This window comes from Tenrec ecaudatus, chromosome 17, assembly GCF_050624435.1.
Source record: "Tenrec ecaudatus isolate mTenEca1 chromosome 17, mTenEca1.hap1, whole genome shotgun sequence".
In the NCBI taxonomy this organism is placed as follows: domain Eukaryota; kingdom Metazoa; phylum Chordata; class Mammalia; order Afrosoricida; family Tenrecidae; genus Tenrec; species Tenrec ecaudatus.
The window spans coordinates 65,269,362-65,395,547 of NC_134546.1; the positions used below are offsets into that span (position 1 = coordinate 65,269,362).

The 126,186-nt window shown below is 47.8% G+C and overlaps 2 protein-coding genes, 1 non-coding gene and 1 pseudogene across 4 annotated transcripts; 3 read left to right on the forward strand and 1 right to left on the reverse strand.

Moving 5' to 3' along the window:
• The first annotated feature begins 3,366 nt into the window (after window positions 1–3,366).
• On the forward strand, window positions 3,367–3,554 carry LOC142431277 (U2 spliceosomal RNA). Its single transcript, XR_012780806.1, has one exon. It is a non-coding gene; the product is annotated as a U2 spliceosomal RNA (small nuclear RNA).
• A 1,800-nt stretch (window positions 3,555–5,354) lies between these two features.
• Window positions 5,355–30,595, forward strand: SPG21 (SPG21 abhydrolase domain containing, maspardin). 2 transcript variants are annotated; one of them, XM_075535504.1, is made up of 9 exons: window positions 5,357–5,539; window positions 10,412–10,498; window positions 15,800–15,961; window positions 20,705–20,785; window positions 21,902–22,047; window positions 26,954–27,062; window positions 27,764–27,871; window positions 28,523–28,663; window positions 29,966–30,595. In XM_075535504.1, the coding sequence occupies exons 2-9, from the start codon at window positions 10,436–10,438 to the stop codon at window positions 30,080–30,082; spliced, it is 927 nt and encodes a 308-aa protein (XP_075391619.1). In that variant the 5' UTR covers window positions 5,357–5,539; window positions 10,412–10,435; the 3' UTR covers window positions 30,083–30,595. The 2 variants fall into 2 exon arrangements, with proteins under 2 accessions (XP_075391620.1, XP_075391619.1); XM_075535505.1 differs by lacking the exon at window positions 15,800–15,961 and having other exon boundaries at window positions 5,355–5,539.
• A 17,053-nt stretch (window positions 30,596–47,648) lies between these two features.
• Window positions 47,649–78,332, reverse strand: ANKDD1A (ankyrin repeat and death domain containing 1A). The gene is given in 10 exon segments (XM_075535571.1): window positions 47,649–47,754; window positions 49,374–49,548; window positions 61,457–61,640; window positions 64,829–64,875; window positions 64,878–64,923; window positions 67,525–67,623; window positions 72,062–72,168; window positions 74,470–74,499; window positions 74,502–74,576; window positions 78,320–78,332. Coding segments are annotated over 10 exon segments (882 nt in total).
• Window positions 78,333–78,975: 643 nt separating this feature from the next.
• Window positions 78,976–86,704, forward strand: LOC142430476 (dnaJ homolog subfamily A member 1-like; annotated as a pseudogene).
• The last annotated feature ends 39,482 nt before the right edge of the window (window positions 86,705–126,186 follow it).

The following is a 126,186-nucleotide window of genomic DNA, read 5'->3' on the forward strand; positions in this document are numbered from 1 at the left end:
AAGGTGTTGAATGGACCAGGTAGCAGACACCAACAAAAACAATCATTGTGTGATCACCTTCCTCGCATAAACACTGAAGACGAATGTGTGCATAAGCAAGTGTGGTGAAGAAGGCTGATGGTGCCCGGCTATTGTGAGATATAGCGTCCGGGGACTTAAAGGTTTGAAAGTAAACAAGCGGCCATCTAGCCCAGAAGCAACAAAGCCCACACGGAAGCAGCACACCAGCGTGTGTGATCGGGAAGGGCAGGGGGGACCAGGTCTCAAACAACAAAGGCAGGGGGCGGGGGGAATCACATCACCATGAATGAGGGGGAGTGCGTGATGGGGACCCAATGCCCATCTGTAGACAGCTGGACATCCCTTGCAGACGGGTAGTGGGCAGGAGATGAGTCACTCAGGGTTCAGTGTAGCAACAATGAAACTCAAAACCTTCCTCTAGTTCTTGAACGCTTCCTCCCCACCCCACCCCCAATTATCATGACCCCAATTCTACCTTGCGGACCTGGTTAGGCCAGAGGATGTACAGCGGTGCAGTAGGGATCTGGAAACACAGGGAATCTCAGACGGATGAACCCCTCAGGACCAGCGGTGGGAGTGGTGACACCGGGAGGGAAGGGGGTGTAGAAAGGGAGAACCTATCTTAGAGATCTATGTGTAACCTCCTCTCTGGGAGATGGGCAATGGGAAGGTGGGTGAGGGGAGATGCCGGGCAGTGTAAGATAAGATAAAATAATTATAAACTATTAAGGGGGAAGGGGAGAGCGGGGAGTGAGGGGGAGGGAAAATAAAGGAAACCAAGCTGATTCCAGGAACGCAAGTGGAAGGCGAATTTTGAGAATGACGAGGGGAACAAATGTATAAGGGTGCTTTACTCAACTGATGTATGTGTGGATTGTGATAAGAGTTGTATGAGCCCCAATAAAAAGATTTATGAAAAAAAGCCAAAAACGTCCAGCACCTACAGACAGAAGCTGCTTTGTGTAGTAAAATAGTACAGCTGTTTCCCAAGAGTGTGTGTGGCTGCTTTTCCTCAAGAAGGCACCATCTGTGCGCATGGAAGCGCCATGCGGCAAGATCCTGGGTTGGCAGAGGAGTCAGGCGAAAGATGTGACACCTTCCTTCTCATGTCTTATGTTAATAAGTTAATGACCAATCATTATCATTAGCTTTTCCAAGAACTTAAAATTCTGTTAAGTAGGCACCTTGTGTACAGGCTAATTTTTTAAAGTTTCATTGGAAGTCAGAAAGGGGATTAACAGAAGCTTCGAGGACAAGCTATTATAATGACTTTTAAATAGCTCATAAACTTATAAAATAGGAAACCTTAAAATTGAAAAGAATTCTCGATTTCTTAGACACACCGTGGACTGATTTTACAACTAAGTCAAATCTGGTCATAAGAGAAAGGTCTACCCAAGGTCAGAACGCAGGCTTCATGGGCCCTATCATAGCCAATAAATGATCCATTATAAAGAACTATATGAGTCCTGTGTGAGGGGGTCTTTAGGTAGCTAAAAGCAAATCAGCATCCTCCTTGGGCAGTTCCAGGATCCCTCTAATCCAGCATCTTGTGCATTTTAGCCGGCTTTGCATTCATTTTCAGTCTTGGGTTTCAGCATAACTGATATGTTACAATGCAGTTAATTATACCTTGAGAAGCTTTAAAGAGTTATTTCAAGAATTTGTCTGAAAAACCAAGTATATTTGTTACAAGGATCAAATGTTCTTTGTTTGGGTTAAAAAATGGACCATGTGTTTGCTGTATGTTCTTACAGGACAACTGATGATCCAACATGACCTTTTCACACATCCATGACTCCTGGAAGCAAAATAGAGGTATTCAGTCCAAGGGGTTGAGTGGAGGAAAAGCCAGGTACCACCTGAGACCCTGTGGGGGATTTGGGACCCTTGAAGCAGGTGGTGTGGTGACAGCACCTTGGTTCCAGAGAGCTCAGTTAAGAACCAGACCTCCCATGTGAGGAAGGAGGGAGGTTCCAGCCTGAAGGCAGTGGTTTAAAAGCCAGGGTGTTGTACGAGTCTGCTCACTACCATCGAGTCCGTGCTGACTCAGCAACCCATGAGGTGGAGCGGGGCTGTCCCCTCACATTCCCGAGACTCACCGTTTACGGGAGTAGAAAACCACATCTTTCTCCTGAAGTGGTTTCAAACTGCTGCCCTTGAAGACTGCAGTTGAATGGGCAACCACTACTCCACCAGGCTCCTCTGTCTTAGGAGCATAATTACTTTTCATTAATTTCATCACGTATTCTTACATAAATTGAAATACTGAATCTGAAGCCGTTACTCCCCAAGGATAATCGTTATTTTGCTTGGTGTATACTCCTTGTAAGATTAAAAAAGAATCCATTCACACACACATTCTCACACTCAGAGAGTGAAATCCAGACTTAGTTGGCAGGTGGGCTGTAAACTTAGGCGGAGTTCTGGCAGCACAGGGGTTTAGTAGGCTCATCTGCCCACTGCTGGGCTGGTGGTTTGACCTCAGCAGCAGCTCTAAAGGAGTAGGAGGTTGCACTGTGCGTCTGTGAACTTTGTAAAAATCATTTTATTAGTGGCTCATACAACTCTCATCACAATCCATACATACATCAGTGTGTAAAGCACATTTGTACATCCATTGCCCGCATAGCTCCTGTAAACATTCACAGCCTTGGAAACCCTATGGGGCAGTTTGTCTCTGCCCATCAGCGTCACGTGGAGTTGAGATCACAGGGCAATGGGTTTTTGGTTTGTGCACATGTAGATGCATCAGTGAATACAATTGCTTGGGTTGAGCACTTCTGAGAGTCAGCTGACCAGCTGTTGACTTTGCTCGGTATTCACAGCCTATCTTGTGAACATTCCAGTTTTTCAGTGAGATTCTAACACAGGGATTGGTGTCGTGGGAACCATCTTGTAGACCCCAACTACAACAGCTGCAAACCCCCACAACTACGTCCACAATGTCAGCCTGCACCGAGGTGCACCCTATCTCAAAAGTTTGCTGCCTACAGTTGTGCAACTGCCTGGCAGCCGGAGTTCACAGATATGAAATGTTCCTTGTTCAGATTATAAAGTGGACAACATGCTTGTCATGTGTTATGGAACAACTGAGGATCTAAACATGCCCCTGGGTCCTTTTGCAAAGGGCAACAATCAAACCTTCCATTATTTTTGGTTTTATTTTCTACACTGTACTAAAAGTAGATTTGTAACCAACCATAGCTTAGAGTGACATAACAGTCCATTTCAAAATTATTACCACCAAACTAACAGAACAAGGACTCCTAGCATGTATAGGCAATGCCGTTTGAGCTGTTACTAAAGTGAGAAGTAGGGATAAAGTCTAAAGAATACGGTTTAATCGCTTCTCGGCCTTTTGGCTAAGATCAAGTGTAGTATCTGTTCTTATCAGTTTAATATCTGATATGTCTATCCGAGGACAATATATTAAATGGATTTTTGGAATTAGGAGATGGAATAGGAGCTTGCTCCGTCTACTCCACGCATCGACCTGGTATTGCAGTACTTCCAGGAACGGTGCACTCCCTTTGGGGAGTATAAAAAAAAAAAAAGAAGAATACGGTTTAAAGAATATTCGTGGAGATAGGTTCATTAATACACTCAAGTGCGCATTCATTCACTCAGTATGGCACAGTGGTTAAAGCACTCAGATTCAAACCCATCAGAGGCTCTACAGGCAACAGATGCTGCACCCTCCTGCAAAACTGACTTGGAAACTTATGGGGCATGTGTTAGTCCGGGTTGACAAGCAAGAGAAGCATTCATTCTCACTCATCTCTGTGTAAGAAAGCTTTAAATACAAGAGCAATTGAGTATTGAGAAAACAGCCCAGTCCAGATTAAGTCCCTAAATCCGATATTAGCCCATATGTCCGATACCAATCTATAAATTCTTCTGCAGACTCACAAAACACATGCAATGATGCCGAATGCAGGAAGATCACAGGTCAGTGGGTGGAAAGTCTTGTGGATCCAGTGGTGGTGGAAGCATCTCAGCGCTGGCAGGGGTCTCCATGTAGCTCCTCCAGCTCCAGGGCTCTAGCTAGCTCCATGTGTCTTGTCAGCGGAAATGTCTCACAGGGAGTGAGCGTGTAGGCCTCCAGCAAGCTAGTTATCGCCTTAGCTAGCGCCTCCACATGAGGTCATCAAGCTGCGACCTGATTGACAGGCGAAACTCCACCCAACCTCAAACTGACAACAGATTACTGTATGTAACTACCACAGGGTAGTTTTCCTCTGCTCTATAGGGTCACCGTGAGTCAGAAACAGCTTGAAGACAATGGGTTTGGGAGACATTGGCTGAAACCCTGTCCCTTTGCTCTAGATTAGAACACCAGCCCAGTATAGGATGGAACACAAGTGTAATCTGTGCTTTGTGTGTTATTCCATTCGTTCAACTATCCAGGATTTCTATAAAATGCCTCCAAATGTTGAAAATATGCATGCCCTACACACCAATATGGTGCTTATGATAAAAAATTGCTTCTTGTGACTGACTTTCAGTTCTAAAAAAGGTGATTTGGAGAAAACCAAGTTGACTGTATGACCAGGCTCTTGGGAAATGCATTTGGGATTTGTCCAGGTTCTGGGCTGAGAGCTGGCCAGGGAGGACAGAGGTCATGACTGAGGATACAATTTACTGGCAGTCTCCCTGACTTCCCTCAACGCTGAACAGAGGAAGCGCAAAATCCAAACATGGTTAACCCTGGCCAGGGTTTCCCTACAGCATGTTAGGCACTTTCAACAGGATCTTATTCTAGGATGTCTACAGGAATTCCAACAGGGAGATCTCCATATTTCTCAACCCTAAGCAGTATTTCAATGTGAGCCTGCAAATGTTTCTAACACCTTACTGGAGAGATGATCACAAACCCATTAATATCCTCTATGCCCTCAAGAGGAAAGTCATGGAGCGGGAGGCATCATGGGATTATGTTCTGGAAACCCCCCACAACTTCAGCAGGAGTATGGTATCGACAAGAGGGTGTCCTCAAAGCTCTACACCGCAGGGAGAAATGGTGCAAGCGAAATGAAAGCAGAAGCAGGTTCCGGGGGTAGACACCCTCTTCTTCCTCCCCACAGTTCCCCCTGATGACCCGAGGCCCCTCAGACCTCGCCTGCCCCCAGACCCGGCCGGCGGTGCCCGGGGAGTCCCAGTCGCTTGCCAGATCCAAACAGCTTCCAGGCGTCTCTGACCCGGGGCACCAATCCGCCCCGTCTCCATGGAGACCGCCGGAGCCCCGCCTCTTCCTCGCGACGTGGCCCCGCCCCTCCGCCAAACCCGGAATCGCGAGGCTCGCGCCCGCTGCGCGGACGGGTGGCGAGTCGGGAGCGCGGCGACCCCGGCTGGCTCGGCCGCGCGCCCCCGCCCTCCAGCGCGCCCCCGCCGCGGCCCGCGCTGCGGTCTCGCGAGCGGTCTCGCGAGCGCTCCCGCTTCGGCGCCGGACGCCGGCTTCCAGCCCCGCCGCGCCCTGGCCGGCTGCCGCGGGAAGGGTCGTGTGCGGCCGCGGCAGGTGAGGGCTGGGAGGCTGTGGGAGGCGGGGGACGTGTGGGGGTGTGGGGTGTGCGCCGCGCTTGCGGCGCTCTTTGTGAGTGTGGCCCCAGCGGGCTGCTCCGTGTGACGGTGCACGTGACCGCGCGCGCGCGCGTGTGTCCGTGCGTGTGTGTGTGTGTGTGTGTGTCCGTACGCACGCGCGCCCCCGTGGCCGAGCCCGTGCGGGGCGGTGTGCCTTGTGCCCCGCCTTTGTGTGGCTGTCCCCACGGGGCCGGCTGGAGGGGGTGTTGGGGTCGCCTGGGGGGTAGGGGCGGGGAGCGGGGTGCCCCGGCATATTCCCGTAAACTCATGCTGGCACTGACTGCCTCAGCCAGGAACTTGTTTCTTTCTCTGAGTGAACTTGTAAAAAACGGAGCTGTGGCCGTTTTGTTTTGTTTTTTAGATTTGACCTCAGCCTGCGGGTGACAGTTGTCTTTGTCATTGCCTCTGGGGGTCAGGTGGTGAAGCTTGTGAATGGGGCAGGTGGGAGAGTAGCAAGGCGAGCCCACCCGTTGTTCTGGGGAGCGAGCAGTTCTTCACCCACAAGGGGTAGCCCCGCTCCTGCTGCCTCAAACATTCCAGAGAAGCTGGAGTAACTTAATAACTGTCCAAATCTCCAAAAGCTTTTATACCAAGTCAGAGTGCAAGGCGAGATGTCTCAGCAGAGATAATGCCTTGGCAGCTTTTTCCTCCAGGAGGTTTAGAAAATACTGGAGTAGGTTCCAGAAGAAAAGAAGGAAAAACCTTACCTGAAGAAATTTAAAGGAGCACAGGGTGGAAGCACTGGCCAAACCCTCTGGGGCCGGTTCTACTGTGCCCTGTAACAGTAGATGTGAATTTGAATGGGTTCAATTTTGGAAATGATCTTTCAAAAAGTTAACTTTGTGCTGGAGTTATTAAATATTGCTGTTTCAACAGTGGTATTGGCATATAATTCACATATCATACCATGTCCTTGTTACTTGCCATCAAGTTCATTCCAACTCCTAACACCCCATTTTACAAAACTGAATACTGCCCGGTTCTTTGCATCCTTACAAAGTCGATGTTAAACACAGTAGCTGTTTAGTTGCATGAAAAAGCCAACTGCACCACCTAGAGACTCCTGGGTCCTTTTTTTTGTATTGTTGATATTAATAACCACAGGCTGCCCATATGTAGATCAACTTTGGATTGAGAGAAAAGATTGGAAGCCTCTGACTACATAAGCTAGTTATGTGACTTCTTAAACATGTGTGTAGGCAGTTTTCTTGCTTGGAAACTCGAAAGTTCTGTTGAAACCCTGGGGGACAAGTACATGTAATCCTTTGTGCACCCTCATGTAGGGCAGTTTTATTGTCAGGCCCACAAGAGTCTCCTAGGCAGCCCCTCCTCAGACAACCTCCTCTCTTTGGTCTGTTCTCACCACCAGGACCACATGCTGTTGCTTTCAGTGAAGAATTGAATTGTGAGAGATCAACTCAATGTGAGCTCAGGCTGCAAGTTCTGGTTTGCTCCTGGTCAGTTTACTCACAATCTCAGTTAGCCGTCCCGTCTTTGCCAGACACAGAGGCACTTGTTGTGATTTGGGAAAGGGTTAAGGACCCTACCGCATAATGCCAGAGAAAGATGCGGCTTTTCTACTTCCGTAAAGAGTGACAGTCTCAGACACCTACAGGGACAGTCCTACCTACCCTGCCCTGGAGGGTCACTGTGAGTTAGCATGGACTCCGTGGCAGTGGGTTTGGGCTTCAGTAGCACAGTGGTCCAAGCATTGTGCTGCTAACCGAAAGGTCGGTGCGACCCAATGTGTCGGCATCGCCAGGGGGGATGCAGTTTTTTCACATGCCCACATGGTCAGCCAGTTTGAGAAACTAAGACTTAGTGGATGGAAGAGAGCTGAGAGAACAGACTTCCTTTTTCATACCCTACACAGCTGTTTTCCCTTTTCACCAGTGAGCTTCTTGTCTTTTTAATTTTTCCTTGGAAATGGCAGTTGGTCAGATGTAACATGTGGTATCTATTTCACCTTTCAAGTACTGCCAGACCAGCACAAGTGTTCATATCACTTGTCTCTCCAACAATTCAGTCACAGTTGGCTTGGATCACTCCATCCTGCGGGGCTGGTTATAAAGTGGTCCACTGCCGAGATTGTTTGGAATAGGCCTGAGGAGTGGTGTGGTAAGGAACGGCGCTCTACTGACTGCTCTGGGGAGGTGTGCGCCTGTGTGTGATGTGTGCATGCATGCTTGTATAGTTGTTTGGTGCATAAATTGCAATGGGTTCTAAAATTGTGTGTGATTTTTTTATCCTGAATGTGGAGAAGTTAGAAGCAAACTTTCTGCCTTTAATTAGCCAAGATGTTTTGTAAATTTTTAAAGTAAATTTTCTTTGCAAAAAAATGTTTTTCACATTACCCCCTATAGAATAACTCTATCTAATAATAAATACGTGTAAAATGCCTACTATTTTAAGTCTGTCCAGGTAAAAAGTAGTCCAGAATTAAACAATCTGCTCTAGTTGTTTTTCAATAAGGGCTGTTACCAGCTTAGAGACTAAGGTTCAGGTGGCTTGGAGTTTTGAACATGTTTAATATTTGTTCAGGTGAAATGGGCATGCAGAGAATTTTCTTTCCTTATTTCTGTCTGAATAATCACCATGTTTGAGTACAGTGATTTTCAGGGTGGAGCTGGCTGATGATTTTTGTGGGACTTCAAAGCAACTTATGATTTTAAGAAGCTCTTCCAAAGTATCACCTTAAACTTCAAAGAAGAGACCATCATTACAATGTCCTGCTTGTAAAGCAAATATAGTATTGGAATGTCTAGGCTCACTGTCTCCCTGCGGTTCTGTTTAGTGGTCAGAGGTCATAGAGAGGCTGCTTAGGACCCTGTGTTCCCAGAGGGAGGAGAAGGAAGAATTCCTTTGGGTTTGTAATCGTTTACTCATTGCCAGTCCAGAGAACTGCCTCCAAGACAACACAGAAGTTATCCAGACCTGCCCCGGGGCCAGTGCAAAGCAAGTACAGCCCAACCTCAAACAACACAAGTTTGATTAGTGTGGGCCCAGATTTTCACCCCTGCTGCTGTTGGGGTGAGCTCAGTCTTGTGAGTATCCGCCTAAAAAGCCGTGTGATGCTAATCAGCTCCACATGAACAGCTCTTACTCAGCTACTCCAAACAGGAGCTCACTGCCATAGCAGCAGGGGAACCAAAAAACCAAACTCACCGCCATCCAGTCGATTCCAACTCATAGCAGCTGCCCTGGGGGTTTCCGAGACAGTAACTCTTTACAGGAGCAGCTAGTGGTTTCCAACTGTTGACCTTGCAGGTAGCAGCGAAACGTGTACACGCTATCCCACCAGGGCTCCTAGCAAGGGGAAAGTCCAGTGTAAGTTGTCCCTCTTAGTTCAAGCCAATATTGTTCTAGGGTCGACGATAAATTATACTCAGATTTTTGAGTGCTCCAGCGGTTGGTGTCCCCTAACCCTTGAGTTGTTCAAGAGTCAACTGTATTTGACTCCTTCCATACCCAAAATGTTCAGATTCCTCTTCCAACAGAGCGCAGATGGGCAAAGATGGGCAACCTTTAAACTGAAGATGTCCAACCCAGGCAAAGCTCATACCATTACCTGGCTTAGAAGGGACACTAGGACTGCTTCCTGCAATCTCCCCAGGGCATAGTCGCTTAATCAATAAATCATGCTTGCTGTATCCCAGGTGCTGTTACAGGCTTTGGGGAGCAGTGAGCAGGTTATACTAGCCCCAAGAGAATCAGTGGTTTATCCAAGGTCCCAGAGCTATGTCATTGAAGCTCCAGAGGTCACTAATGGCACCACAAAGACCAAACGTTTCCCTCCGGGCCAAGGGGCCCTTTCGTTATTAGGTGTAGTGCCCGCAGTCTAGTCTGGTATCTTGTCAGAGGTCTCTCCAAGGATCTTGTGTAACTTCCACTTCATCAGTGTGAACTGCCGGTTTTGCTTCTTTGTGCATTGAGAACTACTTGTGAGGTTATTCCGGGAGAGCAAGGATTGCAAAGCACCGGGAGGTTAACAAGGAAGCAAGTTTATGTCAAGACCTTTCCCTAGAGGGACTATTTCCCATAATTACCCCAGAGGGGAGCTAATTTATTAAAATGAGTTTTTAAAATAATCTCAAAAGACAGGTGAGGGTGCTACAGTTCTGAATCACGTTGGGAAGTCTACAGCCATCCCACCCTGATTGTACCCGATCTCTTCTGAATCATGTAGGGCAGGATGGGGTGGTGGTGGGGTGTCAGGGAAAGGCTGTGTGTGCCTGGTCCTAGCTCTGCCAAAGCCACTTGGTCTCCGGTAAGTCACATTTTCTAAGCCATTTTACTCTGCTAGAGGAACTAACCCACGGTCACCAAGTTGATTCTAACTCACAGCGTCTCTGTAGTTTCTGAGGCGGTAAATCTTTATAGGAGCAGACAGCCTCCTCTTTCTCCCAAGGAGCAGCAGGTGGGATTTGAACCATGGACCTTTCAGTTAATCAATGTTCACCCAACAGTGCCAACAGGGCTCCATGGAAGAACTACAGAGAACGGAATAAGGGTTTTCAAGGAGTCTGTGGTTCACACCCACTGACTACTCAGCAGAGAAGTAGGAGGTCGTCTGCTCGGAGTTAGTCTCAGAAACCCCAGGTAGGGCCTCTGAATGGACAGCCCGATGGCAGCCCTGCCAGCCCCGAGGTGCCTGGATCCCACCCAGTGGTTCTCTGCAGTGTTAAGTGTATACTGATAAGGCAAAACCATTTCCTCCATGTTGCTCACTGCCCTTCCGGGTATCGTTGACCGGATGCGGCACTTTGTACTCAGGAGCTACTGACATGAAACCTCTTTTGTTTTATTTCAGGGTTAACTTCCACTTCAGCTAATCATGGGAGAGATTAAAGTCTCTCCTGATTATAACTGGTTCAGAAGTACAGTTCCCCTCAAAAAGGTACGTCCGTTGGGTTTCATGGCAGCTCTTGTTTTTTGTGTGTGGTTGCTGTGTTCGACTTTAGTAGCATTTGAGTGAAGTCGTTGCTCAGGACCAGACCTTTGGGGCAGAGTGGGCAGCGCACCTCTGCCCTCTCCAGTAAAGCTTCGCCACTGGTGTGACGAGTCCCTGCTGGCTTGTATATGTGCTGCCCTGCGTGGGTTAGCGGGAGGTTGGCAGCAACCGCAATTAGGTGGTGAGTACAGCCACCTTCTGTCACAATGCATAGATTCAAGGTTGGCAGTGGTGACGTTTGTAGAGCCTCCATGTGCTCACCCTGCCACAGTCATCTTCCAGAAGCTGTATTTGCCTGGGCTGTCCCCAAACCCTTGGAATTGACTATTGACTCCAAGCCCCCATTTACTCCCAAATGTTATCGGTTGCACTACACAGAGGCTGTTTGGTGAGCTCGCCTATGCCTACAGAAATATTCTGATCTTAATAATCACCCCCAAAAAAGAAAGACTCTCCACCAGACGGATTGAGGCAGTGGTTACAACACTAGCTCAACATTACCGTTGTTAGGACGGCATAGGACCGGCAGTGCTTTGCTCTGTTGTGCACAGGGTGACTACGCCAGCACACCCAACAACAACATGATTTTAAGATCCTCTCTGCCTCTGCTATGATCATTTTGTCAGGATAGACTAGCTGTGGAAATAACACCAAAGTTGGCATTAATAACAAAATTAGTTTCCGTCTTGACAAGTCCAGAGAGCAACCCCAAACACCTGGCATCTCACTGAATTCTCAGAATAGTTTAGCAAGGTTTGTAGTGGTAAGATCCTGTCACAGGAAAAATGGCGGGCATGTGTAATGATGAATTAATGGATTTAATTGATTGTTTTTTCTGCCTGCCTCTCAGTGCTATTTGAAACACTATTAACTACTTGGACTACTTGTCAGTGCAAATGCTCTTGTGGAGCCTAATTTTTTTAAAATTTTATCTTTATTTTTTTTTACACTTAGTATTATTTATTTAATTTTAAAAATAATTTTATTGGGGGCTTGTCCAACGCTTATCACAATCCATACATACATTCATTGTGTCAAGCACCTATATACATTTATTGCCATCATCATTCTCAAAACATTTTCTTTCTGCCTGAGCCCTTGGTATCAGCTCCTCTTTTTTTTCCCTTCCTCCTCCCCTCCCTCCCAAACCCTCGATAAATTATAGATTATTATTTTCTAGACTCTACTTTTCTTTTTTTTTAAAAACAATTTATTGGGGCTCATACAATTCTTATCACAGTTCATAATATACATACATCAATTGTATAAAGCACATCTGTACAGTCTTTGCCCTAATCATTTTTTCTCCTCTTTTCTTTTTTTACATTTTATTAGGGACTCATACAACTCTTATCACCATCCATACATATACATACATCAATTGTATAAAGCACATCCATACATTCCCTGCCCCAATCATTCTCAAGGCATTTGCTCTCCACTTAAGCCCCTTGCATCAGGTCCTCTTTTTTTCCCCCTCCCTCCCCTTTCCCCCCTCCCTCATGTGCCCTTGGTAATTTATACATCGTTATTTTGTCAAATCTTTCCCTATCCGGAGTCTCCCTTCGCCCCTTCTCTGCTGTCCCTCTCCCAGGGAAGAGGTCACATGTGGATCCTTGTAATCAGTTCCCCCTTTCCAACCCACTCACCCTCCACTCTCCCAGCATCATCCCTCACACCCTTGGTCCTGAAGGTATCATCCACCCTGGATTCCCTGTACCAGCCCTCATATGTACCAGTGTACAGCCTCTGTCCTATCCAGGCCTGCAAGGTAGAATTCGGATCATGGTAGTTGGGGGGAGGAAGCATCCAGGATCTGGGGGAAAGCTGTGTTCTTCATCGGTACTACCTCACACCCTAATTAACCCATCTCCTCTCCTAAACCCCTCTATGAGGGGATCTCCATTGGCCGACACTTGGGCCTTGGGTCTCCACTCTGCACTTCCCCCTTCATTTAATATGGTATATATATACATATATACATATATACATATACACATATACACATATATACACATACATACACACACTTATATCTTTTTTTTTTTTTTGCATGATGCCTTATACCTGGTCCCTTGGCACCTCGTGTTCGCACTGGCCGGTGTGCTTCTTCCATGTGGGCTTATTTGCTTCTGAGCTAGATGGCCGCTTGTTCACCTTCAAGCCTTTAAGACCCCAGACACTATCTCTTTTGATAGCCAGGCACCATCAGCTTTCTTCACCACATTTGCTTATGCACCCATTTGTCTTCAGCGATCCTATCATGGAGGTGTGCAGTCAATGATATGATTTTTTGTTCTTTGATGCCTGGTAACTGATCCCTTTGGGACCCCTCGATCACACAAGCTGGTGTGTTCTTCCATGTGGACTTTGTTGCTTCTGAGCTAGATGGCCGGACTCTACTTTTCATATATAAAAAAATCCAAGGCCCCATAGAGCGTGGATTCAACACTTTTAACCTGGTGTCAAAGCAAGCCCCACTGGGCCTGTTTACCAAAGGCCCTTTTTTCTTGACCACTGACTCTGCTATGATTCCACCCCCTGAGGCCACTGGATCAATCTAGTGGGGTTGTAAAAGCACACACTACCCTTCATCCTGGATTATTGCTTATACTACAAACGTTTTTAATTGTTTGGGAGTTGCTGAATAAATTCTTTTTTTTTTCCTGTAAAGGGGGCAGTAGGCCCAATAAATTTGAGAATATATGTTCTGCCCTCTTCCATTTCCGTTAGAAACTCGTGTGAATGCCTCCTCCTGGACTCACTCCCTCAGCAAGTGAATCACAGGACCCCAGATAAAACAAGCTGTCTCAAGATTCTTAGGAAGCAATTGATGAGTGTATTGTCAGTCATAATAAGTTTGTTTGAAAATCTGTGGTGGTGGTTAGTTGCCATGGAATCAGTTCTAACACATGGCGACCCCAGTACAACAGAGCAAACTGCTACCCCATCCTGCAACGTGCTCCCATTGTTGCAGCCACTGTGTCAGTTCATCTCATCGAAGGGGCTCCTCTTTTTCACTCCCCCCTTGATTCAGCAAGCATGAAATCCTTCTCCAAGAACATGATAACATGTCCAAAGTACATGAGATTTGTGGTACTAGATTCTAAAATGTCAAACAGATAAACAACCTGTGTCTTCTAAGGAAGTGTTGACAAAAGAGCCATCTGTGGGGCTGAGAACCTTGAAGAGGAAAAACATTAGTTAAGGCTGTGATGGCAGAGTGGTTAACCCTTGGGCTGCTAACCACAAGGTCAGCAGTTCACAACCACCAGCCACTGGCAGAAAGATGAGGCTTTCCACTCCCGTAAAGAGTGAGTCTCCGAAACCAACTGGGGCAGTGGACTGCCCTGCCTGACAGGTTTGCTAGACGTTGGAATCTATTAGATGACACTGAGTTTGAGGGCTTAGTTGTGGTTTAGTCTATTTAGAGCATACCACTTTTGTTACTTTTCTCCCAAATTGGGATGTCGAAAACATTTCCTAGAACATTTCAAGGATCTATCACATCTCGGATCATATTGTAAAAGTAATTGCAAGAATAAAAGGTATTAAAACCACCCAGAGCCTACCATCAGAGCAGAGAGAAACCTGGGAAAATGAAAGTGTGGGTAGCAACACACACACACATACAAACACACAAGAACCTGAGTGTGAGATGATGTTGTCACCATGGCTGCTCTGGCAGGGGATTGCTAGTCTTCTCTGGACTTGGCCTTGGCCCTGGCCCTGGCCCATTTGCCTATTCCCAACGATGCCATTGACCTGAAGAGTTTATAGAACTGCCAGCTGGGGTCTCTCAGAAGAAAAGAACCTGGAGACCTTGGCTTTTGTAAACATAAAAATCAGATAAATATTGATTTGCATTGGCAAATGTTTAGGTGGTTAATGTACTTTCTCAAATACTACCAAAAGGCAGCCAAAGAAAACAACCATGATATCATCATGTAGTGAATACTGCTAATAGCTAGCACTTATTGAACATTTAGTATCGGGCCCAGACTCTGTTCATCTTTTCCTCCTTTTGGAAAGAACCACTAAATCAGAACAGTTCTGAGGACCTTACCCGCACCTTTCCCCCAACACCAGTTTCTCCCTGTGTCTACCCTCCCCGACCCCCAATCCCCACTTCCTCCCCGGAATGGTCGGAGGCACCCTCCTGGCACAGTTACACCTATACCTACCTCCTTCCTCCTCTGTAGCAGAAGACTCCCTCTGAGAGCCTTGGTCAAGATCAAGTTCCAGAAGCTTCTCTGAGCTTGCACCGTCTGAGCTTGCCTCGAGCCTTGCTGCCCTCACCGTCATGGTTTATCCTTTGCTACACAGTTGGCATAATGGTTATGCATTGGTCTGCTAACTGCAAGGTCAGCAGTTTGAAACCACCAGCCGCTCCTCAGGAGAAAGATGGGACTTTCTACTCCCGTAGTTACAGTCTCAGAAACCCACAGGGGCCGTTCTAGACTGTCCTATAGGGTCACTTTGAGTCGGCATCGACTTGATAGCCACGAGACTGTGCTGATTCTGGCCCTTGCTGTGGGCCCCAGTAGAGAATGATTGTAGGTTACAGTATACACACACACACACACACACACACACACACACACACACACACACACAGAGCCAAAAGTATACAGAAAAAATAAGATGCCATATATGAAGTTTACTGTTTGATGGCAGTCAAAATAGACTTCATTTCATTATTATGGATGGAAAGGAGAGTTAGAAACCCTTAGAAAAGGCAACTCTTTGGAATAGTGATTCTATAAAATAGAGGAGAACTGGCCTATCAGTTTTCCAAGGCAGCAAATCCATAAGGAAGCAGACTGCCATGTCTTTCTCCCCCAGAGCTACCGGTGAATCAAACCACTGACCTTTTTTGTTTTGTTTTTTTAAGTCATGTTATTGGGGGCTCTTACAGCGCGTATAACATTCCATGCATCAGTTGTCTCAAGCATATTTGTACAAACCGCTGGCCTTTTGGTTCGCCGGTGAGCTCTTTAACCATGTTTGGAGCTTCGTAGAGGCCATGAAGCAGTTCATGATAGGTGAGCATTAAGGAAAGAAAGGGAGAACAAAAGCATTTAGAGACATGCTAATTGAGTACCTGTGTTCAAGCCCTCAATACCCAGGGTACCTTGTAACAAAGAAGATAGCAATATGAAAATGTCCATGAGATTATAATGTAAATTAATAGTATAATAACTAAATGTGTGAGGTTTTCATTTTTTCTCTATAATTTCCCTCCAGATTATCGTAGACGATGATGACAGTAAGATATGGTCACTCTATGATGCAGGCCCCAGAAGTATCAGGTGTCCTCTCATCTTCCTGCCCCCCGTGAGTGGAACGGCAGATGTGTTTTTCCGGCAGATCCTGGCTTTGACTGGCTGGGGTTACCGGGTGATCGCTGTAAGTATGCCAGGCCCCACATTAAGATGCAGCTCCATAGTATGTGGTGGGGTTGCTGTGGGTGTGTTATGTGGAGAAGCTCTTCTGTACCTGAGCAACTATGGCCTTTATTGAGGTGAGATATCGTTTCCTATTTTGAAATACGAAACAAAACCTCTTAAATATGCATTTGATTAGGTTTTTGTTTTGTTTCAGTGAAGGTTGACACAGCAGTTGAAATTCCCATTCAGCAGTTTCCGCACCATTGTTCAGTGACACTGGTTCTGTTCGGTCCATTCTGAATGAACCTTGTGAAGGAGGGTGGTTCATAGAAACAGACACACAAAAGGGCAAACCTTGACTGGCCGACTCTGTGTCCAGCTTCTCTGCATTACTGCCTGTATTTCCCTTCATAACTTTGGAGGGGCGGCCCTCCAGAGACTAGGAAGTCAGGATCCAGGTCAGTTTAGTGAGGCCAAGGGCCCCCCCGTGGTGGTGAGAAGAGCTGAACGTTGTCTCAGACTGAGGTGTATTTCCACTCTCCCATGATGGCACCCCTGCTTCTGGGGGAGCTGATCACAGCACAACAGACAGTGGAGGAGCTTCAGACTCACATGAAAGCTACCTTTACTGTAAATCTAGCATCCTTGAGACGAGGTTTGTTAATTAGCATATCCTTAGCATTTGGTAAAGAAGGTTTTTGCTTCTAATGATTTATTTTATAGCTGAGTTTTGTCTAAATCCAGCTTTCCACTGATCATCCTTGAGTCTCCTCTAGGAAAACGACATGGGTGGAAGGGCACGGTTGTTTGTGACTGGCGTGCCTGGCCTGCATAAACAATCAAGGTTGGTCTCCCAACTGCCAAGGGAGGAAAGAGAGCAAACTCTTTAGAGTGCTTTTTTCCCTGGACTGCAGGATGTTAAAATGTGGATGGCATTCCGGATGGGAATTATGCTACTAGGCATTTTACTTCCTATCTAAAGGACAAGGCATGTGGGTCAGATCTCTGGGCTTTCGGAAGGTGACCAGCAATTCTGCTGCCTTTGCTACCACCTAGAGCCACCACCACAAACCCAGGTCCTCTCTCCCCTGATAGCCCTTTCCGTGTATGAGAACCCAGTTCTCCCAACACCTGCTGCCTTCCCCTTGGGTCTTTTCTTCTCGGCAAATGTCTCCAGCATCGTTATCCATTCCTCCTGGGATGTACTTGAGTCAGCAGCATCTTCCTTCCTTGTGCTAGCTTTTCAGACGTCCTCTTCCAGGACAGCAAGGTCCCCCAGGAGAGCAGGCTAGTCCCTGCCCTGTTCTAGCCCTCTGTAGCCCGTGAGCCTTGACAGCGCCCTTTCTGGTGGCCACTGGGATCAGGGAGCCCGAGCAGCCCCCCAGCATCTGCCTTCCACACTTGAAAGCAATGGATCGACTGCTGGCGTGTTTATCCCTCAAGCCAGCAGGTCACGAGGATTTATTAGCTGGCTGTTTTTTCTTTGCCATTAAGCTCCTTGTGGTAGGTGTGTCCAATTTTATTAGCTTGATCGTGAATCAAGGAAAGGCCAACGGTGCCTTGAAAATGGCTTTGTCCTTAACAATTGATGAGAAGAATTAACCTCATAAAAATGCTATGAGTTATTTAGATAATTGTTAATATATAAGTTAAAATGAATGAGTTTTTTTCATGAAAATTTTTATTGAGATCATTATAGATTTACATGCAGCTATAAGGACGAAATACAGAGAACCCCCTGGTATACCCTTTCCATTTTCCCTGTGCTTAGTACTTTGCTGAATTACAGTGGTTTAGGGAGCCCTATGGCATAGTGCTTACAAGTTGGTCTGCAATCTTCAAGGTCTGTAGATCCTCACACTTCCTTAGGAGAAAGGTGGGATTTTCTACTCCTGTCTTGGAAAGAGTTGCAATCTTGGAAAACCACAGGTGGCAGTTCTGTGCTGCCCTGTAGAATTGCTATGAGTTGGCATCGACTCGATGGCAGTGGATCGTTTGTTTATTTTAGTTTGATAGTGGTTTAAGCATTTCAGTGAAGGAGCCCTGGTGGCACAGTGGTTAAAGAATTAGATTGTTAATGGAAAGGTTGGCAGTTTGAACCGACCAGCACTCCACAGGAGAAAGATGTGGCAGTCTGGTCCCATAATATTGACAGCTTTGTTGGCTTGAAGATAAACAAGTGGCCATCTAGCTGAGAAGCAACAAAGCCCACATGGAGTGATCACGAGGTGTCGAAGGGATCAGATAGCAGGCATCAAAGAACAAAACATCATATCATTGAGAGTGAGAGGGAGTACAGAGCGGCGAACCAAAGCCAATCTATAGGCAACTGGACATCTCCTTACAGAAGGGTCGTGAGGAGGAGACGAGCCAGCCAGGGCGTAGTGTAGCAATGATGAAACATACAACTTTCCTCTAGCTCTTTAATGCTCCCCCCCCCCCCACTATCACGATCCCAGTTCTACCTTACAAATCTGACTAGACCAGAGGATGTACACTGGTACAGATAGGAACTGGAAACACAGGGAATTCAAGACAGATGAACCCCTCAGGACCAGTGGTGATACTGGGAGACTGTAGGGAAGGTGGGGTAGAAAGGGGGAACCGATCACAAGAATCTACATGTAACCCCCTCCCTGGGGGATGGACAACAGAAAAGTGGGTGAAGGGAAATGTCGGACTGACAAAATAATAATTATAAACTATCAAGGGTTCATGAGGTCTGGGGGCAGGGAGGGAGGGGAAAATGAGCTGATACCAGGGGCTCAAGTAGAAAGCAAATGTTTTGAGAATGATGATGGCAATGAATGTACAAAGGTGCTTACACACCAGATGTATGTATGGATTGTGATCAGAGTTGTACGAGCCCCCAATAAAGTGATTAAAAAAAAAAAGATTGAGAGCCTTTGTCCTATAGGGTTGCTCTGAGTCTGAATGGACTTGGCAGCAATACTATTACTATTATTATTTTGGCTTTGTAGTACAGTGAAACCTGTGAGAGTCAATACTTAAGCATTGAAGGGCTTGCCTTGTTTATCTGGGTCTTGTCAGTTTTCCGCCATTGACTGAGTACAGACTTACTGCTTCTCGTCTCTCAGTACAAAATATTTGCGTTTTCCCTCTCTGATAGGTTTCTGCCTTACGATACCAACTTTCTCAGGTACAATATAACAACCCAGGAGACTAACTCTGGACTAATCCATCAGTGCAGAGTGCTTCAGCTCTGTGTGCCTGTGTGTGTGTGTGTGTTAAGTTCTATGCAGTCTTATACCTATATCAAGCACAAGTATTTTAAAATTAAAGACTCCATAAAAATATCAGCCCTTTTAGGTTGCCATCTGACTCATATTCTCAAATTTCCTCATCCTTTCCCAGAAAGATTGAAAAAATGCAATCATAATATTGAAGTACTCACAGTACAGGGCCTGGGTGGCACCGTATCTATCTCTTGTGGCTTCCCTGTTAGCATGAGGCAGAGGTCAGAAATGCTTGCCCCTCCATCCTTCTTGATGTATTCTGACACCTTCCATTTTCTTCCCACTCTGCTTTTCCGCTGGGTTTGCTCATTTGTTACAGTAGCCACAGAGAACTCACCAGCTTATTAGGGTAGTTAACAAGTTACCAAAAGCCAGGAGCAGTAAACAGTAAAGATACAGTCATTGTCCACAGCAACACCTCTCCTCAGCCAGAAATCAGTTCTCTCTCTGGTCCTCAGCCTCTCAGCTACATGGTTTCGTGACCTCTGCTTCTGTGAGCCACGAAGCCCACCCACTGCTCTGCCTCACAGGCACAGTACTGCCCTGCATAGCTGGCTCCTTGCCATAGCTCCTTGTGCGTCTGGTCTTGAATTCCACCACTCAAAGATCTTGAATGTCTTGTTCCACCCTTGAATGTGGTCCTGGGATTCACCCTGTTTCCGAGGAGATGGCTCATCCTTATAGCCAGGGGAATGAAAACTGAACCTAACCAACTGGTGCACCCAATGGCTGGATTACACAAACATAGATAGAAGAACCATATTAAGAAATTTCACTAGCACGGCACCATATTGCACCAAATCCCAAAATTAGCTCTGCATTTTCATGGTGATATTTATTCTAGCAATCTGTCAAGACAAAATGGATCGAAATGCGTAGAATAAGCCTGTTTTATATTGAAGGTGGGGTCTTTGTTGATAAGCCTGCATCTCTCAGAGATGGATACTGGTCGGTATTTTTCTTATCATCGCCCAGGTTGGTAGGTTGCTTCGGCCAGGTACCATGTTTTGTTTCTGTCACCAATAAAGGTGTAAAAATCAGACAGAATGACAGCATCAGTTAAAAGATGTGGACCAACCGTACTTCCTAAAGGGACGCTACTACTGAACAGATAAGGAGGTCTCCTTGAAGCACTTCTCCCAGTTCGCCTGAGCATAGTTTAGAAATTGGGCTGAAGGGAGTACTTGAATTTTGCTTTAGCTTGCACCTCTAACTGTCTCAGCTGTTTGGAAAGACAATGGAGCTGAGTTGAAGTTGCCTTTCATATAGTATCACCACAGCATGCTTACTTGGCTTTTTGTTTTGTTTTAATTGGTCTGTTATGTAAAATGAGTGGTGACATTTAGGAGAAGGTGAGGGCTTATTTTCATATATTTTGAAAATGGGCAGAGCTTGAACAAATGAGAAATGCTGCTACACGAGTCCTAAGTTCTTCAGCTATGTGTGAGTTGCATCGCATCTGTACTGTTTTCAAAAGAGCCAACAGATTGTGGTTATTATTCCAGCTACAGTACCCAGTTTATTGGGACCATCTTGAATTCTGTGATGGATTCAGAAAACTTTTGGACCATCTACAATTAGATAAAGTGAGTACCCTGAAACTTTTTATTCATTGTTTACGGCATTTACGAATAGTTTACTAATTAATTTACTAGATGTTTGCTGTTATATTAATGCAGCACTTACATTGTAAAGCCTAATGCTTCCTTTTTCCATCACAGCTTTATTGAAATATAATTCATTTGCAATATACCCTTTTTAAAGCATACACGTCAGTGGATTTTTGGTATGTTCACAGGACATCTTTGTCATCTCAGAAAGAAACCGGTATCCACTAGCTGTCTGTCATTCCCTTTTGTCCCATGTCCACTAGTCAGCCACGGGTCTCCACTTTTGTTTCTATAGATTTTCCTGTTCTTGACATTTCCTCTAAGTCTAATCATACATCCAATTTATCTTAAATCACGTGGGCCTCTGTGACCCACTTGCCCTATTTACTGTAATGTGTTCAAGGTTCAGCTCTGTGGTAGCCTTTATCAGGACTTCACGGAGCCCTGGTGGCTGAGTCGTTACACAGTGGGCAACCGGATGGAAATTGAGCCTTTCCCAGCCACCAGTCATTCTGTGGGGAAGATTGTAAGGAATGGCTCCACTCTCAGAGTAGAACCAACACAAATGGCAGCGAGTTTGGCTGCTTTTTCTTTGGCATGGCAATAGCACATTTTGTTTGTTTACTCTTGAGTAACCTTTGTTTCTACTTTTTGGTTATTAATAATGCTGCCGTGAAAATCCATGTGCAGCTGTTTGTGTGAACATGTTTTCATTTCTCTTGAGTGTGTATGTTGGAGCATAATTAGGGTCATATTTTTCTTAAATAATTTTTTCTTTTAAAATTGCTGGGTGATATTTTTCTTAAGTAAGTTGTTTCTTTTGTTTTGTGCTTTACTTCTGTGATTTGGATAGACTGCTGCATGCTTTCAGATAAAGGACTTACGCATTTCTCACTGCTGTGGAAGGAGCCCTAGTTTCCCAGCGGCTGAGCACTCGGCGGCTAACTGAGAGGCCTCAGTTCCTGTGGATGTTTCAGTCTGTTGACTATTGACGATGTCTGTTTTGTGGTTGATGACAATTTTTAAACATTTTTTAATGCCAACATTCCAGATAGATCAAAGTTTCAGGTCTCGCTGTTTGTTTATGATCAGGTTCATATTTTTGGGGCTTCCTTGGGAGGCTTTTTGGCCCAGAAGTTTGCGGAGCACACTCACAAGTCTCCCAGAGTGCACTCGCTCATCCTCTGCAATGCCTTCAGTGACACCTCCATCTTTAACCAGACGTGGACTGCAAACAGGTAAGGAAGAAAACCACCGGCTAAAATATTGAGTATATTTTTCAGTTAAATTTGGAAAATGTCGACTTTTGAAGTAGTTACTTGTTGGGCTGCAAGGTCATCAGTTAGAAACCACCAGGCACTCGGCAAGGGAAAGACAGGGATTTCTACTCCCATAAAGAATCGCAGTCTTCGAAACTCATAGGGCCAGTTCTGCCCTGCCCTAGTCACTGAGTTGGCATTGAGGGGGGAGAGGAGGGGAGCAGGGCACCTCAGTGGCAGAGTTTTTGACTTCCATGTGGGAGACCCAGGTTTGAGTTCCAGCCAGGATCCCGCACGTGTGGCCAGCATTCATCTGCATGTTGCCGTGGTGCTGCCTAGGTTTCAGCAGAGCTTCCAGACAAAGACCAGCTAGGAAGACAGCCCTGGTGGTCGACTTTCAATAGTCAGCCAGGGCACCCTGTGGTCCATCATGGGAAGGTGCCGGGCCAGGCGCTGCTTCCTTCTGCTGTGCTGGTGTAGTGAAGGAGCTGGTGTCTAATGGACGCAATGAGTGCTCACAGCAGGGAGGAGAGAGGCTGTTTCTGCCCTCTGGAGCAGCGCTGGCTTTCACAGTGGGAGCAGTCTCCTTAGTGTGGGTGTGTGTGATACTTTCAATTACACGATTTCTATTACTCTAAATTATTTTTCAGTCTTGCTCAATACACAAGAGATTTGTGCAGCTCTCTTCAGTGCACAAATCACTGAGATTGTGTTCCGTTTGCTCCACTCACAGTTATTGTTGACTCACAATTACAAGAGCCATTTGGTTTTTCTCATTTTTTTCACCCTGCTCTACCGTAAGCGTCTTCGTACAAATGAGTGTTTTCTTCTGTTCCTGGGTGATTTCTGTGAGAGACTCCCCAAATGGGAAGCCTGGCGTGTTCAGCAGTGTTGCCCTTCCAGCACCTCATCCGCCTGCTCTTCAAATGGAATGCTTTGTGGTGCAGTCAGTGAGCTCCCTGTTTCCTCAGATTCCCACCTTAGAGCTTATTGCTTCCATTAGTTGCATAGGTAGCTAGTGATACCTTAAAGATGGTTTAATGTGCATTTACTTCACTGATAGCCAGGCTGAAAAAAGCCCAGTCGGAACCCCCGGGCCAGTGGGGAGACAACCATAAAGGTCAGCAGACAGCCCTGGAACTATCTGTGATTTTTCACAGTTTTTGCTAGTTGTTATTATTCTTTTAAAAAATTGTTATTCTTTTACATATATACCTTTTCTCTTTATTAATTTTTCTCCTTTTATTTAATTTTTATTTTCTTTGTGTATTGTCTACGTTATTGTTGGTTTTCCCTACCTATATAAGATACACATGGGAAGAAAGCCCGAGGAGAAAGCAATGGGACCGAAGGTTCTGGAGGGACTTAGGGGGAGGAAGAGGTGGGGGAAGGGAGTGGTGAGCAAGCAACACCATAGATGGGAACAACTAGGGAATTAAAATCACCAATGAGGAGGACGTAGAGATCCTGGAGGTGCTGGAGCAACAGCAATCTAGCTGAGAAGAATCACTAAGAGGCAGAAGAAGGGCCAGCGTGATAGTGGGGCAGGAGAAAGATAAAAGGAAACAGAGGAAAGGTCTAGGAAGCAGAGCTATGGGTAGAGGTATAAATATAGGTGTGCACTTATATAAATATATTAATTCATAAAAATAGAGGTATTAGCCTATGCACATATATTTATATGGCAGTACACTGAGGGAGTGGATGGACTTTGGGCCTCTGATCAAGCCCTCCCTCAGTGCAAGAACACTTTGTTCAAACAGCCTGGCATTCCGTGATGCTCATTCTCCCAGCACGATCACGGAAGACAAATGGGAGCATAAGCAAATGTGCTGATGAAAGCTGATGGTGCTCGGCTATCAAAAGCTGTAGTGTCTGGGGTCTTAAAGGTTTGAAGTTAAACAAGCAGCCATCTAGCAGAGAAGCAGCAGGCCCACATGGAAGAAGCACACCAGCCTGTTTGATCACGAGGTGTTGATGAGATCAGGTAACAGGCATCAGAAGACCACAAACAAACAAACAAAAAAACATATTGTTGAGAACGAGGGGCGTTAGAGCAGAGATCCCAAACCCATCTGTAGACAATTGGGACGTCCCTTCACAGAAGGGTCGCAAGGAAGGGAGGAGTCAACCAGGGTGCAGTATAGCACTGATGAAACACAATATTCCTCTGGTTCTGTGAGGCTTTCTTTCCCCCCCATGATCATGACCCCAGTCCTGCCTTTCACCGTAGGCTAGGCTGGAGCATGTACAACACAACACACGGAATCCAGGTCAGATAGCACCCCCCAACCCCCACCAGGAACAGAACAGAAACGGAAGTAGTGATACCAGGAGGGTAGGAGGAAGGTGGGGAGAGGGGAGGGGATGAAACCGAGGAGGAAGGGAGACAGTGGTCAGTGTAAGATAAGAAAACAATAATAATTTATAATTTATCAAGGGGTCACAGAGGGGCAGGGGAGAAGGAGGGTAAAATGAGGAGCTGATAGAAAGTAAATGTTTAGAAAATAATGATGACAACATATGTACAAATATGCTTTATACAATTGATATATAGATTGTTATAAGAGCTGTAAGAGCCCCCAATAAAATGATCTTTAAAAATTAAATAACAGATTTGTTCATAAAATAAATTTAACAAATAAAGTCCACTGAGTAAGTATATTGTGGGGATTGGTTTGATTTTTAAACCGCGTTATAGTGAGCATTGCTTTCCTGGTCTCCACAGGACACTTTAGACAGCGCACTGCTATCTTAGAGTGCTTCCTGATGTTACATCAGCTACAAATGCATTCAGTCCAAATGAGCGAATTGATCTTTCTGGTGATAGTTTTGTTGATGTTTTGATAGTCAGAATATTCAGCCTGCCCCCTCCCCTCTGTGTATCAGCAACTCCCTGTCCAATCTCCTGAGTGCTTTCTGTGTGTCACACACTGAAGACAGAGCTTCAGGCAAAGCCATGGTCTTTCCCTCCCAGAATCTGACTTAGGCAGCATGGCCTTTAGTAGACGAGAGAGAGAGAGAGAGAGAGAGAGAGAGAGAGAGAGAGAGAGAGAGAGAGAGAGAGAGAGAGAGAGAGAGAGAGAGAGAGAGAGAGAGAGGAGAGAGAGGGAGAGAGGGAGAGAGGGAGAGAGGGAGAGAGAGGGAGAGAGAGGGAGAGAGAGGGAGAGAGAGGGAGAGAGAGGGAGAGAGAGGGAGAGAGAGGGAGAGAGAGGGAGAGAGAGGGAGAGAGAGGGAGAGAGAGGGAGAGAGAGGGAGAGAGAGGGAGAGAGAGGGAGAGAGAGGGAGAGAGAGAGAGAGAGAGAGAGACGGAGAGAGAGACGGAGAGAGGGAGAGAGAGGGAGAGAGGGAGAGAGGGAGAGAGAGAGAGAGAGAGAGAGAGAGAGAGAGAGAGAGAGAGAGAGAGAGAGAACACATGCGTATGTACTTAAAAAGTTACCTGAGAGGTCATGAACTAGCCCTTACCAAAGAGGTGTAATTTCCAACAAGACTTTTCTCCACTAAGAATACATGTCAAAAAGCATGCTACAGCTTAAAAAAATGATCTTTGTTATTGTGGAGAATATACACAGTAGGCTGTGTGCCAATTCAGCGGATTCTGCATGTGCAATAGTCAGTGATGTTGATGATGCTCTTCAAGTTGTACAACCATTTTCATCTCCTTTTCCAAATTGTTCTTCCCTGTAAGTTCACTGCCTCTTGAGTTTCTCATTTGTTCTTTCAAGTTGCTGTTGTCAATTGGATCCCAGATAGCGAATTCTTTGAAAGGGCACACTGCTCAGAACCCTCCTCACTAGTTCAGAGCTTGGCTGCACGGGTGTTGATGTACGTCCACAAGCCACCCCGGGAAGAAGGGTGTGGCAGCCACTCTGGAAATAAAATCACAGCCGTGGAACCCTGGCAGGCAGCTCTGCTGGGTCCAATAGGCTCCTCTCCACGAGTAGGAATTGGCTCAGTGGAGATTCAGATAAATTGTTCACAGCATTTGAAAAGAATAGAAAAATATCAGTTATCTATAGAAGGAGATATCCATGTAGATCAAATGGCCTTTGTTTTTGCTCCATTGAATCTGATACTAGCAAACTTCAGGAGATAAACTCTCATTTTATTATTGTGAAGTCTCTTGAAATATTACATTAAACAAATGGTGATGTAATTTCAGATTTGTCTTGGGGGGGGGGGAGGCAACAACAATTCAAAACGGCAACTGAGGAGGCTGGGAGTGGGTGCCCAGGTCGACGCATGCAGTGGAGTCCCTGGGGAGCTGGTGTGTGTTCTCTGCGCTCCTTCCCAGCAGCAGCAGCACATCAAAGAGGGGGGCCAGGGAAAGGAGAGTTACACCGGCATCCACTGCATGCGTGTCTCAAGACCTCACGTAGAAAAGGGGCCTGGCAGAGGAAGGGCTGTCTCCTAAGTGCTCAGTTTTCCTGAGGAAACCGATTCCCCACTGGGAATAAGGCAAATTTCAAATGGAAAATCTTGGAATCATCAGACAGTCTGTCTTGGTAAAGGTGTTTTGAAATACTGGTAAGAATTATTACAAATTCTCAAGTAACAGTGTGATCATATGACATCAAAGTTCTCCTTTAGGAATTCAAAAAAATGGCCTAAAAACTCGATGTTGGTGGTCAGCCTCCAGCGTGCCTCGGTCCCAAGTGGCCCTGCCTGCAGCGACAGTCAGACACAACCCTGCTCCATCTCCAGAGCGAGATTTCTGGCAGTTAAGGCAATTGAATTACATTTTAAAATAAATCAGTCATGAGGCTCTTTCAAAGAAGAGACGTGGTCTTCTCATTCCGAGACCCCAAGAACCTAGCTAAAGCGAGGCTTCAGCGTTACACCTGTACTGGCCTCCAGAGGTGAACGACCTATCTTTGTTTTACAGCTTTTGGCTGATGCCAGCATTCATGCTGAAAAAAATAGTCCTCGGAAACTTTTCATCGGGCCCAGTAGACCCTATGATGGCTGATGCCATTGACTTCATGGTGGACAGGGTAAGGATCATGGCCCGGGGTGGACCCCTCATGTGGACAGTATGCCCTTGAGCTTGGTTCCTGAGTGACTATTCACTTGGTGTACATTAGAAGTGTTTGGAAGGCCGTAATACATCAGACACCAGGACCTGGCTACCGCAGTGCTTCCCCAACCAGCTGTCCATCAGAATTGTGTGAGGGAGCTTGTACAAGTGCAGCTTCGATGGCTTCAACGTCCAGACTGTCGGAACTAGCACTCCTGGGCAGGGGCTCTGCAAGTCTATTTCCCTCCACCCCTCACCCCTAGGCCCAGGCGGGTCTGTGATCCAGACCTGTAGGCCAGTGTTAAAGAACAACTGGGCTAGGTGGTTTGTGAGGTACCTCCCAGCACTCAGATCTTTTGGATGCTTGTCTTTTACCTTTGAGCTGCAGGAATTGGCTTGCTCTCCACAGGCTCCTGGTGGAAACCGGCAATCCAGGTTGAGGGCTATGAAGTTAAGGATCCGTTTGTGGAACCTTACCCAGGAGCCCTGAATGGGGAAAATGCTACCTCCTGAGGAAGTCAGGTCATGGTCGCTCACTGTGTCCCCATATCTGGCCTCTGAGACCCCACCACACAGGTCGCATCCCCTTCTAGAAGTACAGCTAGTGTCTGTGGACTTAAGATAAAACATGAAAAAACAAAGTGAGTTTTAAAACTTCACCTGTGTTTCTTTCTGTAGCTGGAAAGTTTGGGTCAGAGTGAACTGGCTTCAAGATTGACCCTGAATTGTCAGAATTCTTACGTGGAACCTCATAAAATTCGGGATATCCCTGTAACCATTATGGATGTAAGTCTCTCTTTTCATTAAAATAGATCCTGTGCCTTTTAAAACGTGTGTGTCAATGTTGTCCTTGTGATGATTTTATCATTTTCAATATGCCTCTTCCAATGGCTTATCTTAGTTTTCCCCCATTCCCTCCTGCTGTCTCATTTATGGGGGAGCCTAGATTTTCTGGGCAGGAAATAAAATAAATGTAAACAAAGTGGTGATCCTTCCCCACCCTGGAGTACTTAAGGCAGAATACTTCCCTCTAGCTAGTGCACATCTGGGCAGCCAGCTGTAGGTGCCACCTGGAGGCAGAGACTGGAGAATCCCAGTCTACTCATTAGCCCCCAAAGAATGCTTTTTAAGTGTAGCATTTTCCTTTTCTTTTAAAATCTTATTTTGTTGTTGAGAATTTCTGATAGCTTTGTGAAAACACTTGTCTCTGTGTGACCCCTAACTGCATGGACACTGGCAATGTCCCGAAGCTCATGATGCTGCTAGCAATGCTGCCCATGAGCAGCATGCGGGAGAAGAAGACTCACGCGAGCAGACCTGGCTGTTTCAGCCTGTGTCCCCCATCCAAGTACTAACCAGACCCGACACTGCTTAGCCTCTGATATCAGATGAGATCAGGGTGTATGGCCATAGACTCACCCTGTGTTCCTTTCAAAGGTGTTTGACCAGAGTGCACTTTCAACCGAAGCTAAAGAAGAAATGTACAAACTCTATCCCAATGCACGGAGAGCTCACCTTAAAACGGGAGGAAATTTCCCCTACCTGTGCCGAAGTGCAGAGGTGAACCTTTATGTACAGGTAAGTCCAAGCTCCACAGCAGAAAGGACAACTTGAAACAGAACACACTTGAAAAAATAAAATGATGGTAGAATACCACCACACCCACTTGGAGACAATACCGAATCTCTGGAGCTGTAAATCTTGAATGAGAGCAGGCAGCCTCATCTTTCTGCTGAAGAGCACCTGGTGGGTTTGAACTGCTGACCTTACTAATGGGTAACCCACTATGTCCCAAGGCTCTTTAGGGTAGATTAAGGAAACACTAATTCTCTGGGACGGAGGTATTAACATGAGAAAGTAGTTTACATGTGTGATTCACACATGGTGGCTCTGTGGTTACCATCCTGTCTCTAGGAACAGTGGGCCCACAGCCACACATTGAGGTGGCCATTTGGTAAAAAAATGGCCTTGCCCCTGGACACAATGACGTTAATCAAAGGTGGAGACCTAACTCAGGTGGGGCTGGTTTGAGTGCCATGAAGCTGCTCCTTGACCTAATATTAATGTATTAAAAAAAAACCACAAACACCTCAAACCATGCCTCCCCGTCATCTACCCAAGTCAGTATTGGAAATAGCAGTGAGACGTGTTTGCTTTGGCATGCTTCAAGAATTGTCACGAACCCTTAGAAATAGTCATGCCCTTTGGTGCACTGGAAATGTATCTTACAGAAAGGATCTTAACAGAAAAACGTGGTGCCCAGAGGGTCTAGTCAGGGTGGCAGGAGCTAGAAGGGAGCCCGACTTAGCACAGTGGTAAAGGGGGCATGTGTCCATTTTGGGGTTTGGGGAAAGTAGGTGTCCTGGGTGATAGAGATGCTGAACTGCTGACAGCTACCCCAGGGGTGTGTTGGAAGAAAGATGGCCACCTGGAAAGCCCTACGGCACGCAGTTCACTCTGTCCACTGGGCTTGCCCCCAGGCAGAGCCACCCCACCGCAGCCAGCAGTGAAGGGGGTTGTAGGAACCTGGAGAGGGGTGAGGAGCAACAATCTCAAATTGTGATTTTTTTAAGAATTCTTTGACTTTCGTGTTTTCTCCCTGTTCTGTAATTAATATATATTACTCTATAGCGGTGGTTCTGAACCTTCCCAATGCTCCTTCCTAGTTGTAATTTTCTCCTGTTATGAATTGGGTGACCCCTGTGAAAGGATCGTTTGAGCACCAAAGGGGTTGCGACCCACAGGTTGAGAACCGCTTGCTCTGTAGTTTTAGAAGTCAAAGCATTCATGTACCAAGGTGGGCTTTCTTGTCTGCCATTCAGTCGACCTTGTGCTCAGCGCGTATACAGCCACTTAAAAGCATGGCTCTGCTTTTTGTAGATACATTTGCTCCAGTTCCATGGAACCAAATACGCGGCCATTGACCCGTCCATGGTCAGTGCCGAAGAACTTGAGGTGCAGAAGGGCAACCTGAGCGCCAGTCAGGAGGAGCAATAGGTGCAGCTGCCCTGCTGGAATGGCGCCAGTGCAGCGTGTCCTCAAGTGGAGCAGCAGTGATGGCCACACCCCAGCCCACCTCTGTCTGTCAGGTTCGCCAGCCATCACCGCAGTGTGGACGCCGGGGCGGTTGTCATTTTTGTGAAGGGAGGTAGTTCTTCTAAGCCAGCGCAGTGGCTCCCTCTTCAGTGTTTTTTAGCCTTTGAATGTACCTTTGAACTACTCCCACTGGACGGATTGTGACATTTTTGCTACCAAGACTCGTTACCACTGTGTTCTCCAGTGAATGTCAGCTTCTGCCTTCTGAGCTTTCCTGGGGGGCTTTCTTTTTCTGTATGTTTTCTGCTGTGGAGGCTGCACGTCTAGACTATGTGTTCTCATGCTGTCTACCCCACTGTCTGCTCTCCTGAAAATCAACTATTTTTCCTCTCCAGTTAAGTAAATGGCTTTGGGTTTCAGCTGTTGTTTGTCCAGGCCATCACAGTCATTTTTTAAAATAAAAATTCAATTTCATGGCATGTCTTTTGTGGTTATTGTAGCCTCCTGGCTAGGCTGCACTGACACCCCACCCAGGCTGTCAAATTAAAAATAATATATAACATCAGAAATGGCTTTATTTTAAAGCAATTTCTGATGCTATATAACTTCAACTGTTGACTATTTCTAACACCATTTAAAAAATCATTTTATTGGGGCTCTTACAGCTCTTATAACATTCCATACATCAATTTTATCAAGCATATTTGTACATGGGTTGCCATCGTCATTTCCAAAACATTTTCTCCTTGAGCCCTTGGTATCAGATCCTCTTTTTCCCCTCCCTCCTCCAACCTTCTACCTTCATGAATCCTTGATCAATCGTATATTGTTATTAGTTTGTGTCTTACACTGTCCATGGTCTCCCTTCACCCACATTTCTGCTATTTATCCCCTTTGGTGGGGAGGGGCTATGTAGCCAACCTTGTGATGAGTTCCCCCTTCCCCTCCCCAACCATCCCCCGACCATCATGATGTCGCTTCTCCTCAGGGGTTTATCTGTCCTGATTCCATGTGTTGAGAGCTCTTATGTGTACCAATGTGTCTTCTCTGGTCTGGCCAGGTTCGTAAGGTAGAACTGGGTCATGGTAGTGGAGGAGGAAGCAATCAGGAACTGGAGGAATGATGTGTTTCGTCAGTGCTATACTGCACCTTGGTTGAATCATCTCTTCCTTGTAACCCTTCTGTGGGAGGCTATCCAGTTGTCTACAGATGGGCTTTAGGTCTTCATTCCAACCCCCTATGTTCACATCAATATAGTTGTTTGTTTTGGATCTTTTGATACCTGATACCTGATCTCGGCAACACCTCATGATCACACAGGCTGGTGTGCTTCTTCCATGTGGGCTTATTTGCTTCCCTGTTGGATGGTGCTTGTTTAACTTCAAGCCTTTAAGACCCCAGACGCTATATCTCTTGATAGCAGGGAACCATCCACTCTCTTCACCACATTTGCTTATGCACCCATTTTGTCTTCAGTGATCATGTCTGGAAGATGACTATCAAAGAGTGCCAGGTTATCAGAACAAAGTGTTCTTGTGTTAAGGGAGGCCTTGAGTAGAGGCCCAAAGTTCATCTGCTATCTTAATACTTAACATATAAATGTTTATACATTGTCCTCTGTCCCTTTCATTATAAATGAGCATACTTACATATATACATGCCTACATGCCTATAGCTATACCTCTATAAATAGCTTTTGCCTCCTATTTTTTTCCTGTATTTCCTTTCACCTTCCTCCTATCCCACTGTCATGTTCACCCTCCATTCGGCTCTCAGTAATTCCTCTCGGATACATTGCGCTTGATTAAACCCTACCAGGCATTGTACACCCTCCTCGCCATTAATTTTAGATCTCTTGTTGTTCCCTTATCCCTGAGCTTGTTGGCTCCCCATGCCCCCTCATCTCTCATGTCCTCCAGAACTGCCAATCTCATTGTTTTCTCCTTGGGATAATTTGTCCTGCCTATCTTATATAGATAGACATAACCAACACCATTATTACACTTAGAATTTTACCAATAAATTATTCGTGTCAGTCAATATACAGTCAGCATCCTTTTCACCACACCAATGTTCTTAAAACAGTTGACTTGTTTTAATCAGGTTTCATACAATTTAATGTGTTTCTTATAAACTGTGTGGTACATCTAGAGGCTGGGGCAGGTTCAAGCTCAATGTTCTTGGCAGATGCATGTCACAGTTGTAGTCATGGGCTTATCAAGGCATCACCTCAAGAGGCATATCATGTCATCTAATATCTGATAGTGTGTAGATGGGTCAGTGGGTTCAGATTTGTCAGACACGGGAATACACACACACACACACACACACACACACACAGACAATTCAGACATACTTTCAAAGGAAGTCCCCCTGATGGCATGGCCGCAGAAGAGGGGTGAGATTCCAACTTTGATCATTCCTTTACACATATCAGCTGAAAATTGTCAGTTAAAAACAAAAGCCTTTCAGCTGTGTGATGTCTTGGAGGGACAGCGTAGACAGCACTGATGTCACTTGTCCAAACACTCAACTGAGCATGCCATCTCATACTGCATCCCCTGCACAACCCAGTGACGCTGAGCTTACAGACATGGTCACCGGGACTGGGAGGGGCAACAGTCTCGTTGGGAGGGCCCCATGTGGCGCTGGGATCTAGCTTGGCTTCCTCACACCAGTGGCCACAGTGCCCTCCACAGGATTCTTTCCGACTGATACCCTGGGGAAGCCATGAAGGTGGAGCTTCACTGGAGTTTTTAACTATTAGCCTCTGAGGCTTCCTGGGGCTGCAAGGCATCCTGTGTGCCCTCACTTCCCACCTACAGAGGGAGCTCTGTGGACCAGGCCCCACTCTGTCTCCCTCCCCTGCACCCAGGCCACGTAGGCAGTGGTGAATGGTTGGTGTTGCTCTCAGCTCCTTTGGAAGCCTCCTGCGTCAGCCCCAGAGTTGGAGCTTCAGAAAGCGGCACCTTGGGCAAGCAGGAACGTGGCACCCTGCCTTAATCTGCCCAGACATCTGGCACCCATCATAGGTACTCAGGCCTGCCAAAGGGCCTTCAAAAACTCGGGGAAAAGAAAATTCCGTTATCTTTTCATTCCATTTCTCCGTGAACTTATTGAAGTCCCTGCCTCCCCACCCCCCCACAAGCCTTTGATTTAACACGTGGTGGTACCACATAAAAATGCCAACTGCACCTTCCCTGCTTTCACTGATGAGAATTGGTCCAGGGCAGTGGTTCTCAACCTTCCTAATGCTGCGACCCTTTCATATAGTTCCTCATCTTGTGGTGACCCCCTAATCATAAAATTATTTTCATTGCTACTAAATAACTGTAATTTTACTACTGTTATGAATCATAAATAACTGATGTGCAGGATGTATTTTTTAATCATTTTATTGGGTCTCATATAACTCTTAACAATCCATACATCCATTGTGTCAAGCACATTTGTACATTTGTTGCCATCATCATTCTCAAAATGTTTTCTTTCTACTTGAGCCCTTGGTATCAGCTCCTTATTTTTTCCCCTCCCTCCATGCCCCCTCTCTCCCAAACCCTTGATAATTTATAAATTATTGTTTTGTCATGTCTTACACTATATATTGTAAAATATTTCTGTTTACAAATAAATGAAATTTCGTCTTGAATCATGGTGTAGCATGGGTAACAGTCTTCATGCCAGGTACTCGTATGTGGGCATATCTGCACGTGGGCGGACCCACCTGGAGACGGACAGAGGATCAGTGTCTTGGTTCCTAAGACCATCAGAAATATGTGTTTTCCCATGGTCTTAGGCGACCCCAGTGAAACGGGCGTTCGACCCCCAAAGGGGTCTCTATCCACGGGTTGAGACCCTCTGGTCAAGGATGTGCTCAAAGCCACCTCGACCCCAGTTCTTTCTCTTCTTACCCTCAACAGATGTTGCCTGGCCCTCAGAGACTCAAATGCGCAACTAGTAGTTTTAACCTGACTTCGAGATCACTCATAGCTGGCAACAAGAACTGCAATGGTGAATAGAAACGGCTCAGTGACCCCACCCCACCCCACCCCACTCCCGCCTCCCTCTCCCCAGCACACACATACTTCCAAGTGACACCCAGGGCACCTGCCATACCTTGGATACCCTTCTGTAAGCCCACACACCTTGAATCACCGCTGTAAGCACTTCCTGCCTCATACTCTGGTGACCAAGCTGCCATGTCCAGCCCTGCTTGTTTCTCAGCACCAGCCTGGATTGCCCAATGCCCCCTGGGCCAGCCTTCTGCAGGTGCCCCAGACGTCACCTGGCAAAATACCACACCCGGGTTCCCACTGTGCAAGCCTGCCCCTTCTCTACTGTATCCCATTATCTCAGTTCCTGGCCTCCCCGCTCCTCAGACTTCCGACCTGGGAAGAGCCCTCCTGAAGCCCATCCTTCAGCCTCCATGTCTCAGGCTGTAGTGGAAGTAGAAGTGGGATTTTGGAGCAAAGGCGGTAAGGCTCAACCTTTGTGAGAAGTAAATAGATTGGCCAGGGGTGACGTATCCACCACTCCACTTTGCCCGCTCCAGCCTCCATGGTACCCATACACAGGTCTGTCACTGACCAGTGTGTGCACCTTTGGGACTTCTTGTGGGAATCAGATCACAATCTCAAAACCCTGAGCTAGGCTTGTACCATCGTTGACAATCTGCAAACCAGAAGAAATAAGGGTACAACCACCACCAAGAATCAGTGACTTCTTCACCTCAGTTCCTGTTAAACGGTTTTATTGGCATCTGATTCACATGTCACAGTAGTTTAATCACATCAAGAAGAGTTGTCTTCATTCTTGAATTCATTGTTATTAATTCACTATTTCCCCCTATTCTCCCATGCCATTATCCTAAGAAACCATTAATGCAGTGTGTTAGTCTGGGTAGACTTGAGAAACAAACTTACGAGACACTCATATATATTTTTTTAATGTCCTATTTAGACTTGAGTGAGACTCACCCCTTTCCAGTCTCATAAACAATATAATTCCTGGAGAGGGGTTTCTGAAAGAGGAGCGCCAAGGAGGAGGAGGAGAAAATGAAGAAGAGTGGGAAATGGAGAGAGTGGGTCTGAGAATAAAAGTGAGGGAACACATATAAAATATAAAGACAAGTGGAAGAAGGGTGAGCGTGATGGTGGGGCAGGAGTAAGGTAAAAGAAAACAAAGGAAAGATGTAGGATAAAGGTATAATCATGTGTGCATATTTAAATACATTAATTCATAAAAATAGATGTATTGGCATATGTACATATATTTATATAGGCATACACTGAGGTAGCAGATGGACTTTGGGCATCTGCGCAAATCCTCCCTCAATGGAAGAACACTTTGTTCTAATAATCTGGCAATCTTCCAGCAAGATTGTTGAAGATAAAATGGGTATATAAGCAAATGTAGTGAAGAAAGGTGATGGTGCCCAGCTATCAAAAAGGATTGAAGTTAAACAAGCAACCATCTGGCAGAGAATGGTCTATTATTGTGTGCTTTGCCGTTGACAGATGTAAGGCCATGCAGATACAGTTGTGTCATGATGTTCATCAGGACCTGGCGTCAAGGTTACGGTGTTTACCAAGCCTGTTCTTACAGGGTCCCTCGTTTTATAGCTTGTTCTCACAAGAGGGGCGCTGTTACAATTTGGGTTGTTAACGAACTAAATCTTAAAAATGTTATATATCTAGTATTAAATCTTTCACCCCTTCTTATCAGTTTCACCGAGAAGTCTGAGTAAGACATTAACCCGAGCCTCTGTTTCCTTGGAAATGAAATTATCTTGGGGGTCCTTGATAGTGTGGTAGGTATGGCCCATCTATTTTCTCTGAAGGGCCTCCAGTCATCGTGTAACCTCAATTATTCTGCTTGTAGAAGGCACTTTGACTGAAGGACGTTTTGAGTCCAAAGGGTTAGTAATACTCTGTGGAACGCAGGCCCTGCAGAGCCCCTCCGGCGTCCTCCGGATCCCAAGGGCTACAAGAGGAGGCCTGTGCATGGCACCAATCCTTTGCTCTGGACCAAACGTGGAAGGTTGAAACTCACCCAGCAGAGCGCCACGGGGTAAGTCCCGGCGACCTGCTTCCATAAGCATTACAGCCAAGAAAACACAATGGGGCCAGTTTTACTCTAGGCCACAAGGTTGCCATCAGTGTGAACCAACTGTTCAGGTTACATGTAGGTGGCTTAGGAGCCGACAGCGTCCTAGCAACGGAGGCCGCTCGCGCCCCGCCCCCGAGGCCCGCCCCGCGGCCCCGCCCCCGCTTCCGAGGCCCGCCCACGAGGCCCCGCCCACGAGGCCCCGCAGCCCGCCCATGAGGCCCCGCCCATGAGGCCCCGCCCATGAGGCCCCGCCCTACCACCCCGCCCATGAGGTCCCGCCCAGCGGTCCGCCCATGAGGCCCCGCCCCCGAGGCCCCGCCTCCGAGGCCCTGCCCCGCCGAGCGGAGAAAGTCGTGCTGAGTAGAAGCGAGGCGGAGAGGCCTGGTGGAGAAAGCCTGGCGGTGCGGCGCAGAATGCCGAGACACTCATATTTTATGAGAGAATTTTATTTAAAGGCTAAGTGTACATAAAGAAAGCATCCCAACCCAGTCCAGTCCAATTCCACAAGTCCGACGTTTGCCCATATGCCCGACACTGATCTACAAAGTCCTCCTCAAACTCACAAAACACAATGACGCCAAATGCAGGAGGATCACAGGCCAGTGGGTAGACAGTTTTTGAATCCAGTGGTGCTGTAAGCATCTCAACGCTGGCAGGGGTCTCCACGTGGCTTCTCCAGCCCCCAGGTCTGCATAAGGGTAGGTACATGTGGCTTCTCCCCAGGCATGTCCCATGTCATTAGTACTCATAATTCCTAGATTGGGGCTGCAAGCCCCAAATCCATTCATATCTATGGTTTTTGTATGTCTCCGGTTTACTGTAGATACATGATCATCATGTTACAGAGAACATGATTAATCATCCCCTCGGGACATCAGTTTCACTGCCATAGAGTCAATGCTGACTCACAGCGAACCTACAGAGCAGGGTAGAACTGCCCTTATGAGTCTCCACACCTTCAAATCATAGGAGTAGAAAGCTCCATCCGGCCCATGTGGAGCTGGCTGGTGGTTTTGAACTGCCGATCATTTGGTTAGCAGCCCAATGCATACCCCCTACACATTCATTGATAGTGTCCTCAGTTTAGCCAGTGGTGTAGAAGCTAAAGCCCTGTTGAGAAAAGGACATTATATGAGTACAGGCCGACTATGGACCACAATGCAGGTATGGTTGACTTATACAGAGTCAACTGCTGACGGGATACGATTTACACAAACAATGGGGGTTGGTTCAATGATAATCATTCACAACAGCAGAGCCACACCTACCAGATTAATACCTGTCACAATGCAGCAAGGAGGCATTCATGTGGTGAGTATGTGGTAGTTGCACGCTATCATTCAGTGAGGACCCTCAAGGCAAGAGATTCGAACCAAGGTCCAACTTCTCTCAGTTCTGTGCCCTCAGGCTAGCAGTCATCTGCTGCTTCTCAGACTAGGGAGTTTCAGCCCTAAGTCCAAAGGCTACAGGTGAGTTTGAGGTGGAGCCGAGTTCCCTTGGTGGCGTTTCCACATGGAGTCTTTCTGGTGTGGCCTAGGAAGGATGTTGTGTACCTCGAAAAAACAGTCTAAAGTTCCAGTAGTCTATGGCACACAGCCAAGGGCTCACCAAGGGCTGGAGAGAAACTATGCCAAAGGTGTCTAATTAGGAACTTAGTACCAGGCATGTTCTCCCCCTTGGGTTCTATATAAGTATTGTTGACTTGGTTTGTTTGTTTTTTCTTCCATTTGGAGGTTGCTCCTACCAAAAGAAAGGTAGTTAGTTGCCTTCTCTGAGACACACGCGCCCTCGCATCTTAACTTGAAGTTCCAGGAAGGTTCCGGAGTGTCTGTTGTGGCAACAACTGAGGGATCACCTCCCTCTCCCCACATCCTGAGAAACGGATCCCAGCTGACCCCAGGCCTCCTTTGTCCAGTGGCTGTTAAGACATACACACAAAGGGGATGGGATGTGGTCCATGGACGCTAGGCAGGCTCTCTATCTCATTGCTTAGGAGACCGGATTAGAAGATTATGTAACCTGGGAGCAGGGGGCCTACTCATCTTGGTGTTTATCTTACAATAGTGGTCTCATACAATGTTTGCCCTTTTGTGATTGGCTAACTTAACTCACATAATGGTTTCCAGGCCCCTCCATGTCATGAGGTGTTTCATGATTTCATCACTTTTTTAGGGGTGCATAGTATTCCATTGGGTATATATAACAGAGCTGCTTTATCCATTCTATTGAAGGGCATTGGGCTGTTTCAAGCTTACTGCTATTGTGAGCAGTGCTGCAGTAAGCATGGAGAACATATGTCTGCGTTCTGCCTTTTCTTTGGGGTATATACCCAGGAAAGGCATTGCTAAGATTTTATTCCAGTTATTTTAGGTATCATGAGATTGATTTCTACAATGGTTATACATATTTACAAGAATCTCTCTGCACCTTCTCCTGTGTTTTTGTTCTATTCTGATTTGTGTTTGGAATCGGGCTATCACTGTGAGTGTGAGAAGATACCTCAGTGTTGTTCGGATTTGCATCTCCCCAGTGGCCAGAGATGGTGAACACTCCCTTGTGTGTTGGTTACCCATACTCGTGGCATCCTTTATGGCTTGCCTATTCATGTCCTTTGTCTATCTGTTAATTGTATTCTTTTTTTTCCTTGAGGGGTTGAAGAATCCTGTATATTTTAGTAATTAGTCCCTTGTCTGTTTTATCATTACTAAAAGGGCTTTTCCCTACCAGTGGGTTCTCATTTTACTCTTTTGATGAAATCTTTTAATATGCATACATATTTTATTTTTAGAAATCTGTGGGGTACCAGCCCCCACAACCAAATGGGTACAGGGGCAGTTGTGTAATTGAGCGGTAAAATTAAAGAGACATCAAACAAGATAAAATATGCAATTGCTCACCTCCCGGATGGCCATGATTCAGCAGCCATATCCGTGCAGAGAGAGAGAGAGAGAGAGAGAGTGAGAGAGAGAGAGAGAATATATTTCCAACCAAGGCTTATATACATTCAGGGAGCGTGCAAACCCCCTAATTAGTGGTAACCACATGCATAAAAGGAATGGGTTGTACAATAGGCATACACACAACAGGAGGGGGACGAGCTAGGGGTGTACACACAATAGAAAGGGGAGCAGTAGGGGTACACATGTGACAAGATGGGCGGATCCTAGAGTCAAGATAGCAACCTAGCCTTGGTCCTCCCTGATTTGGCTTGACCTTAGTCTTTAGGCTCTCCTTCAGGGGAACAATCCATTTTTCTTAACAGAAGGGAGTGGGCTCAACTCAGGATGGGTCTGATTGCTCTAGATGGCTGATACCCTTCAGGTAGATAACCTTTAAGCAGTTGACCTCCAAGTGCATAGTCAGTGACCATGTGTTAACAAGCAGTACCTTAGGTTTGGCATATAATATGGGGGTCAACCTGGGGAATAACCTTTCTGTTTCCCACAGAAGTCTAATGTGCTATCCATGGTACCACAGAGCCAAGTATTTTATTTTTAAAAGGTCCTAGTTCTAACTGCCCACCCTGCAGAACGTCCAGCTCCCATAGCATTGTTACATTGTTACTGAGTTCTAACTGCCCACCCTGCAGAACCTCCAGCTCCCATAGCACTGTTACATTGTTACTGAGTTCTAACTGCCCACCTTGCAGAACATCCAGCTCCCATAGCACTGTTACATTGTTACACTGAGTTCTAACTGCCCACCCTGCAGAACCTCCAGCTCCCATAGCACTGTTACATTGTTACTGAGTTCTAACTGCCCACCTTGCAGAACATCCAGCTCCCATAGCACTGTTACATTGTTACACTGAGTTCTAACTGCCCACCCTGCAGAACCTCCAGCTCCCATAGCACTGTTACATTGTTACTGAGTTCTAACTGCCCACCCTGCAGAACCTCCAGCTCCCATAGCACTGTTACATTGTTACTGAGTTCTAACTGCCCACCCTGCAGAACGTCCAGCTCCCATAGCACTGTTACATTGTTACACTGAGTTCTAACTGCCCACCCTGCAGAACCTCCAGCTCCCATAGCACTGTTACATTGTTACTGAGTTCTAACTGCCCACCTTGCAGAACATCCAGCTCCCATAGCACTGTTACATTGTTACTGAGTTCTAACTGCCCACCCTGCAGAACCTCCAGCTCCCATAGCACTGTTACATTGTTACTGAGTTCTAACTGCCCACCCTGCAGAACCTCCAGCTCCCATAGCACTGTTACATTGTTACACTGAGTTCTAACTGCCCACCCTGCAGAACCTCCAGCTCCCATAGCACTGTTACATTGTTACTGAGTTCTAACTGCCCACCCTGCAGAACCTCCAGCTCCCATAGCACTGTTACATTGTTACTGAGTTCTAACTGCCCACTTGGCAAATCAGCCAAACCTAAATAAAAATTCTCCAGCTGCTCCCTCCCCCCAGACCTGGGCTATCAAACTCTCCGCCTCTCTCCTGGACAGTATGACTTCGTGGATCCCCAACTGGACACCTCCCCACCGCCGCTCCCCGTGAACCTCACCCAGGAGCTCAGGGTGCTCCTGTCCCTTCTCTGCTCTCCCTTCCCTCCCCGGAGCTCTGAAACAAACCTCTGTAACGGTTTTCTACCTTTGCTTTCTTTTCTTCTTTCCATCGCCAAAGCAACCTCACACTTTCCCCAAATCAGCCTCACACTAGTCATCTATTTTGACCTTAGTTCTTAACACACATGTTTCATAGATTCATTTTGATACATGACATTATCTCAGGACCAGCACCCACCTTTCCAGCACTCATTTTGGGATCGATGGGAGTAAAGAGGGACCTTGTACAAAGCTCAAACTGCCATCGATGGTTTTGAACTGCTGACCTTGCAGTTATCCAATTAGCAGCCCACTGCATAATCACTACACCATCAAGGCTCCTGGTAAGCTGTAGATTGCTTCTAATTCCACCAGCCTCTCTGCATGTTTGGCAGTTAGAAACCACCAGCAGGTCTGCGGGAGAAAGAGTAGGCTTTCTACTCCTATAAACAATCTCGGAAACCCAGGGGAGTCACTGTGAGTCCGCACGGACTCCATGGCAATGAGTTTGGGTTCTCCACAGGAAAAAGACAAGGCTCTCCACTCTTGTAAAGAGGCAGTCTCCAAACTCACAGGGGAAGTTCTACCCTGTCTGTAAAGTGACCATGAGTTGGCTCGGGCTGGTGCAGTAGTACTTAGCTGCCAACCAAAGGTTTGGTGGTTCAAAGCTGCTGGCTGCTCCACAGGAGAAAGATGTAGCAGTCTGCCTCCATACGATCACTGCCTCAGCAATCTCACGGGGCAGTGTTAGTCTGTCCTAGGGGCCCTGTGGATTAGGGGCTGGGCGACTACCTGCAAGCAAGACCCGTGGTTCACACCCAAGGTCTGCCCTAGAAGGATGAGGCTGTCTGCGCCTGTGGAGACATACTGTCTCGGACGGAGACCCCACCAAAGTTGTTGTGGGTTGGGATTGACCCCATGGCCACGTGATGTACTTTGAAATGAGGAGTGGCAGCCAACCAAGTAAATAGACACTGGCAAAAGAGGCTTAAATATACATTTTGGCAATATTTTGAAGGTCACAATTAGCAAGTCAAGTACACTCTGACAGGAAAGGTCCATAAGCACTTCTAAAAATGGGGATCCACTTTGTTCAGTTTTTACCCGACACTAGGAAGCACTAAGATTTTTATGTTCCAATAGGGGACTGATTGCCAGCACCTCCCTCTGCACACCTGGTCCTTCATACCCTTATGCTCCCCTTAGTTAATTTCCCTCTACTTCCACATTCCTGGGTCTCAGCACACTGTACCCCCAAATAGATACAACTCCAAAGAATATCCTTTCCTCACTACTGTCCTCTGTGAGCTTCTCAGGCCTCTCCAACCCTGACCCACCTTCCCTGAAGAAGAGCAAGTCCCATCATTCTTTGAGAACTAAATCATAGTATGTCATGGCTCTCTATTCCATCAGATCAAAACTTCTGGAGCGCAGGCACTATGCACTACTCATTTTCATACTCTTGACTCTCAGCAGACTGCCAGCACAGAAGCACCAAAACCAAACTCACTGCCATTGAACCTATGATAACCCATAGCTACTCTGCAGGACTTGTGTGTTTCTGAAACTAACTGTTAACAGGAGTAGAAAGCCTCATATTTCTCCCAAAGAGCTGCTGGTGGTTTTGAACTGCTACTTTGCACATCACAGCCCAACTCATAACCACTATGCTACTAGGGCTCAGGAAGTGGACTCATATTGTACAGTCGTGCTTACACAGAACCCGTCCCTACCAGCTTGTCTGACCGGAATCCAAATTCCCTAGACAAAAGACATGAGCATTGACTAAGAGAGTTTTCCATATGTGTATTTTATTTAATGTTCTTTTCTGTCTTGGGGAAAAAAGAAGCCAAGTTTGTGGTGCACAATTCATCTAGATAAATTATCTAAGTCCTCTAGGTATATACCACAGAACAGGTCCAAGAGAAGGGTTTTTCCCCTGAGTCCTGCATACACAGAGGCAGAGGTTAGCCAGAGGTGTCTCCCAGGCCTGGCCAGCAGAAGGGGCCCCACTGAGCAGTTTCTATTCACCATTGCAGATTTTGGCACCAGCTGTGAGACACTGCTCAGCAAGTTAAAATGAACTCTGTTTAAGAGCCTCTGTATCAGGTGCCTAGGAGCCCTTGTGGTGTAGTGGTTACGAGTAGGGCTGTGATCCATAAGGTCAACAGTTTGAAATTACTAGCCACTCCCTAGGAGAAAGGGCTTTCTACTCCCTTAAAGAGTTACATCTCAGAAATCCACAGGGGCAGTTCTCCCCTGTCCTATAGAGTCATTAAGAGTTGGCATTAACTTGATGGCAGTGTTGCAATTGACTCAATGGCAGTGAGTTTGGCTTTTTGTGGGTCAAATTGTAGGAGCCAAGAAGGTGTTGTCAGGTGAGCATTGAACTGCTAACCTCAGGTTGCTGGTTTGAAACCACCAGTTGCTCTGTGGGGCAGATGAGGTTATCTGCTCTCGTGAAGATCTACAGCTTCAGCAACCCTTTGAGTCAGAGTTGGCTCGATGGCAGTGGTTGACGGGTCAAAGCAAACTGTGTGATCTTGCTGGACTGACTAGAGAAAGAAAAAAATGGAAGGTGTGAAATTCTAAATCAATTTTCAACAGTGAAAGTGAGGAAGATACAGTTGCTATTTTCAGGTATGCCCCCCACAAAATCCAGACCCACTACCATTGAGTTGATTTTAACCCATAGTGACCTGGAGGGCAGATAGGCCTGCTCCACGGGGTTTCCGAGGCTGTAAATCTTTATGGAAGACAGCCACATCTCTCTCTTTTGGAGAACTTGGGGCATTTGATCCCCCATCTTTTTGGTTCACCTACTACGTGCTTTAACCACTATGACACCAGGACTCCTTGTGTAGGGACATAATATGAGTAAAAAGTTAACAAGCTTAACTAGTAAAACAATACAAAAGAAAAGAAAAAGAAAGAAAGAAGAGCTTGTAGTTAGTTCAAGGACTGTTTGTTGGCCTTTAGGAGTGTTTTCCAGGCCAATCTGATGGGGCGCCAAGCCTTGGCCCCAAAGTCCACCTTTGGCATTCCCTAGGAACCTCGCTGCTCTGTTCCCTTGCTGTTCTGTTGCACCCCCGTAGTGGTTTGCCTCGGTGTGGCGGGATCAGATCAGGTGCAACTCCCACATGTATCCCAGGTGTTGTCCTGGACAGGGAAAGTTTCAATGCTCGACATAGGTGCCGTTTCCATGGCTATTCCTCTACCCATCGGAATCCCTCAGGCAAGCCATACAAGCTCTGGGTTCATCAAGTCAATGCCTGTAAAATGGAGTAGTTTCAAAACATGTTTCGTTGTCTTCTCTTTGTAAGTTTACTGTCAGTGGGTTGGTTTTTGTTTTTAACTAATATACTAATATTTAGGATAGCTATAGGCTTATGGAAAAATTGTGCAGAAAGTAGAGAATCTCGTGTCCTCACCCCTGCACACAATTTCGCCTTTTACTTCACCTCTTACAAACACCTCTGTACACTAAAGTTCCATTTGTTGTAACTGGTGAACTAATATCTCTGTATTATGATTAATTAAGGGGTTCTTGGTGGTGCAAACACTAACTCTGGGCTGCTGACCCTGCTAACAGGCTAACCTTGTCAATGGGAAGGTTCCAGGTTTGGGCCCACCCAGAGGCACCTCAGAAGAAAGGTCTGGCAACTTATTTTTGAAAATCCCACCAGTGAAAACCCCCTGAAGCACGGTTCTACTCTGACACACCCGGATCATCATGAGTCAGACAGAATCAACTCCATGGCAGTGAGTCGGTGGTTGGCATCATTAATCCAAGTCCATAGTTTACACTGGGGTCATCCCTTGTGTTGTTTTAGCCCATGGTATGTGGCAAAGGTATCATGTCATGTGCCCACCAGACAGTGTCTCCTATAAAGGGGCTCAAAGGATCTGGGTCGAAGGATCCCACTCAATGCCTTCGAGTCGATTCCAACTCATGTGACAGGCTGGAGTACAACAGTAGGAAGCCTCCTCTTTCTCCCACAGAGCGGCTGCTGGTCCCACGGAGTCCCTGCGGCACCCTGGGCAGCTGTTGTGCGCAGGTGTCCTCATTCTGCGACACCCTGAGGCTCCTGGAGTATGCCTAGCACTTTCTTACAACTGCAGCGAGACCCCAAATATGGGGCTTGAAGCAACGCAGCGCGAACCATGCCCTCCACCCCAGTCGCCACCGACCGCAGGTGGCTGCTTGAATTTCAGATCATGACCATTCCGTGTAACTTAAAATTCCACCCTCAGTCCCTATGGGTACCTTCCTTTCTTCTGATTTTTAGATGATTGTAAATGCGATCAGACAGTGGCTGTACTGGTAGCCGCTCTTCCACATGTGGCTTCCTTGCTTGAGCAAGTTGGGCGTCTCTTGGTACCTGGTATGCAGCTATTGATACGTCTTTTTATCCATTCAGGTTTTTTTTTGTTTGCTTAAATCATTTTATTGGGGGTTCATATAACTCTTATCACAATCCATACATCCATCTATTGTGTCAAGCACATTTGTACTTTTGTTGCCATCATAATTTTCAAAACATTTTCTTTCTACTTGAGCCCTTGGTATCAGCTCCTCATTCCCCCCTCCTTCCCTTGATAATTGTAATTTAGAAATTATTTTTTCATGTCTTACACTGACAGATGTCTCCCTTCACCCCCTTTCTGTTGTCTGTCCCCCAGGGAGGAAGTTTATTGTAGATCATTGTGTTTATCTGTCCTGGATTCCCTGTGTTTCCAGCTCTTATCTGTACCAGTGTACATCCTCTGGTCTAGCTGGATTTATAAGGTAGAATTGGGATCGTGATAGGGTGTGGGTAGGGGAGGAAGCATTAAATAATTAGAGGAAAGTTGTATGTTTCAACGGTGCTATACTGCACCCTGGCTGACTCGTCTCCTCCCCGAGACCCTTCTGTAAGGGGATGTCCAGTTGCCTACAGATAGGCTTTGGGTCCCCACTCTGCACTCTCCCTCATTCATGACAATATGATTTTTTGTTCTTTGATGCCTCATACCTGATCCCTTCAACACTTCGTGATCACACAGGCTGGTGTGCTTCTGCCATGTGGGCTTTGTTGCTTCTCGTTTATCTTCAAGCCTTTAAGACCCCAGATGCTATCTCTTTTGATAGCCGGGCACTATCAGCTTTCCTCACCACATTTGCTTATGCACCCTCTTTGTCTTCAGCAGCGATGGTGTCGGGAAGGTGAGCATCATGGAATGCCTGTGGCCACATGGCCCAAAGTTCCGTTACACCACACTGCTCTAGGGAGGAGAGTCTTTTTGTGATGTGATTTTTAAAATAAGAAAAAGAGACAGCTACATGCAAAGTGATGGACATCCAGGACTCAACTGGAAGCGGGGAGTTGAGTTTGCGGTTGATTTATCAGTCCTGTACTGTCCCTGTTAATGTCCTGTGGCTGAACATGTCACTGTGGTGAGATGCTAGCAAGTAGGAAGCTGTGTGGAGCTTCTTTGGAAATCCATTGTGCTGTTTCTTAGCTTTGTTGTAAGCCTGAAATGATTTCAAAATGAAAAGTTTAAAAACCTTGAAGAAGTGTAAGACAGGAAGGTAAGAATGAAGCTGCATACCTCCTGGACAGTCAAGGTGTACAAATCGGTCTGTGAAGATGAGCCGCTGTGCTTGGCAAAGTCGGGTGGTGGTAAGGTGGATTTTCACTCACTGGCGACCGCTGTGACAGAGGAGAACGCTGCAGCACACGGTTTTCTAGGCGGCTTCCCGGGGCCATCAGGTTGGCTCAGACCCTAGGCACATCAGAAGGAGACCCTACCCGGTCCAAAGTCTATCAGACAAGTCTCGCCGTCCATGCCTCTAGGGAGCTATCTGGTCGTACTTCTTCCAATGCAGATCCGTCGATCCACGGTACTTTCAATGTTTTAGGCTGTGGTGCAGCGGTTATCCCTTGGGCTGTGCACCACCAGGCCCGCAGTTGGAAACCACCAGCTGCTCCATGAGAACAAGACAAAGCTTTCTACTCCTGTAAAGAGGTAGTGTCAGGAACCCATGGGGCAGTTCTACCCTGTCTCCTAGGGTCACCATGAGTCGGAATCAACTTCATCGACTTGTGAGGAGAATCTTTATAGAGGCAGATTACGGTGGCTGCCTTGTCATTGCCAATCTCCTTAGCAACAGCGCTCTTAGCGGTCGCACCATCAGGGAGTCTGGTTTGTAGTTTGGTCAGCATGGGGTGGGAATGATGGTGACTTTGGACGTTGGCCCTGCCACCAGTTAGAGCTGTGACCTGGGCAAGTGGCCTCTCCTCTCTGCTCTCACAGTGGCTCTTTCCCCTCAAGGGGCGCTGCGAGGCTCTGAGGAGAGGATGGAGGCGACTGTGTGCAGAGAGCTGCAGAAGACCACCCCTGACCAGGCCGTGGCCCGCTGCCTGCCAGAAAGCCGACACACATTTGCCTGCTCATCGTTGTCCGAGGTGGCTTTCAGGAGAAGCAGCTGGAGGTCTGTTAACAGAGTTTTGGTTTTTTTTAAATCATTTTATTAGGGGCTCATACAACTCTTCACAATCCATACATATATCAATTGTGTCAAGCACATTTGTACATTCGTTGCCCTCATCATTCTCAAAACATTTGCTCTCCACTTAAGCCCTTGGCATCAGCTCATTACCCCCCCCTTCCTCCCTCCTCCTCCCCCTCCCCCTCCCTCATGAACCCTTGATAATTTATAAATTATTATTTTGTTATATCTTACACTGTCCGACATCTCTTTTTACCCAGGGAGGAGGTTATATGTGGATCCTTGTAATTGGTTCCCCCCTTCCACCCCCCTCCTTCCTCCCTCCCGGGTTAACAGGGTTCTTACTGAAGCCCTTCAAACGGTGGTCAGCAACTGGCTGGGTCCTTGGTCCCAGGTCGGCCTCCTCGGGTCACATGATCGAGCACCTCCAGGGCTCCCTCAGCTCCGCACTTGCCTTCTTCCTGAGGCTTTCTGCAGGCGACAAGGGTCCCGTTGCCCCAGGTGCCCTGAACCCTGACTCGCAGGCCTGTTGTTTCATTTCACCTGCCTGCCAGAAATTGTGCTCAAAGACGCAACAACAATGTGGAAGCAGGAAGCAAAGCATCCCTGACACGACCCCCTCTGACTTCCTGCTCCTGTCCCCATGCGGCCCGCCTTGGCTCGCCAGGCCTGTGGCAGCTGTGGAGGGGCACTCGCCCAGGGCTTTCCTTTCCCTCCTCGGTCAGATGCTCAGCTGACCCTCTGAGCAGCCAGGGCTGCCTGGGCGCACGGTGGTCCACGTTGGGGGCCCTTACAATGTTGAGAGCTTGTCCATTGTAAGCTAGTTTTATTTTTAACACGAGATCAGTAAGCCAAACCCAAACCAAACTCACTGCCTTTGCGTCCTGCCGACTCATGGCGACCTGTAGGACAGGGTAGAGCTTCCCCTGTGGGTTTCTGAGACAGTAACTCTTTACAGGAGTAGAGAGCCCTGTCTTTCTCCTTCAGAGGGCTGGTGGTTTTGAACTGCTGGCCTTGCAGTTAGCAGCCCAGTGTATAACCACTGTGCTGCCAGGGCACCTTGGGAATTAGTAAGGGAGCCTTTTATCCCACCTCCTGGTTGGCTCCACACGCTGCCTGGGTCCCAATCAGGTTGTCCTGACTGGAAACCTCGGTGGGTTTGGCGTCCTCAGGCAGGTCATGGCGATCTAGTTCCCTCCCATGTATCTTAATAAGTGTGGACATATTTACAATATAGAAACAGTCTTGCTTCTTTTAAAGTCAAAATTCAAAACAAAACAAACCCCCCAAAACCACCTCCAAATTCCATTTCCTTCAAACCTAAATAGTGGTCTGAGTGGCTTAAAAAAAAGAGGAAAAGTAAAACTGAAATGGACTCGGAATCCTTAGTGACAAACAAGTGCATTTCAAACAAACAAAAATAAATATAATTAATGTACTAGAATATAGTATAGTATAATATAGAAATATTTTAAATATTGAGATGTATAAAGGGTGCTTCAGTCTTATTCCAAACTGGAAATTATTTTTTTTCTTTTTTTTACATTTTATTAGGGACTCATACAACTCTTATCACAATCCATACATATACATAAATCAATTGTATAAAGCACATCCATACATTCCCTGCCCCAATCATTCTTAAGGCATTTGCTCTCCACTTAAGCCCCTTGCATCAGGTCCTCTTTTTTTTTTCCCCCTCCCTCCCCTTTCCCCCCTCCCTCATGTGCCCTTGGTAATTTATACATCGTTATTTTGTCATATCTTGCCCTATCCGGAGTCTCCCTTCCCCCCTTCCAAACTGGAAATTATTAAAAAATATTTTAATCCCAGAAAGAAAGTGACTTTGGCTATGAAGGTCATAGGGTTCATTTGCCCACTGGCCACCAACCTCCCTGCCACCCTCCACCCCCCAAGGCACAGATAGGAAACCCGAGGCCACGCCTCACCTTCAGTTCCTGAAGGAGGCAGGACTAGGACCAATAAGGAAGAAGGTAGACAGGGCCAGCCTTTACCTTAGCTGTCTAAGAAGCCTTTGGTGGGTGGGCCTGCTATTCTTGTGGGGCCCTATAGCTCCCCAACCCACGGGCTTGGATTTGCCCTGAGCAGGAGCTGGGCGGAGCACACTCTTACAGGCCAGGTCCCTCCTGCCAATGGTCACAAGGCCCTCAAATAGTGCTTTGCTGGGGTTCTCGCCAGCAGTGCCCCCACCGTGCAGCCAGATGAGCAGCATCCGGTGGCCATGCTCCTGGTAGCTCTTGGTGCCTGAGGATGATGTGGAGAGAACAGTGCACACACCAGATCACCTCCCACAGCCAGGCTGAGCCTATGACGGTGCCACCCACGGCCTCCTGAGCGCCCAGGCTGGACAGAGGCCAGGGCTTTCTTCCCAAGCCCTCCTTGATCCCGTGAAATGGAGGGGAAGAGAAGGCACCTCTCAGATGGGGTGGGGGTGGGACTTGGTGCCAGGGCCTCTAGAACCTCCCCAGCCCTGGGCTTTCTCCAGAACATCTGCCGTCTGTCCTGCTGCTGTCCCTCTGAAGAAAGAGTGGGCATTCCTTGTGGTTCACAGTGCCCATGATTGTACACCTTCTCTCTTCGACTGCTCACACTTATCGGTGCCTGGCTTGCGATGGGAAAACTGCTCAGCCAGGCAGAGCTGGCCATTGTCTTCCCGCTACGCCCACGGGCCTCAACCATGCCTGCTCATTGGAAATGCCTGGGAAGTTTCAAACTATACTGACAAGTGGGACCCACCCGGAGCAATTCTGATGCAACTCAATGGATCACTGGGGAGCGTGAGGGGTGCAGACAGCACCCGGTGACACTGTCAGAGGGGGTGGCACCAAAATGACCATCTATAAAATGTCTGTGCAGTGTGTCAGAAGAAATGAATTAATTTCATGAAAATGTCTGTTGTTAGTTCTAATAACAAATTTTTTTTCTTGTAAGCCCAGTTTAATGTATATTAAAATCCTACAAAATGTGAGCTCTATGCTAATCTACTGTTTGAACCTTTGAATACACAGCTCTGAGCTGTCATTTCTGCCCGAACACAAAGCTGCTTGGAATTGCCTGTGGTCTATGTCAGGCAGAGGCGGGAGTTAGCAGGGCAGGCGGGTGAGGAGATGCCCGGAGCTGATGAAACTCTTCAAGGATGCTGAGAGAGGCCAGCGCCCCCTCCCCTTCGGTGGCCTTCAAGCCCAGATGCAAGAAGCTGGCCTTTGCAGATAACATTGAACATGGTTGCTTAGCTCTGAATCTGCAGACAACAAAGTTGCAGTGGAAAATTCCCTAGCCACTCCCTTCCTCCAGACCTGAGCTATGAAACTCTCCACCTCTCGCCCACACAGTGCGACTTCTCAGGGCCCCAACTGGGAGCCTGTGGACCTCGGCCAGGAGCCCAGGATGCTCCCGTTCCTTTCTCTGCTCTCCCCTCCTTCGCGGGCCCTGAATCAGGGGCCCATGAGCCTCGCCTGGGAGCTCTGAAATAAACCTCTGAAGCGGTTTTCTACCTTTGCCTTCTTTTCCATCGCCAAATTCAACCTCACAGTTTCATCTGCACACACAACAAGCACACACATTGCCAATGTTTTTTTTTAAACGTTTTATTAGGGGCTCATACAACTCTTATCACAGTCCATACATATACATACATCAATTGTATAAAACACATCTGTACATTCCCTGCCCAAATCATTTTCTTTTCTTTCTTTTTTCCCTTTTCTTCTTTTACATTTTATTAGGGACTCATACAACTCTTATCACAATCCATACATATACATACATCAATTGTATAAAGCACATCCATACATTCCCCGCCCCAATCATTCTCAAAGCATTTGCTCTCCACTCAAGCCCCTTGCATCAGGTCCTCCTTTTTTCCCCTCCCTCCCCACTCCCCCCTCCCTCCTCACTCCCCGCTCCCTCATGTGCCCTTTGTAATTTATACATCGTTATTTTGTCATATCTTGCTCTATCCGGAGTCTCCCCTCCCCCCCTTTCTCTGCCGTCCCTCTCCCAGGGAAGAGGTCACATGTGGATCTTTGTAATCAGTTCCCCCTTTCCAACCCACTCACCCTACACTCTCCCAGCACCGCCCCTCACACCCTTGGTCCTGAAGGTATCATCCACCCTGGATTCCCCGTGCCTTCAGCCCTCATATGCACCAGTGTACAACCTCTACCCTATCCAGCCCTGCAAGGTAGAATTCGGATCACGGTAGTTGGGGGGAGGAAGCATCCAGGATCTGGGGGAAAGCTGTGCTCTTCGTCAGTACTACCTTGCACCCTGACTGACCCCTCTCCTCTCCTAAACCCCTCTATGAGGGGATCTCCAGTAGCCGACACTTGGGCCTTGGGTCTCCACTCTGCACTTCCCCCTTCATTCAATGTGGTATATATATATATATATATATATATATATATATATATATATATATATATATATATATATATACATACACACACACACACATATTCTTTTTTTTTTTTGCATGATGCCTTATACCTGGTCCCTTTGGCACCTCATGATCGCACTGGCTGGTGTGCTTCTTCCATGTGGGCTTTTTTGCTTCTGAGCTAGATGGCCGCTTGTTTATCTTCAAGCCTTTAAGACCCCAGACACTATCTCTTTTGATAGCCTGGCACCATCAGCTTTCTTTGCCACATTTGCTTATGCACCCATTTGTCCTCAGCGATCCTATCATGGAGGTGTGCAGCCAATGATATGATGATTTTTTGTTCTTTGATGCCTGATAACTGATCCCTTTGGGATCACTCGCTCACTCAGGCTGGTGTGTTCTTCCATGTGGGCTTTGTTGCTTCTGAGCTAGATGGCCGCTTGTTTATCTTCAAGCCTTTAAGACCCCAGTCACTATCTCTTTTGATAGCCGGGCACCATCACCTTTCTTCACCACATTTACTTGTTCACCCACTTTGGCTTCAGCAGTTGTGTCGGGAGAGTGAGCATCATAGAGTACCAATTTAATAAACGAAAGTATTCATGCATTGAGGGAGTGCTTGAGTAGAGGCCCAAGGTCCTTCCGCCACCTTAATATTAAACCTATAAATGTAGACAATTAGATCTATTTCCCCATCCTCATATATATGTTTGCATGTACACGTCTTTGTCTAGACCTCCATAAATGCCCCTTGACTCCCAGCTCCTTCCTCCCTCTCCCTTGACCTTCCTCCTGCCCCACCACCATGCTCCGACCCCACCTGGGCTACAGCTATACCTCTTCTCTACGCAACCTTACCCTTGATCGTTCCCCATCAGGCCTGTCTCTCCCCCGTCACTACCATTTTGGGTCCCATGTTGTTCCCTTGTCCCTGTGTTTATTAACACCACTTCCTTACCCTCCTCCCCCTCCCCCACCCGGATCTGTCTGTCCCCCCCGGAACTGTCTGTCCTATTGTTTTTCCTCCAGATAGTTCATCCAGCCTGTCCTATTCAGACAGACCTGTGGAGACACTAACATGCATGAAAACAAGACAGAGGAAAACAAAGCAACAGTATACAACCAGACAATAAAACAACAAAAACAAACCACTGACAAAGAACAAAACAAAACACTTCACAAAACAAAACACGTCACAAAACAAAGGCTTGTAGTTCGTTCAAGGATTGTTTGCTGGCCCTTAGGAGCATTTTCCAGTCCAGTCTGTTGGGGCACCACGCCCTGGCCCCAAAGTCCACTTTCAGCATTCCCTGGGGACCTTGCCACTCCATTCCCTTGCTGTTCCACTGCACTCCCCCAGTGCTTTGCCTCGGTGTGGTGGGATCAGGTCAGGTGCAATTCCCACACTGTGTCTCCGGTGCTGTCCCCTGTATCGCCCTTAGTCACTGAGGGGCATCATGTCTCATAGTAGGGCCAGCCATGTTGTTCTCTCTGTGGACTGGCTGCTCTACTCAGGAACATCATCCTCACGGCCTCATGGGCCAGGCTGTGTTCTACTGTCTCCTCCTGCCCCTTCATCTGTTCCCATGTGCTCTGATCAGATATGTCCATCTCCCGGAGCTGCAGAATCAATGTCATCCTTTGAAACAAATTCTTTTCGGGGGAGGGGCAGGAATCCACTTAATTTTTGGTGCTGGGCCCTACTCCACGCCGGGATATTGCATTCACACCTTGCGGCACTGGGCTGAAGTCTGGTCCCACTTTCCCTGTGGAGATATAAACAATACCCTCCCCTTGGGTGGGTTAGTGCCCCATGCCCCCACTTCCCTTTTCTTCCTTATATTCATCCTTTTGTTTTCCTTTCCCCACCTCCTCCACTGTTGTCTACCATGTGCATCCCTGGTTTTGATCTGGTCTCTGCCATACTACACAGTCTTCACCCCAGAAGTGTTTGCATACAGTAGCTTTTGCCCCTGTGCCACTTTTGCATTAAAAAATAATTTAAAAAAATTTTTTTTAATACTTACCTCAGCGGGCTCATGTTGTACTTGTCCTTTTGTGCCTGACTTACTTCGCTTAGCATGATTTCCTCTAGTTCTTCCCATGCCGCTATGTGCCTCATACGTTCATCACTGCTTTTTAGTGATGCGTAGTACTCCATTGTATGTATATACCACAGTTTTTTAATCCAATCGTCAGTTGATGGAAATTTGGGTTGCTTCCAACTCCTTGCAATTGTGAACTGTGCCGCAATGAACATTGGAGCACAGATGTCTGGTCTTGGTTTGTTCCTTGCCTCTTCTGGGTATATGCCCAGTAGGGGAATTGCTGGGTCATTTGGTAACTCTATTTCCATCTGTTTTAGGTATCGCCAGATTGATTTCCATAGTGGCTGTACATATTTACAGGCCCACCAGCAGTGGATGAGAGTTCCTGTCTCCCCACAGCCCCTCCAACACTTGTTGCTTTCTGATTTTTTGAATTGGGCTACCTTTGAGGGTGTCAGGTGGTACCTCATTGTTGTTTTAATTTGCATTTCTCTTATGGCTAAAGATCGGGAACATTTTCTCATATGTTTGTTGGCCATTCGGATTTCTGTCCCTGTAAAATTTCTGTTCAAGTCCTTTGCCCACCTTTCAAGTGGGCTATTGGTTTTTTTCTTTTTGGAAGCTATCAGAGTATTGTACATTTTAGTAATAAGACCTTTGTCTGATGTGTAATTGCTAAAGATGTTTTCCCAGTCTGTGGAATCCCTTATTACTCTCTTGGTGAATTCTTTAGATGTACACATGTGTTTTATCTTCAGTATATCCCATTTGTCGATTTGTGCCTCCTCTGTGTTTGTGTCCTTCCCTATTTCTGATAGCCTGTGTATTCCCTGTGCCAAAGTTCTCAAGTTGGTCCCAATTCCCTCATTGATGGCCCTAATAGTTTGGGGTTTAACTTCAAGGTCTGTGATCCACCTTGAGTTTATTCTTGTGCATGGAGTGAGATAAGGGTCTTGCTTCATTTTTCTGCATGTGGATATCCATTTTTTCCAGCACCACTTGTTAAAGAGGGCATTGGCTTCCCATTTGATATATTTGGGGCCCTTATCAAAGATCAGCTGTGTGTATGCTGATGCTTTTATTTCTGGGTTTTCAGTTCTCTTCCATTGGTCTGAGTATCTGTCATTGTACCAATACCATGCAGTTTTGAGAACTGTGGCTGCATAGTATGTGCCAAAGTCAGGTAAAGCAAGCCCTCCCATGGTGTCCTTCTTCTTGAGGAGTTCTCTGCTAATTCTGGGCTTCTTCCCTCTCCATATGAAGTTGGTAATCAGTTTTTCCATTTCTTTGAAGAAAGATGATGGTAATTGTATCGGGATGGCATTAAACTTATATAGTTTGACATCTTAACTATATTAAGTCTCCCAATCCAAGAGCATGGAATATTCTTCCATTTGTTGAGGTCGCTCTTGGTTTCTTGTAATAGTGTTCTATAGTTTTCCCTATATAGTTCTTTTGTTTTTTTAGTCAGGTGTATCCATAGATATTTCAATTTGTGTTTGGCTGTTGTGAAGGGTACCACCTTTTTGATCTCTTCTTCTGTGGTCTTATCTGATGTGTATAACAGTCCGATAGACTTCTGTTTGTTGATCTTGTATCCTGCCACTCTGCCAAACTCCTCTATTGCTTCCAGTACTCCCCTTGTGGAACTTTTGGGATTTTCCATATATAAAATCATATCATCTGCAAATAATGATAGTTTCACCTCTTCCTTCCCCAGACGTATACCTTTGATGTCACTTCTTTGCCTTATGCTGTTAGCTAAAACCTCCAGCACGATATTAAATAGGAGTGGAGACAAGGGGCATCCTTGTCTGGTCCCCTTTTTCAGTGGGATTGTGTTAGTCTTTTCTCCATTGACTATGACTTTGGCTGTTGGTTTTTCATATATAGCTTGTATTGTCTTGAGGAACTTTCCTTCCATTCCTATCTTCGCTAGTGTCTTAAACAGGAATTGGTGTTGGATGTTGTCGAATGCTTTTTCTGCATCTATTGATATAATCATGGGATTCTTATACTTTTTCATGTCAATGTGATGAATAATACTAATGGTCTTTCGTATGTTGAACCATCCCTGCATCCCTGGTATGAATCCCACTTGGTCATGGTGAATTATTTGTTTTATATACTTTTGTATTCTGTTGGCTAGTATTTTGTTAAGGATTTTTGCATCAATGTTCATTAGGGATATTGGTCTGTAGTTCTCGATTCTTGTGGGATCGTTGCCCGGTTTGGGTATCAGAGTTATACTAGCTTCATAGAAGGAGTTTGGGAGTTTGCCATCTTTTTCTATGTTCTGGAAAAGTTTGTGTAGGATTGGTATTAGTTCTTCCCCGAATGCTTGGTAGAATTCTCCAGTGTAGCCATCTGGTCCAGGGGATTTTTTTGTTGGTAATCCCTTGATAACCTTTTCGATTTCTTCTATTGCTATGGGTCTGTTGAGATTCTTGATGTCCACCGAGGATAGTCTAGGGAGGGATTGTTTTTCCAGGAATTTGTCCATGTCTTCCAAATTGTTGAATTCATTGGAGTACAAGCCTTCATAGTATTGTGTAACTATCCTTTTGATTTCATTGGGGTCTGTTGTAATGACCCCTCTTTCATCCCTTATTCTTGCTATTGAGATTTGTTCCCTCCTTTCTTTGGTTAGGTTTGCCAATGGTCTATCGATCCTGTTTATCCTTTCAAAGAACCAACTTTTAGTGATATTAATTTTTTCCACAGTTTTTTTATTTTCCCTCTCCTGAATCTCAGCCCTGATTTTTATAATTTCTTTTCTTTTGCTATTAGTAGGGTTGTCCTGCTGACTCTGCTCTAGTTTTTGTAAATTTTGTGTCAGCGTATCCATCATGATTCTCTCTTCCTTTCTTAGGTGTGCTTGTATTGCTATGAACCTTCCTCTGATGACTGCCTTTGCTGTGTCCTATAAGTTTTGGTACGTCGTGTGCTCATTTTCATTGGTTTCTAGAAATTTCCTGATTTCATCTCTGATCTGCACCAGTATGCACTCCTTTTGCAGTAGAGAGTTATTCATTCTCCAATTATTTGCTCTTATTTTCTTTGTCTTCCTTTTGTTGATTTCCAGTCTTTTTTTTTTTTTTTCTAGCGATTTCCAGTCTTATGGCACAGTGGTCAGAGAGAGAAGTCTGTATTATTTCAATGTGCTTAAATTATGTAGATTTGCCTTATGCCCCAGCATGTGGTCTATCTTCGAATATGTGCCATGGGGACTTGAAAAGAATGTGAAATTTTTTATATTTGGATGAAAAGCTCTGTAAATATCTATTAGGTCAAATTGCCTAATTGTGGAGTTTAGCTCTCTAGTCTCCTTGTTGAGTTTCTTTCCCTGTGATCTATCTTTCTCAGTGAGTGGTGTGTTGAAGTCACCCACTATAATTGTCAAGTCTGTGATTTCTTTCTTAATCTTTTGGAGTGTTTGGTTGACGTATTGAGCTGGTCTCTCATTCGGGGAATATATGTTTACAGTGCTTAGTGGCTCATTGTCTATGATTCCCTTGAGCATTATATAGTGTCCCTCCTTATCTCTTTTTATGGTTTGCTCTTTGAGGTCAATTTTATCCGAGATAAGGATTGCAACCCCTGCTTTTTTTGTATTGCTGTTTGCTTGGTAGGTCCTTCTCCAGCCTTTGATTCTCGGCCTATTTTTGTCTGTAGCCTTGAGATGTGTCTCCTGTAGGCAGCAAATTGATGGGTTGTGTTTTCTAAGCCATTCTGCTAGTCTCAGTCTTTTAATGCCTGAGTTCAGGCCATTGATATTCAGGGTTATTATCTCAATGTGCGGACTCTGTGATGCCATTTTATACCTTTTGTGTTGGGAGTTTTCCTACTTTCTTTTATCATTAGTATGTGTTTTGTGTGTGTTTCATTCTTGACTTCTTTCCATCCTTAAGCCATTGCTATCTTGGGGCCTGTTTTCTCTTTGTTGTGGTCTGGGTGAAGTTGTTCTATGTGTTGGTCTCTTATTTGTGCTTGGTGAGTGTTGTTCTTCTGCCCATACTGAGTCGGCGAGGATCTTTTGTAACGCTGGGTTTGTTGTAACGTATTTTTTGAGTTTTTCCTTGTCTGGGAAGACTTTTACTTCTCCATCGATCTTGATCGATATTTTGGCTGGGTAGAGTATTCTTGGATTTGCGTTGTTTTCCTTCAACTTTTGGAATATGTTACTCCACTCTCTCCTTTTTTTCATAGTTTCTGTTGATAGGTCTGAACATATCCTTATGTGGTGACCTTTATATGTGATTTCTTTTTTTTCCCTAGCTGCTCTCATGATTTTTTCCTTTTCCTCAAAGTTGGATAGTTTAACTATTATGTGCCTTGGTGATTTCTTCTTGGGGTCCCGTCGTGCTGGTGTTCTTTCAGCCTCCTGGATGGTTGCTTGGTTTTCATTCATTAGACTGGGGAAGTTTTCCTCCAAGAATTCTCTTGCTACTGTTGCAGATGACTTCTTTGTTGTGTCTTCCTCCGGTAGGCCAATAATTCTAATGTTGTTTCTCTTCATAGCATCAGACATAGCTCTTAGGTTTTCTTCGGCTTCTCTGATGCTCTTATTAGATTTTTGTTCACGTTTATTAAAGTCTGCTTGGTTGTCCTCCAAGACAGTGATGCGGTTCTCTGATTCCTCCAGTCGATTCTCAAGGAACATGATTTTGCTATTGTTTTTCGTTATTTCCTCCCTAAGCTCCTGTATTTCCCTTTGGTGTATGGCTTTTATCTCCTCTATCGTTTCATCCTTTTTCTGTATTGTTTCCCTCATATCCTGCATGGCTCCAAGCAGCATTCTGAGAGTTTCTTTGTATGGCCTCTCAATGTCTGCTTCTTCTATGTATGTTGCTATGTTCAGCACATCTTTTGCCTTTGTCTTTTGTTTCTCCTGTTTTTTCGTTGAGGTCGTTGGGGCTGATGGCTGTTTGCGTTGAGTTGTTTTTGAGGGGCCAGGTGCCATTTTCTAGTCTCTCTCTGGAAGACTTATAGGAATGCTTCTTCGAATTGCCTACAGCTGATTTTGCTAGGTTATTAACCTACCACTTTATCTTCCTGTGGCTTCCCTATCAGGGGATTGCCCCAGATGGCAGGTCAGCTGCCTGCCCCAGTGTTGCAGGGGCTGAGCTGAAGTTCCTGCTATTGGTTTGAATATTGATAAGTGTTGGCTGAGCTGCCTTATGTCCCCAGGTACACAGGCAGGAACTCCCTGGTGAGAAGTCTGAGGAGTATCCCCTGGAGAGCGAGCAGGCCTTACCCTAGCCTTGGGCTATCTATGCAGGGTGGAGCTCGCCTAGCTGGGTGTGGCCCAGGCACAAATGCCCTAGGGCAATGGGAGTGTCCAGTAAGTCTGCAATGGAGTGTGAGAGAGCAGTTCAGGAACAAGAGGGGGAGCAAAATTAAACAGTGAGACCGGACTGTGCCGGGGTACAGGGAAGCGAGGGAAGGAAAAGCAACTATGCAGCTGAGTCCCACTCCCTGCCTGTGGACCTGCAAGGGCCCACTCCCTGCCCCAAGCCCCAGCGGCAATCTGCAGCTGAGCCCCAAGAAGAGTCACAAGAAAGCTGCTGAGCAGCCCCCAGAGAAGTGGGGGTACAGAGAGCAGAGATGTTAACCGGCACCGCAGTGTAGCTGAAGCTTGATCCCTGCCTATGGAGCTGTGGGGGGGTTGGGTTCAGTCCCTGCTCAGACCACGCGGCACGGCAAGCTGTAGCTGTGCCCCGAAAAAGCCCCTGCGCAGCCCTCCACAGCTACGTGGGAATGTAGAGCAGAGATGCAAACAGAAGCAACAATGCTGCTGAACACCAATCCCTGCCGGTGGAGCCTCAAGGGCCCTGTCCCTGCCCAGAGGCAGGCAGGGGAAAACTGTGGCTGCACCGAGGCCAAGCCCTGCTACAGGCTCCAAATGGTCCCGGCTTGGGCAGACACAGCGGCTAGGCTAGGGTCGAGCCCCAGCCGGCTTCCACTGAGGTAAGCCAAAAGCCCCCAGCCCCTCAAAACCCTGTGGATCTGAGCCTACTTATCTTTATGATGCGCCTCCTGCGATCCAGTGGCGTTGAATTTCCCTCTGAGCAACTCTCCTGGGCTGGATTCTGCGGAGTCCCTCTGGTATGTGTTACTCCGTCGCCATCTTCCCGGAAGTCCCCCCGCCAATGTTTTTATAGCTGATGATTTTGTCAAAATTTCCAGTGTTTGAACTACGCTATTGTGGTAGGGGACATATTTAGGGTCGATATTGTGTTTGGCATTTGTGAACTTTTGGAATAGCAATTTCGAGAATGAAGCAATAATTAAATGAAAGTGGGAGACGATTCAGAAATGCTTCTTCTCAGTTCTTAGCGATCCAACGTAGATTTTACAAAGCGATTTCGTTGTTAGTATTGCTATCATCTAAGCAGTGCTCGAATGAATCAGTCTCTATATTCATCGTGTATTATCCTGCGATTAGATTGATAACAAACATCACTAAAGATTCTGTAGTGGGGCAGCGAAGGCTCCCAGGGAGATGGACTGACATTGTGGCTGCGGCAGTGGTCTCGGGCACAGGAACGATGGGAGGATGGCACAGCGCCAGGCAGTGTTTCCTTCTGCTGGGCACAGGGTCGCTATGGGTTGGAAGCAACTCAATGGCACCTGACAACAACAACCCAAATTCTGCCTGGTCTGGTATCAGAGGAGTCGGAGGGGAGGGCACTCACAGTGCATGACCACACTGGGTGGCATCAACGCTGGTGACGACCTAGTCACTGAGTTTTGTTCCATTTCCCAGATGGTTTTGACGGGAGTCCTGCTTAGGAACTATTGCTCACAGTATTGAGTGGTCCAGGACAGGGGTTCACTTGTTATTAAACTCTGTGACTGGTCCTGCTCCCCAGGATGGGCTTTCCACGTGGAAGGGACACGAATGTCCGGGACAGCCACCAAGTCCTCTGACCTTCTGTGTCTCCCGCCGGGCCCTTAGCAGGTGCTCATTTCTAGTGCTGCCCTGGTGGAGGCAGCCGTGAGCCTCCTGCCTTATTCTCAGGCATGGCATTCGGTGCCGAGCTAAACACCCAACACACTGAAATGAGAAGGTGAGGAATTTGCTGAAAGCTATTTGGCCAATCAGGGAGAGGCCGGCCTGTAACCCAGCTCTGACAGTCCTGAGCCGTTTAAACACCAAGCCGTTTAAACACCAAACTCTCTTTAGAAGCTAGCCCCTAACCCAAATGAAACTCACGGCCCTCAGGTCAATGATGACTCACTGCAACCCCTGGTGAGTTTCTACAACTGTAACTGTTTATGGGAATAGAAAGCCCAATCTTTCTCCCGAGGAGCTGCTGGTGGTTTCAAACTGCCAACCTTGCATATCACATTCCAATGCCTAACCACTATGTCACCAAGGCTCCTGTGGATTATTTATTAGGCCACAACACTACTCAATAAATTTAAAAGTATTAAAATCATACAGGGAACCCTGGTGGCAAAGTGGGTTTCCAGGATTGTAACTGTTTACGGGAGTGGAAAGCCCAGTCTTTCTCCAATGGAGCTGCTGGTGATTTCAAAGAGTGGGCCATGTGGATCACAGCCCAACGCATAACCACTAACCGCCAATCGATTCAGCCCAGGCTTCCAAATCAATCTGTGGTGGGTTGCACTGGAAGCCGAGAAAATGCGCAGTACCTCAAGTACTCCACCATTCCGGTCAGCTGGTCAGTCGGGGTGGGGAGAGAAAAGGGGGTACCTGCTCACTGTTGCTCGATGGCATGGACGTGGGCCTCAGTGAACTCCCAGGAACACGCGAGCTTCTTCCACTCATGGGGTTGCAGGTACACTGAGGCCAGTTGCCAGAGCAGAGAGCGGAGCTGCTGCGCCTCCTGCTGATGGTCCTGCTTGAAGGTCCCTGGGGTCTCTACTGAGAGGTGGTCCTGTGGACAGTGCCCCAAAGTGCAAAAGCTGTGGGGAAAATCCCTGCTCATCTCAACCTCATGAGGCTGGACAGGGCAGTGGAAGATCAAGGCCCCTATTACCTATTCTGGCCTCACTGTTCAGAAGCCTGGGAATGGGCATCTCACGGGTGTGACACTTAATGTCCATATGCATTTTTGTCGCCACATATTGCGGTGATCGCTGGAATCCCAGCAACTCTGGTTCCGCCACCCAGACTTGTTCTTCACCTCCCTGCCTTTTCGCCCCATTGCCACAGTCCATAGGCCACCCACATGTGGTCTCTTTCAAAGAAGCATTCTCTTGCCGGATGATTCTCTCTTCTCATCCTCCAATCACAGATTGTCCACAGAGTTACCTTAGGGCAAGAATCAGGAACTGAATTGGCTGAATGCCGACAAACAGTAAAGCAACCTAAGTGGGGTTACAATACTCTTTTACCCACAGTTGGAGTTTAGTCTGTCAATTAGTTTGCACTTGATGACCTCATTTGGAGGCGCTAAGGAGATAAAAGGCTCGCTGGAGGCGGACACATGAATTCCCTGGGAGATATTCCTGTTGAGAAGACACATGGAGCTACGCTAGAACCCTGGAGCTGGAGGAGCCATATGGAGACCTCTGTCAGTGCTGAGATGCTTCTCCTGCCACTGGATACGCAAGACTTTCCACCCACAGGCCCATGATCTTCCTGCATTCAGCAGTATTGCATGTGTTGCATGAGTCTAAAGAGGAATTTATAGATTGGTATCAGACATATAGACTAACATTGGACTTATGGACTTGATCTGGATTGGGCTGGGATGTTTTCTTAATGTAAAATTACTCTTTGATACAAAGTTCTCTTTTATACACATATGAATATCTCTGGACTTGTTTCTCTAGTCAACCCAGACTAACACAAGAGGTTACAACAGAATTATGTAAGAATTATGTAATGGCCTAGATTCAGCCCAGGAGAGTCTAAACTATGGATTCTGGTTGTTAAAAGTGCAGAGTGGCACATCTGGTGTCTGCAACAACAATTCTTCCCTCCTGGTCAACCATCTGTGGTGTGAGCTGGCCTCTTACTAATATTTGTACAATGGAATAACGAAGTACTGGCCCTTGGAGCCCACCCCAAGTTTCTGATTAAGTCATCCAGATTTGTCATTCTAACATACAGCCATGGTCTCAGTGTGTGAGGGCCTTTAAACCCTGATGTTGTTTAGAATCAATACAAAGATGAGTCAGTTCATCAAGCCCATAGTATTAACTATTTGGGGGTTAAATGAAGGAGTATCTTTCTTTTGCAAAAGGGGTGAAATGTGTAAGATAATATAGCCTAACAAAGAGTCAGAGTATCCTGATTTCTATTGACAGTTGTCAGTGGAGCAACTGACTTTGAAATGGAGATTGTTATGTGAGAGGGGCCAAGATGTTTCCTCCATTTGTAAATAAACATGGGAATTTTTCAGATATCTTAGATTCGCTTTATGTTTAGTTTTGATTTTTTGTATTTGCTACAATTGTTTAAGAATTTAGAAAGCATTTGAGGTGCTTTAAAAAGATCATCTGTTACTCATTTAGTTTAAAACGGTTAAGATAGCTTAGCTATGTTTAAACAGGGGTCTAAGGTGTAATCACAATGTTACCAGGCTCCTTAAAATAATCAAAGGACACCTGCTTTGTCTTCAACAATTGTGTCAGGAGGGTGAGCATCTCAGACTGTTGATTGGTTAGAACACAGTGTTCTTTTATTGAGGGAGACTATGAGCAGAGGCCCGAAGTCCATCCCCTACTTCAGTGTATTGCCATAGAAATATATGTACATGGGCCAAGACCGATGTTTTTGTGAATTAATGTATTTACATATGTACACCACTATGTTTATACTTCTATTTAAAGATATAGCCTCGGGGGTCTTAAAGGCTTGGCGTTACACAAGCCACCGGTCAGCAGTGAAGCAACAAGTCCACTTGGAAGAAGCACACCGCTGGTGCATCATGAGGAGTCATAGGAACCGGGTAATGGGCATCAGCAGACCCATAGCAAACAAAAACATATTGTTGAGAATGAGAAGGGCTGGAGCAGAGATCCAAAGTCCATCTGTAGATAGTGGAGCAATCTCCCCACAGAGGGGTTACAGGGAGGGGATGAGTCACCAGGGTGCAGGAAAGCATCGATGAAACACACTATATTCCTCTGGCTCCTTGAGGCTTCCTCACCCGCCCCCCCCCCCCCACTACCATGACCCCAGTGCTGCTTCCCAGTTCAGACTGACTGGAACATGTGCACAGGTATAGAAAGGGATGGGAGCTCATGACACATAGAATCCAGGAGTGGGAATGGTGATCCCGGAAGGGTAGGGGAAAGAGGGGCCAAGGAAGGGAGAAAAGGGGAACCGATCCCAATGATCGACATATAACCATACACCCCTCTACAGGGGAAAAAACAACAGAAACCATGGGGGAAGGGAGACAGTGGTCTATGTGAGAGATGGAAATAATAATGTACAATCTATTAGGGGGCTATGAGGGGGCAGGGGGGCGGGTGGGGGAGAAAGAAAAACATAGCTGGTACCGAGAGCTCAATAGAAAGTAAATGTCTAGAAGAGAATGAGGGCAACATATATACAAACATGCCTGACTCAGTTGATGTATGGATTGTGATAAGAGTTGTATAAGCCCCTAATAAAATGATTTTTAAAAATCAAAGGACACTAAAAAATTCTCCATCCCACATCCAGCTACCTACAACAAATTAGCAACTTGGTAACCTTACATGTGACTGTCTTCTTTCTTAGTTCCATAGCAGACATCACTAATCAAGCCCAGCACACTTTTCTTCTGGAGTTGGAGAGTCCAGCAGCAATTCTGCTCACCCCCAGTGAACTCACTTGTTGTCTCCTCTTTATTCCTGCAGGCCTGCCTGCACTCCTTCATGCAGGCCTACAGTGAGCAGGAGCTGCAGACATGCGCAGGCCTATCTCCGTGTCAGCACGGGCTCGTCGGCCTCCTCGTTTCAGAGTGCTTTGAATGCTAACCCAGCTCCAGAGCCTCACAGCCTTGGACAGTAGGTAAGGTAGGGATTTTCACCGAGGGGAAATGCAAGAGCCCCAGAATTGGTCAGAGCGGGGGCCTTATCTCCAGGCCCCACGTGGCCTTTCGGAGAGTGTGCTCAGGGTCCATGCCTTCTGCCACTTGTACAACCGATCCGCTTTGATGATCATGTCCACAGGCTGACATGGTTGCTGCGGGCAGCCACTGCCAGGGCGGTCTTTCCTTGCTGCAGGCCGGAAGTGAAAAGAGGAAGCTGCATCACAGGGCCCCAGGGAGCTCCAGTGGAAAAGTCACATGAGCAAGCTGGCAGGAACCATAATTCTGCAAACCACACTTGTGTTTCTTTTAGAATTTCCAAAGCAAGAGCTGCAGTCAGACTTGTGCTCTGAAGTCAGTGTTGCTACCCTATCAGTCAGACGGAGAAGTCAGTGTCTGGAGAAGGGGGCTTAGGCCTCATCATGCCACCTTTGTCCAACCCCTCCCAGACCCGGGGGTCCCTGGGTGGTGCAATGGTTCTCACATTTGGCCACTGACTGAAAGGTTGGAGGTTTCAGTCCACGCAGAATCCCTAGGAAGAAAGATCTGGTGATGTGTGTTTGGGGAACTGGCCATTGAAAACCCTACAGAGCCCAGTTCTACTCTGACACACCTGACGTCACCATGAGCCCAAATCTACTCAAGGGCAACTTGTTTGGTTTTCCTCCAGCTTCCAGACGGGGGCTCGGAGCCGGCTTTGACCAACTCCAGAGAGCTTCAGTGAGAAGGGCAACTTCCTGCATAAGTCAGCTGTCCCAGGGTCAACTTCAAGGCCTGGAGGGAGCCCACGAATGTTCTCTTGTCCTCTTCTTTCCTTAAGACCCTCCCTTAAAGACCCTTCTCAGGGGAAGAAGGGAGAAACAATCACAGTGATCAATGTACGACAACGAACAACAGATATGGGTGAAGGAGACAGCGGACAGTGTAAGATTTGAAAATAATAATAATTCATCATTTATCAAGGGTTCATGAGGGTGGGAGCGTGGTGGAAAAGGGGAGCTGATACCAAGGGCTCAAGTAGCAAGAAAATGTTTTGAAAGTGATGATGGCAACAAATGTACAAAAGTGCTTAATACAATTGATGTATGGATTGTTATAAGAGCTCTAAGAGCCCTCAATAAAATTATATATATATGTATATATATGTATATATGTATAAAGCTGATCAAGAGTCAGAACCACACAGACACACACAAAAAAGACCCTCTGGTTACATTGCCCACCACCTAGGTAATCTAGAATCATCTCCTTCTCAAGGTCCCCAGTTTATTCACCTCTGGGAGTGAGGCTCTAGGGATGAGAACACAGACCTCTTTGAACCACTAGTCTGCCTGCCATAAAAGGAAACCACTGATATTGGAATGTAATGATCAACATATTAAAAATAAAAATTATCATCTACTAATGTATGTGCTTTTTCATTACAAACAAAGTCAAGTGACAGTTCTCATTGCAAAGCAGTAGAGTGTAAATTGGATTGTGAGAAAACTGTCGTGTGCTTTGAAAACGGGAGCGGCCGTGTTTCCTACTGGTGACAAAGCTACAGGTAACGCTCACCTGCTCTGTGTGGTCGCCTCCAGGCCTCCTTGAAAGAAATGCTAACATTCCATGTAGAAGTTCATGGAGATGAGGATGTAATTTTTGTCCCATCCACGTTCACTGATTCCGTACATTCTCTAGGAACTGGGGTTGAGAAGCCCTGGCTGAAGATACTTTGTTCCAGACATGTTTGCATTTTCCTGAGACGCCCCTCCCTGAGAGCCCAGGGGGGAAATTCCAGGAGGCTGCTTTCCAGGGCAGAGGATCCTGCTGCAGGGGCCTCTCCTCCAACACCAGCCCGCACCAGGGAGAGCTGGCCAGGTTCCCAGGTGCCAGGCATGGCACTGAGCTACATTTGTTTTGCCCACAGTTCAGGGGTAAGCCCCAGCAGTGGGCCCACCAGACATCCCTCTCCTCTCCTCTTCCTAACCAGACTACCAGAAGAACCAGTCTGTTGGAGGCGGTACAGCCAGGATGGTCCTCAGAAGCAAGGATGCTGAGACTTTGTCTCATACTTTGTACATCTTATCAGGAGAGACCAGTGCCTGGAAATAGACGTCACGCTAAGTAAAGAGGAAGACTCACAACAAGACAGGCTGACACAGCAGGTTCGAACATAACAAGACTGAGCAGTGCTTCCTTCTGGTGTCCATCAGGTCGCCTAACAACACCACCTCACAACAACAAGCGACCCTCTGAAGGAGCCCTGGGAACACAGAAAGGTGTACAAGGTTGTAACCCACCCAGCAGTCCCAGGGAGAAGGCTCTGCTACCTCCTTCCCAGAGGGTTTCAGCCATCACGGGCAGCTCTCCGCATCATGTGGGGTCACTGTGAGCCCACGATCATTGGACAACAACCACCACTTTCTGAGGGAGGTACTTTGATTCCTCTTTTATAAAGGAGGTGGGGGATGGGTAATCAGAGACAGAGGATTCCCGGCTGATGGAGGAGGCTCCCGGTCCTCTCCCAGCTTCTGTGGAAGCAGTGCGAGGACTCAGCTTCACAGAGATGAGTTATCTGGGGCTCGGGGGTGGGGGCTCTCAAAGTGCTGGAGAAAGATGGGCAGAGGTGGAGGTGCAAGCAGGGCAGAGCAGGCAGCCAGGAATAGAAGGGGCAGGTAGGGTGGGGTAGCAAATGGGGGTAAGTGGGTGTAACTGGGGGCAGGTGAAGGCAGGGTGGGCACAAATCAAGAGGGAAATTCAAAGAGGGGGAGGCAGAGGAGGGTGGACACAATGCTGGCTGGGTCCTTACCTTGTTCTCACAGTGGATCTTGGCCCCTGAGTTGACCAGGATCTGGAGGATCTGTAAGTGGTTGAACCAGGCAGACAGGAGAAGTGCATTCATTCCAAACTGGGGGAGAGGACACAGGGGTGGGCAAGGAGAGAAGAATGAGAGGGGGCGTGGCTATGGCACCTGGGTCCTACTGTCTACATTGCCAATCATCGAGAGCTAGCAGAGGGCCTTCTAGTCCAGAGCGCTCCAGGCTCTAGAACCGGGGTGGAGACAGCCTACCTGTGGTCACATGAGGCCTACGCAATCATCAGTCCCAGATAACATTACCTGCCTTCCAAAGAGAAGCAGGCCCAGCCTTCACATAAAGTGTTGGACCAGCATGGCCCCCAAGTAAGGTCATCAATATCCAAATACGGTTCTCTACGCCTGCTTTCCCGTGGAAAGACGGGGGCTTTTTTCTTGGTTTCATAAAGACCAATGCATTATTACCAACTTGCTTTTCCCTAGTAGAGCTCTAAAACAGCTGCCACCTAGTCTTGCCATGTAAAGGCCATTTTAATACCAGGAACTTGGAAGGAACCAATCTTAGAACATACTCTTTGCAAACAAGGCTGGAGGTGGGCGGGCGTTTAAGGGCCCACTGGTTTAACCTCCTGTAGAACAGTCTCGAGGCATGGAGCCTGCATCTGAACACAGCCAGTCCCCTTACCAACCTCAGTAGACGTACCCTGTGCTGTTCAACATTGCTCACTGTTAGGAAGTGCTTCCCAACGTGGCACTGAAGTGTGCGTCCCGGGAACTCCCACATCACCAGCTCTTGGGACCAATGGGGAGCATGCCCAGGCCCTTCAGCCCAGCACCTGACTGTGGGCACCCTTTCTTGCCACATGTGGAGAATTGAGAACATGGAGCCCCATCATGACCTCTGAGTCTTCCCAACACTATGATGAGCATCCTCAGGCCTCCAAGCTCACCAGACAGGATGCAGCAGCCAGAGCCGGCCATCCTCCCTGGCATGGTTTCTGCTGTCTCTTCTGGGGAGTGGTGGTATCAGGCAGGGTCTGGGGACCATCGCTATCTTTGGCCGAGTGTTGAATGAACATGCACAGTGTTGAATGAACACCCCTAGTGTGTCCAAAGGTCAGGTGTGCACAAAGCAGAGTATTTTACACAGAAACAGGGTCACATGCCCTGGTGAGGCCATGTGTCTTTCCTACAGCCTTGTTCTGCTCCCCACAGATGGGAAGAGCAGCCGGCAGTGAACAAGTGCTCAAGGCCAGGCTGAGAGCAGGAACACAGAGTCCACCTCAAAGGGGGGCTCTAGGGTCAGGGTTCCCCTCAGGCCTTCCCACCCTCACTCGCTCCAAGCTGCCTGGGACATGGGACAGGGGCCAGAGGACAAATGTGACCAGCTCTTGGTCCTTCTTGTGAATCACCCGTCTTGCCACCTGGGCCGCTGATTAGGAAGGCGAATGACCACGCGAGCTGCACGAAGCATCCTGCTCACAGCTGGTTGGACGAGGAAGCCATGTGGGGGCACCAGGGATGCTGTCTAAGTGGCTAGCACCCAAGCTCTCTCTGTGGACAATTGCCCGGGGTCACAGATGACGCAGACCCCCGAGCATCAAAGGGCGTTTTCCTGCTCTGTCTCAGGAAGAAATTGCCAGACTTTGGAGCTGGACATGAGCGGATTAAGCATTGAAAAAGGAGGGCAAGTCTCAACTGGGACCCAAGACAAGGAAAAGGTCAAGGGGCTTTCAAGGACAAGATTATCCAAGATAGAATGTATGACAGGGTGAATAAATCTCTGTCTCTTCAAAGGTTGCCCCCCACAAAAGAATGGGTCTCTGTGGAAACTGGGGAGGAGTCCTGCTATCTGTTTTGGGGTGACACCAGGGTAAAGGCAAAGGATTACTTGCAAACTACCGCATTGAGCAGAAGTAAGTCAGCAGTGACCACAATAGGGCTTCCTCTTCAACTTTTGTGGCGGCGCTTCTGCAACTAGAGCAGTAGTTCTCAAGCTTCCTCATGCCACGACCCTTAATATAATTCTTCCTGCTGTGGAGACCACCAACCATCACATTATTTTGGTTGCTACTTCATAACTGTCATTTTGCTACTGTTATGAATCATCATGTAAATACCTGATATGCAGGATGTATTTTCATTGTTACAAATTGAACATCATAGTGATGAATCACTAAAACAATATGTAATTCTATATTGTGAAATATTTATTTCTAATGACATGTGAAACTTTGTCTTGAAGCATGGTGTAGCATGGGTACAGTCTTCACTCAGGGCACTCTCCTATGTGGGCGTATCTGCATGTGGGCAGACCCGGCTGGAGACGGAGAGAGGAGTGGAGTTTTCCTGTGGTCTTAGGCCACCCATGTGAAAGGGTCGTTTGACCCCCAAAGGGGTCGCGACCCACAGTTGAGAACCACTGAACTAGAGCCTGAGATTCCAGGAAGGCCAGAGCCAGGCTGCTCAGGGACAGTATCAGTGACCGTGGGCCACTGCTGGTTAAGGAAGGGACTGAAGAAGTAAGTGCAGGGCAGTGCCAAAGGAGGAAGCCCACAGGAGCTTGGGAATGAAAGGTGTCAAGGTTCAGGGCAGGACAATGAGAATCATGGAAACCTCCTGCCAGGGGAAGCCTGAGATATTTCACAGGCCCAGACCAGATTCCTCCCCTTCCTCACCCAGGACAGAGCCCTGGGCCTATCACCAGGGGCCTGCTCCCAACAGGTCTCTCCCTCAATGTGCTCGTACTAAAATATGCATGCCCCTAGCTCTCTTATGTTTTAAAGGGCATTAATTGTCCTTAATAAAGGGAATACAGAAGATTCTAAAAGAGACTTCCGAATTGTCTTGTTCCCTCACTCGGTTCCTGAAGGAAGACACAAACAGCAGTGTGGTGATGATAGGGGGGCTTTCTGGGCAAAGGTGGATACAAGATCTGCAGTGTTTCACTGGGAAACTCAGATGAAGAGTCCTGGACATTTTCCTTTCCAAGCCACCATGAAACAAGGCATTATCAAGTTTGGGGAGGACCAGAGGAAAGTGGTCAAAGTGGCTGCTACTGCCCCATCCCTGGCTTCTAATCAAGCCCACCTCATGGTGGGGGTCTAAGAGCAGAGAGAAGCCAGGACAGAACACAAACAAAGGAAACTAGGTTTCTGTGGACAACTAGCTTTATGCAGGAAGTCGATTTTTTCCAAGGTAAATTTAGATCCTTAAATAAATAACTGCCAAATGTCATTGTCAAGAGTCAACCTTTGTCTCATCCAGGCCGCTCCCCATTGTGGAGACCCTGCTGTTTCATGCCAGGAGCCCTGGTGGCATACTGGGTTATGAATTGGGCTGCTAACCATAAGATCGGCAGTTCGAAACCATCAGCACTCCTTGGGAGAAAGATGAGGCATTCTGCTCGGTAAGGAGTTACTGTCTCGGAAACTCACAGGGGCATTTCGGCTCCGTCCGGTAGGGTTGCTATGAGCTGAGAGTGTGGTTCTTGCGCACTTGCTCTCAGCAGCGCGCTGCAGGACAGTGAGTGCCCCTCGCCCGCCCGTCAGGAGAGGCTTCCTCCTGCTGACCTTACTAACAGGCGGTCCTCTCGATGCACCAAATTATCCTTCCTGCAGCCTGTGTCCCTTCCTGTTGTCACATGACATCAGGAGAGACCAAAAACTGGGGATGAAAGCCCTTGAAAGCAGGGCAATTTTTATTCAGTAATAAATTCAGCGGGGGACAGGATGAGAGCAGTCATTGGCCCTGAGGACGCTGCCTTCCTGCCCCCGGCATCTGTCCATCAGCATTGCAACAGCAAGCTCACAAAAGCAGTTGGCTCATAGACCCAGAGACAGGTCAAACGTGTCTTCCCACCCCAAGACAGACACAGGCCCAAACAATGGGCCCACATTTTATTTTTTATTGTTTCTGTTGGGTTTCCCAGTTTGTGAAGCTCAGGAGCAGACACACAGAGATATTAACTGTTGCAATGGTGTGTCGGGGATGGAGGGGGATGAGGTGGACATAGAGAGAGTTCGGGGATTCGGGGAGCAGGCAGTGAATGCAGGCGTGGGGAGGACGTACTGGAACGGATTGTGATTACACAGCTCATTTTAAAAGTGATTTAACCATAACCATATACGAAATGTGAATACTATATCAAGAAAACCACGGGAAAAATAAAAAAGAAATCAAACGTATCCACTGGTTACCGTATGTGAGAAGGGGAAAGACTTCTTGCGGAGGGGCATTGCGTTTATGTCAATGGTGGGAGAATAATTTGAAAACGGGCATCAATAATGGTTGTATAAGACGAAGAGTACAATCAATGACACGGAATTCCACAAGTACAAGTTGTGGAACTAGTGAATGTTCTGTTGTGCATATGTTTGCCCCATTAGAAAAAAATTACATGAATAACAATGACTACAAGGAAGAAAATGTTCTAGAATTGAATATGGCGACAATTGTACAACTCTCCTGATAGGATTGAATGATGTGGATGCTAATAAAACTGTTAAAAAACAAAACAAGGGGCCCATACTGCGTCATCGTCGTCGTCCACAGGCGCTCCTTGCCCCAGGAGCAGCCTTGCAGCGTGCTCGTGGCCTGCACCCATGGCCCAGTGCAGGGTCACCAGTCCATTCCCATCTCCTCCCCGCTGCCCATGCTGGGACCACAGGTCTGCGTGATGGAAGAGCCTTTTCTGGGTTCCCTTTGTTACGAATCTGCCAAAGTCTCACTCAATCCTCCAGTTCTTAGCTAGGTGAGGCCTTGTAGGCCCCACTGCCGACCACAAAGGATTGACCCTTCTCCCTTTCACACTCCTCTGCCCCAGGGTAACTCCTCCCCATTCTTCTGTGAGGGCCTGTGGAACCAGCTGTGCCTCCACCCCCAGTTCCCAGGTGCCTAGCACCTGCCTGGCGCAGAGTGGTCATGAGGTGAGGAAGAAACCCAGAAAGGAATGGGCCCCTGCCCAACCTCCTAATCCAGGGCTGCCCCTCGCTCCACTCTCAAAAGACCCTCCACCGCCACGAGTGATGATTTCCTGGGCAGGCGGTGCTGCGATGAGGGGCGGTGGTGAAGGATAGTGCTAGTGGGCGACGGTGAGGCCTGGTGGGAGATATATAATCGTTTGTCAATTATAGGATTAAGAGTGTAGGGGTGGAGTCTAGCTTGTCAATCAGATCATAGCCAATGAAGCTTCTATGTGGGCATGGCCTTCTGAGAGTTCTGGGAAATCTGGTATTTCCTCCTTGGAGGTGGGAGACTCTCTGCTCACACCCTGGGAGACATAGGATCTGACAAGACACATGAACCCACAATGATGCAGAGACCCTGCCAGTGCTGAGATGTTTCCAATGACACTGGATCCAAAGACCCACTGGCCTGTGGTTTTCTACATTCGGCGTCATTCCATGTGTTTTGTGAGGCTGAAGAGGACTTTATAGATTGGTATCGAACATATGGGCTAATGTCAGACTTATGGACTTGATCTGTACTGGGCTGGGTTGTTTCTCAATGTTCAATTGCTCTTGTATATAAATATCTCTCTCATACACATATGTGTGTCAATGGATTTGTTTCTCTGGTCCACCCGACCTAACACAGGCTGTACTGAAGAGCAGTGTTAGTGGGCAGTGGTGAGTCGACACCCAAGCTTCCTGTCAGCAGAGAATCTCGTCATACTTCCTCCCCACTCAGGTCCCTGAGCCTCGGCTGCCTGCAGCCTCATTCACTGCCTCCACCTAGCTTTACAACCCCAAATCTCCACAGACTAGCTTTATTCTTTAGGTCCCCATGACCACCTGAGTGCTTGGGTCCTGTCACCTCGTAGAGATGAAGGGGCCTAACTTCTGTCCACATCATTTCCAGACCTTCATCATGGCCCCTGGCCCTGGGGCATCTGACAAGGCCTCAGGAGGAGTCAGCCATGAGCTGTGGTTTTCAGCTTGCTAGAGGATAGTAAAAGGAAACACTAATTTGCTCTGTGGTCACAGGCAAGGCATATTCCCTCTCAGTCAACCTGCTCAGGTCTGCTTAGCTGCCTGCCTCAGACTTCTGACCTTTGACTTCCTGCCATCTGGTTCTGGCCTTTGCTCCCTGGGTGTGCGTTGCAGGTACGAAGAGCTTGGCCTGGAATCTCTGGCTCCTGGCTCTCACAATGGCTCATGTAGGTGGCAGAGAGAGTTACATACTGGCCTGCTTAATCACACGCTCAGCAATTTGAAAGCACCAGCCACACCATAGGAGAAAGATGAGGTTTACTATTCCCGTAAAGAGTTACAGGCTGGAAAATCCACAGGGACGCTTCTACCCTGTCCTGTAGGGTTGCCAGGGTTGACACAGACTCAATGGCAGTGAGCTAATCTCAAGGCTTGTGATTTGAATCCCCAGAGGCCTTGTGGAAGCTAGTAACTTGCTTCTGGAACGAGTCCAGCCAAGAAAACTTGATGGAGTTCAGTGCACCCTGTACACATGGCATCTCTATGAGATGACATGGATTCAACAGAGCGGGGTTTGTTAGTTGGTTGGTTTTTGACTTGGAACCCTGGTCCTGATCTTGGATGAGCCCTGACTTCTTAACGCCAGGTTGGCAATTACCAATCTACCACCCAAAGGCACTTCAAGACAATAGAAATGGGTCAGTCCCTGGCTCAGTGAACTGTCCCACCTGCCTGGTATTGCCATGGCATCATCTGATGGCAGAGTAGTACCCTAGATTTAGAGGAGTTCATTGTACACATCGGAGCACAGGGACACAGTGAGCCAAGCATCTGGCTGCTAACCACAGGGTCATTGGTTCAAACCCACCAGCCACTCTGCAGAGAAAACTGAGACTTTCTGCACCTGTAAAAAGTGGAGTTCTACTCTGTCTTCAGGGTTGCTATGAGTCATAGGTGACTCATGGGCAGTGGGCTTGGAGTCTTGAGGGTGGGGGGAGGGCATTACACACATGGTTCCTGGCCCTGATGTTAACCCACCTCCGATCAGCTCCTTCATCCTCCCAACATTGTTGCGGCAGGCAGCCTCCTGGAGCTGCCTCTCCAGCGGAAGGACTGAGGGGGTGAAAGACAGGTAAGCAGAGGGGTGGGGGAAAGGGACCCCCACACTGCATAATGAGAGTGGCTGTAGAGACACAGAGCCCCTCCCTGCCCTTGTACATTGCCCAGGAAGGGTCTTCCAGCGAGGCCTGGGGGAGTGGGAGCGGAGGGGGTGGTTCTCCTGCTCAGATCCGAGGCCCTTTCCTGCAGCCTGCTTGTTCTCACTGACTCCCAGCCTGTCTACATGACCAGGCCTTGGCCAAGCTCTGAAAACAGGGTGCAGCAGGATGTGGCCTTGACTTGTAAAAGTGCCTACCACCCAGGGCTCTCATGGTCCCTTCCCAAGAGCTCTTCTCTGTGAAGGAAATGGGATCTATCCCACTGGGCGTCACTCAGGAGTCCCGCTTGCTTACTGTCTGAAACGGGTTGGTTTCCAAGCCCCATCTTGGGAGAACCTGGAAGCCCTGTGTGTGCAGTCTTCTCTGCGTACCAGGCATGCCGTGTGTCCGAACCAGTTCAATAGCAACTGGCTTGATATTTATTTTTTTAGTTGGGAGTCAGTGCCTTTTTCAGAATTCTGCCTGGTGTAAAAAAACCCTCAGAACTCACTAACCATCAGGTTGCCACGGACTCATAGTGACCTTGTAGGGCAGAATGGAACTTCCCCTTTGAGTTTCTGAGACTGTAACTCTTTGTGGAAGTAGAGAGCCCCATCTTTCTCCCTTGGAGCTGCAGGTGGTTTCAAACTGCTTACCTTAAGGATCGCAGCCCAACACATAACCCCGCCACACCACCAGGGCTTCCTGTCCAGTGTAAAAGAGGGTCATAATTTCCTGAGTCCCCTTTTGAGCCTCACCCCTAGGCAAGGACAGAGAAGGGATGCTCACTCCATTTCTATGCTGTCGCACGAACCACCTCACTGTCCACACCCCAAAATCCTTGCCAGCTCTGGCCTCTCCCCAGAAGGCCTACACTGATTTGCTTTCTCCACATCTCTCTGCAACCCTCACCCCTGCACCTTCACCTAAAAGTCTCGGGGAGAAGAAATCTCAAAGCACCCCACCCCCTCCAATCCCCTGCTACATACATGTCATTAGAGTTCGGGGCTCCACAGTCATTGTAGTTGGCAGAATTCTGTCCCCTGTTCAGAACCCATGACTGTATCTTGTTTGGAAATGGGGTCTGTGCAGATGTAACTAAAATGAACTCATGCTGGATTAGGATGGCCCCTAAATCCCGTGGCATCATGATGTCCTTATCCAAGAGGACATCATGATGCCACGGGATTTAGGGGCCATCCTAATCCAGCATGAGTTCATCTTCTACATAGAGAAGACCATGCGAGCACAGAGGCAGTGGCAGGGGTCATGGAATGCTTGGAGCCACCAGGAGCTGGACAGGGGAAGGGAGACCATCCCCCCTAATAGCTATAGGAGGAGTGGGCCCCTGTTGGGCCCTTCATTCAGGACTTCTCATCTCCAGAACCTTGAGAAAACACATTTCTCTGGTTTAAAGTCACCCAGTTTGTGATGCAAAGGAGCCTTGGTGACGTAGTAGTTATGCCTTGGGCTGTGACACGAAAGGTTAGTAGTTCAAAACCACCAACCGCTCCACAGGAGGAAATGGGCTTTCTACTTCCATAAAGAATTAGTCTCAGAAGCTAAAAGAGAAGAAACTGTCCTGTATGGTCGCTATGAGTCAGCAGAGACTCGATGGGAGTGGGTTTGGTGTTTTAGGTGGTTGGTACTACAGTCACATAGTGGTTCAGTGGCCTAGTCAGGAGAACCAGGCTGGTCGGCTCATCCCACAGACTCCCATGAAGCCATCACCAGGATCTTAGCAATGAGGATGCTGGTCTCCTTGACCAGGCCACAAGCTCGTTGGTGACCATGGCTATGATTGACTCCTCCTGGCCCACACATAGCTCAGAGGTCCAAAAGCTAGACATGGGAAGGAATCCACAAAACTCCATTTCCATGAGTGACACTAATAATCCCCAGAGTTATTGACCGTCTGTCCCTCTTCCAGAAGGGTGCAGACAGTCACCACTAAGGACAGATGTTTGCTGGCACTCGACCACTGCAAGGCAGGTAATCTTGCTGGTACATTGCTGCCAGGCCCATATCCGGAGTGTTTGGTCAGGCGTGAATGCCTGCCTGCACTCAGCCCTCTGTATTCCAGGACAGCTGGCCAGTGTCTTGTCAGGGGAGATTAAGGGGCCTGCCAGACCTGCCACACAGTTTGTTTTTGCCGATAAATTCCATGTGGAAAGAGTCTAGGAGCGTTATGAGGCCTCACAGACCGACACAGCCTGTGAGCCACACAACCCTGAGCTCAACCCTGGCTGAGCATTTAGGTTGCTCACTTGTCCCAAGCATCTGCAGAAGGGTATGAGTTGCCCAACAGGGCGCTGTAAGGATTCACTCGCTCACTGCCATCGGCTTGAATCCGAGTCATGGCAAGCCTATAGGACGGAGTGAAACTGGCCGCACAACTTGCTGAGTGGCGCTCTTCATGGGATGGAAAATGAGGTATGAACAGCCCACATCATCATTGTCATCTCGCTGTTATTCCCCCAGGGCAAAAGGTCAAAGAATAAATTCCAGTAGCCAAAGGCCTTCAATGGTGGGATCTCCTTTATCCAGGGTTTCTGAGCCACTGATGCCCCAAACAAGCAAAGTACCTCCCTCCCTCTTCCTGCATTAGATTTTCTCCACATTAAAATATAAGCCCAGGAAAGGGAGGGATTTTTGTCTGATTTGTTCACTTTGATTTATATGGCCCATCACTCAATTTGTAACATGTGAATCATTAAATCTCTTGCAGGACCTGTGAATTATAAGATGCTGCCTCACTTAAGACTCAGTAACCCCTCCAGAGTGGAGCCTTGGTGGCGTAGTGGGCTACTCCTCATTGGGTTGCAAACCACAAGTTCGGTAGGTTGAAACCACCAGCTGCCCCACAGAAGGAAGAGGAGATTTCTATTCCCATAAACGCGTACTGTCTCAAACCCAGGAGCAGCTCTCCTCTGTCCGAGAGGCTCGCCACGTGTGTGGAATCACCTTGATGGCAGGGAAACTCGGGGCGGGGGGGCGGGGAGATGTGGCTCAAACACCACTTTGAAAATCGAAAGTTCAGCAGTTCAGATCCAAGAGCTGCTCCGTGAGAGAAAGACGTGGCTACAGTAGGCTTCCATAACGATTCATAATCTTGGGAAGCCACAGGGGCAAGCTTCTGCCATCTGATAGGGTCACTACGAACTGGAACCGCCTGGATGGCAGTGGGTTCAGTGAAGCCCCTTGAGAAACCAAGCCACAGCTCAGGTGAGTGCAGGAAGTGCGTGCTATGGGGGAGGCAGCTTCAGACCAGTACACTGGAGGTGGGAGTGTTTCAGAGAAAGACCTCCTTCTAAGTGTGGTCCTCACAGAGTTCCAGACTTCCTCACCAGACCCCAACAGGGTCTGCCTGCCCTATAGGCAGAAGGGAACCCTTCATCTGGTTTAAAGCACCCCTATAAGATCCACAGCACCTCTCTCAAGCACTGCGTCCCGAGCCCTCCAGAATCTCTTGTCTGAAAATCACCACTACCCAGGGTCTGGAAACAAGCTGGCACTTCAGCTGCAAGCTGAGGAAGGCCTGGGTCTAGCGCTCTCTTGCCAGCAGCTGGCTCCTGGCTTAGTCAGGTGAGGGAGCTGCTGTTTCTTCAGCTGTGCAATTGGGGAGGGTGAGCAAAGGGACCTGTTCAGTCTCCAGCTCACCTGCTTTGGACATGCCAGCAGCAATGGCCCAGCGCTAGAAGAGGCCATTGTGTTTAGATACCCTCAATGAGATGGATTGACACAGTAGCCCAAATGGCGACTTCAAACCTACCGGCTGGCCTGAGGAGAAGGCATGCTCGCACACAGGGCCGAGCAGCGTTGCCTTCTGGTGCACACAAGGTGTCCACGAGGCCAAGCCAGCTGACAGGGACATGGATCAGGCCCAGCTAGCCACCCTCTGGGCAGGCCAAAGGACGTCCACAAAGTGGCCAGGAAAGAGCCGCTATGCCCATGCTTAAGGAGGCCCGATTGTGCACTTGGCTATTAACCAAAAGCTTGTTGGTTGGAACCCACCCAAGAAGATGCGGCCGAAAAACCTGGCAATCAGCCAGGAAGAGCTGCCGAAGAAAACCCGAGGCCATTCTGCATGGGGCGCGTTAAGTCCGAATGGGCATCGGGCTGTTAGTTTGTTACTGTCATTACTGTCACCGTTTTCAAGGCGCCGGGAGGGGCGTGCTTAATGCCGAAGGGTGCTGAGGCTCCCGTAGTCCTGGAAACCCGATGCCTGCCGCAGTCCCACTCTGTCCTCTTGGGTCGTGGAGTCAGAACCGCCCTGACTGATGCCCAGCAACTGCCATTTCTGTGTCTAGCCAGGGATGCCGCCGCCGCCGCCGCCGCCCGTTTCTCCCTCGCTAGCCAAGCGGCGGCTTCCCGGAGGCCCGGCCGGCCTGGCTCCGATCCAGTGATTCCCAGGCCTCGGCCCCGAGCTCCGGGTCGGTTCCGGAGCTGCGCCCGCCCGCAGCCCGGGCCGCGAGGCGGTGGAGGCGGCCGCCGCGGGCCCCCTGCTCCTGCGCTGGGCTCCCGCTCCTCTCCGCTACCAGGCGGCCGGTGCCCCGGCCCTTGCAGAGCGCTCTCTGCTCGGCGCCTCACGACCCCAAGAGAAAGGAGACCGCCCTCCCGCCAGACAGCGCCGATTTGCAGCACAAGGATGCACGACCGTGAAGCACAGCACGACGGGTTGCACCTCAGACCCGAGAAGCTGTCACGTGGTCTCTCCTTGCCCTGCGCCTCTAGCATCCACAGTTCCCTTGAGATGCTGAAAGGCAAGGACTAAACAGCACCTGACCCAAGCCAAGGGATTTCTTCTTTTTCTTTTTGATGCATAAATCTGTTTTTATTTTATTTTAAGTCATTTTATTGGGGTTCTTACAGCTCTTATCACAATCCATACATCTATCCATTGTGTCAAGCAAATTTGTACATATAGTAACATCATCTTCAAAACATTTTTTTCTACTTGAGCCCTGGGTATCAGTTCATTTCCCCTCACACCCGCCCTTATGAATCCTTAATTTTATTTTTTAAAATCCTTAAAATTATTATTTTTCTCATGTCTTACACCGACTGCTGTCTCCCTTCACCCACTTTTCTGTTGTCCATCCCCTTGGGAGGGTGCTATATGTCAATCATTGTGATTGGTTCCCCCCTTTCTCCCCACCCCCCTCTTCTCCTTCCCCTCCTGGAATTGCTACTCTCATGATTGGTCCTGAGGGGTTTAATCTGTCCTGGACTTCCTGTGTTGGTAGCTTTTATCTGTACCAATGTACATGCTCTGGTCTAGCCAGATTTGTAAGGTAGAATTGGGGTCATGATAGTAGGGGGAGGAAGCATTAAAGAACTAGAGGAAAGTTGTATGTTTCATTGATGCTATACTGCACCCTGACTGGCTCATCTCTACCTTGTGACCCTTCTGTGAGGGGATGTCTGATTGTCTACAGATGGGCTTTGAGTCTCCACTCTACTCTCCCCCTCATTCACAATAACATGACTTTTTTTTGTTCTGGGTCTTTGATGCCTGATACCTGATCCCATCAACACCTTATGATCACACAGGCTAGTGTATTTCCATGGGGACTTTGCTGCTTCTGAGCTAGATGTCTGTTTGTTTATCTTCAATTCTTGAAGACCCCAGATGCTATATCTTTTGATAGCCGGGCACCATCAGCTTTCTTCACCACATTTGCTTCTACACCCATTTCGTCTTCAGCAATTGTGTTGGGAAGGTGAACATCACAGAATGCTGGGTTATTAGAACAAAGTGCTCTTGCACTGAGGGAGGACCTGAGCACAGGCCCAATATCTGTCTGCTCCCTTAATACTTAACATATAAATATATATACATAGATCTATTTCCCTATTGATATATATAAATATATTTACATATGTACATGCCTGTATTTAGACCTCTATAAATGTCCTTTGCCTCCTAGTTCTTTCCTCTATTTACTTTTACTTTCCTCTTGTCCCACCATCGTGTTTGGCCTTCATTCGGGTTTCAGTAATTCCTCTCACTTACATTGCCCTTCATCAAGCCCCACTAGGCATCCTATGCCCTCCTCACCATCAATTTTAGATCATTTGTTGTTTACCTTGTCCCTGGGCTTGTTGGCTGACCTCTTCATTTCCCCGACTCCCTCTTCTCCCATGTCCCCCCAGAACCATCGGTCCCATTGTTTTCTCCTCATGATTGTTTATTCTGCCTATTTTATCTAGATAGACATGCACAGACAACAATAAGCACAAAATCAGACAAAAAAAGCAAACAACAAAAAGGGAAAGCCTATAAATAGTTACAGGTCTATTTGTTGACCTTTATGAGTGTTTTCCGGTTGAGTCTGATGGGGTACAACACCCTGACCCCAAAATCTATTTTTTATATTCCTCAGGGACTTTATTACTTTGCTCCCCTTGCTGCTCAACTGCACACCCTTAGTGTTTCACCCGTGTGGTGGGGTCAGATCGGGCATAGTTTCCTTATTGTGTCTGCAGTGTTGTCCCCAGTGGCACTAGGGGTCAGTGAAGGACGTCTTGTCTCATGGTGATGCTCTCTGTGCATTGGCTGCTCCAGCAGGAATATCATCCTCGGGGTTTGATGGGCCAGGATGTGTTCCACTCTCTCTCCTTCCCTCTTCGTTTGTTCCTGTGCGCTCTGATCAGACTTGCCCTTTCCCCTGAGCTGTAGTTTCAGTGCTGTCTTCTGAAGTGCATTCTTCTGGGTGGGGGGGATGGGTGTCCACATAGTTTGGATTGAGGCTGGCCCCACAGACCTCTCTATTGGTTCGCTGCTTCATGCCGGTATGTTGCATTCTCTTGATGCACCAGGTTGAAGTCTGGTCTCTCTCTCTCTCTCTCCCGTGGAGATATAAACAATACCCTCCCCTTGGGTGGGTTAGTGCCCTTTCCCCTGCTACCTATGTCTTTTTTCCTTTCCCCCTCCTTTTTAGTTGGCTGCTATATGTATCCCTGGATTTGATCTGGCCCCTGCCATAGTCCCTGGACCTCACCTCAGGAATGTATGTATACAATAGCTTTTTCCTTATGCCCCTTTTGCATTTTTAAGCTTACCTCAGCCGACTTATGTTGTACTTGTTGTTTTGTGCTTGGTTTACTTCACTTCACATAATTTCCTCTAGTTCTTCCCATGCAGTGATGTGCTTCATGTGTTCATCACTGCTTTTTAGGGATGCATAGTACTCCATTGTATGTACGTACCACAGTTTTTTAATCCATTTGTCTGTTGATGGACATTTGGGTTGTTTCCAACTCCTTGCAACTGTGAACTGCACCAAGATGAATATTGGAGCACAGATATCTGGCCATGGTTTGTTTCTTGCCTCTTCTGGGTATATGCCCAGGAGGGGGATTGCTGGGTCGTATGGCAGCTCAATTTCCACCTGTTTTAGATATCGCCAAATTGATTACCATAGTGGCTATCATACCTACAGGTCCACCAGCAGTGGACGAGAGCTCCTGTCTCCCCACAGCCCCTCCAACACTTGTTACTAGCTGAGTTTTTGAATTGGGCTACCTTTGAAGGTGTTCAGAGGTGTCTCATAGTTGTTTTACTTTGCATTTCTCTTCTGGCTAATGATTGGGAACCTTTTCTCATATGTTTATTGGCCATTTGGATTTCAGACTCTGAAACTTCTGTTCAGGTCTTTTGCCCTCCTCCTCAGTGGGCAGTTAGTTTTGTTTTTCTTTCTTATTGTAAGCTAGCAGAGTATTGTAGATTTTAGTTATAACGCCTTTGTCTGATGTGTCATTGCTAAAGCCAAGGGATTTTCTTTTTTCCCCCCTGCCCCTCCACCACCCCAGCCAAGGGAGTTCCAGACGCTTCATATGCATGTGAAACTTGGACTCTGAATAAGGATGACCAAAGAAGAATCAATGCAATTATGGGGCTGGCAAAGAATATTGAAAATATTGAAAGTACCACGGACTGACAAAAGAACCAACAAATCTGTCTTGGAAGAAGTACCCCCAGAATGCTCCTTAGAGGCGTCATCTCACATGCTGTGGGTCTGTTTTCAGGAAAGATTGGCCCCTGAACAAGAACGTCCTGGCGATGTAGAGAAGCAGTGGAGAAGAGGAAGGCCTGCAGCAAGATGGACTGCTGCCGGGGCTGCAGCAAGAACAATGGTGAGGAAGCGGCAGGACTGGGGCTGCTGCATTCTGTTGTAGATCAAATTATTACGACTTGTAAGCGAGCAGCTGAGGTGGTTAGTTTCTTGCGCCAACCTGGCCAATAAACACATGTGGGATTAATTGAAGGGCGGAGAGATAAATTGCTCAGCGAGCCTTGCTTTTCTTGTCTCTTGCTCTTTGATCATGGGACCAGTGTGTGGTTGCTTGTTCTGTGCCTCAATTTGCAAGCTACACAACCTGTGGGACACCTAATCCGTGGACTATGTCACTGTAATTTGAGGTTCCTTCAAGACCTGCTTCACCACACCATTGGAATTTACATCTCTTGAGCTGGGGACTGTCAGACCCTGTCATCTGGCTGACTGTTGGTGACCTGCCTTGCTGTTTGCTGCCTGTGCCCAGATAGTCTGAATTGCTCTACAGAGGACTACCTGGACTGAAGGACTGCCAGTGTCTCACAACTGTCTCACAGGAGTGTGTTGCATTGAGCCATTTGCACTGCTTTATAATTTAATTAACTGCTTATTTCTTGTTATCTATCTGTATAAGTACATATAAAATTATTAGCATTCTGGTTTGGTTTCTCTAGAGAATCCTGTCTAACACAGCTGACAACAATGCAGTTTCTTGACACTTAGGGATGATAGAGTCCCAGGCCTCTCTGCTCAAAGGCAAGAAGCTGACCGAGCTCTGAGAGGTGTGGGCACTAGTTCCGCATGCATCAGAAGCACTTCTTTCAGTCCATAGGGTGCAGTTCACGAAGGTTTCCTGGAACCTGGGGCTATTTGGAATGAACGTGGAAAACTAGTGATGATAATAGCGGGGCCCAGCTCTTTGTGTGGGTCATCTCATTTTGTCCTCTGGAAGGGCTGGGGAATGGGCTGTCATCCCCATTGCGGAGCAGAGGGAGTGAAGCACAGGAAGAGTAAACCTCCACCCTTTGACTGGTAAACAGGCGACCAGATTTACCAACAGCAGTTTCCCATCCCAGCCTCCCTGAAACTTTATGGTAAAAGTCAAATATGGGGAGGGAGCACTAGGACTGATTGTGATGATGATGATGTTAACAGCGGTGGAATAATTTGTAAAATGATATCAATAATGGTTCTACAACACAAAAAGTATAATCAATGGCACTGAGGGGAAAAAAGAGGAGCTGATACCAAGGGCTCAAACAAAAAGAAAATGTTTTGAAAATGATGATGGCAAAATATGTACAAATATGCTTGATATAATTGATGTACGGATTATTATAGAGCTGTAAGAGCCTCCAATAAAATTATTTATTAATTTTTTTTAAAAAGAAAGAAAACGAGCCAGGCGTAAGCATCACCAGCTTCAGCAATTAATTCCTGGGGATCCCACTCCCTCCTGAATGATTTTAAAGCAAATTCCAGACTTCAGAGGATGTGAGACATGCATATCAGTATGATTCTCTATAGGTAAACATTCTTTAATAGCCACAACAATTATATCTTCATATTAAAAAATGAGTAACCATTTCTCATGTCACCAAATATGGAGTCAGTGTTCAACTTTCCATTATTGCTGTGTGTTTATGCGTGTGTGTGTGTGTGTGTGTGTGCTCAAGTGCTTGGATGTGGCTTAACAAGTCAAACCCAAACACACTGATATTGAGTGAATTCCAATCCATAGAACTCACAGGACAGAAAAATGCCTCATGGCTTTTCCTAGGTTGTAAATCTTTACGGAAGCAGACTGCCACGTATTTCTCTCATGGAACAACTACCAGGTTTAAACCACCAACCCTGAGGTTAGTAGTCAAGCACTCTGATTATTGTGCCACTAGAACCCCATGTGTATATAGTCTATTTAAATCAGGATCCTACTATGCACCCTTTACTGAAGTGGGCTGATTTGTCTTTGAAGTCTGCAGGTGCCCTATCTCCATCTCTCTCTCTCTCTCTCTAATTTTTTTTTTTTTGGTTGAAGATACGAGTCCATTTGGCCTGTAGTTTCCCACAGTCCAGATGATTCGGGTCACTTAGCCCTGGCATCATTCAATACGTTCCTCTGTCCCTTACATCTATAAATCAATAAAATGGATCAAAAGGCTTGGTCCAAGTATTTTGGCAAGGTGCATTCTGTTTGACTGAATCCTAATTAACACAAAAATAATTTTCTTGTTGTTTACCTTATATTCTTCAGGGTGTGTGTGTGTGTACCTCCCACAGTGAATCAAAAAGTACTGCTAAAATTCTTCATTAAACAAAAATACCCAAGTGGAAAACTACTACTTGGTATAGTCTCCATCTGGGTTTACACGTCTCTGAGGGTGCCGCGTCCTCCTCCTCAGAAGGACTCCGTGCTCTTCAATTCACACCATGTGAGTGGCAGCGCCGGCATCCGGCAGGGATTCAAATAGTGTTCCTTGTAAATAACTGTTCTCTGCACGTGGGAAACAAAAAGAAGTCTTCAGGGGCAAAGTCAGGGCTGCAGAGTGGATGGGATAAGGTTTCTTGACAGAATGATCAAAGGCCAGTGTTGTTACCCTGGAAGAATGCGTGGTGGGCGCTTTGTCATCATCGAAGTCATCTCTCAACACAGCTTTCTTGGCTTTTTGTTTCCTGCCAATGTGGTTTTCGATTTTCCTAAAACTTTCTCACACTAGTCTCCTGGGATCATCCTGTGTCCATCGGAGAAAATCTATCAAAATGATCCTTTTACAACAACAACCACAACAACAAAAGCCAGCAATCGGGGAACTTTCCAGAACGCTCCGGGAGAGGCGGCGGCGCGCCAGACTGCGCACAGGGACCCGCTCCTTCCCGCGCCCCGGATTGGCTTGGCCGGCTCAGGTTGTACAAAAAAGCTTACCGGAAACTGGCCTTGAAGTACCATCCTGACAAGAACCCACACGAAGGCGAGAAGTTTAAACAGACTTCTCAAGCATCCGAGGTGCTTTCTGAAGCCAAGAAAAGAATGGTATGACAAAGGAGGCGAGCAGGCCGTCAGGAGGGCGGAGCAGGCGGTGGTTTTGGTTCACCGACGGACGTTTTTGATATGCTCTTTGGAGGTGGCGGATGGATGCAGAGAGAAAGGAGAGGAAAAAACGTGGTACACCAACTCTCAGTTACATTAGAAGATTTGTATAATGCACAACAAGAAAACTAGCGCGGCCAAAGAATGTGATTTGTGACAAATGTGAAGGCCGAGGCGGGAAGAGGGGAGCAATAGAGCGCTCTCCTAACTGCCGTGGTCGCGGCATGCAAATACGAATCCATCAGCTAGGGCCGGGTGTCAGGGCCATGGGGAACGATCAGCCCTAGAGATAGATGCAAAAGTTGCAATGGAAGGAGGATCGTTCGTGAGAAGAAGATTCTAGAAGTTCATATTGACAAAGGCATGAAAGATGGCCAGAAGATCACATTCCATGGTGAAGGAGACCAAGAGCCAGGAGATAGTATCATTGTTTGAGATCAGAAGGACCATGCTGCTTTTGCCAGGCGAGGAGAAGACCTTTTGGTGTGTGGACATACAGCTGGTTGAAGCGCTGTGTGGCTTCCCAAAGCCAATATCTACTCTGGACAACCGAGCCATAGTCACCACTTCTCATCCAGGTCAGATGGTGAAGCATGAAGACATTAAATGTGTGCTACATGAAGGCATGCCAATTTGTCGCAGACCTCATGAAAAGGGGCACCTAATCATTGAATTTAGGTGAACTTCCCCGAGAATGGCTTTCTCTCTCCCGATAAACTCTCTCTGCTGGAAAAACTCCTGCCTGAGAAGAAGGAAGTGGAAGAGACTGATGAAATGGATCAAGTAGAACTGGTGGACTTTGATCCCAACCAGGAAAGACGGCCCCATTACAATGGAGAAGCTTATGAGGATGAATACCGCCCCCCTGAGGGCGGGTCCTCTTACTGGGGCCCGTAAATGTGGCGCACTGCTGGCCTTTTCTACGCAGTCGTGAAGGAGTGAAGGCCTGTAATCATAATATGCTTGCTACTTGCTATGGTTTTTGTTTTAATATTCAACTATGGTGGTGTTCTAAAGTTAAATGAAGAATAAACTCAAATCTAAAAGCTCTGACTTTCCCTGTATGTATGATGACTTCAGTATGCAAGATGAAGCTTAACACTTCTAAAAGATTCTTTTGGTTTAAAAGAGTGGGGGAAGTGTGTCTCTACCCTGAGCCCTCCGCCCCACAACCCTCCAGTGTTTGTTGGACCATATCTTGTAACTGTTTTCAGCTGTGCATGTGGACTAGCTTAGCCCAATATAGTAGGTGTATATGTATTGACTTCGGTGTGTGACCCTTAATTGTTACGCTCTGAAATTAAAACTGTATTTGACTGGCAACCAGAAGAAAATTTTAATTTGTAGAGAAGTGTTGGTTTGTATAGTAGTTTGTGTTACGTGGGATTTGCTGTGCTGTCTGCATTTATTCTCTTGCCTCAACTGTTACCTTGAAGATGGCACAGCAGATATATAGTAGCCTGTAGAAACCGTGATGGGGAAATGTCTTCATAAAGAAGAGATTTGTCACCAAGTAATGCTTCTCGCGTCTTACACTTTGAGAATCATGTTCTCTTCCACTGTAGCATCTGTTTGAATATATATATATATATATATATATATATACACATATGTATATATATACACATATGTATATACATATATATATATTCAGCCCTTTTTAAAAACCAAACCAAACCCGCCCTTCTCTTTGGACCTTGGTAAGCCCCAGAGTGGGGACTTCAAGAGTCATAATAACTTAGATGTTGAAGCAAGAAGCCTTTTCCTGGGGGGTTTGCATGCATGAGAGCAAGGCGTTGCTTGGCTATATTACAGGCTTACTTGAAACCATTCAACTTATGCTCAGAAATAACTATAATGGTAGTTTGGCAAAGTATGATGAATAGCTCTAATTGTATGTTTAAAAGTCATGTGTTCACATGCTTAAATGTGGATATCAGAATTTAAGCAGTTCTTGAAATGTATGAATTTCTCAATATATTGATCTCAAAGTGAACAAACAAAAGCCAGCAATCATAACCTCCTGAGCTGCGCCTACCTGACGCGGCAGATCCCCCAGAAGCCACCGTCCTCGTCTTGCTATGAACAGTACCTTTCTACTGGGGAGCCTTGGTGGCAGAGTGGGCTAGGAGTTGGCAGGCAGTTCCAACTCACCAGCCAATTGAACAACAGAATTGTTTGTGAATGGATATATTGGATTGGGTAAGATATGTCAATAAAACTACTATTTTAAAAAGACTACAGCCTAGAAAATCCTATGCAATGCTACCCCATCAAATGTGGTTGCCATAAATTGAAATATACTTCATAACAACAGCACTATAGCATGCTATGTAGGACAGGGAGACTATATATATCCTTTCCGAGTGGCCCTTCTGAGAGGGACTGCCCTATTATCTTGCAGGTGAGTTTGGGTCTCAATTGCATCCATGCCCCTTCACATCGAGTTCATTGTGTGTTTTTGAACTTCTGATGCCTCTCCCTGTAGACACCTGTGACCACACAACTGGTGTGCTTCTTCCATGTGGGCTTTGTTGCTTCCCTGCTAGATGACCGTTTGTTTAATTGCAAGCCGCTAAGACCCAGATGCTCTGTCTTTTGATAACTAGGCTCTAGTCATTGTGGAAGCTGATGTCCAGGTCTGTCTCCTGTGGAGGTGCTGGGTGGATTCACTGTCAACTTTTCAGTCAGTAGCTCGTAACTTGGCCATTGTTGTGACTCTATACACACACACACACACACCAAACAAACCCATTGCCATTCAGTCAATTTCAACTCCCAGGCACCTTACATAGGTCATAGTGGAACTGCGTCTTAGGGTTTCCGATGTAAATCATTATAGGAGCAGACAGCCTCATATGTCTCCCTCTGAGCAGCTGGTAGATTTGAACAGCCAGCCTTGTGGTTAGCAGCCCAATACTTAGTGCCACGAGGAATCCACAGTGTAGAGTCATTTTCTAACCGTACATGGCACAAGAAGCATAGGGGATTCTATGGTGCAATCCTGCTGTCACGTGGGGTCCCTGGGAGTCAAAATCTACATGTGGCCCCAACAACAGATGGCACCCAGGGTTTACATTGGACTGCTAGCTTAAAGATGATCCGCTGAAACCCGCCCAGGGACACCATGGGAGAAAAGACTCGTGCTTCCACAATGCTAACAGTCTAGAACCCCCCCCCCCAGGGAAGCAATTATACTGTGTAACACAGGGTCATCATGAGCCAAAATTCACTTAACACATGGATGTGGTTTTATTTTGAAGTTATGGTGGGTTTTTTTGGCAAGAGTTTTATAGAGATATAATACATACCCAATACAATTCACCCATTCAATAGTTCTTTAGTATCTTTACAGTTCTGCATCATCATTAAATTTTAGAACATTTCATCACCAGAAAACAACAACGCATACCTTTTAGCTACCATCCTCCCCTCCCCCTGCCCGCATTCTCATCAGGCAGGGGGTGAGTCCACAATGGAACCTCCACCCGCTGTACCGCTCTTTCAAGAGATCACACTTACAAGCGGCGCCCGTGGGCCCTGAGGCAGTCAACACCCAGGGGCGCCAGAGAGGGCTAGGCCACATTGGTACTCACAGTAATTCCCTCGGCGTGGCTGGGCTGCAGTTCCGGTTTTTAACACGAGGGGGAGCCAGAGCCGGCAAAGAGGAGCTGTTCTCTCACCTGTAAACCTTTCCAGCGAGAGCAAAGGTGAGTCTCCCCAGGATGGGCACAACAGTGAGGCAGAGCAGGCGGAGCGAGGCGACAGAGGCCAGAGGAAGGATACGTGTTGTGTTCTAAGCTGTAAGGGGGTGTCTGAGAAGGCGATGCACTGAGATTGGCTACACCATGGAAGAAGGAGGAGTGTAGGCAGAAAGTTAGCAGAGGGGAGGAGCGGCCTGGCCCTGCCCGCCGGCCTCTGAAGTTCTCCCACCTGGGTACTTACTCCTCCTCCTGGTCATTCTGTTGCACTGGTTTCCGGGGCTTTTCCTCAAATCACTTTAGAAGGTTCTAGAACGCTAGGCAAAGAAGTTGGACATTGGGGTGAGGAGGAAGAGGCATGTGGGGACTGTTAACTATGGGATCTACTTTCCGCACCCCTTAAGAAACCCTGGTGGCGTGGCGAATTAAGCGTTGCACTGCTAACTACAAGCAAATGGTTGGAGCCCATCCGTCACCCAGAGAGCGAGAGGTAGCAGCCTCAGAAACCGGATGCAGCGTTCCCACAGGGTCTCTGTTCCACAGGGTGCCCATGAGCCTGGATCCACCCGACAATGGTGAGCCCTAGCCCTTTCCTTAACGATCTACGGAGGGCCTCTGGCTTGTCTAAAGCTGCAGCACAGAATGGCTGCCTGTACACTGAAAGTCCGCGTAACTCCGGGCGGCTGCTGGAGGGTGTGCATTTAATGCCTGCAATGTTCCAAATGATCTCTGGACAAGGACAGGCGAGTGGGAAGGGTGGCTAGGCTTTCCTGGGTTAAGAGAGGAAGAAGCAGCATTGTGTGGTCTGGTCCCAGAGCAGCCTAGGGGCCCCAGCTTGTCTGAAAGGCCAGCATCGAGGAAGGGGGTCCAGCAGCCACATGGGGGTCCTGTTCTGAGCTTCTGTAAGAATGCATCACTGGTGCAGGGTCAGTAGCCCAGGACTCTGCCAGCCCACACAGTATGCCTCATGGGGAACTGGGTGGGAGGGGAGGGGCAGCCCTGCCTCAGGAACAGCAGTGTGGGTGTGGGTGCTGCGGGGGAAGCTTTGGGGAAGCGTGGCAAAGAAAGAGGCAAGCGGGGAGGCTGAATTGCTTGGAGGCAGGAGCTGGAACAAACCCTCATTCTCAGTTCTCATCTCTGGTGAATGGATGAGAACGGAACTCAATGCACACCGCTGTGGTGAGAGGCAGTGAGCTGGTGGTACAGAAAATGCTCCCTGAATAGTGCAGAGACGATATAGGAAACTTCCCCCACAGAAGCCTCCCTGATTGCCCCCCACTCAAACTGCCACCCCTTCCTGGAAACTCCGAGGCAGAGTTGCCGGCCTTGGTCTCCCTGTTAGGCAGTTGTTACCACCACTACAACTATCCCCGTTCCAATCTCACCAGAGTGCAGTCAGCATGGTGGCTAGTTCATCCCTGTATCCATTTCTCAAACAAGGCCCGAGAAGACTTGGCAACTTGATACTGAAGTTTATCTTTAAAATAATTTTTAAGATAGCAATGTTGTGAAAATAAAGAATAGCAGAGAGGGAAATAGAATCAGCAATTTGACAATAACTGTAAAGGCTTTTTTCTTCTTCTCTTTTTATGTGCAGATCCTTCCTGCTCAAGGTGCCCATTTCAGAGAATCTATGCCAGAGATTTAATAGCAGTCACTGGGCAAAGATCAATGTGCAAGCATTGCTTGTAGCTATAGCAAAGCACTGGAAATAACCCAAAGTGTCCATCAGTAGGGGATGGTGAAATAAATTATGGTGAAATCATACAGTGCAATGCTGAGCAATTGTTCAAAACAAATAAGTCAATTTGCATATGCTGAATTAGAAAAACATCTCTTGAGAAAGCAAGATGCAGAACAGGAAGTACAGTATAAATCCATTTCTTTAAAAAATAATCTCCTGCCAAGAAGAAGAAGACCCAAACGTGTGGCTAATTGCCTCCATGAATAGCTGCAGCCTTTGCCAGGAGACCAGAAGAACTGGATGGTGCCCCGCCACCACTACTGAACATTTTGATCAGAGATTTTATAGGAGAATCCTGATTAAAATGAAGAAAATGGAGAACTTAATTTCAAATTATTTTGGAATCTAGATTTTCTGTAGCCATAGAGGCTGGATGAGTCCCATATATTGTGTCTGGATCATCCTTAAACTTTAAACCCCCCAAAAGTCCCCTGAACTCTTTTTTTTAACTGCTAAAAAATCAGGATACCTTTATTAATAAACAAAAATATCAAAATGGGAAGCTCTATTTCTCAACCACCTACATCCAGGCTTATACACATTTGAAGGCAGTGTTTCCGTCTTTCCCACCCTTCCCCCAGACGCCTGCCCTTTTTGATTGACACCACACCACAGCAGTTTGGCCATCCCCAAGGCACTCGATGGGGTTCTACTTCCATGTTCTGTCAGACTGGGAAACAGTGATCTGAGGAAGAGCAGGGCCGCGGGGGTAGACGGGTGAAGTTTCACAACACGGTTCTAATAGGACGGACCGGCTACCCTCGCAAAGGAGCAGGTGCATCAATGATGCAAAATGCTCCTTGGCACAACTTTCCTGCCCTTTCTGCACCGATGCGGTTTCCATTGTGCTGTCACATCTTCCTCATAAGCCCCACCATCACTTTGTGTCAGGAAAATCTATCAAGGCTACTCTGTGGAATCTCAAAAAGCAGTCACCTTTCCCTTCTGAGCCAACCTGGATTCAATTCAACTGGCTCAGCGGATCCGCTCAGAAGCCACTGTTTTGTTGTGACTTTGCTCTCAGGATCACTTTGGTAAATCCAAGAGTCATCCCCGGTGACAATTTGTTCCATAAACTTGTCTTCACTGGCTTCCATCTAGTTTGAAAGACTGATGGAAAGACCAGCTCTGTGACCTAGCCGCTCCTCGCTGAAGGTTCTCAGCACCCATGCAGATGGACGCACACAATGGAAAAGCCCCCAAGCTCGGGAGCTGTCGCCTCCTCGGTAATGCTAGGGTCTTCTTCCCACGGCCTTTGCACTTCAGCCACGGTTGCCTCATTGGTTGAGGTTAACGGTCTTCCTTCTCTTGGCTCATCTTTGATTTCTTCTTGACCTTCTTTAAAACGCTTGGTCCATCTAAAAATTGTTGTGTTTTGTGGGGTGGCATTCCCCTAAACTTGATGTAAAGCTTCAATGATTGGGGAAGATGACCACTCGGGGTTTGTTGAAAATTTGATATTAGCCCAGATCCCAAGATTGCTTTTTTCGATGGTCAATAAGCATGCTTTCTTCCCTATTCTTTTTGAGGGTACTTAAAGAGACCAAGGGTACTAGAGAGCGGACTTGTCTGCCATCACCTACTGACTGTGCAGACAAGTTTAGGCATGTCCGTAGGACCGAACTGCAGCTCAAGGAGACATGCTTCTTGACTCACCCTCTGAGGTTCAAGCTCTGAGGTTTTAAACTTAGGACAAGGGACAAAAGGGGAATTTTCTACTCATTGCAAGGAAATCCTCGCTCTGCGTCAGTGAGGCACAAGCACTTAAAACCCATGAACCTTTAGCTGGTCGTCCTTAGCTGAACCAATCTCTGCAAGGCACTGGCCTAAGCGCTTGCGCTGGTCACCCTGGAGCCGAATCACTGCTCCTTATTCTGGATGCTCCATTGCAGTTCCACTGCAGGTACGTTTCTTCTTAAACACCTTCACTCGTTTCGTTTTGTCGTCGTCCTCAGCGAGCCCTTGGACAGTGGTCAGGGTCTTCCTGCCGTTGTGCTGTTGAACTCTTATCTGGATCTAATCCTCGGTCCCCAGGTCATCTCCCTTACAGACATTACCAAAGGCGTCAAAACACTGGAGGTTCTGGATAGCGGGGATACGATTCATTCCCCTTCCTCCTGGACATGGCCTGAAGGAGAAGGCGGGCCCAGAGGACTGAATGTCGGGTAGCAAGGAGGTTCGAAGAGACTCAAGGAGGAGGATGCGGAAGCATCGGGCAGTTCAGTGACGAGGGCCTGACATCTTAAAATCAAACAGTTCAGCTTAATTAGCAATGAATGTCTGCTCTGAGCATTATGCCCATTTAAGAATGATGCATATGGTGCAAAGAACAAGGTCCCAGAGAAGTATCAGCCTGACACTCCCATGGCCCCAGGGGATGTCCTACCCCCCGAGAACACCTGTTTACTCTTACCAAGCATGCGGCGCTCAGCGAGTCTTAAGGTCTCAGATCTCATGCAGACCTCACTCTGTGGCCTGGCAGACTACATCATGCTTCAGTCAGCACCGCTCGTTCATCGATGTCAGGCTTTGGTCTGCTTCAAGAGAACAGCGACCAAGAAAAAAAGAATAGAGACAAAGCCAAAAGATGGTCTGCAAAGTGATTCCAACAACAAATCGAATAAAAGTTTAAAACAAACAAACTTATAATCCAACCCTGTTACCTGTCATCAATTTAATTTCAGCTCCTAGTGACTGCAACAGGACAGAGTAGAACTGCTCCCTGTGGGTTTTCTAGGCTGTGGTTCTGGCAGGAGCAGACTGCCTCATTGTTCTCCCACAGGACTACCAGTGGTTTCGAACTCCCGACCTTTCCAGTCAGCACTTCAGACTTAACTGCCATGCCACCACGCTCCGCTCCTTCCTTCAAAACACATATCATATGAACATATCCCAGGTTTTTAATATTAACTTGTTGATTTCTCACCACAAGTTTCTAAAATAGGTACTATAATTCAAACTCATTGCCATTTGAGTCAATTCTGACTCATAGTGACCCTATGCGACAGAGTCGAACTGTGCCTGCGGGTCTGTGAGGCTAAATCTTAATGAGAATAGAAAGGCGCATCTTTTTCCTGAGGAGCAGCCAGTGGTTTCAAACAACTGACTTTGTGGTTAGCAGTCCAGTGCATAAGCCACTATCCCACCAGGGCTCCTCGAACACTATAATTAGCAGCCCTGTTTTACCAATGAGGAAACTGTGGTGTTCCTTCACACAGTCACATGCCCAAAGTCATACAACTGGAAAATGGCCAAGCCAGGAAATCTGGGTCCAGAGTCAGGGCTCTTAACAAGTCCGTTATAACTAGCCCCTAGGCTCACTGAACCTCAAATGGGACTTTTCCTTGTCTCAGGCTTTCAGCAGCAGAATGCATCACTGAGCAGGTGTACTAGCTAACCTTCTCCTAAGAACAGACATGTTGCCCTGTGCTATATTATGAACAATGCAAGGAGCCCTGGTGGCACAGTGGCAACATGTTGGGCTGAGATCTGCAGAGTCGGCAGTTTGAAACCACCAGCAGCAGCTTTTCTGGAGAAAGACTGGGCTTTTCAAGCATCAAGGAACAAAAAAAAAATCATATCATTGAAAATGTGGGTGCGTGCAGAGTGGAGACTCAGAGCCCAATGCTAGCCAACTGGACACCCTTGCTGAGGGGTTGTAGGGAGGAGATGAACCAGGCAGGGTGCAGGGTAGCAACGATGAAACATAACTTTCCTCTAGTTCTTAAATACTCCCTCCTGCCCCCCCCCCGCCCCCGACTGTCATGATCCCAATTCTACCTCACAAATCTGGCTAGACCAGAGGATGTACATTGGCACAGATAACAACTGGAAACACAGGGAATCCAGGACAGATGACTGCTCCAGGACCAGTGATGACAGTGGTGATGCCTGGAGGGTGGAGAGAATGTGGGGTAGAAAGGGGGAACTGATTACAGGAATCTATGTATAGCCTCCTCCCTGGGGGAGGGACAGCAGAGAAGAAGGCAGGGGGAGACGTCGGACAGTGTAACATATGACAAAATAATAATAATAACAACATATGAACGATGAAAGGTTCATGAGGTAGGGGGGAATGGGGAGAGAGGGGGAAAATAAGCAGCAGATATTAAGGGCTCAAGTAGAAGGTAAATGTTTTTAGAATGATGATGGCAACAATTGTACATATGTTCTCGACACAATGGATGGATGTATGGATTGAGATAAGAATTGTATGAGCCCCCAATAAAATGATTTAAAAAAAAAGACTGGGCTTTCTACTCCCATAAACAGTTACTGTCTTGAGAACCCCCAGGGGGTTGCTATAAGTCATCATTAACTCAACGGTAGTGTGTATTGAGAATTAGAAGCAATGCTGCAACTAATTTTTTTAATTAATAAATCTTTTTTATTGGGGCTCATACAACTCTTATCACAATCCATACATACATCAGTTGAGCAAAGCACCCTTATACATTCGTTGCCCTCGTCATTCTCAAAATTCGCCTTCCACTTGGGTTCCTGGAATCAGCTCAGTTTCCTTTTTTTCCCTCCCTCCCCGCTCCCCACTTCCCCCTGGTCTCCTAATAGTTTATAAATTATTTTATCTTACACTGCCCGGCGTCTCCCCTCACCCACCTTCCCGTTGCCCATCCCCCAGAGAGGAGGTTACACGTAGATCCCCTAGATCGGTTCTCCCTTTCTACACCCCCTTCCCTCCCGGTGTCGCCACTCTCACCGCTGGTCCTGAGGGGTTCATCCGTCCTAGATTCCCTGTTTCCAGATCCCTACTGCACCGCTGTACATCCTCTGGTCTAACCAGGTCCGCAAGGTAGAATTGGGGTCATGATGACTGGGAGGGGAGGAAGCGTTCAGGAACTAGAGGAAGGTTTTGAGTTTCATTGTTGCTACACTGAACCCTGAGTGACTCATCTCCTCCCCACTACCCCTCTGCAAGGGATGTCCAGCTGTCTACAGATGGGCATTGGGTCTCCATCACGCACTCCCTCTCATTCACGGTGATGTGATTCCCCCGCCCCCTGCCTTTGTTGTTTGAGACCTGGTCTCCTCTGCCCTTCACGATCACCCGTGTTGGTGTGCTGCTTCCGTGCGGGCTTTGTTGCTTCTGGCCTATATGGACGCTTGTTTGCTTATTTGGTTATTTTATGCGCTTGTGCAAACATTGCAGTATGTTAAATTCGCAGAAGTAGAACTGCTGGACCAAAGTGTCAGGATCGATTTGGCTAGCTGTGCTGCCCGCACAACTTTGTAAAGGACCCATTGCACTGGGTTCGTGATTTTGCAGGTCAGGAACTCAGGTGACTGAGCTCTGTTTTCAGATGGCTTTGTCACTCGCGTGACTGGGCCGTTGGTGTCCCGCTCTTCATTTGTTTGATCCTTCAGGAACTCCCTTAAATCACAGCGGTGGTGTAGGCTAGGTCAAAGATTGCTTCCAAGAGGCAGCAAGGAGAACCTTAAGGATCCACTTGGAAGTGAGATGGTGTCACTTCTACCATATTTGATTGGTCAGGAAATTGCTGGACCCGCCCAAATTCAAGGGAAAGACGAGAACATGGACTGCTCCTCTTAATGGGAGGAGTCAAAACACGTGTGGCCTTTTTTACTCCACCACAACAGCTATTTCTAATTTGTGCTCCAAAACAGTGGCCAATTTACATTCTCTACACCCTTAGTAACACTGTATATTGTCAAACACTTTAATCTGTGCTCATTTGGCAGTGGAAATGGCTTTTCATTGTTATTTTGTCAGACATTTCTTTCATGAATAAATGTGAACATCTTTTCACATATTCTTTATTTAATTTTTTCTCTTTTGTGATGAATTATCCGATTATAGTCTTTATTTATTTAAATTTTTTGATTGCCCCAATTTTTTTATATTGCTATGTATACTAGGCCATTATTATGCTACAAATATTTCCCATAGTGTGTGGGATTTGGTTGTAATTATTTCTCCTATTCAGATTTTTAAATTTTACTTGTTCACAGTATCCATCTCCTTCTTAAAGACCTGTGGGTTTTGTGGCAGTAGGTTTCTTTCTTATTTAAGAATTTCCCTGTTGAATGAAGGGGGAAGTGCAGATTGGAGACCCAAAGCCCATTTGTCGGCCACTGGAGATCCCCTCACAGAGGGGTCTAGAGGAGATGAGTCAGTCAGGGTGCGACCTAGCACCGATGAAGAATACAGCTTTCCTCCAGTTCCTAAATGCTTCCTTTCCCCCATCCCCCACCCCACTACCATGATCCGAATTCTACCTTGCAAGTCTGGATAGAGCAGAGGTTGTACACTGGTGCAGATAGGAGCTGGAGGCACAGGGAATTCAGGGTGGATGATCCCTTCAGGACCAGGGGTGTGAGGGGTGATACTGGGAGGGTAGAGGGAAAGTGGGTAGGAAAGAGGGAACCGATTACAAGAATCTACATGTGACCTCCTCCCTGGGGGACGGACAACAGAAAAGGGGGTGAAGGGAGATGCCGGATAGGGAAAGATATGACAAAATAATAATTTATAAATTATCAAGGGCTCATGAGGGAGGGGAGAGCGGGGAGGGAGGGGAAAAAAAGAGGACTTGATGCAAAGGGCTTAAGTGGAGAGCAAATGCTTTGAAAATGATTAGGGCAAAGAATGTACAGATGTGCTTTATACAATTGATGTATGTGTATGTATGGATTGTGATAAGAGTTGTATGAGCCCCTAATAAAATGTTTAAAAAAAAAGAAATTCCCTGTTAGTTTCAAATATTTATATATCTAGCTTAAGATTAATATTATTTGTCTGGGCTCACTCCCTAAGCTCTGTTGATATTTTGACTGAAATAGCTTTCAGTTTACAGATTTTATAAAGAAAACGCACAATTATGAGACTTCCTATAAGAGCACTAGGTTAGACTTTATATTTTTTGTAAATGTTCTTCTCCCTTGTGACACAAGGAGTCTTATTGGGGGTGTGCAATGCAGCAACGCTAACTCAGGGAAGTCCCCCAGTATCTCTCTGGGGCACCTGTAGAGGGAAGGAGACCAAGCACCCATTAAGGGTAGCCCCATACCATACCATACCACACCACACCACACCACACCACACCACACCATACCATACCATACCATACCATACCATACCATACCATACCATACCATACCATACCATACCATACCATACCACCTCGTCCTGAGAACCTGAAGCCTGGATTCCTGAGAGGCCCAGGAGAGGGACCAGAGATGCCATCAAAGAACTGATTCATGAGGTCGAAAATTCACAAAGCAGAACCCTGTTGGAGAGCTTGGACTCCCGAAGGCCTATGCCAAAGAAAACCCCTACGATTTCCAGCCACAACCTTGCGGGGAAGGAGGGATATGCTGCCTCTAGCGTAGGACCCATGGTTAGGGAAGAGGAGGCAGAGGAAGAGGAGGAGGCCACTTGAGGCCAGCTCTGCAGGACTGTCTCCTCCCAGCATGTCAGGGCGGTCAGCAGTGCCAACCCACTTCTTTCCTCCCAGGGGCCCCCGAAGAAGGTGATGTTCACCCAGCAATTGTTTATCGAGTGACTACTATGTGCTGGTTAGTGGTCTAGGTACTTGGAATACAGCAGAGGAAGAAAGTGACCAACATCCGTCCTTCTTAGAACATGCAGATCCAAGAGGGGGGTGTGTGTCAGGGAAGAGCCGTAAGAAATGGATAAGCTTTTTAAGGGGCAGGGGGGAAATGGGGCAATGTAAGAGTTCTCAGGTGCTGGAGAGGGGACACAGTCCCAGTGGTATGGTGGAAGTGGTTGTCCCTAAGGTAACCACCAAGCTGGGTACTCCTGCACTGGGACTCAGACACCCCCTGAAGGGTTGCCTTGGGCCGCTGGCTGGGATTGGTCAATGAGAAGTCAGCACAAGAGAGCTCAAAAACAGGGGTGGAGTTTGTTCCCCTGGCTCCCTTCCTGTGGGGTCCCAGCTCCTGTCAGGTGGCCCTCTCCTATAATTCTTCTCGGTTTCCTGCTTCTTTGGTCCTGGGCATAGCAAAGGCTCCACCCATGCTGCCAGGTCAGACCCATGACTCTCTCTGGGGTTGCCTTTCGTTCCGTCCACACCTTTGTGAACGCCCTTCTGCCAAGGCATGATTTCCAGCTCAGAGCAAACCTGGAGGACGCAGGACAACTGCCCCGTGGGTTTCCAGGACTGTCATTCTGCTCCATGGAGCAGCTGCTGGATTCGAACCACCCAATTTTTTCTTAGCCTAATGCTTACCCCACTATACCACCTTTGTAACCAAACCAAACTCCATGCCATAGAGTCGAAGCTGACTCATACCAACCTAATAGGCCAGGGTAGAACTGTGAGTTTCCAAGACTGAAGTTGTTTACGGGAGTAGCGAGCTCTGTCTTTCTCTTGATGAACACCTGGTGGTTTCAAACTTCGGACCTTGAGGGTTGCAGCCCAGTGAGTAACCATTATGCCACCAGGGCTCCTACGCCTTTATAAAGAGTCCCTGTATGAAGCCCTCCTGGCATGATTCTAATTGGAATGCTGTCTTCTGCGGGGACATGTCCGAGCCTGTGATCTTCAGCCCCAGCCTGTGGGTCAGTCGGACCTGAGTGTGACCTGCTTCTCTCACCTCATTGCTCAGCTGGCTTCCTCTCAGCAGAGGTTACTGCCTGGTCCGTGTCCTGGATGCCACTGGAAAGGGGGCACCATTGAGTGGCTTCTATTACCCATCGCAGCTTTCACTGCCAGCGCTGCGAATCATTCCAAAGGAGTACAAACCCACTGTCATTGAGTCAGTGATGACTCACGGTGACCTCCCGTGGGTTTCTGAGACTGTAACTGCTTATTGGAGTGGAAAGCCTAATCTTCTTCTGTGGAGCTTCTGGTGGCTTCCAACATCTGACCGTGGGGAATGCAGAAATCATTCAGCAAGTTAAAATGAAAACTTTCATATGGAAGGGTCTCCATGGGCCAAGCAGCAGCCCTGGTATTGGGCTGTTGACCATGACGTCACCAGTGGCTTCAAGGCTACTGTAAAAAGTTACACTCTCAGAAACCCACAGGGGTGGTTCTCGGTCCTACAGGGTGGCTAGGAGGCAGATTTGACTCTGTGGTCATTGGGGGGGGGGGTGTTCATATGGATTAAGGCTGCCCGTGTGACCTTGCTCTACTAGGTGGAGAGAGAGAGAGGTGGGGAATTGAAAGTTTGAGCACATCAAAGACCAGTTTTTAGCAGTCAAAGTAAAGGAAGTTCCATTGTCATTTTCGTGCCATACCATGTGTTAAGTAAACGATTAATAAGCTTGGCTTGTGGTGTTTCAGTTGATGTGATACAAAGTTCTCTAAAAGCTGTGTGTCAGAGGTTTTGGAGAATGGTGGAATGTCTGTGCTTGCCATAGGTGCTTTTGTTCCTAGATGTACCTGTGCTTCTCAAGCCTCAGAATCCCTAGTGGTGCTGTGGATTAGGAATCATATGAACCCTAAGGTCTATGGTTCAAACCCACCAGGCACTCCTCAGTAGAAATATGAGGCTGTCTGCATCTGTCAAACTTCATCATCTCAGAAACCCTACATAGGGTGGCTATGGATCATAATCAAGTCCATGGTTGGATTATCTCAGACTCTAGCCCTCTGTGAGGGCATCTGAGGCCTCTGTTGAAGAGTCTGCTCAGGGGTGACCCAATCCCCTTGGCTTTTGCCCCTTTCTGTGGAAGTGGGCCTTCAGAACCCCCATGAGGGCCCCTCTCCTTTAGCAATCTGTGGGGCCATTGTCTGACTTTCCATTGACCTGAACTTGGGCAGGGAGCTCCTTCTATCCAACTGGGTTTGGTCTCTGCTGAGAGCACTCACCACACTAGCTCTGCCTGTTTTCACGGGTCTGCTCTGGTCCGTACATTGCAGAGGTCTATTTATAAGAGTAGGTTCTAGGGTACAAACCTCCATTTCCTCATGTGACCCCATAATGTCCCTCGGTATGGTAGGTACTTTAAGTACTTTCTGAATAAGTGACTCCATGTTGACTTTCATGGTGAAAGGCATGTCACACAGCACCTGACTCATAGTACATGCTCTCACTCAAGCTAGATGGAGACACTATGACACAGAGAATAATGTACCTTGCCGAAGGCCACAGCTGGGGAAAAATGAGGCCAGCTTCCCCTGGGGCCTGAATTGTTGTCTCCTGTATCCACATACTTTACGGATTGAATGATGTTCCACCTACCACCCACCCAGTCACATGCATTGTAAACTCTGACTCCTAGCTGTCTGCTGAGCAAATAATCCAAGAGGCTGGACTACAAGAAGGAGAACGTGACATCAGGTTGCAGACAGACTCACTAGAGGAAGACTTGCTGAAAGTGAAAAGGATTTAAAGTAGTAACTGAAGGTCAAAGATGGCAGCCTTCAGCGGGAATTTACACGTCAGCATAAAGAAAACACCCCCCCCCCCCCCGGACCAATAAACAACATCATGATAAATGGAGAAAAAGGGCGGAAATTGCCAAGATTTTCATTTTACTTGGATCCACAATCAATGTCGGAAGTAACAGTCAAGAAACCAAATGGAGGGAGGGAGGGGGAACTGAGGAGCTGATACCAAGAGCTCAAGTAGAAAGAAAATGTTTTGAGAATGATGATGACAACAGATGCACACATGTGCTTGACACAATGGAAGCATGTATGGGTGTGATAAGAGTTGTACAAGACCCAAATAAAATGGTAAAAAAGAGAGAAATAAATCAAATGGAGTAACGCAGGGAGCAATTCTGCATCAAAAGGCATCTTCAGAGTGTTAAAGAGAGAAGATGTCACTTTGAAGTCTAGGATACATACACCTGACCCAAGTCATAGTATTTTCCACCATGTGAAAGCTGGACCTTGAGTAAGACAGCAGAATAGATATGAAATTAAACAAAAGGTCTAGTCCCAACTATTGTAGCCAATCACAGAGGCAGTGTGAGCATCAGCATGTGTTTCATTCATAGATCTGGAAGGATAGTGGGATTATTCTCCAACACTGCCTTGTCTTTTCTCATATTGTCGGGTGGGGGAGTTATATTTTTCTGGGAGTCAATATATTACTTTGTTACAATTTTTAAAATATAAATGTTGCGACCTTCCCATATGGGAATATAATCTATATTCTTGTGTGCACCAATGTCTGAAGGCTGGTTCATTATCTTAAATTTTACACTAACCCCATTAGAGTACTAACTCAGAAGTCAGGGCCCATCTCGGAGAGTAAGGGGTGGGGGGGAGTGGCAGTAGCTACAGGGAACCCAACAGAAAATGCTCTCAGATGCACTGGAATGATGGTGCTCGTGAAGAACACCGAGTACTGGAAGGGAGCATAGTGTGACCTAGTCTCACAGAGTTGGACACATTACCAAGAGGGCCCAGTCCCTGGCGAAAGACATCCTGTTTGGTAAAATGGGGAGTCAGCTCTCCCTGAGATGGGCTTGCACAGCGTCTGCAACGGGGACTCAGATTGGGAGGATGGTGCAGGACTGGGCAGTGTCTCTTTCCCTTGTGCAAAGGACAGACTCCAGCACAGCGAGCAAACCACAACAGCACACCTGCTTTTAAGATGCCATTCGGGATGAGGTTTGGTTTTGTTACGTCAGTGAGGCATATTCTCACAGGGTGTGTCTTAAGTTGATGACTTTTCAGATATAACAGAGCCGACGTGGCCAGCCAAGCAGGAAGATGAGAGAAGAGAGAGGCCAGGCACATGAGATCTTGAAGGAATTGAGGAGTGGAAAATGAGAAGCGAGGACAAGCCAACAGAAGGAGCTCCCTTCCTCTGAGCCTCCGAAGAAGTGAGGAGATAAGTTTCTGTTTGTTAAACCCACGTGTGGTGTTCTGAGTCCAGCAGAGATGAAGGCATGAATGGAGAAGCCAGGAGTGGACACTCTGGGAACACATCCCAGGAGACACTTCTGTCATCGTGGAGAAGAATGAGCCTGCGAGGGGTGCCAGTCCGGGGTCGGGGGAGCTCTGCGCAAGCAGCAGCACCCATCCCTGAGCACACGCCCCAGGAAATTTCCAGGGAGGGTGGGTTGAGTTCCTGTACACGATTCCCTGGTTGAATCCAAAAACCCATAGGAAATAAATCCAAGTATCAATCATTCCGAAGAATCCAATATTGCAGTGCCTGATGGAGGGGCCTTTTGACTCCTCAGAGTAAGGCCAGCATGTCTCACCAGCTTAAGGCCCCTGGTCTGAGTGATGCCCAGGTTGTAGGCAGCGCTTCTGGGGCAGGGCTGCTACCCTCTCCCCTTAGAGCAGGTTTACTCCCTCAGCCTCTGACTGCTGGGCCTTCATTGTAACACCTCCCAGGACTTTGGGTTTCAGCCCAGAGCCCTTCCTTTTCCCTCTGCTGCCCTGCATACTTCCCTCCTCCTCCCTACCCTCTTCCTCCATTCCTTCTCTGGTGGATTGTTGGGGTGTGGTCCCCCTGGTTCCTTGCTCTGTGGGAAGGCACAGGGTGGGGTGGGTGAGAAGTGAGTGAGTGGATCGAGAGGTAGGGAGACCCTGCTCCATTTTCAGGACAGGGCCACCACTCACAGTTGTATAATTGCCCAACCCTGGGGATCCCCCATTCACTCAGGGTCACCTCAGATTTGCATGATTATTAGATCCTTGTTTAGGCAGATGGTAGTAAAGTCTCCCAGGATGGGCTTTCCCCCGATTTATCTGTGGCGCTCTGGGTGGGATGAAGGGGGTGAATGTTTTCTACCTCCAATCTCCCAGAAGCCCCAAGCTAGCCCCTTTTCCACAAGCCCCTATTCCCATAAGTCCTTGCCCTCTAGCCCATCGTCCCTCTTTGTTCCATCTTCCTTTTGGGCGAGAGTCCCAGTGAGAGACTCGGGGTGGCTCCAAAGACATTGAACAAGCACTTCTAAGGCCCTTTGTGGGACTTCAGTCAGCTCTCTCTGGGCCTTAGTTTGTTCATCTGTGAAATGTAGGATGCCAACAAAATGTTCTCTATGGGAACCTCCCTGGAATCCTGGTCCTGCTGTGGCTTAGGCACTGGGCAAGGCCAGTGGTTCAAACCCACTGGCTGCTGGCTGCTGAGGGAGAGATAGAGATAGAGAGAGAGAGAGAGAGAGAGAGAGAGAGAGAGAGAGAGAGAGAGAGAGGATACGAGGGGTTGGCTATACAGTTTCCCAATCCCTATTGAGCCCTTCTGTAGAGTCAGTCTGAGCAGGAAACAAGTCCATGGCAATGGGTTTGCGGTTTAAGGGGGTCTCTGGTTCACACATCCGAGTCTACCCTGAAGGCTCCAGAAAGTACATGACTCAGAGTTGAGGGGAACCTCTAAAGAAAGTCAGAGGACAGAGCTCAGACTGCATGATGGTGGAGTTCCCACAAAATGGGGTGCCAGCACTCGCCTTGCAGGTGACTGTGGGGCAGCGCTGCTCGCAATGGCACGGGCAGGGTTGGGGGTGGAGAAGACGCAGGGGAACAGAATGGGTTCCAGAAGAGCAGCAGGCCCAGGCCCACAGGGCAGGCCCAGGCTTCCTCCTCTGTGGGCCCCACCTCCCTCTTTGAATGATGCACACTTCTGGGAGGCTGCCCTGGGCCCGCACAGCCCTGAGGTAAGCCCAGAGGCTGGCATACGAGGTAGCCCACCTCGCCCCTGCCATCTGCCTACTCTGCCCCATTCCCATGCCCTATCCCTTCCTGGCCACCTTTGGTTATTTGACACCCCCAGACAAGCCATGCGCCGGCACACCCTCAAGCCTGTACTGTAATGGCTATTCCCCTCGCACTCCCTGCCAACCCAGAGGGCGGAATCCTGCTCATTGTGTCAAGCCCAGCTCAAATGTCACCTTCCCTGGGAAGACTGTCACTGATCTTCTGGTTTAAAAATCAAAACAATTCTTTAACAATTCTTTTGGCTCCCTCAGCTCCCGACTCACAGCCCAGTTCCGGTGTCTCGTTCCTAACCCTCCCTGTCCTTACAGCTCCCACACAGAGAGCAGCCATCTCTACCTGAGTGGCGTGCAGAAAGAAGGGAAGAAACAGGGCACCCAGACCCACACTCCCTGCCATCACGTCTATTTTGACCCACAGCGACCCTGCAGTACAGAGTAGGACCGCCTCATGGGCTCCTGCAAATTTTGATGAGAGCCGAAAGCCTCATCTTTCTCCTGTGGAGTGGCCAGTGGGTCTGAAACACTAGCTTGTGGGTAGCAGCCCAACACATAACCCACCACCCTACCAGGGCTGCTCAAATGGGTCACATTTTCCCCAAACACAGTGTCGAGCATACAGTATGTGGCCAGGCAGTGGTCTGGAAACTTACATTCTAACGGGCCCATCCAGCATCTAGAGCAGTGGTCCTCAACCTTCCTTAGGCTGCCACCCTTTCATACAGTTCATGTGGTGACCCCCCAACCATAACACTATTTTCATCGCTACTTCATCACTGTCATTTTGCCACTGTTATGAATCAGGTGACCCCTGTGAAAGGGTCATTCAGCCCCCAAAGGGGTTGCGACCCACAGGTTGAGAACCGCTGCGCTAGAGGGATGGACCCTTGATGTCTCTTTTCCAAATTTCAGGTTCCCACCCACAGACATAGCTAGTTCACAGCTCACTGGGAGATCAATAATGATCGACAGTCTCCGACCCAGTGACGGCCCTAGTCCTTACCCAGTGAGGCTTCCACCTGAGAAAGACAGAGCTCTGGAGTTAATTCTTCAGGACTCTTAACAGACAGGCTATGTGGCCGGACTGCCTTGGTGATGACTCAAGTCTGTTCCCCGCCCTTCCCTTTCAGGAAGAGGCCCTGTCAGAATCACAGTTAGACTACACAAAAATAGCTTCAGTCCACAGATCCGTGAGCACCAGGCCTTTCCATGAAAGAAAGAGGAAGTCTGTTTCCACACATACATTCCCTTGGCGTCAATTAAGTCTTGTTGAAAGGCTGGGCTCTTTCACCCAGACTCCCTTGCAGCTAAAATTGGCATGTGCCCAAGTTCGGCTGATCAGCACAAGTACTCCAGAGTCTGTGTTGAAAGGAAAAATGACTATTCAGATCCCTGTGGCAGTTGATAAGGGCAGTGACAGGGCTCACCACATCTGGCCTCTAGAAGCACCCGCAGTCAACCATAGGGACAGGGCCCACCGTTCACGCTGATGGAGCCAGAGTCTGTGCCTGGGCTCGCACAACCCCTCCGCTCTACAGAGAGATTCTGAGCAATGCTCCTTAGTGGGAAAAGCAGAAAGTCTTGCCCTGTTAGCAGATGGAAGTTCCTGCTGCTTCTCCTCAGGGGATGGTGGGGCAGGGGTCGCTGGACAGAACCTGGAAATGGCAAGAAGCCTCTGAGGCCGTCCTACTTAAAGCCTGTGGCCTCGACTGGGGTGGAGACACTGGGGGATCCCCGAAGCTGTGGTGGACTGGCTGCATAACCATCTCTCTCAGATTCTTAGCGAGCCCTAATGGATCATCAAGTAGTCTCCACCCCCTGCTCCAGGCCTGAGGCTAGCCCAGGCCTTCTTCCTGGACCCCTGGATGTCTGTCATAGCTCCTGCTCAGTTCCCGGCCTCCACCTAACCTCCTGAAGTCAACTCACCAGCCTCCTCCATCCTGGAGTCAGAGTGAACTCCTGGAATCCAGAACTCACACCCTTCCTGAAGAGCCTTCCAAATGCCTTTGCCATGGGCAAGGGTCCTTTTAATCTTCTCTTACCAACACCCCAGCCTCCAGCCCAAGTCCCAAGCACTGACCACACTGCCCCTCTGGCCAGTACCTCCTACTGCCCTTGCTCATGCTGTTCCCTCTGCCAAGAATGTCCTTTTCTGCCCTCTCAGCTCTTTCCTCTATAGCAAAATCACATTCATGTAAAAAAATCATTTTATTGGGGTCTCTTACAGTTCTCATCACAATCCATCCATCCATCCACTGTGTCAAGCACATTGGTACATTTGTTGCCATCATCATTCTCAAAACATTTTCTTTCTACTTGAGCCCTTGGTATCAGCTCATTTCTTCTCCTCCCTCTCCACTACCCCCACCCTCATGAATCCTTGATAATTTATAAATTATTATTAGTTTGTCATATCTTTCACTGTCCGATGTCTCCCTTCACCCACTTTTCTGCTGTCCATCTCCCAAGGAGGGGGTCATATGTAGATCCTTGTAATCTTTTCCCCCTTTCTACCCCACCTTCCCTCCACCCTGGTATCGCCACTCTCACCACTGGTCCTGAGGGGATCATCCGTACTGGATTCCCTGTGTTTTCAGTTCCTGTCTGCACCAGTGTACATCCTCTGATCTAGCCAGATTTGTAAGGTAGAATTGGGATCATGATAGTGGGAGGGGAGGAGAAAGCATTTAAAAACTAGAGGGAAGTTGTATGTTTTGTCGTTACTACACTGCACCCTGACTGGCTCATCTCCTCCCCGAGACCCTTCTGTAAGGGGATGTTCGGTTGCCTACAGATGGGCTTGGGTTCCCACTCTTCACGCCCCCTCATTCACAATGATAGGATTTTTGTTGTTGTTGTTCTTTGATGCCTGATACCTGATCCCTTCGACATCTTGTGATCACACAGGCTGGTGTGCTTCTTCCATGTGGGCTTTGTCGCTTGTTTACCTTCCAGCCTTTAAGATCCCAGACTCTATATCTTTTGATAGCCGGGTACCATCAGCTTTCTTCACCATATTTGCCTAGGCACCCTTTTATGTGCAGCGATTGTATTGGGAAGATGAACACACATGATATGCAGTTCCCAAAGCCAAGTCATCCTGAAGCCTCATACAGGCTCCCTGTAATATTACCATTTATTTCAGTTCCTTGGCTCTGGAAAGATTTTGTAGCATTTTATGAATGTGTAAGGCTACTTTTATGTGAAGAAAGGTATGGCAATAGGACCAAAAACCTGGAGGCTAGAGTCAGACAGATACAGGCTCACATCTATTTTCCATTGACATACAAGTCAGTAAAGATCTGCCAGGGGCCCTCCTTGCTGCTGCAAAATGAGACTGTGAGTTTCCCTTGAGTCAGGGGTCAAGAGGGTCTAATAGGAAGAAGAGGCCTGGCCAGGGCACCTGCACAGAGCAGGTGCACAGTGCTGATTTTCCTTCAGTTCCCACTCCCTCAGTCACACACACCAGGCTTTGTGATGAACTGGTGTCCCTGTCAGCCTGCTCTGCTGGCCTGAGAGTAGCCTCTCCAGGCTAAGGCTAATAGGCTGCAGCCCTCCAGTCTGAAGTATGGAGGTCTTTCCTGCTCATGGAGTCCCTGGGGTGCTGACACCAAGAAGACGCATGACTGCTTGCCTGCCTTTAGCGCCTCTCACCACACCCACCATCAAATAGGGCTATCAGAACATCTTGTCAAATCCTCCCTCAAATGCCACACCGGCCAGGGTGCCCAGTGGGGCCAGGGGAAAGTGCACAGCTGTGTTCCCTCCTGTGTGCTGGCTCCTGTATATCCAAGCACGTGGGTCCACATGTGAACTGGTCACCCTGCAGACGTGTAGGAACTTGGGCGTGTGTGTGAGCGTATGTACACATGTGCACATTGGCTCATCTGGGTCTGCAGCTACTGTGGTTGTCAACTCAGAGCAAAGAAGCCCACACTTCCTGTTCAGAAGCAAGTTGAGCATTTTTTTGAATGCCCCAACTCTCCCTGCGGCCTCCTGCGCTGGGGGAGGAGAGCCTGCAGGGCAGGGCAGCAAAGAGTCTCCTTGAGCAGCATCTCCACAGGCTTAGTTATTGAGGAAGAGGTCAGAATGTTAAGCTCTTGCCGCTGTATGACCCTGGGTAAGTCACTGCATCTCACTGGGCCTACATTCCCCTTTCTGTAACAATAGGAGGACTGCTTAGACAAGGTGTGCCTGAGCCCTGACCCCCATTCGGAGACCTAAATGAACATCCAGAGTCTGTTCCCTGCAAGGAGAATGCCTGAGCCCTGACCTCCATTCGGAGACCTAAATGAACACCCAGAGTCTGTTCCCTGCAAGGAGAATGCCTGAGCCCTGACCCCCATTCGGAGACCTAAATGAACATCCAGAGTCTGTTCCCTGCAAGGAGACATCAGAACCAGACACAGACCTGGTATCCCACCAATTTCTCCAGCAACTCCCACACCCTGTGGGTCAAACCCTTCCCAAGCCCATCCTTGGAAACACTGCTTGCACTATGAGCTAGGCCAGCGCTTCTCAACCTGTGGGTCATGACCCCTTTCCCATTCACAGGGGTCGCCCAATTCATAACAGTAGCAAAATTACAGTTAAGAAGTAGCAACCAAAATAATTTTATGGTTGGGGGAACTGTATTAAAGGGTCACGAGTGGCCTTAGGAAGGTTGAGAACCACTGGGTATGCTAGCCAGCAAGACTGGAGATCCAAACCCACCACCCACTACACCGGAGACAGGTGAGGCTGCCTGTTGGGTAAAGATTTACAGTCTCCAAAACCCTATAGCGCAGGGTTCTCAACCTTCCTAAGGTCGTGCCCAGCCCCTTATACAGTTCCTCATGTTGCGATGACCCCCCAACCATAAAATTCTTTTCTTTTTTTTTTTGTCAGTGAGCTTTGCTTTATTTTTTAATTCTAGCTTTAACACCTACCATACGTTTAGCGCCAAATAAACCTTTAAGACCCATCAACCTTGATAAAATTATTTTCATTGCAATTTCATAACTGTCATTTTGCTACTGTTATGAATTGGACAACCCTGTGAAAGGGTCGTTTGACCCCCAAAGGGGTCACGACCCACAAGTTGAGAACCGCTGCGCTGAAGGGTCAATGTAAGTTGGAACCAAGTTGATGGCAATGCGTTTGGCTTGGTTTCAGGGAAGGGGGTTTCCAGAGGGGAAGGACTTAGTTGTTCTTGGTCTTCCACCCTATCAGTGACTTCCTCTCCACCCCCTGCTCCATCGCAGTTTCCACACCATGAACAGAAGGTGATGGAGAAACAGAAATGAAAAGGCAGAGAAGCCTTCCCTCTCCATGCCCACTCCATCTGCAGCCTGGGAAAAGGAGTGGGATGGAGGGCTGGGTACAGGCCCAAACGGCCCAACTCCTTGTACAGATGAGGAAGCTCAAACCCAGAGAAGGGCAGTGATTGTCCATGGGCACACCGTGAAGCTGCAGCAGTGTTAGGATTCGAGCTCAGCCGCCCACGGACCTTTCTACATCCCCAGGCTGCCCTACATCCCCAGGCTGCCCTTCCATGGAAGTGTCCGTTTTCACTACATAGAACACACAAGCAGGAGCTGACATTGTGGTAAGAAGATTTGGGTTAGATGCCAGGAAGTACTTCCCACTGGATTGGTAGATTGAGGGTACCTTTCAGTAGGATACCTTGGAATGCAGTAATTCTCGGTGGCTAGGGAGAGGGCCGGCTTCCCGACCAAGTGACACTTCTGGCAGGGAAAAAAGGATGTGAGGAGGGGTAGGAAGCCAGGGCCTGTGCTCAGTGTTGCAGGAAAGAGAAACACCCACCCCACCCCCATTCTACCAATGTGATTTTATCCATGTGGTGTGACAACCCCCTCCCCGCAATCTTTGCTTTTTCCATTAAATAATTTACCACAGCATGAACTGCAAGTTGAATTTAAAAGCAAGCATGGTCCACAAGATGGATTTAGATTAAATGTAAGTGAACTTTTATTTTTTTAACAATATACTGATTAAAAAAAAACAACCCAAAAAACAATATACTGATCCAATGTTTGTTAGTTTGGGTTGACTAGAGAAACAAGTCCAGAGACATTCTTATGTGTATAAGAAAGAGCTTTATATAAAAGAGCAATTGTATGTTGATAAAACATCCCAGTGCAGTCCAGATCAAGTCCTTAAGTCCGATGTTAGCCCATATGTTGATACTAGTCATAAATTCCACTTTAGACTCACACAGCCATGCAATGATGCTGAATGCAAGAAGATCACGGGCCATTGGGTAGACAGTCTTGTGGATCCAGTGGCAGTGGAAGCATCTCAGCGCTGCCACAGGTTTCCATGTGTCTCCTCCAGCTCTCTGAGTGTCTCAATAGCAGGAATGGGAAGGCAAAGCTAGTGTGTGTCCGCCTCCAGGGAGTAAGACCAGACTTCCTAGAATCCTCAGGAGAAAGCCATGCCCACACAGAGGCACCATTGGCTATGATCTGATTGACAGGCTCCACCCCATTCACTCAAGTTGACCGGAAATTATGGAACTGCCACACAATGTAAATCTGAAAAACATTCATTAGCTTACCCACTTCATGATTTCACTGGTATCATTGCTTGAGATTAGGCTGCGTTAAAAGAAGGGAACGGATTTAAAGGAAAACATGAAATACCTCATAGTTCGGGTAGCAAACACCTAAAGGTAGTGCTTGAAAACCCCTGGCTGGAGGCAGTAAGTGTAGGTCTCTGTGTCTGGGCAGCCACAGGGTGGCCCCTGAGCACAGGCCCCACTTGTCCAAGCCTTCTGACTGCAGCTTCGGGCTCTGGTGGGTTCAGGTCAGCATGGGTAACTCCAGCTATGGGAAGGTGTGGATGTGGAGAGAAAAGCCTTCGGGGGGCAGGGGTGAGGAAGACAGCAGACCTCGGACAGGGGGTATTGGTGCGGCTCAGAAGTATAAGAGGAACCCCAGGATGAATCAGCTCTAAGGCCAGACCAGAGGCCCGGAGCCACCCTGCCAGGTTTTCTGCACGGGAGCCCCTTCCTCTCTGTTTCAACAAGTTATTTAGTATGCCAGTTCCTGGTCTCGTCTGGCTGCTAGGTCTCAGCCTTGTTCCTGGTCTGAGGAGCCCCCCTGATAGGAGAGCAACTCTGAGCCCCCTCCCTGAGGCAGCTTCTGTTGTGGGCCCTCCCTCCCCAGGCCCTGTCCGAGCTGAAGGCAGCATCTTCATGCAGCTGGCAGCCAGCTGACCTTCTGGGCCCAGGGGACCAAGGGTGGATGCAGAGTCTCACTGGAGAGCTCTAGCACCCTCATTCCCAAATCTGACATAAGAAGAACCTCTAGCAGCCACCCTACTGTGGCACAAAGTCCTACGAAGGCAGGGAGCCCCACATTTTCATTCAGTCCCCCACACACTGATCCTCACCGATACCCAGCTGCCTTGATTAGTCACGGCCTACTCATTCAATCAGGTTTGAATCCTAACTGTCATAGTCCTCAACAAACATTTTGAAAGTGTTTCCCCAAAAAGCTCTTGGCCGAGTGCTCTTCACACAGGATTTCATTTCATCTCCACCACAGTGCTGAAGATCGGGCTCGTTTGTATCCTCACCCCACAGAGGAGCAGCTGAATCTCAGCGACTCGAGTCATCTTGTCCAAGGTCAGGCTCAGAGTTCCACCCAGGTTTGTGATTCTGAATCTAGCTATTTCTCTCCCCCCGAGGAATGGAGAGAGAGTCATGGGGAAAGAAGCTTGGTTCTTCGAACGAGACTGGTTTACATCCAGAGGCCCTGGGCAAAGCCATCCTTCCTCTTCATCAGTCACTTAGCGCCTCATGAGAATAGGCTTGTGACCACTGTACATTTTTTGCTGTTGTTTTGCAGTTTGTTTGAGATTAACTTGTTGGTCCCTAAAGATGCCAAGTCCATTTTAATTCTCCCTTTCCTTTCAGACTGAGGGAGAAGGAATCTAGAGAATTTTGTTCTGTTTTAAAGAAACATACTGTACATGTGGACACAGTCCAGCTCAGGAAATTAAATCAACCACATACTTTCTTCCACCCTCCATATCTGTGGTTCTTGGTGACCATTGTACATTGTACCTTTTAGGACTTCTCATTTCCCAGCCCATTTCATCCATTTCAACAAGAACAGACAGGATGACTCCCATTTCACAGTGGCGGACGCCGAGCCTAAGGGACATGAGTTAAACCACACAGGTGGGCGACCCTGAAACCAGCTCTTCCGTGCGCCCAGCCCACTGTCCATGCTACCCACTCCTCTTGTTCACAAACTTTTTCTTTTTTTCGCTTTTTAAAAAGTAAAGTAATTTAATGATAAATTGTGGAAACTTCTGAATGTACAAAAAGTAATATACAGGCAATCCCCTGGTTATGAACATCTAGATTATAATTCTTACTTGCTCTTTGTTTGTTAATTTAAAATTTTTTTCCAACAGTTTTATTGGCAATTAATTTATATATCCTATAGTTCAATTGTTCAATGACCTTTTTCTTGATGGGAGGAGGGGAGCAGCATGGGAAGTCGGGACCTGGGACGGGGAGAGGGCGAAGGAGGAGGAGCCGGCTTCAGGAGACAGACAATAAAGACCGTGCAGACATTTGCTGGCCTCTCCATGTCTCGAACCCTGGCCCTCCCCCAGCTGCACTCAGGAGCGTAAGGGGCGCCCAGCGCAGAAACAAGAGCAGCGACCCTGCGTTCTCGCCTGTCAGCTACTTTTCTAGCCAGAACACCTCCGGTGCCTCCAGCCACTCCTCCCAGGACATTGTCTAATTATGGTCATTATCCATGTGTACGAAGGCAGACATTCCGAGGACTCTAGGCTGTTTTTAAGTTCGGCTAAGCAGTGTAAATGCCTGCTCGAGGGAAAGATTTTTTCTGCTAATAGACCATCAGAGCCTTCACCGGAGAGCCACGAACGGTTCACTGTCTGCCGGTTACGTCAGGGGTCTGGATTTCACTCGTTTAAGTAAAATCACCAGCGAAGCGTTCAGCTTTCTAGTGTAAATGGAGAGAGGTCTTTTAAAATATCAAGACCCATTTTAAAAATGTGGTTGTCTCCCCAAATCACCTAGGCTAGGGATGCTTCACCTCTTGTGTAGGTGTGCCCTGGCCCCAAGTGGGCATCTGTGGAATCCTGTATACACCCCTTCTCAGAATCATGTGCTTGTTAGCTGCTGTCGAGTTGACCCCAATTCATGGTGACCCCAGGCACAATGAAAGCAAATGCTCCCCGATCCTGTGCCAGCCTCATGATCGGTTGTAGAATGGGTCAGGTTTTCACTGTTTAACTTCTGAGAGCCCATGATCAGGCCTCTCTTCCCTATCTGTCTTGGCCAGGAAGCCCCTGAAACCTGTTCAGCACCATAGCAACACACGTCTCCACTCATTGGCTATACTCAGCAGGTGGTACCTGAGCCTGAAATGCACCGTTCTAGAATCCAACCCAGGAAATTCCGTGGAACCACCAGCATCCTCAGAAATGTTCTTATACACAAGATAAAATAGCACAAACATACTTAAAAAATAGATAATACCAAGATATAGCAATTTGAAAGCAACTTTTGGAAGTAGTATTAGATATGCTTCTTATTGATAATAAAATGCCAAATTGCTCATTCCTTTTTTTTTTAAATTCCAAGATTTCCAATAAATCCAATTGCCTTTATTTTGAAGTGATGATGTGTAAAGTGAGTTTTAAAATATCTCTGAAGGCTCTACTGTGTGATTTGAGAGACTCTGTAAGGTGTCAGCAACACCATCACAGGTCTTGCAAGTCCTGCTGGAGATAGTTGGCTCAATCGGCCATTGGAGAACATGATAAAACTCCGGGAAAGGTTAGTGAAAATAAAGATGTATTTTTGCCTCTTCCAAATTTTCAGACTCCTTGAATTTTACCCTTGAATCTGGAAAGCACCAGGGACGGCCAAAAGAACAAACTGACCTGTCTTGGTAGAAGTGCAGCCTGAACGCTCCTTCGAGGCAAGCATGGTGAGACTTGTCTGACATGCTTGGGACATGTTGTCAGGAGAGACCATTCCCTAGAGAAAGATACCATATTTGGGAAAGTGGAAGGGCAGCGGACAAGAGGAAGGCCCTGCACGAGGAGAGGGACACAGTGGCTGCAAGGATGGGCTCCGGCACGGGAGCACCTGGGAGGATGGCGCAGGGCAGGGCCGGGCGGTGTTTCCTTCTGTTGTGCCCAGGGTCACTGTGGGTTAGAACGGACTCAGTGGCACCGAACAACAACAACAGTCTAGTTGTGGGAGAAAGAAGAGGAGACTTTCTACTCCCATAAAAAGTTAGTCTCAGAAACCCACAGGGGCATTCGACTGTGTGCTACAGGGTTGCTATGCCACGAGGAGAGAAGAGTGGAGTTCTGGATTTTATAGCACGCATACGCATTTCAAGGTGCGCTGGCGGTGGAGTCATGAAGGGCTGGCCTGCTAACCGGAAGATCAGGGGGTGGAACTCACCAGCTGCTCCCACAGAGAACAACATGGCAGTCTGCTCCTGTAAAGATCTGGAGCATTTGAAGGCTGCTGGGGCAGTTCTACTCGGTCCTACGGGGTCACTATGAGATAGCACACAACATCAGACACAATTGCACCAAATGTACTTTCAAAGCTCAGATTACATTTACAGATAAATGACGAGTCAGGCAGGTAGTGGGTCTCAGCCACCAATGCAGCTCCTTAGGGCTGAGACTTCCTGCTGAGCTTACTCAGCTGGCTCTTCCTGGAGAATCCAAACCTCTGCTCATCTGGGAAGTGCAGCTCCCAGGACTGCGGCGAGGCCCCGCCCCACTTCCAGGCCACAGACTGCCAGCTGGCCTCCTCCCAGCAATGGCCTGGGTGCCCTCCTTGTCCCCCAGCCCCTGAGAGGATGACTTCACAGCCCAGCCCTGGGTGGCGGTGGATGGGGACAGGCTCTGAGGCCCATCCTGCTCCAAAGCCCTAGTTGGCTGCAGCCCAGGTACTGTCCCTGCCCCCAAGTCCTTAGGCGCCTGTTGCCCCTCTTGACTCATCCACTGAGGTCCAGCTAGGAGTAGGTCAGGGTCTTGAGCCAGTGGTGACTAGGTCAGTGCTGACAGACTCACAAGATGCCCTGCAGTGACCCGGGAGAAAAGGGGGCAGAGCTTGGAAGCCTTCAGACCAGGATAGCACCCAGGCCCAGAGGAGGCGTCCCACCCCATCTCCCACAGTGCTGCTGGACAGGCCTTCCCACCTACCCTTGCCCCTGTCCAAACTCTCAGTGCGGGGACTCATCCCCACCCTTCTAGGTGGGGCCCGTCACCCCCTTCTGCTTTCCTAGGAAATCCACATGTTGAGCATCTACTCCTCCCCAAAGCAACTTCCAGTTGTCCGAGGTACATAGAATTAGGGAAATCGAGTCCTGGGTTCTGCCGTTGGCTCTGATTAGCTTTGAAAGCCCTCGGCCTGCCTCAACGTCCTCACCCAGAAAACTGCCTGAGCTTTCACGGCTGTCACACGGGACCTGTGGGATCACCTATGAGCCGGAAAGCACTGTTAGTAACCAAGACCCAGGACTTGGCGTCGCCAGGCTGTTGGATGTGCTTCTGCTACCAGCTTCCTCCAGAGAAATGGTTGACACAAGGGAATGTCTTTAGTAACCGTGCCCCCAGTCCGGTCCCTCTCCCAAGTCATGCCCAAGCCAGGCCCTTCTAGGCAGGCTGGCTGGAATCTGGGTAGGAGTTTGAAAACTCTCTCTTGAGCCCAACACGGGAAATTGACTGGGGCAGTATTGGGGTTAATGTGGACTTGCTTCTACTTTAGAAAGTAATTCATCCAGTGGGTCTTAGCCAGTCAACAGGCTGACCTCAGAGCAAGCCAAACCCATTGCCAAGGGGTCAAATGTAACTCAGCCTCACCCTGTAGGTCAGACTCGAATGCCCACAGGGTGACGCCAGCCGCGAACCTTTACAGGACTAGACTGCCTCATCTTTCTCCGATAGGGAAAGCCATGGGTGCTGACTGTAGCCCTTTGGGTTAGCATTGGGGCGCTTTAATGGTTGGGCCACCAGGGCTCCTTAAGGGGATGAAATATCTCCAACTGGTGTGGGAAAGGAAGTCCAGGAGATGTGGGCACTTTGCACCAGGGGCACAGCCTGTGACTCAGAAAGTATTTTCAAACCATTCACTGACTTGGGGGCCCTGGACTGTGACCTGCCCAGAGTAACACTATGTCGACCACCAGAAGGTCTACATACCACCTCTGCCATTCCCAAGCTGTGAGCCTATGGCTGGGTCACTGGCCATCTCTAAAGCTATGTTTCCTATATGTGAAAGGACTGAGCTGACACTCCGTCCAGTGTTGTCTTAAGGTGATTTATGGATTCAAAAGAGATGGGTGCAGTTAAGTGGAGAGATCCGATGCCCGGCCACCTCAAAATGTACCCAGCTCCTGTGCTGCCCCAGCACAGTTTTTGTCCAGTTCCATGGGAAGACCTCTTACACATGCGTTAGACAGGCTCTTGCAAGGGAGGGAAATGCCTTCTCATCTTGCCATGACAATGCTGAGCACCCTGTGCACGCTGACTGAGGCAGGAAGAGAGCAGTGCATTGTAATGATCATTCTAGAACTCACATTGCACTTGGGCCAGAGACCCAGGAAAGCCCCTTCCCTCCTGGTCTACTTGTGATCACTTGGCTACATTTGTGATGTTTTCCGACAGTTCACTTTGTTTTCCTCTTCAGGCTGAGCTCAGATGGTAGCCTGGACTACACAGGTCGGCAGTTTGAACATCACCAGTTGCTCCACAGGAGAAAGATGAGGCTTTCTGCTCCTGGTAAGACTTACAGCCTCAGAAACCCCAGTGAGCAGTTCTACTCTGCCCTGTAGGTCACTATGAGTCAGAATTTATTTCATGGCAGTGAGTTTTTTGGTTTTATTCCTGTTTGGGGGGGGTGTGTGTGTCACAAAGGCCCTCACACCATCCATCAGCTGCCCCAACATCTGGAAGTATTTTATCGGGAACTTCTCTCCTTCTTTGAGGCCTGAACTGTGCCCCCCTCTCCCCCCCTAAAAAAAAAGCGACTGTGGCGTCACCTCTAACTTCTGGGAACCTCGGATGTGTCCGAGTAGATTTATGCTCCATAGGGTGGTCAATGGCTGACATTTAAAAAGTAGATCACCACCAACTACCATGATCCGAATTCTACCTTGCAGGACTGGGTAGGGCAGAGGTTGTACACTGGTGCATATGGGAGCTGGAGGCACAGGGAATCCAGGGTGGATGATACCTTCAGGACCAGGGGTGTGAGGGGCGATGCTGGGAGAGTGGAGGGTGAGTGGGTTGGAAAGGGGGAAATGATTACAAGGATCCACATGTGACCTCCTCCCTGGGAGATGGATGGCAGAGAAGGGGGGGAAGGGAGACTCCGGATAGGGCAAGATATGACAAAATAACAATCTATAAATTATCAAGGGCTCGTGAGGGAGGGGGGAGCGGGGAGGGAGGGGGAAAAAAAAGAGGACCTGATGCAGAGGGCTTAAGTGGAGAGCAAATGCTTTGAAAATGATTAGGGCAAAGAATGTACGGATGTGCTTTATACAATTGATGTATGTATATGTGTGGATTGTGATAAGAGTTGTATGAGCCCCTAATAAAATGTAAAAAAAAAAGTAGATCACCAGACCTTTCTTCTGAGGTACCTGTGAGTAAACCCAAGCTTCCAATCATGCTGTGCCTCAGTTACTTTTCAGCAAGATGAGGATTAGGTAAATATATGTGTACAGCATATATATATACATATATATACACACACACACAATTAATAAGAAAAATACCAAATTGTTTCCTAAAACCGTGGTGCCAATTTACATTTACAGCATCTGTGTATAAGAGATGCTGTAATTGTGATGAGCTGTATGAGCCCCAATAAAATGATTTAAAATAAATAAACAGACAAATAAAAAAACAAATAATTTTTAAAAAGAGAGAGATGTTGTAAGCTAGGTCCTCTTCCATCTTTGTATTGTCAACATTTTAATATTTGCCAACCAGCTCAATGTAAAATGGTATTCATTATGGCGCTTGCTGGCATTTCTCTGAACGCTACCCATGCTTGTTTTCTCTCCTGGGAAATGCCTGCTCGTGCCCTTTGCTCTTTTTTTCTATTAGGTTGACCACCTAATAGGTTATCTTTTTTATTAATCAGTGTGTAAGAGTTCTCTTTAGAGTCTTAATAATCTTTTAAACCTTTGAAGATAACAAAATTATCTTCTCTCAGTTTGTAGCCTTTTCACTTTCTTCATTTTATGAGCAGAAGCTTTTAATTTGAATCAAGTAGAATATCAGAAAGATAATCATCTATGTTTTGTTGTAAAAGTTTCAACTGTCAACAGTAAATTCTGAATCTAGAGCTGATTTTGTGTTTGGTGTGAGGTAGGGTGAGATAATTCAAGTTTATTGTGCCAACCTGGCCGATAAACACACGTGGGATTAATTGAAGGGTGTAGAGATAAATGGCTCGGTGAGCCTCACCTTTCTAGTTCTTAGGTCTCTTGCTTTCTGATGGTCGGATCAGGGTGCAGCTGCCTTAGCCAGTACCCTGCTTCAGCTGGCAAGGCTGACTTCCTGCAAGACATCCTCAAGGAGAAGCCTTATGGACCTATCCAGATACAGCCCTGGGTGCTGGAGCAGCCGTGTGGAGACCCCTGCCAGCGCTGAGATATTACTCGGTCACTGATTCGGCTTTCCTCCTGCAGTTGGCCTCATTGCATCTGTTTTGTGAGATGGAGGAGGACTTTGTAGATTGATGTCAGACATATGGGCTAATGTTGGACTTGTGGGCTTGGACAGCACTGGGTTGGGATGTTTTCTTGATGTGCACTTACCCTTTATATAAAACCTCTCTTATACATATGAGTTTCGGTGGATGTGTTTCCCTAATGTACTCAGACTAACACATAGGTATTGCCCCTATCCCGGCCCCTTCATATGGATAACCAAATCTTCCACTTCTGTTTGTTTAATACTACTGGAATCAATCTTGAACAGGAAGAGAGGGATGGTCCAGCTGAAGTTTGGCCAATACAGAACTCCCTCTAAGCCTGACTTCTGTAGGGAGACACAACCAAGGAAGCTCGAGACCATCCCTGCCTGCCTCTGAACACAACGTTGGCCGTTTTATTAATAGATATAACATGTAGATGTTGGACAGTGTAACATATGACAAAATAATAATAATTTATGAATGATGAAGGGTTCATGAGGTAGGGGAGAGTGGGAGGGAGGGGGAAAATGAGCAGCCGATATTAAGGGCTCAAGTAGAAGGCAAATGTTTTGAGAATGATGATGGCAACAAATGTACATATGTTCTTGACACAATGGATGTATGTATGGACTATGATAAGAATTGTATGAGCCCCCAATAAAATGATTTAAAAATAGATATAACATGTATAAGACTAATAATTCACGTAATTCAGAAAAGTATTGAATGAAAAATTAAATTAGCCTATAATGGCTATAATTGCTGAAATAACTTTTTAGCTCTTAAGAACTATGTCCCTAGCTGCAAACACTCTGGTCATGTGTCTAGTTCTTGGTTTATCAACCCGAGAATAACTCTAATTATTCACTGCTGGAAAGGTGAGTTTCCTCCCATCGGTATGTCTCTCCTCCAGTCTCACCCCACTCCCTAGGTTTGATTTTTTAAATAGTGCTATTGGCATAGAGTTCACATATCATATAATTTTATCATGCAACAATACTAGAAATTGTGCAATCATCACCACAGTCAATCTCAGAACTTTTTTCCCCCTCATATTTCATGTTAGCCCCTTATTTTCCCCATCCTCCCCTGACATGCCCCTATCCAATCACTGGCTCCATAGATCCACCCATCCTAGATCTCATATACAGAAAATCATACAAACTGCAAACAGGAAACAAATAAAACTAAATAAAAAACCAACAACAATGACTAAACAAAATAGAAAAGCCGCAACCAAAGAGAAATCAGAAAATATTCAAAATTGAATCAACTTTAAAATGGGTCAAAAGGGAGACTGAATGATATGGGATTACATTCTAACATAAGCACATCTGCCATCATCAACTTTCTCGTGTGTTTTGTCTGATAGCAAGGCTAGTCCCATCTCTCAGCATGGTCAGAGGGAATCCACCAGAGAGTGGAAGCCACATGGGGACCCTGCAAATGGCCCTTGGGCTCCCACTGTCATCATGGCCTTCTGAAGACCCCGGGTTCACAATTTAGGCTCGGATACCATCCCCTCCTTCAGACTTGGGTTTTATTATTCATATTCCTTGGATCACACAGGTTGGCATGCTTCCTCCATCTTAGTTGATGCCCCAGATGATTTTTTAATTAATGCTAAACATTATGCCAAATTCTCGAACTGCAACTGCAGCTGTATTACAGGAAGCCCAACCCTGTGAATTTGCTGCCCCCCAGCAGGAGGACGTCAGATGGGACACTTCCCATCACCCCATTTCCTGATTCCAGGTGCCAACACCAAGCTCCATAGAAGAAAAACAGTCACTCAGTGTCTGGGGCCCTTCCTAACAATGGTACAAATTAAAGCACTGGGCCTGCTTCCTGAATGGGGGTGGGGAGCCCCGGGAGAGGAGGGGCAGTGGGTCCTGGCTTGCTGATGCCTTGCCACAGTCACCCTGTGTGACCTTGGACAAGTCCCTTCCCATAATCTCTCAATCTGTGAAATGCTGGTAACTAAGGTCCCTCCCTCACCACCACCCCTACCCCAGACCATCTGTGATCACAGGTTCAGAGAGGCAGCTCTAGGATACTTCCTGACAACATAGAAAAGGCCCCCCAGTGAGACAAAATGATAGTCAAAGCATTCTGATGCTTTCGGAATGCCTTCCGCAGGCCAGGCACGGTGCCAGAGCCTCCGTATACATGATCCTATGTCATCCTCACCATGCTGGGGTGGACACTGTTCTCCCCATTTAACAGATAAGGAAACTGAGGATCGGAGAGGTTAGGGAACTTGGCAAAGCCGCAGGGCTGAGGCTGTTGATTCCTGCCCTTTCCTCACCCCTGTCGTCAATCCAATCCAACCCATCATGTAGTCCTGTAGAAGAATGTGGATATTTGGAGAGATGAACAGCCTCCAGGGTCCCTCTGGGTCTGCAGAAGCAGATTAAGAGGCAGAAGCTTAAGCTTCTCTGAACTCAAGGGAACTCTGCCTCCAGATGCACTGAAGATGCACTGAAGAGACTGCCCCTGGCCCTCTCAGGGGGCCTGTTTGGGGCCAGCAGGGGTTTGTTTGGCCTGAGATCTTTATTCACCCAGCCGTGACCCTAGATAGGTCAGGCTGGTTCGAGGGCTGTTCCTCTCCCCAAGTCCACCCAGAAGAAAGAGCTTCTCAAACACTCCCCATCCTGCTGACCAGCACCCACCACACCCTGGGGACCCAGGGTCAGAGTGGTCTGGTGCTGGCCGAAACTGGAGCAGGCCTACTTCCCTTCAGACCGAAGGCCGTGGGGCCAGCTGGGAAGGAACCGAAGGTGGGAGGGGCCCAGAAATGCTGACCGGGCTGGAATGCGCCTGGCTGGGGAAGCCCAGAAAGGTCCTGCCTAGCTCTGCTGGCTAAGCTGCCTGGGCATCTCTGCGGGTTTAAGACCACAGGGCCTCCTCTTGACCACTCAGTCCTGGCTTGTGACCAGGAAACCGGGGGAAGGTTCTGGTCTTGTCACACTGAGCAAAGAGCTGAAGGAGAACCTGGCCTGGCTGCCCAGACTGTAAGACATCTCTCCTCACCAGCTGCCAAGAGGCTGGCTGGTGGCCAAAGAAATGCTTCTGTATGAAACAAGTTCCTTCCCTGAGACTCCAGGGTGCACGTCTACATTTCAGAGCCCAACATCAAGAAGACAGACTCAAATAAAACAACAAATTCCTCTGGGACAAATCTGGCAAACCCTCAGCCTTAGGTCCCAGGTGTGCCCTGGTCACTCACACCCATCTGACCCTCAGTAACGTACAGATAACAGCCACGCTTGGGGCTTCCATCACCCTCTACAAGTTTGTGGCAGTAAGATTTGCCTCCGGTGCAGCTCTGGTCACTCACAGACCCCCTCCACATGGTACCAACCTGTCCTCACCCTGTCCTTCCCACAGGGCACCCCAGCTCAAGAAGAAGCACCCCATACCCTTCGATTCCTGAGTCATCTTTGACTTCCCTCCTTCTCACGCCAGCTCTCCCACATCCATCCACAAGGCCTCAAAAATCCCCATTCTGCCTCCTAAATAGAATCTACCCATCCAGTCCACTCTGCTCCCAATGTCACTGCCCCAGCTCAGGCCCTGCCACTCCTCACCTGGTCTATCGAAGTCACCTCCTGAATCTTGCCCCTGCCCCTGGGCTCCACCCCAAAGCCTGACTCTACCCTGCTTGAAAGCATCCTATGTGGCACTACGGGAGAAAAGTCTGGCAATTCACTTCTGTAAAGATTAACCTACTAGCCCGCTGCTGCCAAGTCACTTCCAGCTCCCATCAGCCATACCGGATGAGCTCGAGGTGCGCCACAGGGCTTCCATGGCTGCTCATCTTTACAGGAGCAGACGGTCACACCTGTTGCATCACCGTCAAGAACCCCGAGGGAGCTCTGTTGAACTCTACAGCATGCTACCACCATGAAGGAAGTTTTTCCTTCTGGTTTATGACTTCCCTTGGCCTCTAAGACAAAGTCCACAGTACTAGGCATTCATCATGACCCCTGCCTTCTTGCACCTCATCTCCAAGACCCTTCACCCTTCATAGCCTGTTCTGCGGTCGGATGCTGCCCGGGGAGCTTGTCGCTCCGGGGTTCTCTGGGATTGTGAAGACGCTGTTCCCTCCATCTAACGCCCCATACTCATACTCCTCCTTCAAGGCCCAGGCCAAGGTCACCTCCTCAGGGAGGCCTTGCCCAGCTCCTTCAGCCAGTGGGGGACCCCCCCATGGAGCCAGGTAAACCGCAGTCCCACTTGGACTCCCTCATCTGTCGTGAACAAGGTCACATTTTTTCACCACATCAAAGATTCTCCCACTAAATATGGCTGGCAGCTGTTTCTTTCCTAACCCCACAGCACCTTCCTGTGGAATCAATACCCCCTTTCACATGTAGAGTCCCTGACAGGACAGAGTACCCAGTAAGCACGGTGAGCACAGGGTGGTTTGTTGAGGCTGGTGCTACCACAGAATCTGCCAGTCTCTACCACAGGCTCATCCCACGTTTGCCAAGTCCGACTGTCTGTCTCCCTGGACCGACATTGAGCTCCCTGGGGAGGGATCACATTTTCTTGTGCTTGCAATCCACAGCACCTAATGTAATGTTGGCAGAGCACATGCCCAACACACAATATCCTTACCAATGTATGAAGCCCCTGCTAAGAGATGCCAGGCCCTGAGCAAGATGCCTTATCTAAGTGATCTCATTGTATCCTCAAAATCACCCCGGCAGGAGTGATTGTCTTCCCGGCAAAATGAGGGAGCTGCACAGCCCGGCTCACCCCACTGTCAATGCTGGCCTCGGAGGGTCTCCGGGGAAGCTCTGATTCCCAGAGCTTCCCACACCTGCGTGTATTTAGAGCCCTTTGTCCTTGGAGTCAGCTAACAAGTTGGGATGTCTTAAAAGAACTTTTCATAGGAAACCAAACCAAAATAAAAATTAAAAAATGAAAACCAGATGGGCAAGTTCAGATCCTCCCTCTGGGCTTTTATTTCCTCCTTTTTAAAACCAGCAGGTGAGACTAGATTGTCTCCAAGTTCCTTATCAGCCAGTCCCCACATCCTTTGATTCCACAGCAGATTTCTCAAGTGGTGACTCTCCAGGGGGGCTCTGCTACGCAAGACACAGGCCCCCTCAGGACACAGGTGATGGGAGGGGGGTCTGCAAACAGACCAGCCCCCTCCCGCTCCTTAAGACTGCACCTTGGAAAGCCAAAGGGAGAAATTGGGGAGACTGGCCACAGAGCCTCCGCCCTTGGAGCCCTGCCCAGTCTGAGGGTGAGGCTGGGGTCAGATAGGCCAGTGACCAGGAGTCTAGCCCCTTGTGCTTCCGACTGGACCTTGAAGGGCCTGGAAGGGCCCTACTCACCCAAGCTGGGGTGTGTGTGTGTGTGGAGTGGGGGTGTCTCAGTGTACACATCTTCCTTGCAAGGTGTCTGCACTGCGCGGGAAGGCCGCAGTCTCTCTAGCGTCTTGCCCGTGTGACCCTTGGGAAAGCCCCCTCAGGCCCTCCGGCACAGGAAGGGGCGTGGGGAGCCTCGTGGCTGTGGGCAGTTCCTGCAGCGCGAGCCTCAGCTGTCGCGGTTGGAGCGGCAGTCGTTGCCCTTCCCCCTCGGTCACCGTGCGCTTGTCCTTATAAGGGAAGGGCCGCTGGAGCCGCGCTGGGGCGAGCCCGCTGGGCCTGGAGGGCTCCGTTGGGTGCCCTGGAAAGGTGCTGATGGCCCATGTCCCTCCTCAGCCAGATGTCCTGGACTGAATGTGGCCTCGGGAGAAATAGCGGAAAGTAGTCATTCATGGCCCTGGGTCCTGGACACTAATTTGTAGTCTCCCCGAGCAATTGTGCCTCCCTTGTACAACTGAGGGAACACATTACACCCTCCTCCCTCAGGAGGCCCATGACACTGGGCGGACACGCCTGGGAAAGAGCAGTGCTGGCAGGCGAAGGCTCTGGGGTGCCTGCAGCCTTCTCCCCCTGCTGTGAGGCAGGCCCCGAGCTGAGTGTTCCCACCCGGCCAAAGAGAATGGGCCCAGTTGACAGACAGGAAAGCCAGAGGCACTTTGCATCCGGTCGCTTATTCATAGCTGGGGTTCAAATCTACCTCCAAATATGAAGTTAGGCTTTTTCTCTACTGATACCTTGCTGCTTCCTCCAGGAAATGTGTTCCTTTTAATTTTTAATATAATATGATGACAACAGGGAGGAATTTTTGCCATCACCTCCCCACCTTCCATGTTCCCTAAGAGAGCCTCCCCTGTCAGGGAACCTCCCATGAGTGAAGTCACGTGGTCTTTACTGAGAGGTGAGCTGGGGGTGTGGGTGGGTGGAGGAGAACACAAAACACCACACAGTGACTCCTGAAAGATAAGAGGGGCCTGGGCTCAGAGGGGGACAACCTGGATGCTCCTGCTCCCACCAGCTCCTTTCCACCGGAAGAGAGCTAGCCACCTGTGGTTTGCCACCAGTACACGGAACTGCCACAGGGCGGGCTTCAGGGCCCTGGGTCACCACTGCCTGAGCGGTTCAGAAAGAAGGCTGCCCTTCTCTGCGCAGGCTTCCAGCCCTCTGGACAGAGGGAAAGCCCTCACATCCTTCCTAAGTC

What these genes read in the sequence shown, in the direction of transcription:
- SPG21 (XM_075535504.1), top strand. Translation starts at nt 10,436, where the DNA reads ATGGGAGAGATTAAAGTCTCTCCTGATTATAACTGGTTCAGAAGTACA. An exon ending in GTACAGTTCCCCTCAAAAAG is followed by an intron (nt 10,499 to 15,799) that starts GTACGTCCGTTG and finishes ATTTCCCTCCAG; the next exon opens with ATTATCGTAGACGATGATGA. An exon ending in AGGTGAACCTTTATGTACAG is followed by an intron (nt 28,664 to 29,965) that starts GTAAGTCCAAGC and finishes TGCTTTTTGTAG; the next exon opens with ATACATTTGCTCCAGTTCCA.